Genomic DNA, 126182 nt, shown 5'->3' with positions numbered 1-126182 from the left:
GTGTTAGTGCTCTTCAGCCTTCTATAGCACATCAATAGCTGTATTGTCTTACAGGTTTATCTATCTTTATTGTTATTTTTTTTCCATTTTTGGAGGTGAATGCAGAACAAAAATGTATTCTGTACTCTGTGCAGAAGGTGCAGACGTCTCTACATCCTTTGGTAGAATAGGAAATAAGCCCGTGTACCACAGGTCAGTTTAGTGGTTGTAGCTTGGATGTGGAGAGGCCTGCACTACTGGCTCCTGAGTGAAGAGTTTGAACACATTGAACATGCACTAAATACGTCAGAGTAAAGGAACTAAGCGAAGCACCAGCAGCTGCTGCTCAGCAATCCTAGGTGGATTGTACAAGAATGGAAAAGCTTTTACTGATACTGCTGCTGGGAGAAATCTCTTGCAAGAGAAAGCAATGTGTCTCAGCCTCCAATAAAGGTGGGCAGAGTATGCTCTGCTGGAGGGCATAGCAGAAAGCTGGGTTTTGTCTTCAGTGTGTAACTGAAATAAATATGCTTACTGAAGAGGTTTTGGAGAATTTTGGAATAGCACATGTTGTGGGATTCGTGAAAAGACATAACCAAGGTCAGATCAGCAGTGATGATGGTTGTCTCCAAGTGCAGAGCAGCTTCCGCACAGGCTGTGAACAGAGATGGTGGATGTACTGTGTCTACCCACATGGCCTGACAGTAGTCAGGTTCAAAGGCCATGTAGGCTTCAGCAGAGAGAATGCTTGGCAAGTGCTTCAAAGTACAAGAGGCTGACAAAATACTTACAGTAATTTAAAATTCAGAATGAGTTACAGATCATCAGTGGCAAAAGTCGGAGGCTAGGGGCCAGCACTGTAGTTATTTAACACAGCTGTTAATGAATCATTAACAAGATTGTTCACACAAACCTAGAGGGGAAAATACTAAACAGCAGTGTTTGCTGCCCCTCAATCCAGCTTTCCCCTGAAGTAGTCCGTAGCTGAGTTAGGTAGTCTGCAACAGCATAGAGAAGACATTAGGAATAGTCTCCATCCCCATTCCAGGAGCTTTTTAGGGCTTTCCTTACTTCTTGAAGTCTGGGTACAGTGCACAGGCTAGTGAGTTGTAAACTGTGCTTTCAGTCTTGCTCCTGTAGTCGGCACCTACACATCAATATATGTACAGGTCAGGTAATTACGGATTTAAGTCTCCAATGCAATTTATATGACCAAAATTACAGAAGTGAGTAGCCTTAGAGACACTGAAGATTAAAAAATACCTTGAGTCACTGCTCTTGTGTTTCTGTAAATAGCAATAGAGACTCAAAGCCAAGATAAAAGGTATAAATGAAATATGCCTACAGCTCTGTATCTAGTGAAATTCATGGAAATTCATGGATGCATGGAAGAGACAGCTGAATAGGAAAGAACTAACAAGCAGCTTTTAAACAGGGGTTGAACCTTCACCTCTTCCTTAATTGGTATTTTATCTGATCTTTTCATAATTATTCATATTACCAAGTTTTTCAAACCACTCTGAGAAACAATTTGAAATATAAAAACAGAACAGAAGGAAGAGGAGAGAACTGCATTTCTTAGGGTGAAAAAAAGGAAGGATCGGGCCATTTTGTGTTATAAGGGCTGTCAAATTCTGCCCTGAAAAAGAACCTCAATTTAAGTAAACATGTCAGTGATTTCACATAGATTCTATTTATTAAACAGGTTGGGGGTGGAAATGAGAGGGAAATAAATACACAAGGCATTAAATACAACAAAAATAACACTACGTCCTACATGCTGGTAGAAGAGCTAAGATCACATCATTCTACCAAGTCAAGTAAGGAACAGCCACTACAGCAGATGTATTGCTGCAGCAATTTCCCCTCTCCCCTCCCATGAGATTCTGATGCTCCACAGATCAGGTACTAGGCAGAGTATTTAAATTCACCAGGTAGAGATCATTCACGTTTTGTATGCTGAGGTGACATCTGGCTTTTCAGCCCCACCTTGCAGTAGTGACCAGAGTCCTGCAGGTATGACTCTCAGTGTTCATGGAAGCAGGATTCATGGCAGGGCTCTCCTGCTTGCTGTGTGCTTCAGTCTCCACCTAGCCAGAGTAATGGGGCCTCTGCACAGAAGGTCCAGAAAAAGAATCTTCCAGGATGAGGCTGTCTCAAAGGCTGATCTTAGCTGAGCATTCGGAAGGGATTCAAGCCCTGAATGAGAGCTCCCAGGCTCCCAGCAGGAAAACGTGAAGCATACCTGTGTGTATGCTGCCTAGATCCCAGCACGCAGGGTCAGCAGACATCTCGCTCTGCTGGCCCCAAAGGGCACTGACAAGATCCTAACTCACCAGATTTCAGTTCAGTATTGGATGAATTAGTGCAGTCAGTTACACTGTGAAAGAACATAGGACCCCAGGGACACCGGTCAAACACCCAAGTAGAGTGTTCAGCTCAGGACTAACCCAGGCAGAGGTGACACACAGTTCACATGCTTGGGTCACCATCCCCAGACCTTCCCTGTCAACATTTGGCACTGCTTCAGAGCTATTCAGGTTTGGGGTTTGTTGGTTTGTTTAAAAATGTGCCATTACATATACAAAAATCCACCAGCAAGTAGTACACAGGCAGTTCTAAAATAATTTTTTAAATATATATTTCTTTCCATATCATTTAATGAGACTAAAAGAAAGAAATAACAAAAGTCATGAAATAAAAATAAATAAATGTCCATGAATAGAATAGAATAGGACTGTTGCTTTCAATACAAATAGACCTATCTTTGTGACAGAGAACAGGGAGCTGTGAAAGACAAAGACCACGTTTCCCATATACATTATCTAACAGACAGCTTCTAAATACCAGAATCAACATTCCCAAATACCACACACAGCTAACATGCATTTCAGGCCATTCACATGACACCTATTGGGAAGTATGTTGTTAATCTGCAGAGAAAAAAAGCCACTATGGATTTCTTGTACTGGTATCCACACTCATAAAATGGAAGCATTCTTAAGGTCTGTCCGGTTCAGCCAAAATAAATCCATAAACTTACATCCTCAGTAAATATTTCAAGTTGAATCAAACCTGGTACAGCAGCAATTGTCACCCAAATGTTTTTATCAATAGTCCTTACTGCATTTTCATGTCCAAACCTTCATGTGTGTTATCCCACCGCTCAACAAAAGAGCAGGCTCCCAAATCAAAAAGAAAACAATACACAGGTATTAATGCTTAACATGTGACCATAAAAACAAAGGATACATCAATATACCATTCATTCCTTCACTTATGTGTTTGCGTATCCATTTTAACAAAACTAGTTGTTTTCAGTCCCAAAGGTCACCTGTCAATAACTGTTTTACTGTATCTTAAACCTGGTGATTTCTACAGGGCAAAGTGAGTGCTGAACCACTTTGAAATAAGCCTCCTGTTAAATGCTATCTAATGTTCTGCAGTTCTAATTTTCCAGGGAACTTACTTTAAAAAGGGAAGGGAGTTATATTATTTTAGGAAGAAACACACAGAGAACTGGAAACCTGTGTATGAATCCCAGCAATTTGCAATGCTTGTCATTAGATCTGAAAGCCTAACTTAAAAATTCAAATCTCAGTCCAATCAGCTGTTCAAGAAGACAGCTGAACCAGAACCATTAACGAGATGATCTTTCAATGGGGAAAGGGTCCATTCTCTGTCCTCAATTCTGATGCAAGTTCTAGGACTCTCATTTACGATTTCAAATGTGCCCAGTAACCGTGTAAAGAGTCCTCATTCATACTTACCGGTGCCTGTGGCCACTGGTAATGTAGTATTTGTTTCATTTTAAAGTTTAAGAAAACGAAAGAGGGGTGGGAAGAACTATGTGCAAAAAGTGACATCTCCAAAAGGAGAGCCTTTCATGGCAAGAGCTTAGGAATCAGGGGTTATGGTACTTTTCAGTTCAACAGCAGACCACAGCTGGGAAATGGAGTAAATTTCTCTCCTTTTTTCTCAGAAATATTTCAGGTTACATCTTTTTCCTAGTCTGCACCAAACTGACACAGATTCTTACACAAAACCCATATTCCAAGCCTGGACACCTTCCACACAGGTGAATGCAGCCTGGAACACTTGGCTTGCCCTTCTCCAAGCCCTTCCTCAAGCAGCTAATAATCATGATCTGTGTGGGATACATGTCTTAGACATCAGCCTCAGTTTGCTGGTGCTGCTAAACCCTTACCACTGATGGTTGCTGCAAGCCTTGTGCAACCCGACCCTCATTCCCCTGCAGAGGAATGAGCTCTGCAGAACTGCAAAACAAAGTTTTCACTAATTATTTGTTATTAACTCAGGATAAGAACATGATTTTCCAGAGACATTCTTAGGTATTGTTCTCCTTCTCATTTGATTGCCATCTGTATAAACAGCCATGCCAGAATTTTTCAAAGGAAAAAAGCAACCACTGTAACCAAACAAGAGAGTCAGAAGTCTGTGCTGTATCAGCGAGCAGTGGTCCTGGAGCAGTCCAGTCTGAAGCTGTGGCCAACTGCAGGCTCTGACTTGCACCTTGACAGTTCCCCAAGCAGATGGACAGCAATGAGAGGGTCTAAACGTGTTCAGTGTTCTCAGTGTAAAGGAGGGCTTGGCACTGGAAAGGAGGGCTTGACACTGGAAAAAAGTAGGGTCAGCAAAGGTCCAACGCAGGCCACCTGGGACTTCTTCAAGTCCAGTCACTACAGGAAATGCGTTTTCACAGCTCTCAGCTATGCGTATTCAGTGTAAGAAGCACAGAGATGGCAATAAATCACCTCAGATCAGTTCCTGGGCTTTCAGTAGACCTGTTTCATCTCTACCAAATCTTTCAGCTGTTGTATCTAACACTATATAGCTGAACACAGAATTGGGTACATCTTCATGCCAAGTTAGGGTTCTCTGTTTCACAGCAGGGCCCAGCTCCTACCATCCTTCACCCAACGTAAGTTCTAGCTGGCATTTAACCATCCCACATTTTCCACCCCATTCCTGGTAGAGACAGTGCCAGCACATCTTTGTAACCAAGAATACAACTCCAACCTTAGCCTGTTCCATGAAACTCCATTTCCTTGTTACAACCAGACTTTGTACAAGAAGCAACACGTCAACCGGGAAGCCTCCAGCTCTGGCCCAAACTACATCTAACAGACTCATACACACTTCTGCCACCCTGCAGGGGCATTTCTGTCAGTACAACAGCAAAGGACAACTGTTGCTATCCAGCTCTCTGCTGACACCTACCTACTTCATCAAATTCCCAATATGAATTTTTCCTGTGCTTTCCAATGTGTCCAGTACTGCTGACTGTTGGTAGCAACATGACAAACTGTTACAGCGACCAAAGACAGGCTATGGCGTGCATCTTCCAAGTGTAGCAGAGACATGGATGTGTGACAAATTGGAGCATAATATGTATAATAAATGATGTATATATAATAATTACATAAGAAAACTTTGGTAATCGAAGGCCAGGTTCCTTCCCGAGCATGCAATCTGCTCTATTTTCTGTATAGGAACTATCCATAAATTCCCAGCTCAGCCCACAAATGAGTAAAATTTAACTTATACAATAGCAGATGCTGGGGCTTTTTTTAATTATTTATTTTTAGGGATTTCACAACAGTATAATGTAATGTAGAGACAAATTACTGTCATGCTAAATCTGCTTTCTGATCCCACCCCCCCACAGCACATTCCTCAGATAAGTTGACACTTATTATTTCAGTGAAACAGTGATGTTTCATACGCCTCTGTGTACACAGTGGGATAATAAATTTGAATTATTTCTAGATGCTCTGATACAGACAGATGTTTGAAAGCAAGTTTTAAAGTTAACTTTCATTCACCCTGAAGTTTTTACTAAGCTCAAAGTTTACTTGGCAACTGCACTTCCCTAAACTTGTCCAGTGTCTCTTTAATGCATCAAAATCTAGGACATGAACTACCTGTATTTTTCTCTCTCTTACATTCCAGCCTTTCAAAGAAAAGTCCTTAGGAGAGTTGTTTCTAATCTGTCACCAACTGATCATCGTTGTCCTGAGGCTACCCTGAAGCCTGTAATCTTTAGAATAGAGTAGAATATTTTCAGTTGAAAGGGCACTATAATAATTATCTGATCCAACTGCCTGACCACGACAGGGCTGACCAAAAGTTACAGCATGTTGTTAAGGGCATTGTTCAAATGCCTCTTAAACTCTGACAGGCCTGGGGCATCGACCACCAGGGTTTGACCACCCTCTTGGTAAAGAAATGCTTCCAAAAGTCCACTCTAAGCTTCCCTGACAGAGCTTTGAGCCATTCCTAGGCATCCTGCGTCTGCATCAGAGGGAAAAGAGATCAGCACCTCTCTCCACCTCCCCTCCTGAGGAAGCTGTAGAGAGCAGACTTCTCGTTAAACCAGACAAAACCAGACAAACCCATGCCCTCAGCTGCTCCTCACAGGACACGTGTTTCAGCCCTCCTCTGGACATGTTCAAGGACCTCCACATCCTTATCCAGCTACAGGGCCCAGAGCTGCCCACAGTACTGGAGGTGAGGTCTCACCAGCACCGAATACAGCTACACTGAAAGACACATTTTCAGAGCTACCCCTTACAAATTTTATTAACTTCTAATTCATCCACCCTTCTCCCCCCTTTGTTAGTCCTTATTGATGTATGATGTTAAATTAAGATTTCCTTTCAATCTAGATTTGCAAAATAACGTTTATATGACTGGCTGAATGAGAGCTGAGGTTCTTCCCAGATAAAAGGTGACATAAAAACATAACAGCAATTTCATCTGACAAAAAATGCATGATTTGAACAGAAATGGGTGACTAGTAACTCATTGTGTCTTATTCTTGTGGTTGTTTTAGCAACAGTATGTGTGTAATCCCAGACAGACTAGAAAAGGTACTTACCAAAGGGTGCATGTTTCAGCATCTCATCAAAAATATAATTACTCATAATTCAAATTCAAATATAGTTTTCCAAGCTACACTAATTAACATCCCCCCCCCCCCCCCCCCCCTTTTTTTTTCTACAGCAGAGAGGAAAACAAGGAATATTTCCAAGTCATTTGCTAAAAACAGCTCCTGGGGCAGATTTTCGCATACATTTAGATACCTAAAGACACCTACTGGAATTTTCCACCATTACATGCCAGAGTGCTATTAAAACCCAGACAACTATTTGTATTGTTGGGCAATTAAATGCCTCCAAACCCCAGCCCTCCATCCTGCAGCACATGTTAACTTGGAGAAATTCCATCACCCAAATACTTGCATATAAAAATGTCCCATAAGAGTTTATGAGCAACACCATAAAACCCACTGAAGTAGCCGTAACATTTGGCAGTAACCAACTGAGTAGGACTATCAGAAAGAAAGAGGTATGTACACAGCACGCTAGTGTTTATGCACTTGCTAACAGTGTGCTTTCTTACCCTTGAGAGCACCATCCCCAGACTGGCATTCCTGCCTTGTTAAAGTACTTCAAGAACATCTTACAGAAGTATCAGCCACATCGCATTGTTTTGTTCTTCTGGTAATTAGTTCCTCAAGGGCAGAAGGAGATCTGACCAGTAGAATGCTATATTAAAAATGGCAAAGCCTCTCTTTTTACCAGCAGAAGTTACAAGACACATTTATCTCCAAAAGTGGGAGAGATCTTTCTTTCTCGGGGGGAGGTCCAGATCTCTGAATCTGGAATCATCCTATAGCAATCACAAACTGTATTTTAGACCATTTATGCACAAGTTTTATGCAAGGCTTGGGGATAAACCTGTAACTATTTGCACATTAACTAGATTGCAGTACTAGAGTTAACCCATGGAAGCTACACGGTGAGCACAAGCCTGCTCATAAGATTATGGTTTGAATTCCTTTTTCCCTGTTCACTGCTGGAAGTTGGAGGCACATTATTTTGTCTGTTGTTTAGGAAAGTTTTCCATTGCTATGAGCTCCTGTTTTTCTAATGAGAAAACTTTGGTTTCTTCAACAGAAATATCAAGCCTATAATTTGACTGGGAGGCCTCTAAGGTACTACAAAGCCAACAATCAGCCCATTTTTAAGAGGTGCAACAGTAGGGTTTGTTTCTTCTGCTTCAGCCTCCTGAATACAATTTAGTGCATGAGAATATGAAATGAATTTGAAAAGTAAGTGAAAGTAATTTCACATATTTGTCCTATTCAAGCGAAGTAAAAAAGGAGAAACAATTATGTTGACATTATGATAACCATGTTGACATTAAAGAGGCTATAAATACTAATTTATAGCTACATTATTATATCATTATAGCTACATTATCCATGCAGCTAATCCTAGCTGAAGCTACTATGACATACACAAATGCACGTGCACAGAGAACCATGTGCATGCACAGATTCACAGCCCAGTTCAACCTGAAAAAAACGTTTTTAAAACTGGGGCTCCTCGTGTAAGGTCAGCAGCAATCTGATGACTTTTACTGTTGTGTCCAATCTTTGCCTGTGCTGCAAGTCCGGGATTCAGTGTAACTTTGAGCAACGTACAGGAAGGCAGCCTTTGTAGAGAACCTGGTGTCTGCTTTTTACAACAGAAATATTGCAGCTTCATTGTGTAGCTGCAAGTACTATTATGTAGCATATGTATCACAGTGGAAAATGCTGCATTTCAGTGCATCAGGCAAGCTATGTTCATTTTAAATATTAAATAGGCACAAAGCAAGAGACTTAACCCTGCGAGTACTCTAATGGAGGATCCCTAATTGCATAACAGTTCAGTTTGATAAACCTGGTCCCAAAGAGCTATATGTCCAAGGCATTCCAGTTGCACTGCATATGGGTTTACAAAGCAGATCACCACTGTCCATTTGACAAATCAGAAAACTCTTTTAAACTGGGAACCTCATTGGAAGTATTTATTTTCCCTTTCAGAAATACACTAGGCTGATAAACAGAAAAGAACGTCTTAGCACAGGACAGATGACAATGGCAATTGTCAACTCTGGAACACATTTTTATTTCTTTGAGAGATTTCTGGTATCTTACATTACTATTGAGGCTACATTCAAATAAATTTCTAGGTTGAATTCTGCCTCACTCTCATTCTAAATCATATAGCGAAACCCTCACTGGCATAAAACTCGCCAAATTATAACACATATCTCAAAACCAAACTCAGGCTGTGGTATTGTATCTTAAGAGGACACAGTCAAAACATCATAATACCCAAGATATCCCATAACTTCTGGAAGCCAAAGCTGATATGTTATCGCAGGCCAAAATTTTGCTTTCTTCGTAAGTACACTGCCTTGTTAGTCTAGTGTCTCTGCCATAGCATTTTATTTAAATAACACCTCGTATCAGGACAAATACGTAGAACACAAGAACTACAGAGACAATGCAACACAAGAAACTAAGTCAAGTTTTTAATCATATCATTTCACTGTACAAAAGCAAGATGTCACAGGCTTGTGGGTAAATCTATATTACAACATGACATCCTGCTGTGCCTCAGTTCTGTAGCATCTCTGAAGACACCATCCTCTTGCACAGAACTGATTTTATGTTATTTAGGGACAGCAGAGAATTATTCAGTGGAAGTTTTAGATTCAAGGTGGATTATTTCTTTTGATGATGGCTTACATTGGGATAGTTTTAGAGATACAAATAAAGGACTCTGTTTTCCAAATGAATACCTTCATTTTGAGATATTCTGTGTGAGAAACATGAGACCTGATTTTCAAAGTGATACACACCTTCAGCTCCAAGAAAATTGCCTAGAATTGTAGGTACTCAGCAACTATGAAGTCAAAGCCTATGTTTTGTCACAGTATTTTAAGAACAGAAGCACACAAAATGTCCCTTCATATTGCTTTTGTTTATAAACATAATTAAACAACTTGTTTGTGTGTGCTCTTGTCTGTATGCATACACACACGCATCCCTGACACAGCAGCTTTTAAACGTGAGCAACTTTAGTCAATGCTGCAGAGCTCTTGGTGAGGTATAAAACTGAATTACCAATAGGTAAAGTTAAGCGTGTCCATAAATAGCACGTAAATTTAACAAAACTGTGCCTGCAAAAAATCAGGCACTGAGTTGTCTTGCTTTTGTAAGAGTCCATTAATATATTAATAGAGGTTTTACATATTTTATACACTCAAATATATACATATATTTTATCAGTAACGTGTGCTTACATACATACATGTGCACACATGAAAACATATGTGTACACTTACCACGCACACACTCACATTCCCTTATCTGCACACATTCAAGTTCTTTAGTTTTAAAGAAAATGCCACCATTTAATGAACACTGGAACTGGCTCCAGATTCTCCAGGACTTTAGAATTATAGAAAAAGGTAATTTACAACTGCATATGAAAAAAAAAAATAAACTCTGGACTTTGCAACCAAATTAAAACAAAAACAAAGACCACACACCTGCTTCATGCTACCAGCTTTCCGATTAGGAATCAAGATATTGGAATGAATCTGGTATAAATGCAATAAGCAATGGCAGCATTTTGTACAAGTATTTTTTACAATAAATGTGAATCTTTTGGAAGATAAATTAGTACCAGTTTAGGGTGAGCAAAAAGTCCTTTCCTAGACAGGTCACTGCTGAGCCCCTTTCTTCTTCTGCTCTAGCTCCTGCAAGCGTTCCTCCCGGCACTGAGCATGCTGTGTTCCCACCTTGTGGGCTGTCTCGGTGGCTGCAATGTCAATCTGTGCATATCGGGATGATCCACTCCCTGAAATACCAAAAGAAACCCTGTAAAACATGATACCCCTCGCATATTCCTGGGTAGAACTGACCCAGGACCTTCATCAGCTGGATACTAGTCCATAGATGAACTCCTAGTATTAGAAAACACCTTTGGTAGGGCAGTTGGCAAGGATTCTTATTTGTCTGGATTAGGCATGTGAATGTCTTAAGATCAACCATCTTCAGCCTCAGACAGAATGACAATTTAGTTTAATAACTGGCAATAAGGGAAATAAAAGCTGCTTAGTCTGTTCAGGAGTAAAACAATTCTACATAGGCACAGACACACAACTCCAGAGGCTGGAAAAACTTTAGTATGAAAACATAAAGTATTTGTGGTTATTGAAGGCAGCTTTGGAGTGATACAAGTTGAGCTTAGGAGAGTAGTTGTCATTTAGGAAAGTTTACATCAATTTATGGAATTTGTCTCTTCGTTCTTAATGCCTTGGTTCTCTGCCTTTAAAATGAAGATAAAACATCACTTTTATAACTCAACAGGATGTTGTACAGAGAGCTACACTAAATTTTGGGAAAAGCTTAGAATTACTTAACTAAAACCATATAAACACAAAAACTACGGGAAAAGTGCTGCATTTAAAAGCTAATAAAATTGCTGAAATTAAAAGTATGACAATTAAAATCTCCATAGCTATAAACTATACATAGAAACTCATCAATACCGAAGGTGAGCAAGTAAATGTCAGATCCTTTTACATACTGCAGAGGGCGATAAAGTTCCTGTGGTGCACATAAAGAGTTTGCTGGGAAAGACAGTCTGGGTTATTCCTGCTGCAGGTAAAGGCCCACTTCTGGGATTGCTTTTGCAAGGGGACGTGGATATACTTGGTGGCTAATGTGGGAAGATGGGGAAGTCCGATGTGTACCTCAAGGGGATTTAATTTTGGGGGAAAACAGCCAATGAACTCAGATGCATGCTATTCCTTGCTATATAATGTTTTTATAGCCGGCCAGCTAGATGTCTTCAGGTTACCAGCGGCTGACCCTGGCTTCCCTCCAATCATCACCCCACCAAAGAATGGACTTTGAGGACACTAGACAAGCTTTCTGGAAGGAGCCGTGCATCTCTAAATGACAACACATGGTAGCTATATTGCCTGTTTATGTGCTAGTTGTCCAATTTAAGCATTAGAATTAAAATACCTAGATACAGACAAATTAATAGCTGGCTGCTTCTCTGAAGCACTTTCACACATCCTCATGGAGAGCAGATAGAACACTGTGTTCTCTTCTTAAGCACTTGCTGCATGGCTCCAGAGGCAGTATCTTCAGGAGCAAGCCCTGTGCACCTACACCCACAGCCCTGTTTCTGAAGCCAATCAAGAAAAAAATTAAGTGTAGTTCTAATGTGTGCAATGAAAATCTTGAGAACACGAAGCAAATTACTGTCTGTCAAGCTGCACAGACACAGAAATGTTCGCTTCAGAAGGAGTGCATGTACAATGCATCTGTCAGAGGGATACATCGTCTTATAGAACCTCACAACTTAAAAAACTTTTCCAAAAGGGTTGGCAATTACAAGAACTGCCTCAGAATCATATCAGGGTTCAACTCCTCTGTTAGCAAGAGCCTATGGGTAGATGAGAAAATCAGATTCCCCATACCCTATATATTCTGCATTACTGCAACCCTTGCTGTTTATATAGTATTACAGACTTCCTTACCTCTTATGCTTGTGCTATGTTCTTGAAGTTCCAGTTCCATGTAATGAAGCTGTTTTTTGGAAGTGGGGCTGACAGGAATATTAACATAGGTGGCTGCCTCGCTGTGGGGTCGATCTGATGTAGGGACATCAGCTGAATAACCTACTGCCCCTTCTGAAACAAGTAACATGTTATTATAGCCACTGTTTGCGATGACCAATGATCCATTTCATAAAAACACACTGTTCCATCAAATGTGCTGAAAGCCATCATTCGGCAGCAACAACTCAGCTTGCCACACAGTACATTTCTGTCATAAATGGGACACATAGAAGACTAAGGTTTCTACCTAAAAAGATCCTGAGAGACTGACCAAGTCAGGATCTATGCAGAAGACCACAGACCACAGCCACTGTTGTCATTAGGTTGTGACAGAAAGCAAACTATACAGAAGCAATGCATGCAACTCTACTTTACAAGGCTTTCAACTTTAATTCAGGTTAGTAAAGCCTTATATGAAGCAATCTCTTCTGGAAAGATGTAACCTATTGTATCACCTGCAAGAGAGCAACCAAAATCAGAAGTTCGGAAAGTATGTTCTGAAAACAGGGACTGAAGAATTGTTGCAAGGAAGGGGAAGGCAAGCTTGAGGAGACAACATTGACAGATCCCCTTTACTGAGCTCAAAAAGGTAGGAATGACGCCTGTGGAGACAGACCAAGTAATAAAAGAGTTTAATTACAGGAATAAGGTAGATTAGACAGTGGAAAACCTTTCTAGCAGTAAAGATCACAAGAATGCAAGAGGAAATCCCTCAGAGGCTGAAGTATTTCTTGAAATTTCAAAACAAAAATAGATTAGCACCTACCAGGAAAGAGGAAACAAGAAACAGGTCTCTATAAAGTGATTCTGACTTAAACACAACTTTTTTGTGTGCTGAATGAATTCTCAAGACGTCTTGTAGCCCTTCTTTCAATTATTGTAATCTCATCTAACGTGAAACTAAGAGAGGAGGTAGAAGGTTAATGCTCCATTCACTGACCAAACAGGCCTTCCAGCTTTCAATCCTCTCTGGGTGTCAGGCACTTACATGCAGTTTTTCAGTCCACGAATACCAAGGGACTTCCCAGAATCATCTGGGCTACAGGAGACCCAAATACAAACCTGTATTCCTTCTGGGCTTGGACAAGGCTTTGAGTCGCATTCTCATTGTCCTACTCAACAGGCTCTTAATCACCTGCCTGTCCAGTCCAATGGAAGTTCTTAACCTGAAAACACTTCCTGCTGTTAAATTAATTTGAGACAGAAGAGTGAAGAGGAAAAATTGCATCAATTTCAGCACAGGAAAGAATGTCTTCTTATATCCAACCAACAGCAGATGTGAATAACCATTAAAGGGAATTTTTTCTTCTTCTCGGACTGTATGATGAATAGCATAGATGGATAGCTTGTACAAGATTGGGCAACAGGAAGAGTTGTCAGAGGCTACAGCAGTTTCCAGGATAATAGAATCTCTCCAGAATTAAGCTATTTAAATCAAAGACATCTACTATGCAGCCAAAAATTTAAAAGCATAGAAAGTTGGCAAATTTTCTGACAGATTTTCATAAGAAAACATAGGAACATCCATGAAGTAACCAATCATTTTCTGACAGTCAGACTTTGAGTTGTTGTTCCAAAGCCAGATGTTAAGAACAGAATGAAGGGGGGGGGGGAAGGGTGGGAAAACACAACACAGAAGAAATGTCTGTATTGTCATTAAACATAATTCTCAGAAAAAGTTCTCAATTATTCTGTCTAATGTATTTCAAAGGAATTTGGCCTGACTGTGCCAAAAGGGACTGAAAACCTGCATCCCAAATTAGAATCATAGAATAGTTAGGGTTGGAAAGGACCTTAAGATCATCCAGTTCCAAACCCCCTGCCATGAGTACGGACACCTCACACTAAACCATGGCACCCAAGGCTCTGTCCAACCTGGCCTTGAACACTGCCAGAGATGGAGCATTCACAACTTCCTCAGGCAACCCATTCCAGTGCCTCACCACCCTTACAGTAAAGAATTTCCTCCTTATATCCAATCTAAACTTCCCCTGTTTAAGTTTTAATCTGTTACCCCTTGTGCTATCACTACAGTCCCTAATGAAGAGTCCATCCCCAGCAATTGTTAAAGTTGTAAGCAAATGACAATCTTAAGGACTGATACAGAGTCATGAACAGTCATGAAGGAAAAGGTAAATTTTGAAGTCTTTCTATATGCTGTTAAAGTGACACAGCAGGAGTTAAGTGAAGTGTCCTCAATGCTAGCTAGCATGAAAACTAGCAAACTTCTCTATAGAGCTAACTAGTTGAAAGGTTTCAGGAAGCTGGATGTCATACCTGATGCAGATGAGCCAAGTGATGCTCCTAAGAACTAAAAAACCGCACATGGAGAATAACATATTAATTGGTAGAGCTTCGTGCAAGAAAAGCACAAGAAACATACGGAACAAAAAACCCTCAAAGGAAAACAAGTAAGCAAACTAAAAAAAACCTCAACCACTAAAACCAACAAACCAAGAACAAAGTTGGGCAAGCTGGAATGGAAGGAAAGGAAAAGTCTTCTTTTGTGTAGTCAGTACTGTCTTAATAGGGAATGTGCTTTCTTTGTGAACATAGAAATACTCTGATTTTCATTTTTTCCTTCACTAAAAAAACCACACACACACAAAAGAAAAAAATCCACCACATGTCATTAGACACAAAAAAAATGGCTTATATTTGTTTGAAGATAAAGGTTTATTTGAAAAGCACAAGACAGTCACAAGCTCCTACTAAGAATCAAGTCACGCTGACTGCCATGCACAAAGTGCTTTCAGCAGTCTGTTTTGGGTGGACGCAGGTAGAAGATGTTTACAAATGGGATCAGAGGACCAGTATTTGAGATCATTACAGATGAAGAATTTGAGAGAAAAACAGACCAAGTGCATGTTTACAACATTCTGAAAGAATTGGTAGAATATCATGATTGCTTAAAAGAAAAGTGGTAAAAGGTAGGAAGAAGAAAAGATAGTTATACAAGTAACAGGAGAAGAGAAAAAAGAAAATGCAGTGGCACTGAAATCAGAGGGAAAAGAAAGGAAAAAATAGTATAATATGAGAGAGAAGATGTAAATTAATTTTGAAACTGGTGTTTCAGTCCTTCTTTCAGCAACTGTTAGTTATTCATATTTTCTATTCTATGTAGACACCATTCTCAGAAATGTGCAATAAATAATGCAGGAAGAAAGCCAATGCCATAGCACAGCCCCAAGATTAGTATGTGGGTGTGTGCCTGTGTGAGCACGCCTGTAAAGCTGACATATTCAAAGGGCAACACTTCAAAAATAAACATTTAGAAGCGATCCCAACAAAAAAGGGAAAGGAAAAAGCAACAGTGTCCCCTGATGCAACTGGCTGCAAAGATCTGTACTCACCCAGTTCCTCAAGGCTAGTAGGAGTTCCAGGTTCTGAAGGAAGTGTTAGCATCTCATAGCCACCTTTAGGACCTAGAATGCAGGAACACTGTCAATGGTTTTGGACTTAGGAATTTGCAAGATGTAAACAAGCATATGGTTTTCTAGTTTTGACTTGTAACCTTCTAATCTGAATAATCTTAGAAAGTATAAACAGTGGCTAGTGTTGACTTTTCTGTAGTGGTGATGCCAGCATTTTCTAATGAGTGTAACATAAGGAAAGAAACATTAGGTCGTTTATACAGGTATTCACACCAAAGGCCACTGAAGTCAACAGTGTGTTTTGCTGTACATCAAATTGGGAGCAAAGCTGTCTTGAATGCATGAATCAGGGAGAAGTGAGTGGGTGATCTCAGGAACATCTGGAAGACTCTTGTTAACATTCCACCTCCAGTGTGATGGATAACTTCTTGATTTCTGACAAAGCTCCGTAGAAAACGATTAAACTAGCCCTTCCAAAGATAACTTTGCTTTCCAAGTGCAAATCGGCACTTTGCAAGAGGCCAGGCTGCACAACATCATCAGTCCTTCTAGAGCACTAAGCTGAAAAAAGATGTCCATGGTCCTCTTAAGATCTCAGTCTCCACCCAAGTTCAAACAAGGCAAGCAAAAATGCTACATCCACAGAATGAACATATTTGGATTTATTTTTAATTATAAGCACTCATAAATTTATCTGCTGGTGTTGGGTTTTTCTCCATTGTCACAAAGAAGTATCTTTAAATGTGGTGGGGTCTTTTTCCCACCATGTCAGTGCTAGGGTACAGGATTCCTCATGGCCTGAGGTGAGAATTTTCTGGTGGGTGTCCTTTGTTAAAGAGCTGGCAGCATTTAACTGCTGTGAATAAGATTACTGCCTATGCTCTGACACTTATCTCATCTGTCACTGCCTCTTCTAAACTTATCCCATCTGTCAATGCCTTTCTAACAAAAACCCTGCAAAGCAAAAAACCCAAAGAAATATGCAAGTCTTACAATAGGGAATCAAGTCACACGTTACCTTTAACATTTTCTGAAGTTTAAAATAATTTAAGTTTAATTTAGCTTAAATTTACATGCACACACATACTTCATAACCACTCATACTTACCAGCTTGGAGACTGTGCCCTCTATGCACTTTCAAAGACCCAGAAGCTGCCATGACAGAAGCACCACCTGTTTTCAGAGAGAGATATTCATATTAAATCTAAATACCTGCTGCTATTATTAGGTATCTGCTGCACATCATCATTTTTAGCAGGTGTTTCTGAAGCATCAAGAAAAATTTCAATAAGAATTACGATTCCTTGGTCTTCCTTTCCAACCCTACCTATTCCGTGATTCTATAATTCACTTAAGCAATATTTTCCCCTAAATTCTTTATCCTGAGATTGTGATATTATAATCTGATGTTTTTTTCTTTCTTTAGAAAGGCAGGATACCATCTATAAAACTTCAGGATATTGGCTTCCCTGGTTTTGGTGAGTACTGCCTTACTCACAGAGGTAGTCATCTTCACCTGAGAAGTAGAATAGCAATGAAAACTGAGTGGGGATTTGCCTTTTCAATCCATAACATAACTTCAGCAGCCAGTGTTTAAAATTTTCACTAAAATCTCATCACACTGGATTCAAAACCTGATAAAGTTCATGGGAAGGACTATATCACACTTCAGTAGTCCACTGTCCAGTTTTAGACCTGTATGAACTGGGGCAGGGTGAAGGGTAGGCAAAGGATCTTGCTTCCATGGGGTTTGACTCTAGGTCATAGCTGGTTCTTGTGAAATACCATTCCAAGTGTTACAGCCACGAAAGCTTTACTGAGGGCATGTCAGTCTCCTTTGAGGTGGCACAGTCAGCCTCCTTTCCCCAGCCTTATTCAGATCAGTGGGAAGCTGACCCAGGTATAGTAGGAGACACAGAAGGTTGAGGAAACAAGAGCTAGTGATTCAGAAGCCTATAGAGTGGTACACATCTAGTGTGGTTTGTCTACATATGCACATCCCTTCTTTATTTAACCACAAAGTAATCAGCATTATATCTACCCGTTCAGTTAGCAATACCCCTGTCCAGCCACGAATGTCTTCTCTCTACTGTTGTCACTGTGAGCACCTTAATCAAGGTGAGTGACATTTACTTCCTCACAGTAACAATTTTGAGGGAACTTCTTGTGCAAGTAAGTGGTACTTAGCAGAAATAAGGTAGGAGGCTGTAAGTATGAGTAACCCTGCCACTGGTGACAGGGCAGCTGTGCCATATGCTGCTGAGTGTTGGGGATCAGGTATAAAATTAACACTCTCTCCTAAACTGATGAATAGTCTCTGAGCACGTGAGACACTTCTCTGCAAATTGTTTCTAAAATAGTGTCCAAAAATTGCCATAATTCTTATGCAACGTGAAGAAATTCTATAAGAGAAATAGAAGTCTCAAATACCTAATAGAACGGCATGGCCTAAGAAGCTAAAGAAAATGGCAATTTCTGACTTTTTCCCACTGTATAAAGTATGCATTCATACTTTTTTCCCCTTAAATCTAATAATTTTAAAGCTTATGAAACCATTCTTAAACTTGTATGAAGTAAACCTAAATAAACCCAACAGATTATTTCACCAAGGACAATGAATTAAAGAAAAATAACAGGCACCTACTTCGAAGTACACAACTGAACTAAAGCCTTTGGTTTGTAGTGTTTGCGTACACAAAATAAAAGGTAATCCAAGGCTACACAAACACTTTTCAAACATATCATACTGAGAAACTGATTTTGTGTTTTAACAAATGGGATAAGAATGTACAACCTTCACATTGTATGGTGAGTAGTTCACCTCTAAAAACTGACAGCTGATGAAAATAAATGCAAAAATAGGACAGACCTTGCCTGGCTGATTTATTTATATTTTCACTGTGACAGGTTTTCCTTTTTCTTACATCGTAGCATCCTGTCTCTGCATCATTAGGAATATCAGAACGCACTTTATGCAACTAAAAGCCTTACCTTACTTGAAGAAAGACTGCAGCTTTATACTAGTTGCAGCTACATCACAGAACTAGTGTGGGGTGTTTTGTGGGTTTTTTTCTTCCTCAAAAGTTTGATGTAATCCAGCACAAATCATTCCAGAGGAAATATGACTATTTAAGCAACATTTTTAGGATTTGTGTAAAGCGCACAGGACAGGAAAGGAGATTTAAAACATTAAGTTATTCCAATCCATTTATGGTCAAGCTGAAGTTTTCCCATTTGGAGCTCATTTGAAAGAACTATGTTAATGATTCAGGATTTGACCTGTTGCATTTTCCTCATTTTCAAATCTGGCAACTAAAAAATATTTATATAGTCAAATCTCTCATGGAATGTTTTTGAAGCTTTGAATTGCGTTATATAAACACATGCCAACAGAGATCAACCTAGATATTTTCTTCTTTCATCTTTACAGCTACCGTATAAGCTGGTTCACTTTTCATTTATGAATCCTAGGATAAAACTTGCAAAAATGGAAAAAGCAAGACAGATTTTAAACACATAAAGTATCCAGCAAGAGACAGATGCTCCTTTCCATCATTCTTTTCATCTTACAAGGGATTGTTAAAAGTAATTTCTTTCAGTTTCCCCTGCCATCCAGCTCTGCGTGGCTGACTCGCTCAAGTCTTTGTTAAAACTGAGTAGCTCATCAAGAGGGTTATTTCTGTTCTTCTTTCCTCCATGTGTAAGAGGAAGAAGATATTCAAAATGTGACAAAGTGAAAATAAGCTGCAGAATGTTTTGCATTCCTACATATGATTAGACTCAAACGTCTGATGTAGCTCAATGAAGACAAGCACTATTTGAAACATTTTTCTAACTCCTTAGTTATTTCTTTATGCGCACTCATCAAAAATAAGCACAGCTTAGAGCACATATGCTACAAGAAAGAGCCACCAGCAACCTAAAAATTGAGAGGGAACCTGCAATATTATGAACTGATCCCAGACAGTTTACAATTTCAAGTATGGTCACCTAGACACATGCAACGCTACATTGCCTTTACTTCTTACTGCTCAGCCTCTACTTTGACTTCACAGAGTAGGTCACAGACTCTGCAGGTCTGGGCTACTCAATGTGCTGACAAGGAGTCAGGACAGAAAAAAACCCACTGCGTTCTGCAATAACGTATTGTTAAATTAAAGCTAACTTTATTATGAAGTACTTTGATCTGCTCAGCCAAGCAACATTTCCATGTCCTCCTTTCAAAGCAGATACCTTGCTTAAAAGGGCACACAAAGCCTAGAGCTACTGGTTGATGGGAGAAACACTGCAAGTACGGAGGTATTTTCATGTAAATGTAGTAAAAGACTTCCTGGTGCTAAAATTTCTCTAAGTTTGTTATGCTTCAGTTTTCAAAGTGATTTCATATTTTTTGCTTCTATACAAATGGCATTATCTGCAAGACATAAATGCTGAAGGGGATGCTTAAAAATGCTTACTTGCTCTACAGATTTCACCATATTCAGAAATGCATCCTGTCTAACAGCCAGTTTCAGAAGTAGCAGAATCACTCAAAACTAGAAATAGGTGTAAAAACACTCACAGTTCAAATATTGCTCTACAAAGAGGCCTGTTTAGTGTGCAGAAAGAAGCACAGAGGATCTAACTACCTCTAGCTATTATTCATCTTCCCATGTGGTAGGACCACTCCAACCCAGGCTTCCATCTTTAAAAATGCTGAAGTATTAAGCTAGAATCATTACCATTTTCCTGTACCAGCAAACTCTGTGTCTGCTATTTGAAAAATATACCTAAAGATGCTTTACATACATTTACTCCAAAAATCTTTACATTTCTGAAGATCGGGATCTGCACTGGCCAAGAATGAAGGCCACATAATGTGTTTCCTTAATAGAAAAAAAACAAAACAAACCAAACCATACCTGAAATAATCACTATGTTTGCAAATAAGGTTCCTCAGTTTGTGTTCTAGAAAGCTGGTGTATGTAATTTCCTGAGATTTCAGTGTCAGAAAGGGCATGGAGAAGCAAATCAGGAATACAGAAAAGATAGGACTTCTAGTCCTGTGGCATGGTCACTATGGCATGGACTTACCACTGTCTGTCACCCCAGAACGTAGAATCATAGAATAGTTAAGATCATTCAGTTCCAACCCCCCTGCCATGGGCAGGGACACCTCACACTAAATCATATCACCCAAGGCTTCGTCCAATCTGGCCTTGAACACTGCCAGGGATGGAGCATTCACAACTTCCTCGGGCAACCCATTACAGTGCCTCACCACCCTAACCAGAAAGAATTTCTTCCTTATATCCAATCTAAACTTCCCCTGTTTAAGTTTTAACCCATTACCCCTTGTCCTGTCACTACAGTCCCTAATGAAGAGTCCCTCCCCAGCATCCCTATAGGCCCCCTTCAGATACTGGAAGGCTGCTATGAGGTCTCCATGCAGCCTTCTCTTCTCCAGGCTGACAGCCCCAACTTCCTCAGCCTATCTTCATACGGGAGGTGCTCCAGTGCCCTGATCATCCTCGTGGCCTCCTCTGGACTTTTTCCAACAGTTCCATGTCCTTTTTATGTTGAGGACACCAGAACTGCACACAATACTCCAGGTGAGGTCTCACGAGAGCAGAGTAGAGGGGCAGGATCACCTCCTTCAACCTGCTGGTCACGCTCCTTTTGATGCAGCCCAGGATGCGGGTGGCTTTCTGGGCTGTGAGCGCACACTGTCGGCTCATGTTAAGTTTCTCATCAACCAACACCCCCAATTCCTTCTCCGCAGGGCTGCTCTGAATCTCTTCTCTGCCCAACCTGTCGCTGTGCCTGGGATTGCTCTGACAAATCCCTTCCCTTCCCCAGGCGGCTCCCCCTGTCTGCTGAAAGTCAGCAAATAAAACAGCAGGCAGGTGCAGGGGGAGCGCGGCGGCAGCCATTAGGGTCAGTGAGACTGGAGCCTGCCCACCCGCCACGCAACAGGAACCTGCTGGATCTACTCATCCCTGAGGATGAGGCAGCAATGTTTGGATCATTCGCCAGCAACTCGTTTCACTGCAGTGACTTTATTTTTCCCCCTCCTGTTGGGCCCCTGGTAATTCAGATACCCACTAAGGCCAAGGTTTACCTTGTAAATGCAGTAGATATTTTCATCAGCTTCCCTTGTCTGAGGTCCTATTTTAGTTCCCTACAGAATTATTTTGAATGCACTTATAAAATAAAGAACAACCAAGAAAAAGCATTCCATATTATAGCAGGGTTCTAGTAATCAGTTTCTCATTATAATAATGCTCTTCTATTACAGTGTTTAGCCCTATGACGCATGACATATTTATGATGGACACTGTCCAGCACATAGTCCTTTCCTGGCTCAATCACAGTACACTCTGAAGAGCTGACAGCACATTTCCTGAAAGAAAAATACGAATTATAAATTATTTTCAACCTCAGCAACAGCAACAAGCACAGTATGGCCCAGATTCTTCTTTCTCACTGCTCTCAAGTAATTCCTTGAAAGCTTACTCCTAAGCATGAAACAGAGGTATCAGGCTGCACAGGTTCACAATAAATATTTTTAAAATGCATGAAAGCCTATTTTTACATCACAAAAGCTAAGCTATCAGGCAGCTGAGTTCATTTTCAGCACCCATCACCTGTTATATACTTAATTTCATACCTCCCTACTTTGACTCCCTATCTACCTAAGAAAAAATTAATAGAGATACCATGTTCATAATCAGCGTTCAGTTGACATTTCAGCAAGGGCATACAAGGGCATGTAGTGATAGGACAAGGGGTAATGGCTTTAAACTGAAAGAGAGTGCATTTAAATTAGATAACAGGGAGAAGTTCTTCCCTGTGAGGGTGCTGAGGCACTGGCACAGGGTGCCCAGAGAAGCTGCGGCTGCCCCATCCCTGGCAGTGTTCAAGGCCAGGTTGGACACAGGGGCTTGGAGCAACCTGCTGTAGTGGAAGGTGTCCCTGCTCATGGCAGGGAGCTGGAACTGGATGAGCTTCAAGATCCCTTCCAACAGAAATCATTGTAGGATTCTATGATTGCATAGTTTTGGTATTACAAATAAAGGGGCTGTCAGATAGCAAGAGTGTCTGTTGCAATCCCAATGAATTTGCTCCTCTGAAATACAAAAAAAATGGAACTGGACACACACCAAAAAAAAATAAAAATAGAAGAAATAAGAATCTAAGAGTCACAAAAATTAACATAAATTTAATGCATTTATTTAATATTAAAGTACGCTGCTTCTATGAGAGGATATTTGTTGACTTATTTTCCCATCCAGCCAGTGATTTTTGTAGTGCCAGAGCCTGCACCACAGAAGTACAAGGAGATCGGACCTCCCACTACAGAAGTTTAATCTGAGTGTTGAAATGCCAGATTTGGGTCTGGATCCTGGGAACGCTTAGGCAATCAGCTGTGTCTAACAGGAAAGGACAAAAGGTTCTCACATATGGCACATAGAGGCTGCATGAAATGCATTCTCCATGGATTGCAGTGTCCCTAAGCAATCCTAAGTGTCCATTCCTGCTCTCAACTTAGCTTCTCCAAATAGGAGTCTTGGGATTCAGATAGTTCAGTTCACTTGGAAGGGGTGGCAACAAAGGACAGAAATAGTGGCATTTTTCCCCCTTCACAAAATAACCTCATGGCCTAAACATCTTTCATAAACCACTAGAGCTGTAACAGATTTCTACTCAATGGAGAAAATACAAATATTTTGAAGGACGGCATGAAGACATAATCATAGAATAGTTAGGGTTGGAAAGGACCTTCAGTTCATCTAGTGACAACCCCCCTGCCATGATAAGTAAGAGCTGGAGGTTCCTATATGAGCTGTTGCAATGAACTGAAAAGGAGCACAAGATTTATATAACAGACATAAATCACAGTGAGAAACACCACAACTGTCAGGAAATACATTCTAAATGTGAGAATAGCAAAGGACTTTGGATGATTCAAAGTTTTGATTAATGATTTTTATTGCAGAACATGCTAAACAATCACCTGTCAGACATACACACAAAAGTTTGTTCAAGCTCAGGTCAGAGGCTTGAGCTAGCCAGCCCCTTCAGCCTGTTGTTCCCTACAGTACTTTGATGTACAGTACCAGAAAGATAATGACAAGCTCACAATTCTGTGAAGGGATGTGCTGGCTTTTGGCTGCACTTCTCAACACTGAATGTACATCTCATTCACAATCCCTTAATTCAAAACACATAAGCAACTTGTGAGAAAAGGGCCTATGTGCATATCTCTGAAACTGCATCATGTAGATCATGCTATAGAATATCTTACGCATTCATGAGAAACTCCGTGTATGTCCCATGAGAACTTCTTAGACCAAATGTACTAAACCTAGGTGCCTCCAGAATCCATCAGTCTCAGAAATCAGGAAATGTGAATAGCAATTTTGAACCTCTATCTTGTCATGGTATTTTAAGGTCCATAATAACTATAAATGCAGTCTATTATACTTAAGAGCAGGCATTTCCACATCATAAAACCCCAAAGAATCCATTACCTTGATCTGTAGTACAAAGATATAACAGTGGGAATACTTTCCTCCTACAAGTGCAAGCAATCTAATTCAGTCTCTCTTTCTAATCAATCTTTACAAAGTTATTTATAACAAAGGCAACCAAATTATTTTAACCAGAATTAAATGATTCACCACAACTTGGTTTTTTTTCCATCTAGTAATACAATTCAGAATTGTTACTGCATTTATGAACACTTTTCAGCCTGCCATTAGAATTAGACACATTTCTCTGAAGTTGCTGAGTCTATTCCTCAGCATATATAACTAACAGTAGAAATAGAATATCATCACCCACATTCACTACCAACAAACTAAAAAATATTTAATCAATTGATCCTGACTCTTTATCTCCAATTCTTGCTACGGAACCGAGGCATTTAAGATGAAAAACATTGTACAGAACATGTTTGCACTTTACAGAACATGTTAGCACCTACAGCACTAAAGAAGTGAGCTTGCATTCATACAATGTAATTGAATTAAAATACAATACAGCATTTTCTGTGACAAAAAAGAAAAATGTTTATCACTAAGTGGACTGCTACACTAGAAAATATTATAACTGTGTATTGGGTCATTGTACAATTATTCATGACTAGTGGTATCTTGCCACGTACGTGCTCAAGACAGGTTTCAAATGCAGTTACTTCAAATTAGCATGCACTTATGTTTCCTCAACAACGGATTAAAATATCATGATAGAGAAACATAAGGAAGTTTTAATGCTGTTCCTTTAGTCCAACAGAGCTGCTGTCAGTGAACTTCAGTTAGCGGCTTGGATTAAAGACGGTGGAAGCAAAACATTCAAAGCATACAGTATTATTTTGAAAGCTTTGCAATGCCAAGTTTAATTATACTTGAAATGGTCACATATACAAAAGACAATACTTTAAAATGAAATATCTGAGGATAATAAAAGTACAAGGAGGCAGAGAAAACATGGGTTTGTGTTCTGAAAAAATAGTGTAGTATTGAAGAATAAAGTTTTACAGGTACATGAGAACATTTGGGGGATGAAAACCCCACAAAGATAGCTCTGACTTAGTCACTGGCTTTGGATGTGCATTTGCCTAAGGGAAGTATTCAATTCTTAAACAATATTTCCCCAGTGTACCAGACATGAAAACCCACCCACTTGAATTTCTTCAGTCTTGTATCTTCCTTTTCCATTGATCTTAAAATCTCTCCTGAATTTCTACATTTTCAATTTGCTTACTGATAGGTTTTATCAAAACAGTTTTTTTTAGCTGCATGAATAGCCTGAGATTAAGTTTTTGTCAGATATTGTTTGAATCCACAACTAATTTGCCACTGAATTTAATGTAGAAACAATATTGTGCCCACCACTTGCAACTATAGACCCAAGACCCCGTGTATTTACACACACTTTAATCATAAGTGCTCTGGTTGCCTTGGGTTGATTAGAGGAATAGAAATCTGAGTAAGAGAAGGAAGGATAAAATTAGAGTTAATGTTCCAATTTGTGCTTCTACTTACACCTCTATAAATCAAAAGTAATCCCACTGACTCAAATGGAATAACTAGGAACAAGATCTGCTAAACGCTACTGAGACAGACAAAGTAATAGAGTGACTTATAACCTTCCCCAGAGACACCTCCTGATCCTAGGTATCTCACTGGATTTGCTCACACAAGTATCAATCGGCTTTACTTCTGCACATATTTGCACAGGTTTTTAAAAGTAATAAAGAAACCCAAGCACAAAGGGCTCTTTCTTGAGTACCTGAAACAGGCAACTTGAGAAGTTTAACGGATCTGATGAATTATCAAAAAGCAGTCTAAGGAATATAAAAACATTTAAGATACTAAACAACTTCTTTGCTCAGATCTCTCCAAGGTCTAAGACAGAGACAGTAAACAAAAATAAATTGTTATGAGATATTATCTTTAAAGTAAAATTAGGATACAAAAGGTGCCAGACCAGTTCGGCGACATTAGACAGAGGACTCCAGATGACCAACACATTCTACTGATAGGCAAGTTACAATGCAAAGGTATTCAGCGTGTTACCTTTTCCTAAAGAACCTTTCCAGGCCAGATACTCAGCTTCCTCCCTTTACTGACTTTGCTAGTTAAACAGCAGTTCTACCGACATGAGAGAGGCATCTCCATGTTGCCCCTGGTAAGGATCTACTCCTGTGGGTTTGTGTTATTTAGAAAACTGGGTATACACACTGAACATTTAAGTCAAGTTCCCTCTTGGTGCTAATATAGCCTAAAAAGAACACTTTCTTGACATTTTTAGACTGTAAGTAGAAAAAGCACTAAACAACTTTGAGCCTCTTTAGATTACAAAAGGAAGGGAAAAAGGAATACATTAATCTTTGAAACAAAAATTACTACAGATTAGAATGTATTTCAAGCTTGTCAGTCATGAATTGTGGGAGCAAAACCAACCACAACCAGGATGCCTCTCAATATAGTCTTTAGTTCTGCTTCCATAAATCTTCTGTTTCTCTCGTCACAATTTGAGTCTAAAACATTATTCTTTAACAAAGCAAGTAACTAAATGGCTCCTACCTGGTGTAGCTGGTAAGACTCCAGACTGCAATATTGCTGTTCCCTAAAGAAAACAGAAAATTTAGAATGAAAAATCTTCTCAAGAAATGGAAAAAAACTTCAAGAAATATAGGAAGAATGACAGAGAAATCACTTCACCAGCACAAAAGCTTAACAAGTTGGTTTAAAATCCAGAGCAGACAAAAAGCTGCTCAGACCTGAAGGTATTCAAAACATGGACAAGTTACCAAACCTTCATGTACCTTAGCAAAGGCTAACTAACTTGGCTTTGGATGCATTGCAAACACTGTAGCAGGCATGATGAAGGTTAGCATTATTAAATCAGTTCTGAATTAAACAGGAAAAAGTAAGAAAATTCGATATTCAGAGGGATTTGATATCAAGTTGGAGTAACAGGATTAACAGATGTCTATTAAGGCCATGTCTATATTTGCCTAAAATGGTAGGTGCTGTAGGCAGACTGAGTCCTGGGGTACTTCAGACTCGGCTCCAACCAACATTAAGGTTAAATTGACTTCATGCTGCCTACAGATCCCACCTGTGACATGAGAGTCTTTTTCTAGAAAAGCTTTTTGCTATCTCAGATGTTTCACATTATTTATACCATGGTTATACAACGGCAGCTGGGGTACATCAAAGCAGTCATGCACAGAGTACCAGCATCCATTCATACTTAAGAGTAAGTTCCAAAACATTCTTGCAGGCCAGGACTCTCCCCAGCTATACTATCTATGTCATTCAAAGCTGATCTGGAGGATACTCTGGCACTTCCATCTCCAGACGGTATCAAGGCTGCTCTTGGACTGCAACATTAAGGTGGGCCGTGAGGTCAGTCTGGTTTGTCAAAGGTATCTACCACTCTGCCAAAGAAATCTCTTTTATTTCTTCAATCTGGGTGAGAAGAGTTTGTCATCATGATTCATCCTCTGACAAATAAATGTGTCTTTTGGGCTTTGAAGTGGAAAATATTATATACCCGTTGGAGCTGAGCAATAACATTGCTCAATTCCAGAGCAACCAAAGTACATTTCCTACTGACACCAGACGGTAACTTTCTTCTAAACTCTCTTCTAAACGCACAGACTTGTGACCTGTGATAACTCTCAGTTTCCTTTGCTTTCTTACAAGGTGGTGGCTTTTCAGATACACATAAAATTTTACATATGCATTACATATGTCTTCCCCCTATACAGACACTGCATGACTTCCCAAAATTTCTCAATAGCAAACAAAATAGATCACTTATTTATTATGCATGCAGAATTTCGAGCTATACTAATTCCTGCACATTTTCTTAAGATGAGTGTTTTAAGACATAAAGCTCCTTATACGGGACCATCACAAAAACCTGTCAGTTAGCAACTAGGTTCCACTTCAGGTAAAGTGGTAACGCTTTCTTTGGTTTTGATGTGCCTTGCAATATACCAGAAAAAAATATTAGAAAAGATTAGACTGCTTCTGTTTCAGCCAATAGAATATTCATTGAAAGAGCTTACTCGGATCAGCTGGGGAGAGGTAAGGTTGTTTCTTTTTGTAAATACAGTTTTGAAACCCACAATACAGAACATCTGTCAGCAATGGAATAACACACAATCGACAAGAGGTTTCCGCCTGATCCCATTGTAAACATGGAACCTATAATTTCAGTATTTACTTGAGCTTTTATGTTAGCTGTATACTTTAATAGGAGACATTGAATTCAAGCAACTGGTTAAAGTCAAAGTTAAGAGAGGGGAAGGAAATCAGAATCAGGGCAAAAATTACATTTCTGAAAGAGAAAAAACATCCCACAGCATTTCAAGAAAAAGGGCATTTTATTAGTTTAACCATAGTGGATGGTATTTGTTTCTCTAGTTACTGTGTGCCACCACAGAAGTCACTGCTTTTACTGGAGAATATGCAGAAGTATCTGCACAGGCAGAGGACTTTAGAGTTCACTACAAGCACAATTCTGTATATTTAGCTAAAAATATTTTTCCCTTACAACAGAATTATGATACTTCTTTTTTTGTTGTTGTTATTTATAATAGACTTGAAAAATGGTGTGTTGGTTTTTTTTTCCCTGTCACCAGTAACATATCAGAGGTTTACTAATACAGCACACTTAAACATAACTTCCCTGACTTTGGTTATGTCTGTGGATGTAAAGCAGATTGTGAAGGTGAGAGCTGCTAGCTTACTTAATGGAGTAGGAAGGTGCAGACTGCAGCGTTGAAATACATGAAGATCAAATCTTGCTAACAAGAAAGCATCTTAAAACTTTCTGGCATTTTTTTATTTTGCCTTTATATACAAATCATTTCTTTGGGGGAGTAACTCATGGAGTTTGGGGGGAACTGTTTCTTAATTATTTGAGGAAGTCAATCAAAAATTGTTTTGCAAAGGGAAAATATTATCTTTATCTTCCTCGCCTTTGCCTCTAGATTCATTAGTCTGCACAGCCCTGCTGTCATTCAGTGCATGGGCCTGATGCATGAAACTAGATAGCAAGCTGGAAAAATATTTTTAACTTTCTTTCCTTAAATGCATTAACACATCAGAATATCCCAAATTATGGCAAAGACTTGGATAGAAATAAAGGATAGAAAGCTGAAAACCTGAAAGGAGATTGAAAGTTTTCTGAAGAAAGAATAGCATTTTGGTTCTTTATTTATACATAATCTGCCAGAGACAAGTCCTTTTTCATCATCACAGATGTTATGAGCAACAATAGCACAAAGAAACAAAGAAGAAACTGAATGTTTTTATGATTAGTGTTCTTCTCACCATATAGCAAAGTTGCTATTTGCAAAATAGTTCCTACTTGCTAAACAGCTCAGCTCCCTCTCTAAATTCAAGTTAACTATTCGATTTACTTGCAAATTGAGTTTTGCTGGTTTGCCCTTCCCTCAGTGTTGCACAAGTACAGCAGTTCTGCAAGAATGAGGATTAAAAAGTCAGCAATGCCAAAGTGCTAGAAACATTTCAGTTGCAGAGATATTTTTTTAGTGATGTGCTACTTAATGCAAGTTAAAATGAATCAGTGGGACATTCTGTCCTGTGCACAAGAATTCAAGCCATCACTTGTCTTTTTTCTGCGCACACTATATGACATGGAAATAACTGGAAATTAAAGAGTGATGATTTTGTTAACGTAGGTACAGTTTGTTCAAAAATGGAGTCTTATTTCGTGCCTGGAGCACGTCACTCCTACAAAATAAATTCTAACAAGTTTTTCATAAAAATGTGCAAAATAGATAAGATGAGAAAATTTATAAAGGCTGGATATAACATCAAATAAATATACTTTAAAAATTATTATTGGAAGATTTGATTATACTTGAAAGAGATGCAAGAAGGCAAACAAGCTAGATATGTGAAATTACATCAGATGTGGGACTGATAAAATATCATTGAAATTATGGGGAATGGGGAAAGAAAGCAAGTAACGAAAGAATCAGATGTGATTAAAAACCTGAGTCTCAGATAATAACAAAAATAAACCCATATATAAGGTGGCTTTTCCAGGCTACAAGATTGTTGTCTTCATTTCCATTCCAATAAATCATATTCTATTATTTCTGCAGGCCTCCTGCTGCAGTCCTCTAAGGCAGAGACTTCACCAACTTACAGTAGCTACCACTAAGGCAACTCAGTAGAGAGAAAGGTATCTCTTTTAATTCTACAAAATTCAGACAAAACATGCTTTTGTCTATAGCAGAAACTTTTAAAATTATTATGGCATCATGTACAAATGCAAATGCATGGTTTTCAAATTCTAAATATAACACATATGTCAACCTATTGTACGATTACACCAAAGAAGAAAAGGGGTAAGTGACCTCACTCAAATAGTACTCTTTTATTATGCCTGCTGTGATATTCTGACAATAGCTAACAAAAAGAGTATCTAAATCCTGCATATCTCATAATATTACTGTTGTTAACATCTATTAAGTTAAATATCTTTTAATGTAGATTCTTTTATCTGTGATGCAAGAGCCGAGTGCTGAAGTATGTGATGCAAGGCTGTAAGTTCAAACAACCTCATCACTACAACACCCACAGTAAATGGATACGTACCTCTTGTGTATCACACATCATGAACTACATGTCCAGGGCTATTTTAACTCTGGTAATGATCAGGCTGCTGCCAGATGACATTCATTATGTTCTGCTTCCAAATATCTTAGGTATGGTCCAATGATAGATGTTAGGAGAACCCACTAGTTCGATAAGCTGGATGATTATTCATAGTTTAGTTCTGTTGCCCTAAACAGCTAAACAGAACCTAAGCCTTGGAATTTATTTCTGTGTGTGCAAACAACCATCATAGTACATAATCATTTTCACAAATGGGATTTTCTATTTCTCTGTGTGTATTTAGTATATCTTTTTCTTTCTGTATATTTTTTATTTTAAAGTTTCATTTTATTTCAAAGTTACATTCATGTTATATTTCATGAAATATAGGATTTACCAGATCAGTTCTCTTTTTAGAACGTTACCAGACACAAATGCTGTCCCATATAAAGAGATATTAAAAGCAGTATGCCTACCTTTCTCTATATACTCAAACCACTTGCAAGGACTGCAAACCCAATTCTGTTCCACAGCTGCTAACAGGAGTTTAAGGCTTTGGACACAAGATTAGTCCCAAAGTCCCAGTATAAGCTCCACAGCAAGGATCAAAGATATTGTACAGTGCAATTTCCTATTTTTCTCAGATTCCTAGTGGGAAGAGGACTTACAAACTGCTTTGTAAAACTACTTCCACGGAGTAAGAAGGAGCCAGGAGCTTGTGAGTCAGATGGAAGAAAAGAAAGAAAATATTAAGTCTAATCCCTCCCATTATTGGCTCTAAGGGTATGAACTGATAGATAATCGTTCCAGATAAAGCATGTATTTTCAAAGAACAAAACCACTTTTGTTTCATAGTTTTCCTCCTAAAAAGGAGGAAACCACACTTCCAAGAAAAAGTAGATCAGTTCCTGTAGATTGTAACGCTGAGCTGGGCTCCACCACCACCGGCAAGAGGAATGAGATGCCATTTGCCTGATAACTGTCAACATTTCAGACACACCTCATCAGTCACAGCTGATGCAATTCTCTTTGTGTATCTTTAGAAATAAATCTTTTCTTTCAGCTCATCTAAGTTTGGTAGCTTTTTATAGCTCCATTTTTCTGAACCAGTAAGAACTGGAGTTCTCACTACAGGAAAGACATGGACCTGCTGGAACGTGACCAGAGAAGGACCACAAGAACAATCAGAGGGACACAACACCTCTGAGCACAGGCTAAGAGAGCTGGGCTTGTTCAGCCTGGAGAAGAATCCAGGGAGATCTTATTGCAGCCTTTCAGCACTTGAAAGGGGCGTATGAGAAAGATGGGGACTGACTTTTTTAGCAGGGCTTGTAGCAATAGTACAAGGGGTAATGGTTTAAACTAAAAGAGAGGAGATTTAGACTCAATATAAGAAATTTACTTTCTTTAACAATGAGGGTGGTGAGGCACTGGCACAGGTTGCCCAAAGAGGTGGTAGATGTCCCATCCCTGGCAGTGCTCAAGGCTATGTTGGACAGAGCCTTGAGCAATCTGATCTAGTTGAAGATATCCTTGCTCATGGCAGAAGGGTTGGGCTAGATGACATTTAAAAGTCCCTTTCAACCCAAACATTTCTATCATTCTATGATTTTCAAAAATAATTTGCTTTAGTCTAAGCTCTCGTATAAAATTTTGCCCCAGTCTGCGTCCTCAGATTGGAACAAGAGAGGCCAATCATAAATAAGTGGCTCTTCTTGTTATGAAAGAGGAATTTATACTAAAAAATAGAAGCAACTATTTGCATGATGGGATTTTTATTCAGCACGTATAAAAATAAGCTCATAAACAGAGAGGATAGATTGCAACAATGGTCAGCTGCTTAATTTGCATAGAGAATATGATCTAGATTTTTGCACTCTCCTCCTTTATTTTAAAGCTATTGTTCAGTATCAGGGCCATGCAAAACATCCAGTTTTCCAAGAGGAAACCATTGAAATTATGACTCAAAATCCAGAGGATAGTGCCTGAAAAGCAGAAACTGTGAAGCAGACTTCAAAAACGAGCAAACACTCCCATGCCTGCCGCGTATTGGTGGTGGCCCTTCCTGACAATCCCTCAGAATGCTTCGTGCAATTTGTGCGCACAGGGAGGCAGCAGATTACGGTTACATCGTGTGGTTTATGAAAATAGTGCCTTGAACTGCCAGCAGCTTCACAAAGGAGCAAAGGACTCAGGGAGAAATCCTGACTGAAGATTTTGAAATCAGCATCACAAAAACTGAAGCATCAGCTGCTTTTAGAAAATGGAGAAACCTTGACCATGTCTGAAGTTCTGCAAAGCTCAGGTATCTCAGCAAAAAGAAAACAGTCCCTAATGAAACTGATAGGCAAGGTACTTTCCTCACGAGGATTAAAGATTATGAGTTATTCTTGGAGCAAATCATCAGAAAAGTTTAAAGCTGGAGTTCTCCAGCTGCCACAGGGAGTTCCCAGGAAAGACTGATAAATACAGGCACGCAGAGCAACCTTTAGAGGTTATCTGCTTTGACAGGCTGCTTCACAACACCTAGCAGTTGATCAGGTTCTGAGCAAAAGATATGAAATTATTAAACTCCACAACCTTTCATAACAGCCCCTGTCCGTGGCGTGCTTGAGGTGCAGGGCTCCAGTTTCAGCCACAAACTTCTGATTACTCAGCTTCATGTGTCGCAAGCCAACTGTCGGCTTACAGAAAGACTGCTGAAGTCAGTTCAGAAACATCTCGGTTCGTTCAGCCAAGCCCCAACATCAGCTATTTTGTGAAGCATGAAGCTGATGATTTCAGTGGCACTGGCAAGCCATGCTCAGTGTCACATTAAAATGCACCTTCTAAAACCTGTGGGGTAATCACGACTCATCTACAAGTTACAGGTGTTGTTTAACAACAAGAGATGGGAAAGAACCAAAGAATTTCCTAGTTCTAGATTTGTGTACCCATCTTGTCTCTCTCCTGCTTGGACAGACAGACTCTTAGTTGTGATTCTGATATGCATCTTTTGAGAGGAACCTTCTGCTCCTTGCTGTGGGCTTCCCAGTTGCCCACAGTCAGGAGCCATCTGGCACCCACTCCACAGCATGACCATTAGCTCAAAAATGACATGCCTTGCCTTCAGCATACTCTGAAACTGTCTGCTCAAGGGACAGAAAGAAAAGCTGGGCTGAGTCCTCTGTCACAGGTAGCACAACAGCCAGTACCTGGGCCCAGCTGCCCCACCTCCAGCCTGAGATAAAAGCCATCTCCAGCTGCCAGCCCTGAAATTCAGATGGTAGGAGCCTTGGTTGCAATGCTATAGGCTCAGATTTCAAGCTCTGCTACTGATAATATATGGGCATGGGGAAGCTGACACAGCAACAGGGCACATGATTTGCTTTTTTTTGCTTTTCAAAACCAGACGTAGAATTACTGCATACCAGAGTCACACTAGGATTATGCTGAACAACTGGGCTGTAATGCAATTACATGGTCACATATCACTTTTTTCCACAGGACATCTGCCTCATTCACTGCGCGAGAGGGACACACATGCGTGGGTAAAATCAAGATGGGACGAGCAACTGTAAATCTGTCAATTCCTTAACAGCAAGGGGCTTAACTTTTCAACCAAAATAACATCCTTTTAACACCACATACATATCTCCTATGGACAAAAGTATTCAGATAGAATTCTAGAGGAAGCAGCTATGCAATACCCCCCAGTGCATCATAAAATACCTGGTGTAAACACACCAGTGATGTTTGTGTCTGTTTCCAGGCACTACTACAAGTCAAGCTTGCATACTTGTTAGACAAAAAACAAAGTCACAGACATGTCCAGCTGGCCCAGAGCAATAACACTCACTGCAAGCTGATAGCAAAATCTGAAGGCACACGACACCAAACCACCACAAACTGTCCTAACACCAATATCAGCCAGACAGATTGTGGTTGCAAGGAAATGCAGCAAACCACAACAACTTCAGCGTAAATACAATAAAGAGACACTGTCACCTTCATCAAACACAGATTTGGAGGTTGTCTTACTTTTTTTTTGGTGAATTTAATGAATTTCACGCTGTGTTTCTCATGATTCTTCAAAAAAACTGGTCTGATGGTTTCAGGTCACGCAAAATTACTGAATGCTCCTGTGAATTTGAGAGTCTGTCCTACTTAACCACAGGTGAAAATCAGAGCGCTGGTTTCTATACAGGTAGCACTTCATCATTTCAAGAAGTTTTTGTAAGGACAGATACAGTGACAAGCTGCAGAGAGAGATAATGCAGTAGCAAACCCTCTAAGTAGATCTGTATAAGCAACTCAAATGAAAAGGGGGACACTAATGATAATATCATCTAAGCTTCCTGACAGACCTCACAGCGCAAAGACACTGGAACATGATCAGAACACATTTCACTCCCAGTTCATAATACAGGAGGGCTTTTATAGCAGCAGCCAGGACTAGGCTGAGGAATTCAGCCAGCCAGAAGAAATGGCTATGCCAGACATAGCAAATTGCCTCCAAGACCAATTTTAATTCAATTTATTAGATAAACATGGACAGAATCATGCAAGAGTTAGCAGGCAGGAACTAAAAACAATTCTTCACGGAAAATAAAAACACCATATGCAAATGTCATAGGGTATATTCGTCAAACTTGACAATTGGGGCACAGCATCTCCTGGTTTCAGAACACAGAATGCTGAACAAATACAACTATGAATTGACGCTAGATATATAATAAAATGCATTAAGATCAGCCTCTGCTGTTTCATCTTTCACTAGATCACAATCCAGTCATCTCATAACAATCATTCTGCCATTCAGGACATGAAAGACTCTTTATGCAATTGCCATTATACTAAACCATCAAAAACACTCAGCTCAGAAATGATAACTTCTTTTTCTCCATTGTGACGTCTGAGATGCAAGGCAGATAACCCTGCTATAATCTAAAGTTCAGCATATCATATATTCTTAGGGCCAAAATAAAGATGGCTAATTCTTCCAGGTATTAAGAATCAGGTACATTGTTCCCTCTTACTCCTCAGCTGAGCTGTCATAATTTACAGTAGTGGAAGATATATTCTGAAATTTTATTAAAAGGAACAATTTTTAATTTAAGCATGACACCCATCAAATTTTCTGATTTAAGATTTTGTTGTCAACTTTTTAGAGATGTTTTCATAGCAACATTACATTCCCTGTCCTTTTAGTTAAACCCCTTCTCCTAAGGTATATATAGAAACTCCTGCTGTAATGCTTAAGCAAAAGAGTTCAAACACACATTTGTCCTGACTGTTGAAGGTTCAACAGTGCGCCCACAGCATTGTTTAACCATCCTAGGATTCTGTGATTCACGTTTTCACAGGTGCACACGAGAGCTGCTTTTCAGAATGCAGCTGACTAATAGTATGTACAGTAGCTTTAGCCATGCAAAAAGATGGATGTGTTTCTTTTTACCAGACAGAGATGCTTATGAACAGTAAAAATCAACATTAACTATAATAGGTTATATATTTGTATTCTTACAGAAAGATAGTAAAGCTGCAGGCATCTATGGCAACAGCTGCATTTTAACATGAAGACTATTTTTAACTGAAATCAGTTCTGATAATTGGAACAAAAACATCTTTCCAATTTACTCAAAAAAATCTTTTCCTTTCTTTCTTCCTTTTTTAATAGAGACTGGCACTTCTAACTTCCTACTGAGCGATGGAAAAAAAAGCAATGTACACAAAGTCAAAGAGGCTTCAATTCCATGTATTCTGGCTTATATTTCATATATTCCAGTTTCCAACAGGGGGTAGCATTACACTTCTACAAGAACATTTGATATTTAAAATACACTCAGTTTCCCCGCATTTGCCAGTCTGAGCTTCTTTGTACAACAGATCTGCTAATTTCCACTCATTCTGCACCAAGAAAAAACCACTGAAGGAAGAAACTCCAGCAAAACTACCATACTATTGGAAATAAGGCTCAGAAGGGGTCCAAACAGGTATGAGCATCCCAGACTTGATTCTACCATAAGGCTAACAAGCACTGTGGTGTTTTCATCTCATTCTTCTTGCTCGGTATATAGAGGAAACAGCATGTAGACTGAATGCAACACCTCACATGATCCATTTCTATTTTAAAGTTCACAAGACTAACTGTGCCACCACTGAGCATCTCAGTACTGCAGAAATACCTGTGAAATTAGGAGGGCTTTACACATGGGAAGTGTTTTTCTACATTCTCTTAGAACCGTGCATCCCAGTAGACAGGAGTTCTGCTGCAGCAGGAGTCCTGTTTAGCATGAAGCTTGGAGAGACTAAATATAAATGAAAAGGACAATCATTAACAGAGACACGTACATACACATGTTCTCAAAGATATTAGGATAGCCTTCCTCTCCTGGTTAGCAAAGGAGCTATTTATGGCAAATTTACACCAGAAGAGATGTGTAAGACGAAAAGCCCAATAAACTTTTCATTTCTTGACACTGAGACATCCCTTCTCTGATGAGGAAAGGGGATGAGCTTTGACCAATGTGCATAAAAGATATTTTACAACTTTTCTATGAAAAATAGTTCTTATGCCACTGTACTGACAAGTACAAACATCACAGCTGTTCTTGTCAGAAAGCTTCTGATTAACAGAAAATTAATTACACCGATTATACAAAAGTGCATAAGGTATCCCTTTTACTCAAGTTTTCTGCCTGCAACAGGATTTAAAGTCCGAGTCATCTATTCAGGAAGAGAAGGGATTCTTTTCTTCAAATAGCTTAACTACAGCTGCAGTGACAAGCAGTAAATGGAGAATGGCTCAATTGTGAAAATATTTCAGAAGCTGGTAAAGTGAAATCTCAGCTGTTAGAGACAAATTAAACCTACCTCTACAGGTTCTTACAGATGGAGAAAGTTTATGCTAAGCCATTTTGAAACACTCACTTAGGGACTGCCCTCAGAAAAGTCTTTCCCTTCTTCTACTTCCCCCAAGGAACATTGTTCCACAGTGTGAGCTGAACTTCTGCTTGCACTAAAAATACACTTGGGCCTGTTTTGTAGCCAATGGAACTATGCCAATTTACATTAGACTAGTTATTTGATTCCTTCCTTCCAGCCCATTCCACATAAAGACATGAAGAAAAGGATCCTTGTTATAACCTGTGCATCCTGCTCCACACAGAGAGAACTAGAGTGGACTAAATTATGAGCCTATGATGAATAAAAATCAAAGCCTTGCGATATGATCTTCTCACTCACTTTCCTTCTTTTTCAACTTCACATTTACGGCTAAGGCTAGTCAACTTTTCCCAGAAAAAAATTATTAGCAAGATAATCAATGAGAATAAGTAGAAAGAAATGGGTGGAATGAGAAGGACAAATAAGGGAGAGAAAGCTCAAAATAGTAAAATTAAGACAAGTGTTTTCCTTTATCCCCAGCCCATCACCAAAATTATGGTTTGTCAAAGGTAATGAAACTATAATTAAACTGCACAGCTTAAAGGATACAGATACTTAACTATGCATGGGGGCTGCTCACAGGCTTCTCCTGTATCAGAGAGCACTGCTATATATTATTAGGTATAATTATTTCTGTAGTTTTCCAAAGCTTTCTATAGTCGTTATCTCCATAGCACATGTGTTCTGTTTGACTTTATGTCTTAAGGAATGAGATGAATTGGCAAAGTTCAACTGGAAACATCTTCCGTGTGCTACAGAGGATGCAAGTATACAGTTGCTAGCCTCGATATAGCCCACTTAGCACTTCTCTGTCCTTGTAGTAAACCAGAGCTGGAAAAGGTTTATATTTCCTTAATATTTTCCAGGCTCAGATTTCTTGTACATTCAAAATTGCTTCCAATCAGCATTGAATTAGCAGAGGATTCCACAGAATCCAGACTACTGCAGAGGATGTGGTTAGGGGAGAGGGAACACAGCCAGAGTTCATGCCCCACTGATTCCCAGCTGTTGAAGCAGTCATTTCAGTTGATTGGCAGCTGGCTGCTGCAGTTTATATTGCGAATAGCCCAATATCCTCATGTGACAAGACTCAGGAGCACAAAGTCAATTTTAAAGCCCCTTTTCCATCTACCCTTTGGACCTGTGTGGGATTGAGCTGCTCCAGAGAAAGTCTTGAGGACTGCTTTCTTTCATCTACGCTTTAGGAAAGGGAACATGGAAATATAGAAAAGATAACACCAAGGAAGAAAATAAAAGCAGAGCTTGTATGCGGTAAAGGTGCTTTACTGCAGCCTAGAATCTGTATGTAAGACTCTGGTATTCACCTGCTCCATCCTGGCTGTCATTTATCACATGGATCATGTTAACAGTTGCTTGTTTTAATCTTAACATTCCCATCCCACCCGAGGAAGCTGTCTTTTACAGAGTACACAATACAGAATACAATATACAGAAATTGTGAGTTGTTACAGATACATTGATGCATCAAACTTCATCAAAACCAGCTTTTGACCTACAAAAGAAAATTAAAAATTATTGCATCAAAATAATTTGCAAAACTGGATTTGATGCAGCGTACCTATTCATAAGGATTCAAGAAAAGAATACACGAAGAAAAAGTAATACAATTATGCTTTTCATTCTTCCTCTGCTGTTGTTACAACTTGGCTTGAATTTCAGTCATATCCTCAAGCATGTTCTTGAAATCTTGCTCCTTTCTAAAAGCTGAAGAATTGCTTAACCCTAAGGCTAATCCCCATGCTTAGAAAGAACAGATTTTCAACTGCCATGTCTTCAGTTGTAGACTTTCTGAATCCACTGAGTGCACAGGTTTTTGCATTAACAGCTTCTTTCCAGTAACTGCAGTTCTTGAAAGACACCATTGTTTGAGTTCAGCTTCATGCAAAAGAATTCTGTTGAAAGAACGTATTCGGTGCCATTGCTCTGTGATCTTTCATTAAATGGAAAATGGCTTTGAACTGGTTGTTAGGTTATAAAAATTAGTGATAAAATTCCAAGCATTCAAGAAAAAAAAAAAAAGAAATAGTAAAGCAGCTGCTCCATTCTGGCAGGTTGATTTTCTTCCTTAGTTCTCTTACTAATGTGTTCTTTTTCGGTCCACAGTTCACGCAAAAGACAAACAACATATTGTCTCTTACTGCAGTTTGGAAAACATCATGTTTACTATAATCTTCAGCACTTGCATAGAATTGTCCACACCCAAAGTACTGCAGAAACACCATCCCATCCATTCTGACAACAGCCTTAGGAAGTAAGCATTATAAAGACAGACATTATAAAACTGCTTAGGCTGAGGTAAGCTGATCAGAGCCACAATAATCAAGCCATAACTCAAAATTCCTAGATCAGTCCAAATTTTGAGCTTCTTACCTCTCTTTCACACCCTGGGATTCCCCCCTATTTGAAGTGAGACAGTGGCCAAACACCATCATCAGCACTTTGCAGATTCCCACCAGAAGTGAACAACTAGTTTTATAACACAGCACACAGGTTTGTAAAATGCATCCTGGCAGGGAAAGAACAGCAAATTTTAGTACAGATTCTTTCTCTGTTTCCTGAGGTCCAGAGCAATCAACCCCACTCTGGGACAGGGATCGAAATCTGTCTCTCAGATGTCAGAGATTCATCTTATTTTTTTTAACACACATGCAGCCCAATTCTCTTATGAATCAAACATTTTAATTATGCTGATTTCAGTGGCTTTTAAGAGTGCCAGAGGAAAGCCTACTAAGTCTGCAACAAGGCTTTTGCTGATCTCAGTCAGGCATTTTGGTGAGGACTGCACGACTGCATGAGAGGTAAATTTGGTGGTCCTGTCTATTACGTGGACTTTTAAAGAATTCCCCTTCTTCTATTTCTAGACAAGTCCCTAGCATTTCAGCAGAAGCTTCATAACTGTGCATAGTAGAGCAATACATAAAATCACACGGCAACTTTAAAACAGTTCATCCTGAAAACTGGCAGGCAGTTCTATACCAGAACAGAAATTCCACATTTTCTAAGTCTACAGCCCATGGGAAGTATTCATTCTGTTCTGAGCATTTAGATATTTTTAAGTGATTCATTCCTCAAACTGGTTTCAATGTATTTTTTTTGCTATTCAGTGGATTTGTTGCCACACTTGCAGTTTTCTTGCTAGCAAATGCCAAAACCGCATTACCCACATGGTGATGTTGTTATCATATTATTAAACTTCACTAAGCCAATATTTGGAAAAACTAGTTGCTGTTTATGAACGAAGTAATACAACCTGGTATAGGGTTGCACAGTTATATTAGAAACAGTAAGAATTTGCCTACATCACAACCTCTACACAATCAATACCTTAAGGAGCTAATCTTAGTACAAGTCCATGTGGGATATTATCAGCCAGACAGTATTTCCATAGATATCTTGAAGCAACAAATATATTGGGCATCTTGAATTGCCAAAAGTAATTCCACTCGCATATCTTACCATGGGTTGTGGACAAGTTTAAGCATTGTTTGTGTGATTGTGTTGGAACACATTTCATCCTTCTAATTTGCATTTTTCCAGTTTTAAGTGGCTCTGTCAAAAAGAGCTAGTGGGAAAGGCTGCATCCCTGCTGTGCACCCATTTTCAATCCTCTCATCTACTCACAGTGAGCTGCTGTCAACCCTCCAGACATCCCATCCGCATGATTGCTATCCTACTGACACTCGCCAATTCCTTCCGAGCCGCGCAATTACTCTGATATCAGTGACTGTTAATCAAAACAGAATATTTTCCACGTAGCCTTTAGTCCATCATAAAACTATAATGTTGGTAGACATGACAAACATTTTGCAGAAATGCAAGTCAAGGAACTGAGGATTTTTAAAATAGCTTTGCTCATGGTCTTGCGGAAGGAGATGGACCACAGGGGAATCAAACCTAGGAATTTTAATCCAGGGCTGGTGTTGGAATTATTTACTTCCTACTGAGTACTGCTCAATTAATTTGTGCTTTCCTAATGTCTTTTTGGGGCTTCTTTTTCTCCAGGTGAATTTTACTTTCTCCCTTCTAGAAAATGAAGGTAGAAAGTGCCTGATAACACTTTACAGGATTTTGTAGAATTTTTCCAGAAGGACGTGGATTTTTATATAGAAAAAGAAGACAAAGGCAGAAAAAAAAACAACAAACCCTTCCATTTTTCTATCTTGGCCATGTTTCAAGCAATCTGATGAGTCTCTTTACAACGGGATCAAAAATAAAAGCTTCACAAACCCTTCATTCCAAAAGGAGTAATTTTTTCCAGCTTTTATTGTCAGATTCCTCTTTCTTCAAAACATTTCTTTATCTCTCTTCTGAAAAGCTATTGCTTCCAAAGAAGAAGAAGTAGCCATCATTTGCAGCAATAATAAAAGCTATTATCAGGTTTGATTGTATTTAGGAGAGGAAGTAGATCTTCTCATTTGTTCATTCTAATGGGTATAGAAGGTCAATACCATGGTTTATCGGTATCTTCACTGGCTCTCTGGCACAAAAGCAATCCAGCAACACTTCTGCTTAGTACCGAAGAATGAATCCTACTGAGCTATGTTGGCTACATTCCCTCCTGCAGGAAAGATGCTCCCTTCTCTTGACATTTTTATCACTTCACTTACCAGTGCTTCTGTGGTAGGCAAATTTTTTCCCACTACAGACCATAGGCTGTTTCGTTTAGTGCCGGATCCCAAGAAGTGCTGAGAGCTTAATTCTTGTTATTCAGAATTCAGATTAGAATCCTTTATTCTTAGCAGAAATGCTGTGGGGATTCTTTCCCAGAGAGTATCATCAGTATTCTTTTTTAAGGTAAGAGGAAAGGCAGCTTCCCAGAAGGCCAAAAAGCAAGTCAGATCTGGCATGTCTTGTTTTTTACTGTGATATCTCAAATCCAAAGTCACAGCCAAAAGTGACCTCCTCCATGCAAGACTTTGGAAGAGCCAGATCAGTTATATGAGCCCTTACCAGCAACACCAAAATAAAAGGAAGCTAGGTCTCACTCACTTGACTGCTTGGGAGTGAAGCCTGTTGCCAACCATTATAGTATTGTACAAAGTAAGAGTGGCAAACTGAGAAGAAAACAAGATCTTCCTTCCCCTGTGAACTTCCAATAAGCAACATCTCAACACAGTGCATGAGCAGACCCAACAGCACCTTAGTAAGAGGATGGGAGCTAATTCTGTGATAGCCTTGGGATCATGGCCAAAACTACAAAAAGAAAGACAAAACAAAACAAGCTCTAAGCCTGACACTACACCCACCTGATTTATGCTCCTTTCCTCTGCCAGTTTCAACTGGAGAGCATACTGGTGCTCCAGTTTTTCATTTGTGCAGTGCTGTGCACTTTTGTTAGCACAACCAGCTCCAGAAATTACTGCATTTCATAGTCAAGGGCAGCGGCAATCATGGATTTTTTCTATTTCAGAAAAATGTTGTGGAGAAATTGGTGCTCCTAAAGATGCCTTTGAGGCTGTGAAAAGCCAAAAGAAGAACATTACTTTATCGTAAAAAATTTCAGAGCCTTTTACAATAACTGTAATGCAAGAAAAATGCGAGATTGCCAAATCATTTTCCAGCGCTGTCACCTCATTTAGTGGTGATACTGCTATGGAAGATGCACCTCACTGCAGGTTAATGTATCACAGTCAGGACTTAAAGAAAAACAATTGGAATTCAATCTTTAAAAAAGAGAGCAGAAACTCAAGTTTTCCAATTCATGCCAAAAGCCAGTAATATCCAGAATCAATGATCAAAGCATATGAGAGCCTCACAAACTGAGTCATTCAGGTCAATAATACCAACAACTGACTTTTAGATTCCTCTGAAGCACAAACTGTTCCTGTTACAGTTTTAACAGCATGTGTGTTACCTAACTGCCCAGAGCTCTGAGGTTAGAGCAGAAAAACAAGTAGAAACTATTCTGCAGCAGATGACAAATGCATCCTCTCAACTAAGGATTTAGATAGCCTGTAGCTTTTTTGAAGGTGGGAGGAAGCATAAAATGTTACAGCATCACGCATCAATACTGTAAAAAAGAAATCTTTGAAAAGAGATTTAAAAGGTGTGTAATTATGATAATCGTGTTCCTATACTTTCAGAGAAAGCAGGGAAATAAACATGCTATGAGATAAACACACAAAGCTTTCAGTCTCCTGGGGAAAGAAGTAATGTCTCAACAGAAAAAAGATAGCTACATTAAAGTGGTATGTAGCAATATATTGTGGTTTCTTTGGTATCTATTGTAATACTATACCAGAAAAGTACCTGATTAAAAGCTAAAAAAACCCAAACATTCCCAGTTACATGGATGTAACAATGTAGTTTGCAGCCTCAATTTCTTGAATGTCACTACACAAGTTTACACCTTATAGGACTTCTCCTTTACCACTTTCAAAAGCAGCATCTACAATGAAAGGAGACACACCATCTAAAGCCAGGGTTAAGGGTTTTGTACAGGATTTGGACGACCAAGGCTGTAGTCCCAACCAAGTTACAAGCTGTTCGCGACCCTGGTTATATCAGTCAGACAAGACCACAAAACAGACCTCAACGCAAGGTGTTCTTTAGAGTTCAAACCCCTTCTCTGCCTGAGGACACACCAGCTTTGCTCTCTAAGGCTCAGTCTCTACCTGGTCTACAGTGCACAGTGGAAACAGCTCGATCTACCCCGAGACTCTACCCCACTCACAAAAGGCTGCATGTGATTACGAAGCCCTGCAGTGACATGGTACTGCCCTGTTAAATAAAACGAGTAAAGTTCCTGCTCAAAGATCACAGTACACACATGCCTTCATTTAAAGTTGTAATGAAAAATAAAGCAGTTTCTACAGAACAGACTAAAAGAGGTAAATTCCCTATCAGCTGAAGAAAGCAACTCCCCATTAAACAGACATCTACATCCCCCCAAGGCAGGTACCAGATTTCCCTCTACTGTATAGGGAACAATTCTTAGCCACTCACCACTGCTACCTGTCAAAACCCTAACCGCTTTTGGGTATTCTGAGCATAACATTCCTGTATTTCTGCTTATACAGATACACTGGGAGATTCAAAATCTGAGACATACAGTTACTGTGCTAGCAGGAACTACACAAATACCTCAAGGGGGATTTGTGTCCATTGTCTCCAAGGAGGTTTTGGTATTTTTAAATCACCAACTAAAGCAGGTGGCTGAGTACAAACACAAGATTGATAATATTGATTGATGGAGTATTGCGTGCAGTTCTGGTGTCCTCAACATAAAAAGGACATGGAACTGTTGGAACAAGTCCAGAGAAGGGCCACAGGGATGATCAGGGGACTGGAGCACCTCCCATATGAAGATGGGCTGAGGAAGTTGGGGCTGTTCAGCCTGGAGAAGAGAAGGCTGCGTGGAGACCTCATAGCAGCCTTCCAGTATCTGAAGGGGGCCTATAGGGATGCTGGAGAGGGACTCTTCATTAGAGACTGCAGTGACAGGACAAGGGGTAAAGGGTTAAAACTTAAACAGGGGAAGTTTAGACTGGATATAAGGAGGAAATTCTTTCCTGTTAGGGTGGTGAGGCACTGGAATGGGTTGCCCAGGGAGGTTGTGAATGCTCCATCCCTGGCAGTGTTCAAGGCCAGGTTGGAGGAAGCCTTGGGTGATATGATTTAGCGCAAGGTGTCCCTGCCCACGGCAGGGGGGTTGGAACTAGATGATCTTAAGGTCCTTTCCAACCCTAACAATTCTATGATTCTATGATAACAGCCACACACAAACTGACTTTCTTTTCTCCTCTATCATGGCAAACTAACTACCAAAGCAATAATCAAGACTGTATTTCTACATACATAAGAACTCCCACTGGCATAAACAGGAGTTTAGGGTGAGCTAGACATATATAAAAGTCATTCCTCCTAATAAGCACATTTTGAGCTGTCAAGAGTGATTTGAGTATAACACTAAGTAGTGTGAAGAGACAGCCATAATCATTCCACATTAATTCTAATTGCAGGAAGATGAAGGTCAAGGGACAAAAAGCAAAGCAAAACTAAAAGCAGTATTTGTGAGATTGAAAAGGACAAAACCAGTTGGAAAATAATTTTATTTTTCAGACTTCTAAGAAAATTTACAAACAATGGTGGTGTAAAAAAAGCAGCCTATAAAAAAGGTTGACAGAATTTCTAAAACTATAGAATCAAATGAAGTTACAGAGCAACAAGCGTACAGTGAATTTCTATTCATCAAAATAGTATTAGATAAGTAGTTGAAAATGCAAGAAGTCTAATAATAAATCTCTACAGCTTACTCAGAATTCCCATAACAATCCAACATTCTGAGTTTAAAATATACTTACAAAACACAATGATTTCATCTCTCCATTCATCTATAGCACTGAAATTGCCTAGGAAAAAATTACATAGGAAAGGCACACCTTGTTTAGTTAGTAAAGAAGGACATTTTGAGCACTCTACAATAACATACAACAGAAAGCAAAACACCCTGCATGCCTGCGAAATACAATATAGAAATAATATAAATAATATTTAGTGACTTTCTGTATGCTGGTTCTATTCTTTATCCAGAGTGAAAAAGAAAGGCTTCCTTGCCCTATTTTCTGTTTGAACCTTGGCACTTTCTCAGGGTATGCTCTACCTATGTTCATCCTCACTCTTATAAGCGAGCGGATGGTTCTTAACCAAATCCATCCCAATCACAAATGCCACCATGCCTCGCACATATGCAAGTCTTCATCCTGCAACCTGCCTCCAACTCTTCACATGCTGAGCTCCAACACACACAGACAACGTGCCCAAATCTAACCTTAATTTGCCAAAGTTTACATACAGGGCAAAAAACAAACCAATGTTTATATCTTTTACTACTGCCACAGACTTTCCTCAACTCAGGGAACTCACTTTAAATAGCAGGCATTTAAAAACCATCAACACAATTTAATTAACAGCTTAGCTTGAAATTGCAAAGGAGCTCCAAACACTAAAGCCTTCCGAACATGAATTTGAATAAACGTAAGAAAACGGAGCCTTCATTAATCCATAAATCAACTCCTCCTGGCCCTAACTACGTCTTAAACATATTATGCTCAGAGCAGAAGGAATAAGAATTGTTTTTTAGTTACAGCATATGGATTTGCGCTTACACTGTATTCAACATGAGAAGAGCTAAAGACCGTGTCCATTAAATACTACTAAAATAACACTTCTTGAGAATTAAGAATCCAGGACAATGTATCCAAAGTTTATTTTTTCCTTTCAAAAGTAAAAACAAGCCCCTGAATGACTGTATTTAATCAGACTTCTTTCCCAACTGCTTACAAATGGGTAGGAAAAAAAAAAAAGCAGCAGCAGATGTGCATATCTCATGCTAAAACAAGAGTTAGTAAGAGGGTTACACGAAATTTGTTTAAATATTGGCAATTCCTGAAATTCTTGCCAACTGATACTGTTGGGGCAACTAGAAACACCATGAAACATGACAGCACTATGCAATGAAAGATCTGGGTGTGTATGTTTTTAGGGTCAACAGTCAGCTAAAGAAATGGCATAATTTAGCCTTCAATGGCTTTGAAGATATACAATGGAATACTCACTTCCAGCTTCCTGTCTGCCACAGATATCAGGGTAAACTCTGATAAGTTCATGTCTAAACTGACAATTCAGATCACTCAGACACATTTAGACTATGTGAGCTAATTGTACCTTTACTAATTCTTTCCTTGCTGCCTATAACAAAGCCATCTTGGAGCTTCCTGATCCCAGAGCAGAGCCTTTCCAGGAATCAGCCTCGTGCATTTTTCTCACCTTCTCTCTAATTACAGGCAGCAGAGACAGGAAGCTATCAGTAGATACACTGCTGTGCATCCCTCTGCCTGCACTGCACAGAGAGCAGAAATGGGAAGCTGAATTAGGCTAGAGGGCTAGTGAGGGACTTTGGTGCAGATGGCTGGCAAGGATGATCTTAGAAAGGAACTGATCATCCTAATGACCAGTGTAGCAAAACCTTATAAAGCCTCTCACACAGGTATGAAGGCAGTCAATACAAATGCATGAAACACTGCATTAGAAGAAAATAATCCCTCAAGTTTATAAGCTTTTTTTTTCATAAGTTACTATATACTTAAGCCTTTTTCATCGATTTATGTAATCTCACATGCTCAACTAAGATGTATGCACTTCAATGGCAGTATTTAATTGCTCAAGCAAAAGTCTCTCTTACTGAATCCCGGTTTCACCCATTGTATAATTTAAGCATTCCCTCTAACCTTCCCAGCCTTTCAACAGCTCACCAACACAAGCAGCTTTGCTGCCTTCTGGTTTAGCAAATACATTCAGAAAAAAAAGTCTTCTCTAGAATGGGTAAAAACAGATACTTTTTTTTCCATGCAATGCATAATTAATGTATGAAAATTACTGCCATAAAAAGCCAAGAGTTTAGCAAGGTTCAAAAATAATTCATGAGAATATCAAAGTCATAGTAACAGATACCAGCAAATGTGTTTAGAAAGGCGTATGAATCTCAGTACTTTAGTGTTTAAGTTGTTATGTGACTGGTGATCAGAAATAGTATTTCCTGCAAATATACTACACTAGTAGTAGACCACTAATGAGTTTTTGTATCCTCCTCTAAAGTATCTGTCACTGTCCAGTTATAATACTGGATTAGTTGATCGGCTATGGATTGCCATGCTGACTTGACAATCTCCTCTTTCCCCAGAGAGAAGCTTCACTAATCTGGCTTTTCATGCAAGACATGCTTAAAGTACAATGATAAAGAAAACAGAAACATCAATAATATAAAAATATGCACTGTGGTCACCTTAAGAGCAGCACATAGAATCATAGAATCACAGAATAGTTAGGGTTGGAAAAGACCTTAAGATCATCTAGTTCCAACCCCCTATTTGACCTCCCTTCTTCTTTCTTTTGAAATACCAGCAGCAATGCAGATCAATGTCCTTCATGCTATATTACTATTATATGACAAATTCTACCCTCTCAGTGCCTGTAAAGCTTCTATCTCTGTCACCATAAGCCATCTTCGTAAACCCAAAGCCAAAACTGGCCAATTTAAAAGCAATGACTGATGGCCTATACTGTTCAGTGTTTTCTGGATCAGGCACAGATTTTGAGGAAACCATGTGCTAAGCCTCTCAACTTGAGCATAAACAACACAGAAGTTATTAACCGTTCAAATTATAAAGGAAGCAATAGTACTTATGACCTGTAACTTAAGTCACTTTAAATTAATCATGCTATATTAAGTAAGGCTCATTGGCATCTGCTCAGTGTTACGTATTTACCTTTAGTCCACCACAGATTGGACAAGCTGAAAAAAGAGCTCTTGTCATCCCGAGGTGGGGGCTACATGTGTCACAGGGGTCAGCTGAGGGCCCACCAGGAGGTGACAGCTCACTGCTTTTGGAGTCTGACACCTGGCCTTGTGATTTTGTGTCTGACCACCTCGAGACAAAATCCACATAGGTCTCATCACTCAAGTCCTTGCTGCTTTCCGCCAGTAAGGATGGAGGCCTCCTTCTGTCCTGGCTGTGCTCAGATATCCTCCGTGCTTCCAAGTGTGATAGTAGCAGTTTTGGGTCACTAGCACCTTGAGACAACAGAGCCTGGTCCTTGGATGGCGTGGAATCCGCACTTTTCGGTTGTACATCTTTGGAAGCTGCCTGCAACAAACTCCTGGGTATATCATAAATGTGTCTGAGAGAGCTGGGAACCTGATACTCCGACCCTGCACCTCTCTGGGGCTCACTGTGAGGACAAGTACATAAACTCTGATCCGAAGGAAAGTTCAAAGGCAAGCTTAGCAATGATCCAAACTCATCACCATGGCAAATGTCCAAGCTCCCAGCATAGGAGGAGAAGCTTCCAGAATAAGAAGAGTGACTACCAGTAGCTATCCCACTGTCAGAAGAACTCTGGCGACCTATTTCCTGTAGCTGTCTGGATCGGAGGGGCTTTGGAGGTGGTTTAGTGGTGCCACGTGCCCCTTCTGGAAGGGTCTTTTCTTCCCCAAGATGAATGCCCTTTGCAGCTGCCAGTCCATGGCTCTCTTGAGAAGTGCTGGCTGAAGACTGCTCAGGCCAAATTGTCAGCCTGCTCCCAACACTGACATCCGAGTGGCTGGTATCTGAAGATGAGCTTGACAGACTTCTCTCATCTCCTAGAAAAGCAGAACACATCAATCTCACGTTAAAACACAATCAGCAGATTGAAGCATTGAAAGCATTAACAAACAGCAAAGGACCCTGAGATTCCATCTGCTTTTTGTGAGTGGAACGTCTGTCAGAAAGACACAGTTCCTGCAATAATTTCTATCCCCAAAGGAAAAATAAAATGCAATAGTATGTAATCTTGCCATAGACCTACCACATTGTGGAATATAATGCATTCAGGGTTAAATTTTGAGCTTTTAAGCACAAAGTTCTCCCTTTTCAACCGTATTTTGTTTCTGGATAGTTAATTGTTTTTATTTTAGATACTCCTATCTTAAATCACAGGGAATAGTCACAAAGTCCCATGCTCAGAATAGCTGAGGGTGCTCTGAAGAAAACCTTGTTACTGTAATTCAAATCCATATGAGACATTTCCATGCTTATATTTGAGCTGTACCAACCAATTTATTATCTCATTTGTATGTTGTTTTCTCTATTTAAATCTTATCTGAATGACAAAGTGAATGTTAGAGACCCAAAGATAAAATCAAACTTAAGACTGTCCTATTCTCTACTCTGAGCTCTCCTGCACTGTACTTCTCCATAATATCCATACCAAAACATAACTACACATCACTGTAATGAACAAAAATGAAAATACTACTATTATTTTTATTTTTACATACAAAAGGATGGCCCATGAGGCGTTTGTGCATATATTGCAAGGTTTTGTTTTTTTTTCTCACTGGTATTTGCAAGGAGGGCACTTCTACAGGTAACTGTTGCTACCCAAGACAGACTGTGAAAGAAAAGAGTTAAACATTCACATGAAAGGTCCTTAGGACAAAAGCCAAACATGCAGAAACAAACAAAACCCCACCTTCTATTAACAACAGACGCAGTCAACAATGTTATTTCCTTCCTTCTTAAACCTTCCTTCTTTGTGTAAACAAGGGCTGACAGAAGGATCGTTTTGTAGGTACTAATTCTAATTCATTTTGTTAATTTTGAACCTTGGGCAGTAAGTTGCCAGATGGAGTAGAAAGGAAGTTTCCATTACAAACTGTGACCTGAGCTCCTGGAGTTACTAGGCTATTTCGACTCTCGGTTGTTGAGGGAAAAGTTTAGAACAATTCTTCTGCTCTTCAGAGAGTAATTCTTGATATACACTGTTACACAATAGCAATGTTTATGCCATAAAATCTAATTCTTTCTTTTCCCCCAGTGCCCATTTGATGACACTGGTTTGTGACCCCTGTGTGAATGCAGCTTCTGAGATTAAATCATACAGCTCTCTAAAGAGAAGGTACAAGTTACAAAAAATATTAGTGTAGGTCTCAGCGACATGCCCAGAAGAAGAAATATAATTGTTAAATTAAAGGTATTTTGCTTACAAAACCATCTCTTTTCATTTAAAAAATAAGACTATTGAATTTATTTGATCTCACTTCTCTTAGAAAAATACTTTAGGCACTTTAGGGCTCTGGAAGGGATGCTCTCCCACAGTCTTGAAGAAAATGCTCTAATTCTGTAGAGCTAGATGTTATCCAAGACAGCGGCAGAACCTTTGTCTTCAGATTCGGGCAAATGTTTTCCTACCAATCCTACAGGGACAGTCTTGGTGTTATGATATATCCCACAAACACAACTGTTTAATTTTCCTATGACAAACTCAAAGACCAGAATATGAAAAACTTGAGGATCCTCTTTCTCTGAGGATTATAACATTCTTAGGAGAATGTATTTGAAATTGGGCCATGTTTTCTAACCAGAATGACTGAATTTAAAAAAAAAAAACAACACAAACAAACAAACAAAAAAACACAAAAAAAAACACCAAACAAAACAAAAACCAAAGAAACCAAAGAAACAGCCAAACAAACAGAACCAACCAACCAGCCAAACATACTTCTCTATCAAGTCTCATTTGTTTTCCATTAATCGAGTCAAGTCTAGTAGTTATGTGCTAAGCAAGAAAAACCTCAGGAAGTCTCAGTGTAATTTAGTCACAAACCACATTATACAGCAGGGTCAAGACTAAAGTAGCCATGGATGTGTATAGAGGCACATAAGTAAGCGCCTGAGGATCTTTCCAGGGCTGTTTTCATGTTCATAGGCTTTAGAGTCAAGAGCAAGGCAGATGCTTTGAGGATCTCACTTCTGCTTTAAACAATTCGAATAGCAGTTCAGGGCATATGCCCTTTTACCAATTCTACGTTGATGCATAAATCACTCCAGAAGGAACGTGCACAGACAGCACCACAAAGAGCCAGAATAGTAGCACTTCTAGCCACAGCACAGGAGTCCTAGGTTTCACAACAAAATCTGCTGTAAGCCTGATGTTTGAACTACACAAGTTAGCCCATCTCACAAGATGGAGTGAGTCCAGTACTTAAGCAGGTATCAAACTTGACACAGACAGTTCTTTGAAAGCTACACATGCAAAAATTCAGTAAGATTCAGCAAACTAATGGATTTTCCTGTTTTAATAACATTTGATCTGAAACTCTGCTCAGTTGAAAAACTCCAATCTACATCAGTGGACTTCAGACAATTCTGTTAAAGAACTACCTCACAAGCAACATCAGCCAAATCAAATATCTTGACCATTTTCTATTATTTTTCTTTTAAGCTCAGCTTTTTATAATTATATACACATGGTCATTTCTAAAACCTGGGGAGGAAGGAATACCATTTATTTTTATTCAATTAAAGATATTGCTTACCTCCACTGCCCTGGCGACTTGTATGGGACAGCAAGCTCAAGCGCTTTTCTAATTGCAAAGCTTCATGAGCCAATCTTTCTTCTGAATAGGCTGGATTTGGACTTGGATCTTTAAAAAGAAATAGAAAACAAGTAAATAAAAGAGAAGAAACACAGAAAATATATAAAAAGAAGGAAAGAAAAAAAGAAGACTTATGTTGGATAAGAATGTTAGCTATTCTTATGTTCTCATGTTTGATCTCCTACCAGAGGAAGGGAAAATGCCAATTGGAAAATGTATGAGACAATCTGCTTTCAAGCACATCCTGGAGAAATCCTACATAATAAGTTATAATTTTAAGTATCAAAAACAGTTTCAGAGGTTATGCCCAATGTCTGTAAGAGTTAACACCAGCGACAGAACCCTGAAGAGCACAGCACCAAAGGCAATAGCTACAGAGAAAATTAGCATCCAGAAGGTCTAAAAGAGTTGAAAACTAGTATGTGACCTGTAAAATGTGTCCTGACTTCACTGAACTCCTTGGGAATTTTATCATCAAGAAAGACCAAACTTTTCATCCCACAGATTTGTAAATCTACATCATAAACTCAAGTCATAGCGATTAAACCATCTGATACCTTCCAATCCAGATCACTTATTTACAATGACATTGCTTTCAAGTTTGATGTTCAGGTCATTAAGTTCAGAAGTCAGAGATGAAATAAATAGCCTGGTGGCTCTCTGTCTTCATGTTGAATATAAAAAAAACACTCTTAAAACATACTATCCGGGATTTTCCCATAAATTTCAGTGAGTTTGCCATTCCAACTGAAACCACTGCAAAAGGCTCATTCTATTCTAATAGAAAGACCAAAAGTTAAACAGAATGTGGAAGAACTTCCACCAGTGAAACAGGCTAGTTTTCTCTAAACCATTTTGTTTCTAGCCAGGCACAACGATAAAACCAGATGTTGGAAATAATAATAGCCATTATCCCAAGAGATTACAGATTTCTTCAAACAGCACTGGGAAGTGTGTCATGTAGATCAGTGGCAAAGGATATGGTCTGCTAACTTGTTCAGCATCAGGAGTTTCAGTAGCTCTTTTAATTACATACAGAAAGTAATTAATGACATAAAACAGGTCAGCTTCCTCACAACTGTTGTTGTATATCTGATCATCTGAATAGTAGTAGCATACCACAAAAACATTTAATTATTGAATCACATAAGAGGGGGAAAAAGGGAATAAAAAGGCTATACATTGCTGTGGTTGAGTTAGTAAGAAAAGAAACAGTTGAAATTACGAAAGAGAAAAAAAATCATTCCAGGTCTTTAAGTTTTAAAATACTTGGGTTTGAAGTTGTCAACACAGCAGTCAAATCAGCCTTACAGTCAGGGGAAGGAGCACTGTCAGGTGAGCTGAAGCTCCCTGGGAGTCCCTGAATTATTAACTACTTGAGAAACAAGCTGACACAACTCTGCTCCGTAACTGTATTTCACTTTCTGATCTGCCCTGGATAGGTCCAAGTGTGTCACAGGAACAGCAGTGACAATGCTGAACTTTCTTTCCCATGTAAAGGGGGTTTCCATCTTTAGCAGTCAGCAATCTGGGTAAGATGAGCAGGACGAGCCATACACACACAGAGTCCTCCTATAACAGCATATGTTGGAAATCAAAGATGGTCTAACAGGGACAAGGCAACAATACATGTGACAAACACAGTCTGTGACCTCTGTGTGTCCCAGCTCAAACAGTGATTGATTTCAGTGTCTGACACCTTCCAAAATTAAAGAACAGAAAAGAGGACTGTTTGATATGGCTGAAGTTGTTAGATCTTCATTCTTATTTCCATTGCAATACAATTCATAATAAATATTGACTAGTTCAAACCTGTGTAACTTACTTAACTTACTTAACAAAACTGTATAAGCTTACTCAAACAAAACCACCAGTGTTTTCATATGGACCTTTGCAAAGAAAAATACATGACTTGGCCACCAGCACCTATGGTGCAACCCAGACAGGTCCATGCAAGGATCCTCTCAGTAGCATACGGCAGTACAGGCTGCTGCTTGAATCTATGTTTTAATATCCTCTTTTCCAGCTACTCTGCTGTATCAAGTTAAGTGCCTTTACGTCCAAAAAGGTTCAACAAAAATGTTCTATAAGCACTCTGAATAGAAAGGTGGCATAACAGATCAACAAATTAGTCTACCCAAGATGCAAGAGACACTAACCCTTCCCACAGCAAAACCTGTCACTAGGAAAGATCATTCCACTTTCCTCAGAATATGATTACTTGATAAATATGGATTTTAAAAACATTACTAGGGCACATACACAACTATTGGGTTTTTAGTAACTGATATCCATCTTACAGACAGCAAAATATATATCTAAAAAAAACCTTGTCAAACTACTGATCTTGCAAAAATAGCCTATAATAAAATACAAGATGAGAAGATAGGAGGGGAGTTGAAGCAAAACAGTAAGTTCGTATTTCACGTAATTGCTTCTAGAAGCCACATTCCCTATTAGCTACACAGGTACAGAACACAACACATTTCACCCAACAACATGTAACCTCTAGGCATACTGCCTGTCCAACAGGACTGATAATTTTTACAGTCAAACTTCTCTTTAAGGACTGTCTATGTATAAAAGGTGGATATAAAATTAGGTCCTTAGTTGTGTGCTGTGACCTATCATTTCCCAGTTTTGTGGAATATCGATTAGAAAAACCCTTTCTCAACAAATACTAGGAAATACCTACAGAAACAGTTTCAAAACCTGCCAAACACATATAGACTTTAAGTCTTAGGCAGATATTAAAAATAATTGTCCATCAGTCTTTCCAAAATCTTTGGTTTGCCCTGAACCTTCTCTGCTAATATGCAAGGCCCCTATATGGGCAACACACACAGTACTATTTCCCAGAAGCATCAGATCCTTATACAAGTATTTTTGGTTACAGACTACCGAGCACTAATCAGAAGGTTCTGACACAGGATCAGACTAAGAACTAAAGTCACAGGCAGCTACTTTTTAGAGACCAGTCCTTACTGGAGGGCACACAACCTAATACCTCCTGTCACATGTGGGTAAAAATATGGCCTAGAAGATGATAAAAGTAAGGAGGCTTTCAATGGTAAAGTTGGATTGGTTGGCATCATCCTATAACTTCTGCATGCACAATACAAAGCCTCTAAATAACTGCATAGTAATTTACTATATTACTAACTCAGGAAGATAGAAGCAGCATGACCGGCACTGAGACAGCTGTCCAAGGAAGTTCAGACAGCTTCTTCCTACACAACATCCTGCAGTAGCTCCAACTCCAAGAGCAATTAGTACCTTCATTTCCCAAACTATTAACAAATGTATCCTATAACGTGATTTACTCCCACGGAATTTAGGCAGTAAGATTCAGGTCTTTCAATTAAGGAAGTGTGTTATCATTTTCCAAAGAAAAATGGATCCCTTGCTATGAAAAACCATCTTTCATGTGAGGCATTCATTGAAATCTTAAGGATTTGCTGCTTTAGGGACAAAGGGGAAGGATTACATCAAATATGGCTGGACTTAAAATGCCTTTGATGGTGATTTTATTTTTATATTACGTTGGTGGATATTCATTATAGCCACATCAGCTGCTCATCGTGGGAGATTTTGGATACTTTGGTAACATACAAATAAAGTGTCACAGTAATTCAAAGCGCCAGGGTTGTTTAGTAAGCACCTGTCAGGAAAAAATGTGTTGTATCAAGTTAAGTCAGCAACTACCCAAGATATGCTTGATTACATGCATCTTAAAATGCAACATTGGTTAATTACATTAAACAAAGGTAGGTAAGTTAAGCTGAACATCTGTCCTTTCTTTCTATCTTTGTGACTGTAGGCACATTTGCAAATCAGACCTGAACCCTCACCGTCATGCTAACATCTCCACACCTTGTAAGATGGAGGAATAAAAAAGATGCCCTACAAGCTTGAGGAGGATTGACTTGGTACAGATACTGCAGAAGGCAGCCACAGAACTGTCTTGCAATGGCTAAAGGTGTATCAAGCTTCAACAAAAAGAAAGAGCATCAGGTAGATCCTCAGCAAGCAGCACTGCACACTCCAGTCAGTCACAAAGCATCCTGAAACAGCTTCCAGAATTAAGAGAGAGCATCCAGACTACCATGATTACACTCAGGGTCTTTCCAGCCTGCAGGACTAGACTGTCCCATGGCCTTAGATTTAGAGAACACTGCTCTACCCATTAATCAAAAATATCAGATTGCCTGTTGGATCTTTGCTGTGTTCATGTTTGGTGTTCAAGATGAATTTTGCTAGTGAAAAGGAGGAGTTCAACATACATCTGATACACAAACATTTGTCAGATAATACGCATGCAAATTCAGTGCAGATTGCAAACTACGCAATCAGTGTTCGTGACTATGTCAATACCTAGACTTCTGTCAAGACAAGAACATGAAATTCTCTGGTCTGGTTTCTAAATTTCTTCTCAAATGAAAAAGAGACTATGCAAGTAGCCAATATCTTCCAACTAGTAGCTGGGGAAAACAAGCCATCCAAACACATCCTGCCACTCATTGGAGTCCTTTATTTAAAACGCTACACTGCCTAAAAACATCTACGGATACCTACACTACATTTGCATTCCTACTCAATGCTATATGTCTTAAATTTGAGGCCTGACCATGCAGCCTTTAACAACCAAAAACCTCCAGCCTACTAACAGTGCTCCCAATGGGAGTACTTTGGTACAATTTGGCAGAATTAATGAACTCCCAAAATAAGTACCACACGGTAGTATATAGTAACATATCTAATGTTCTTTTCCTTCTCCATTTTATTTTAGATGTACAAATAATAGAAATCTTTTTATCATGAGAATATTCATAATCATTTTATACCACTCCCAAAAAGTCAGAGAATAATTCAGGTTGGAAGGGATGTCAGGAGTTCTCTAGTGTAAACCGTTGCTTAAAGCAGGTAAGCTATGAGAGATTAGACCAGGTTTTGATAGCTTTCAATAACCAGTCAAGTTTGAGTTCCACTGTACAGTATTTTCATTACATATTTGATACATTACCTAATAAAATACAGATAGTGTTCATACATCTATGTTACACCAAGTTTTACAGGAGTAAGTATATTTTTCATAACTACAATCCAGAAAAGATATGAATATTTTACTTGAGTAAACATTCCTTGCACTTGCAGTTTACAAACTCTTTTTGGATACTGTGCATTTTGCATTTGTTTAAAGAATCACTTTGGCAAGTAAAAGTAAGAAAACCGGTCATTTTTCAGTCTTCTTCAAACCTGTCTTGACCATTTCCTATTAATTTCATGCTAACACTTGAATATTTCAGCGCACCATTTAGCCATATGGTCGAGCTGTTTGTATATGAAGCCACTGGGTTCATTAATTACCCTTCTTCCAAAGACAGAGTAAGCAGATGTTGACTGCATAACCTCACTAGATTATAATTATGTTGTGTACATTGGTGTCCAAGAACACATCAATGTGACATTTTGTCACCACATTACATTATTTTCTCTGTACAGCTGCCTTTTGTGGGTTTTCTTCCTGTCTTGAAAATACCTAAGAGTTACTCAAGCATATTTCATGTTTATGTTGGAAAGGTACAGGCAACAGCAAGAAGCCAAATTCAAATAGCAAACTGTGGAGAGAAGGCCACTTCCTACGAAAGCTTTTGAATTACACAAAAGCAGAACACGGCATGCATAAAGCCCAGTTGAGGCTGTGTAGCATTCTGCTCTGCAGTAAGTTTGAATAACACTGAGTTTTGATCTAGTTACCAGAGGTGGGCAGATGATTAATCTATTTAATAACTAACCTTTTCAAAAGGTTAGGCAAATTTCAATACTCTTGCCAGATACAGTATGTAGCTGGTAGAGACCTGACCTTTTCAAGCAATACACTACATTCTGTGTAATAGCATACTTGGTAAGCAAAATTACTTCATGGATGATTCACTACTATTGTACACTTGCATATGCCTTAAACAGCTCCATGCAAGCTTCTGCATGGGATTAATAAATGAAGGAGAACTTAAAAAATACAAATCTTCTGTGAAGGGACATGTACATGGGGGTAACGACAAACTAGGGGAGACAAGGTAAAGATAGAAGGAAATGTAAGCTAGAGAGGTCAAAGTAGCTTGGAAAAAGGAGTCTGCAAGAATGTGAGCACAGTTCCCTACAGAATACTGCTCCTGCCAGTAAAACAAAGTGTTTCCTGTCAGGGAAGCAAAGTGAAATCAAGTGGCTGAGTCTATCTTCACCTCATTTTAGCAGCAAGTCCATCAAGCACAAAAGACAAAAGACTTCAGAAAAGAGGTTTTCCCTTACAAAAACCACCAAATAACTCCCAGGATATTCCAAATCCACTTTATGCACTCCAGTGAGGTCAAAGTTTGTAAAGAGGAAAGGGAATGTAGTATGTGGCTATGTATAACAACCCACAAATTCCAGAGTTGATAACCAAGATGTGAAAGCACAGTTATCTCTATGTGCCTCTTAAAAAAAGATTTTTCAAAGAAGATGCCATCTAAAATTAAAATTTTAAAAATAATAATAAAAGACAACAGAATAGTTACTTGCAAGCTTAATTTTTCTAGACAAATTTTTGTTAAATGACAAATTTAGGAGTTGTATATGTGTAATACACTTTCAGATATGCAGAAAAACGTGTTTGATAGCAGAGCTTTAAGTACCTGTGCTGCTCTTTTGGGTTTCTGTCACTGAAGTTTGGTGTTTGCTTTTTTAATAACTCCACTTACCTGAACGCAAACGCAGATCATCATATACGAGTGAGGTTTTACTGCCTACTATTATGCTTACTTTATTTACTTTGGTGTTACAACTACGGGAAAGAAGAGATGAACTGAGCCTTGCATTTAGCTTAACTAACTTTTCATAATTATTTTCACAGGCTTTGCATCCAGATCTAATTTTTCCAATCACGTTTCCTTCCTGCAATGATCTTAACTTAGAACATTATTAAAACCCTGACAAACTCCTGTTAACTGTCTAACACATACAAAAAATAAGTATTTCCCACAAATCCCACCTCATCCTTCACCATTCTTGCTGCCTATTCCCACTATAACCCACTGACAATTCACAGATATTTTTCTGTACTCTCATTTTGACATTCTTGCCCTGTTTGACACAGTCATTCTGACTCAGTACTATATTTCTTCATCTGTTAAAGTCAAAAGGAAACAGGGCTTACTGTGATGCCATCAAACTCCCCCTCTAGACATTACAGCACATGCAGCATTTACCATGAAATAGGAAAAGGAATTTAGTCCTTGCACATCAGAAAAGATACTCAAGCTGCAAAACTGAAATGTGATGTGGAGGCCTGAAAGGTTTCTGAGGTTGGCAAGGCTTCATTCTAAATGTTTCAGATGAATTCAAAATGTCCTAGAAATCAGTTTTCCATTAAACTGCCAAAATAGTAATGCAGACATAGTTGCATTTACATAGTTGAACTATGTAAATTTAAAACTAGAGGTTAGGGTTTCTTTCAATCCAAAGGGCCATATTTTAGTACTGTTAAATAAGAGAAGGCTGAAGTTAACAATATCACCAGGAACATGAATGAGCCAGAGCACCGGGAGGGAACTGGATACATTCAACTGATAAACCAATACTGTGACATTTGAGAATGAAAACCACTTTGCACTTTCTGTACCCTTAGTGTCTGCAAGCTGTTCTTACAATCACAACAATAAAGCGCTAGACATGGCAAGTTCCTACTTTGCTCAGTTACTTTATACTTCCTATATTAACCTGGTAGGACTGGACGCAAACCAAAAGGGCCCTTCGTCGGGGAGATGCCACGGACGATACAGTCGAACAGAAAGCTGATCTGCTCTCCTTCAGCACAAGAAAGGAAAAATACACCAGCCCCTGCAAGAAAGCACAACATAAATACGTGTTTTTCACTTTGATACATTAGAAATATATTTCGATGATGTTATTTATAATATGGCACAGTATTAAGTGCAAGCCATGAAAAGACATCAACAAGATGTTATTCAAAGATATAAAAAGAAAAAAAACTCAGGTCAGCACACATGTACTACATCACAAACATACACATAAATTCAATAGCTACCTAGTCTTTTACACTAATTTTCTGAGATTCAGGCACTTAGAGCAATGCTGAAATACAAGCCATATTCTCAACACCCATCTGAGTCTTTTATTCTTCTATACCCTTAAAATTTTGTAGAACAAATCTTAGCTGTGCAATAGTCAGGAATTCTTGAAGTGTCTTTATCAAAATGAACCAAGGCATTTTTACTTTTACCCAGTTTTAACTGAGAGCAGCTTTTTATATTTCAATGAATTAGGATTTGGTTATATTGCTGGATTATAGTATAAATTTTCCTAGACTAAGTTCTATGTGTCTATTATTAACAGAATGTAACACAACTCCACAGGTTGTCATCAGATCTTTACCCTTTGCTCTATTCTGATATTTTGCTTTCCATTCATTAAGAATAGCCCCAAGCAAAATTAGAATGAGAATCACTAAGTAAACAAACAAGTTCTGAGCTGCACGATAAATGGCTACATGGACAACACACAAGACTAGAAGTGCTCCACAGAGCACTTTGAGAATTGCCAGTCCAAATATTACTCATAGGAGGAAATTAAAAAATAAATCTTAAAACATCAGGCAAAAGACCACCCATGCACACCAGAAAACCACAATAGCAAATCTCAGACCTGCAGAAGGCTTTTGCTTATTATTTTCTTAGGGACCTGGGCCCCTAATCTGGACATAAATTTCCCTTCCGCATGTCTCTAGTCAATTCTGAATTGTTTATGCTTTCTTGCCAATTTTAGTCCAAGGAGCAGAGCTGGTCTTGACCAGAATGCCTGTATCCCCATCATTTTCCACACGTATGCCCTGTTGTATCCAACAGGATATTCGCATTTTACTTAAGCAATGGATCCACTTTTGACTACTTGATGAAGGGCTTTGGATTCAAACAAAGGGGATAGTAAAGAGTGGACCACAAACCAAAATAATTATTTTAGTAAATTAGATATAACCTGCAAGTTGTAAACTGACCACTCTAGGAAAAGCATATTCTGCTCAACAGTCTTTTTGTCATTCTTAATTTATGTCCCATCTAAATCTTTGTCTGCCCTGCTTAAATATGTTCAGGACAACATTGTTAGCAGGATCTTAGTAACTTGATTTGTCACTCCACCACATCGGATTCCTCTTACTGATCAAAACTTCTTCAGCTAAAGAAATGGAAATCCTGTTCTTGAAACAGTTTATTTCATTTGATGAACTGCTGGAAATTTAGCAGTCTGGTAGAAGTTAAATTTATACTTAAGGGCTGGCTTGCCAATCATTTCTAGAGAACAAGGTCTCAAATGTATTACTTGAGACTCAGAATAGACAAATATTAAAACGCTGAGGTATGTTTAGGCGGTTGAAAAGGTGAGCACACACAGGATCATGAAATGTAAACCAGAGTAAAGCCTAGTTAACTCTGCACTTCTCTGGCATTGTTCCTTAGTATTGTTTTTAAAAACAAGTTTGCCCCACTTTTCCTTATGGCACATACACATGCCCTGGCTTCAGGATCAAAGACCTAGGAGATTACAATAGTAATCACGCAGTCTGACAGGTATGAATGTTTCTGGTGGTGACTCAGTCTTGTCCCATTCCACCTGCCCAAGAGATGCCAAGAGTCAGAGAACACTGAATTAAAAAAAGCTAAGTGCAAAGCATGTATTCAGGAATGATTTGAAATTCAGTTCTTCCTTTGAGCTGCCTTCTCCTCCCTTCACAGAGTAGAGGGAGTCTAGGGAAACCAGTTTGCCTAATCCTAAATGGTATGACTCCTCCCCCATGAATCACACTGATGCCAGAAGCCATACCTTCCTTGAGGCATCAGGGCAGCACAAGGCTTTGATGGACTCTGAATATGACCTTCCCATTCCATGTTCAGTAAGTAAGCAAGATACAGAGACGACATGACAGAGGACATTCATATCTCAAGGGCAATGATATACTATGTGTCTTGATAATTCAGCAGAATCCTACATATCCACGTTACCACTCAGGAAAAGAGCATTCCTTAGATATTTCTGTCATAAAGAGTACAACTGGACCACTTTGTTCTTTTATCACTATTGTCAAGAGTCTTACTTAAACTCCTAAGAGGCTATATAAGCTTTTGACTTTAATGGAAACACAAAAGTAAACATGTGCTTACAAGCTGGCTGCTTAACTCAAGGGATGATTTCTGCAAAGAACTACCATATATCTGGAAAGCCCAAGATGAAATTTATTTGTAGATTCTATTATTCACTTGACCACCACAGTTGCCGATCAAGTCACAGGAAACATCCTCATTCTTGTTTTGCTAGGTAGAGCTAGATTGCAAGGGAAAGAAGCTTGGGAGTCCTTGTAAAACGCATATGAATAGGTAAAGCTTAACTGTGTTTTAAAAGCATATATAAAATCCATCAGTTACATTTCTGCTTTCTTACTAGAAATTAGACATATCAATCATGTGCTGGAACAGATTTTGTGCAGAAGCATTTGGGAGCCAAGAAATATGTGGTATGCATCACTGTAATACCATGCAGCTGTTTACTACACCAAAGAGCTCACTCACTGACTCTCATCATAGGATAAGAGACTTGGTGAAAAGCAGCCTGCAGTCACTTGCATAAGGCTGAAACACTAAGCCTCTGTGGTAGTCAGCAGTAAAGCATTGTACAGTCTCCCAAACATTCAAGAGAAGTTGCCAATTTCATAAAACTTTCAAGTATTATTAAAACTTGTCAATGGTTTGTTTTAATTCATCATATTAAAAAAGCAAACCCATGGGCAAACACATTGTCAAAAGGCACAATAACCAAAAATTCCTTCAAATTCTGTACTGTGTGTGAAAGCAGGGAGAAAGAGTCAGTCCATTCCCATGAATTATTCCTCCTAACAGGTGCCAGGCAATGCTAGAGCTTGAAGTCTTTTAGCTACAGGACAAGTTCAAACCATGGCAATTCAGTTCATGGTAATCATCATGTTGTTAAACCAGATTCTATCAATCCTGGCCTCATGCAAACCCCCTTTAAAAAGTGTCTCAGGCTGCTCTTCTTTCTGGTTAAAATTACAGCCAGTGTTCCTATTAGTGGCCATGATTACTAAAAAGAAGATAAGAATGTCTGCTGCCTACAGTAGGCCTAAGTAACATAAAGAAAAAAAGCTGCACATAAATAGAAATTATAACCTATGCAGCCCAGAGTCTTTCAAGAAATTCAGACATTGCCCCAGTTCAACCACTTTGACTGCTTCTTATTTTCAAATAAATTCCCATTCCTTATAGGTTTCCTCGTCTCCTCCTTTGGCCCTTTCAGATATGCTGGTAGTCACTTCTACTATTTCAGAATGACTTTTAAGAGCCACTTGCAGAAGTCTTAGAAAGCAGAAAGCACCTAATTTCATCAGAAAAAAAATCACAGAAATAATCCTGCTTATCCTGCAAATAGCAGCAGCATCATTTGCTCTTTCGAAGGGCACCACAGGTCCTCCAAGTTCCTCTCTTCTAGGAGATGCTGCTAGAAAACATGAGGCAGCTTCAAACTGCTAATGGAAGCTAATACTGAAGTACTTGAACATTAGAGAGCCTGAATTCTCACAGTGTTAACATGCCCTTTTATTACCCTACTTGAATTTTTTCACACTAACCTCCAAGTCAAGATTCTCCTGGCAACTGGTCTCTCTAATTGAGTGTAGTGCGCTCTAACTGAGCTAGCAACTTAGGAAACTGAAAGGCTCCTTTTTTCCAGCCCATTCCTCTAAGTCAACCTCTTAATTAACTCCTAGGCTCAGATGCCAGGCTTTTTGCAAACGGTATGCGTGACTGAGCTGCAGCTAGAGGAGCTGGGGGCAGAGAGAGCCAAATTTGCAGCTGTCAGGAGCAGAGAAAGTATTTTCTGATCTCTAACAGTACAATTCCGATATTAAGTTCAAAATGTAAACACTCTTTTTCCTACTTAAGAGTAAACTAGTGTTAAATGTCTTGAAAATGCACCTAGTTTAATGTTTGAAATCAGCATAATCTCAGATGGTTTCCTTCTGCCTGGATTGAGCACCAAAACCTTTGGAGTTGTACAAAACCTATAATGAGCAACTAATTGTAAATATAATTAAGCATTTTATATTTATGAAAAATCTAGTGAAGAAGCAAGGAATAGAAAGCTAAAACAGATTTCATATCCTTTAAGACATGACTTCTACCACAGGAATATCCAAAAGTAAGCTGTGCTTCTGTTTGGAGCTTCAGGGTTTTTTTATGGAGAGGAAAGGCAATCCAACCACAAGATTATCAGTTCCTTTTAGTATGGTATTTATTACAGTGGTATTTAAAACGCCACTTCACTAATCCTCTGCGTTCAGAGTTTCACAGGAAGAATGTGTGCAAAAATATAGTTTCACCAATAGAAAGTAATAAAAATATGAGTCCATTTCCAAGGTGCTGAATGGGACTGGCCAGTATAGATTTACAAAAGGGAGATAATGCCTAACCAGTCGGACAGTCTTTGATAAAATGACTGGTTTGGTGGATGCAGATTGTTCGCTGACTTCAGCAAGGAATTCAGCACCATCTCCTGTAATATATGAATTGACAGACAGATCAAGCACAGACCAGATAAGAGAACAGTGGAGTGGACTGGAGACTGGCTGAAGTGCCAGGCTGAAAGGGTTATGATGAGCAACGCAAAGCCAAGCTGGAGACCTGCTTTTCTTTTTTAAGAGAAAACTGATTTTTTTTTTTCTCACAAGCTGTAACACATTCTTCCAAATAGTGGAAAACCTTCTTTAACTGTAACCTCTGAATTAGGCAGGGAAAGATTTGAACCCAAATCTTCCACATTGAAAACAAGTGTCTTAAATCAGGAATCAGGATATAACTGTTGAGTCTATACTTACAATCTTTGTAACTCAGGTCTGTAATTTTCAACCAACAAAATAAACCCCCCTGGGGTAAAACAGTCAAAATAATTTCATTACCCTCTTCCCTAAATTTGGCTACAAGTCTCATGACAGAATAACTTTGGATGCTTAAACCTTTTACTTTTTCAGTTTGGTAATTGAAGAAATCCATTATTTCCACATTTCAGTATGCAAGTCAATCAATTTCACATCTACACTGGCAATCTGCATACCCACTCGCACTCAGATCTCATCAATTCAGCATGGCTTCAAACTTTTGAAGTTAAAACCTCGTTTTCTAATGATTTATATGATATTATACCAAGGCACTAATCATCTTTCCTTTCCTCTTGCATAATTCTTTGTGTTTATCTGAAGTGAGAGCGTGCACTAAACTGGACATTGGAACAAGAAATTACTCTGCCTCTAAATATACTTCTTAGCTACTAGGGTACAGAAATTAGCTTCAGCTTACTTGCTTGCTTTCATTTAGACCTCATAAATCTCATGGTCCCATAAAGTGACAAACCTACTAACAGAGAAAGGAACAGACAGAAGTTCCTAACTTTTAAGAGCTAGAAGTCCTCTATGGGATTTAGACATTTGCCTTTACACAATGAGAGCCTTGATGCCACCTGTAACCTCAAAGCTCTGTCTCATTTTCCCTCTGCAAACAATAAAATAATGGATCACAATTTAAGAATATGAACATTAAACTATTTTTATGTTTTGCCTGACAGAATCCATAAAATTTAATTCCCTTATTTTTACTTTGTGTCCAAGAGCAATAGGTGACTGAACACCTGAAGAGCCACAAGGCAGTGTTCAGTCGGGATTCCACATAGTCACATTTTTACTGAACATCAGGGTTGAAGCCTGCAGAAATTTGCTCAGTAGAACAGACCCTCTGATAAGAGGCTGCCTGTATGGCAAAGCAGCACAGCTGGTTCTGCAATCTCCACTTGGAATGAGACTACCATTTACATTTCTACATGAGGTTTCAAACATCTTTTAGAAGACAAGTTCCACTTGTACTTACAGAAGCCGCACCTGGTACCCCCTTCAAAGATGAATCCATTTGGGACAGCTCCATACCGACGCAGATCTGAAAGCTTCCATTGCCCCATGACACTAGGAGGAACGTCTTTTACAAGGACGAGAATGTCATTGCAGAAATGCAGGGTAGCAGGCCCACTCTCTAGTTTAGTGCCAGGTGCTACAAAAACTTGAAATCTATGAACTATCAGATAAGGAAGAAAAAGAACATTACTATGGAAAACAGAAGGAAGGTACCATGACTTATGTGATATAAGTCATCCTATTCATCTGTGGTATGTGGACCAACCCCTGACCATACCATGAGGCTCTAGCATAAAGATTCTAAGCAGAGCCCAAACAGTCACATATGAGTACCTATAAACTCATTACTCTCTATTATGCCAGTCTGGGACAGGAAAATAACAAATTAAATTTATATATATATATATATATATATATATATATATATATATATATACACACACATAAAATTATTGATTTATCCTAACTCAGGCTATTCCCCATCTCAAATTAGTCAGTTATCCAGCCGACGCTTCAGTTACCTCTTCCATCCTTGCATCACCACATGAGTTTCTTTCCGTCTCCTTCTCTAAACAGCCTGTGCCCCTCCTTTTCTGAGTGCATGCACACACACACATAACACAGTGCCCAAGGAGCCCAAAAGCCAAGGCTCAAAGTAGTAGGCAAGTTCTAACCAGAGCTCTGTCACTGACTCATTTGCAGCCTTTAATAAACAGCTTCATTCCTTCCTTAGCAGTAAAATGGGGAAAAATTACGTTTTCCCACCTTTGAATCTTTTGGGAGTTGGTAATGGTAGATGCCCAGACATTTAAAATTACTAGGAAAGTAAGTGATTCATAGGTAATAAGCACCGTTAGATGTCAGTTAATTCTTCACATTTCACAGCATAAACTTCAAAAGACTGGAGAAGGAAAGGAAATACCCGTCCCATCCAATTTTACAAAATTCAGATTCAAATCCCAACTCCAGTATCCCCTATATTGCAAGAGTCTTTGCCTAAAGTAACAACTGCTCTAGGCTGGTCTCCCACCTTCTCCTCCAGAGCTGTTGCATTCTGAATTATAAGCTATTGGGTACACTTCAAGGGCTCAAATCTCACAGGGTTTCAAAAGGAGCAATTTAAGTGAGCAGGCACTTAATTCTCAAACAACTGCTTTGGCCTCCACTACTCCTTCAGTTTCTTTTCTCTTGTAATTAGACAATAAAAAGAAAGACAAAAATATGTCTTGGCACAGAGAAGCATCAGGACTGTTACATTTTCAGTCAGAGGCTTTCGGTAGAGCATTTATCAAGAAGCACAAAGATTTAGCTTTTGGTTATCCTTCAGAGATCATAAAAACAGCTACCTGCCTGTGAAATCTATAGGGTAAACTTCCAGGTAGTCTCGCTTCTTACAACCACCTTTCCCTGTTTCTTGCCTATACTTCTTCAAGCGTCATGAATATCAACTAGGTCTGAGTCTTGCTTCTCATCTAAACACTTGCTACATTCTTAGCTACCATCTTAGCTGTAAGTCAACTCCTCATCTATGACGTGCATTAGATAAGTTCCCTAAGGCTCCAGCAGAATTAGCCGCAAAGTCATTCGAGTGAAATGTGCAAGGAGACAGGGATAGATCTAACTAACCACAGCTCTACTTACAGCTTTGCCAGTAGTATTGCTAGGGAGCAAATCAGTAGTCACACGATGTCCCCTTTTGGGCACACAGTTGTTACACAACCTGGTTAAACATAAACTATGAAGAAGATATCAAAACCATCATGATGAATAACATTCAGTAAGGAATCTGATATCATTTCCAACCCCTCTGCTCAGCACTTCACTGGCAATTAAACCACAGGAGCAGAAGCATCAGTATTCTTTCTGCCTCATAAATGAGGAATGAAGTACACTCTTCATACAATCAGTTGTAAGTTACAAGAGCTGCTAAAACAAGGAGCTGCAGCTCAGATTCTAGACCCCTGTTAAAAAACAGCCTATCCAAATCTAAAGCCAAAGTTAAGGAAAAAAGAAACAGCAAACAGATCTGGACATGAAGCTTTTGCCATATGCTGCTTTCTTTGTAAATAGGACTTTTATTTTCAGTTCTCCCCAACCATCTACTTCTCCTTCTCTGAAAAAATAATGAATAAGATAAAAAGCTGACTATGACCACGAATAAAAGGTACTATTTAAGCTCCTAAATTCCTTTATCTCCTCCCAGCTAATCACTGACCTGCAGTATGCTAACTTCCTCAGAATGAGTTTGGGCTCAAGCACTCTTCTCACACCTGACCTGTGCCTCATCTCGCTTAATCCCAGTGTTTTTTCTGATCCTGGTTGTTTTATTCCAGGAATAACATCCACCTCACCTGCTAAAAGCAGATGGAAGATACAAGGAACTCCGGTGCAAATGCCTCCATTCTGTGGTCTTCATTCAAGAACAGGAACAACTCCTTTACTCCTTTCCCTCTCTTTCCTTTTTTTTTTTTTTTTTGCTTCCCAGACTCTGAGGTCATCTGTCCATAGTCTATTTTTATCATCCAGCAACCTTACTTCCAAGGCACGCAAAGGCAACCTTACTACGCTTCAAGAAAAAACACCAGCCACCATCCTCTCTTCAGCTAAGATTCCATTCTTTTCTATTTCTTCCTACTCAAACCAGACTCACATTAATTTGGCTTCTTTCTCCTAACTGAACCTTCACTCAGGGATGAAATCCTGAAACAAATTTCTGTACTCTGCTCTATCCTCCTTCCCCTAAGCTTTTTTTGGAATTGATGTTCTACAAATTATTGCCAATTCAACCAATTATACTTGGTTTCTTTCTTCTTAATTTCTTCACCTCCACACACGTTCTCTCCCACTATATCTTTACTTCATGGCTACACACATCATCATCTAATAGACTGTATTTCTGCCTCACTTTCCTTCAAAAACAAAAAGCAAACATCTTTGTTGCTGCTACACTGCCCCCTATCACAACCAGACTGAGATTAAATACTCTCTCTATCCCACCACTGCACCAGTGCAAGATCATGAAAGCCAGCCCTACCCTTGTATGCTGTAAATAGATCCTAAATCCAGTAAAGAAACAGAACCAGAACACAACACAGCTCCATCAGAGTGTATCAACTACTCCAGCTACTCGTGCCTGTATTGTTCAGAAACTATCTCTAACCTTTCGCCTTATGCAAGGCTTCATATTTGACAGCTCCAAGTGGTTCACCCATACATCTCTCTTGCGATACTTCTATATTTCATTACTGTAAAATTCCCACCATCTTTCTGTGTATGTACTGCAAAGGAATGAGTCCAGCAATGCAACAGATGGCAAAGCATATGTAACAAATGATTAAGATGGCTAATGTGCGTCTTCCCTACACCTACCCTCCTTCCCTAGTTATGACTAAACAAACATAAGACAGATACTGCGGATTACCAATATTACCAGTCTTTGTTCACCATTTTAGAGCTGCTAACCAAGAAAATAAAATAAAAGGATGCATAAGATTGAAGCTAGCTGGAAAGACTGTGTCTGATGACAGTCCTTATTGCAAGATGCCTCTTTCTGAAAGGGGACACCAGCAGTAATAAGCATTATAAATACAACTCCTGGTAGGCAGCTCAGAAAACTAGGATTAAACGAGTCAAGTGCAACTCAGGACTCTCCTCCTCTTAATTCAGGCTCCCTCTGAAACCTGTCGTCAAAATCCCTAAGTAAATTGCAGGACCAGAAATAGAAATCTGGTCACTTTGCTTCAAAGCTACACGCTTTCAGTGCCAAAATCAAAACCCAAATGCTCCCACAATTAGCTGTCAGTACTGGGCAGTACCATGACCAAAACCTACCATAAGAGAGACCTGCTTTAAGATGCAAAGTGAAGACCAGTCTCTTCACTCTCAAATGAGTGACAGTCTTTTCCTTAACTATACTTCACTGTTTGCATTTTAGCTATGTTTTTGTTTGTCTTTTTTCCCCCAGAAGATAAAAACAAAGCATGATAAGATAAAGGTTACCTTCCCCCAAACTGTAGCGGATTCGTACATCCCACGCATACATTGTTTCCTTGTTCTCAAATCCCAGCATCACAACTTGAGAGAGACAGATGATTGCAAGCGTGTGATTCAAGCCCTCATAGGGTAGCCCAGGATCCAAGCCACAGATGTCTTCTAAGGTCATGCTGCTCCTCTCCTTATGCCCTTTTGCTCGTTCAGATTTATCCTTGTACACAAGCATGAGCAAACAGTCTAAAAGAAGCAAAACTGTCAGAGATGATGAGGCAGAATATAGAACATAACACATTTCTCAGTGCTGCTCTTCAATACAACGGTGGTTCACAAAGTCAGGGTCAGTCTAATAAGTCAGTGCAAGAACTCAATTTCCTTTTCCCACCCCATCCCTAAGTAGTTTGTAGCCCCTGCTTTTAGGGAGCAAACATTCAAGGCATGTTTCAAGGGCAATCTGCAGGCTCAGAAATAAGGAGGCAAGTAAAAAATCTTCCGGTTTACTTTCCAACAATCCAGTGGTTTCTCAGACAGTCTCTGGAGTGTGGGACTCATTCAATTCAGAGCATCAGAAGTTACACTACGATAGCTGTTCACGTTACCACCACTAAAGACCAAGAGGCTAGTGTCACCCGTATTTCCATCAGAACATGCTGAACCACAAATGAAATTCTTACAGTAGTTCACAGATTACTCAACTGCTAAATGATGAGCAGACTGCGTTGCCAGATTGTTGGTGTCAGCTCAAGTTTCCTACTTAAATGCTACACAGTAGCCATTGCTAAATAACCATTATGTGCCACAGCTTTCTGAAAGGAAAATATTTTCCCGTGTCACCATTTGCGTTTAACCCCTTCCTAGAGGTATTTATTACACTGTAACTATGCAGCAATTCGGGTGCCATGGAAAACGCACATTTCAGAAGCAGCCCCAAAAGACAAGAAAAAGTGGAGAGGCCTCCTCTTTTGCACTTCTAACAAGGGCTCTCTCTCCTCTTCCCCCTTCCTATCACATAGCACTTGGTTGTGCAATTAACGATCGGTATGGAAGCTGCTCCATCCACAGCTTAAGCTCCCCTGCATACCATAAGGAAAAAGCCTCCTGTGCACCATCTGATGAATGCTAGGGTGTGGTGCTCCAAGCCCTGGCAAGGTGCCCTGCACCCTCAGCCCAGCAAAGGATGCGCGTAACTCCAAAGAGGTGAAAAATGACCAAAAGACTGAACCCTCTGCTAGCGAAAGCAGAGCTCTGCATTGCCTAACAACTGTTTTCATCCACCTGTTAGCAAAAACAGCTGCGACAATGAGATTCAAGCATTCTGCAATACAGTTGTGTGTCTGAAGAAAGAACAGCTATGGTTTACAGAGCAAGAGAAGTAAATCACTGGAGGCTTTTTCTGGTAAACCTGGCTAATTTAGCTAGAATAAAATACTATTCCTGAGGAATAAGCCACAGGATCAGCCAGTAAGTTTTCAAAGCAAATTCCCTCATTTTCCCCCTTCAAACTTGTCTCACTTAGAAATCCAGGCCCGTGTTCACATGTCTAGATACTAGCTCTAGGATCTACAGATGCGGGGAAGTTTAACAAAGCCAGTTAAAACACAGGCATTTAAGACACTAACACACAACTGTAATGACCCAAGTACAGCGAGTTAGGTCTGAAGACTTTCAATTACTAAGAAATCTTTAGCCTACCAGCAACAACCTAGAAAAGACGCCTTAATCCATTCTGCAGCAGTGCAGATTCACATTTTCTATGTGGAAAATATATACTTTCAGGCCCAAATGTGTTCTCTGTTAGGAACAGTTAGGGAAACCTGAAACCTACTTTTGCATCTCCAGCAGTAAAATGCTGGCTTTGAATAACATTTTCAATTTCCTCTTCAGAAGCAGGGAAGTGATTTTTTTTTTTTTTTTTTAATTCAAAATGTCATTTTATTTTTAAATCGAAGTGATATTTTATGTCAAAATACTGATCAAAAATACCTACGGAGCTTACAATGCCAGCTTTTTTTACAGCCACCAATCACCCTGAAGAATAAACGGGATCCAAAACCAAAGAACTGTGCCTTGAGAAGTCACCTTTCCCGATGGTTTTAGTCAGCGCCTGGTATTAAACTACTCCAACCCGACACCCGGGCACCACTGGCAGCCCGAGGGACAACGTTACACCGGGCACTGGCCGCGGTGACTCCGGGGGGCTCCGGCGGTAGCCGACTCCTATTTCTGTCCGCCTGTTTCGTTGCCAGATAATTTACTGCCCGCTCCCCCGATTAAATAAGACAAAAAAAACAAGAGGAAAGAGCAACGACGGCTTGAGGGGAGACCCGTCGAGGGTGATCTCCGGCGGCTGCGAACCTCGAAGGGAGCCCTCTGAATCCCTGCCCTCGGGAACCCCCAGCCGCGGGCGGGGGAGGGAGGGACACCCCGGCACCTGCCTTCCCTCCCCCGGGACAGGCCCCCTCTTACCTGCCACCGGGGAGGGCTTGCGCAGCACCAGCCACCTACTCTTCCACTGTAACGAGAGGCAAAAGGAGAGGGTTAGCCAGGGCCGGAGGAGGGAAGAGCGGGCTCTTTCCCTTCCTGGGGAGGGGGCTGTCGGTGGGGGACCCCCGGCCCCAACCCGCCGCGGGGCCGGGCCCAAGGGGCGCTGCGAGCAGGGACCTTTTTTCCATCTCTCAACTTGACGTGACCCTCCACCAGCACGGAATCCGTCATCTTCAGTCATGATTCCGGACAGCTGCACCCGGCTCGCTGCTCCCTCCCCGCGCTCTGGACCAGGGGTCACTTTCAAAATAGCTTTATTAGGTCCCCGCACAGGCACAGGGAGCTACGCGGGCGAGCGGCCAGCGCGGCCCTGCCCTCCTCGGCGCCCCCGGCCCCACCGGGCAGTGGGGCGGGCAGGGGAAGGGGGAAGCCTCTGGCTGAAGGGAGAGGGGGTCCCGGGAAGCTTTTCCTTCTTTCTTTATTCATGTATTGTACCGCGATATTGGGGGTTAATTAATTGTGACTATTTTTCCTGCAGGGTGTCGGTAGAGGGAAGTACAAGGGGCGCACCCAGAGCTCCACAGCCCCTCGACGGCCGCCCCGCCGACATCCTCGGGTGCGACCCTGGGCAGGCGCCGACCCCACTCCTCCGCCCTAACCCCGCTCCGGGCTTTGCCTCTGACCGCTGAGCAGCCCGGAGGCTGGGGGCGGTGGGAAAGCCCGGACCGGATCTGCGCGCCCTCTGCCTCCGCGGAGCGGGGCCTGGCGCCGGCGGGCAGAAACACCCCTTTTCCCCCACCCCTCTTACAGTGCCCAAATTCCTCTTTCCAAACCCGTAATTACTGCTCCCCTCGCCTCCCAGAAGACATGCAGCCAACTACCCCGGATAAAAATACTCCCTTTTTCCCCCCCTTTTCTTTGTAACGCAACTGTCACAAGATAACAACCCACTTACACCAAACCCAGAGCAGCTACAATTAACAGAATAAGATGTGTTAATGATGTCCTCGGATTTATTTCAACCAGCAATGGACTAATTAGAGTCCATTATTCTAAAAATACTCCTACTGCATCTTATTTGATGGTAATTATTTCTTCAGCTTTTTTTTTTATACAGCACATTTTTCTTTCAATAGCATAATAGAAGGGGTTTTTAGATGTTTGCATTTATTTCTTCCCTTTGAGTTGGTCAGTTTGCAGGGAATAACATATAATTTAATAAAACCATTTTTAAGTGTGTTTCATAATGAATTAGGGAGGTGTTTGTTCAACTGGCTTTGCATTCAAATTCAATTTCAGTGTAAGTGTTAGGAAAAATACCAGATAAAATTTCACTAGGAAGTTTAGATTGGCTTTTCATTTTAACCAAAGCCATAAACACTCAAAGGGAAGAGAAAAATACAGAGGTTAAGTTTCTATGGGGTAATGCTCCACAGAAAGCCAGGAGGCAGAAGGTGCTGAAGTGCCCCATGGGAATGTGGTCAATGTCAGGGGTGTGAGAGGTCAGGCAAGGACCTCTTGCTTAACCTAAATGTTTACTTGCTACCCCTAGGCTGGCTTTATGTACTTAATACAGTGTTAGTAGCTGCACAGCAGATGCTTAAATGATGAACTTTAGTTCCACCAAATCAATGCCACAAAATAATTTTAATGCATTCAAAGTATGACAATATTGACTGAAGATTTATCATTTAGACCTTTGAGGGCAGAAAATAGACTGTCTCATCTTATGAACATTCAATATGTTTTAAAAAATAAGTGTTATTTATTGTACTGATGTTGCTGTATACTGATATGAGCAGCATAGATTTTGAAAATGGGACAGCTAAAAAGCTCTACGCAACGTTATCAGAAACAGCAGTCTAACACCTTTCCTGTCAAACAGCTGCCTTCTTTACAGCAAAAGAAGGCTGAGAGAATACATATAACACGCCAGATTAAACGCATGTACAGGGGATGGATATTAATTTCAAAGTGAAGCTGAAGTCACAGAACAGATATGGATGTCCAGAATGGCATAAGCTTTCTGTGGAAACCTGTTCCAAATGAATCCTTTCCAAAGAAGAGTAAATAGCTCCTTCATGGTGATTTAATACTTGTCTTTCAGCAGCAGGTACTGTTAGTCTTGTTGCACAGTCACATTCATTTTATGGAGTTAAGCAAGCCAGGCTCATACTGCAAAGGGGCAGGAAGGCAAAGCCAGACAACAAGTCTTCAGCTTGTTTTGGAATCAAGACCCCAGAGGTGGATCTCATTTTCTCAAGCTAGTGTTTAGTGCGTCAGAAAAATGAATTGAAGACTTTGATCTGAGCATTCGCGGTATTCACAGCTGAAAATCACATCCAAGCACTTACACTAAGTGCTGGAAACTTGTGCAGCGCTTGCATAAAAGTGGGAGCACCACCAGATGAAATAGATCCTTTACGCAGAACTTTTCCAATGCCTTCCAGCACAGAAAAGTGTCATTTTTCTACCAGCTTGAAACCTGTTGAACAACCTACAGAGGGATTCAAAGATCTAATTGTAACTTTATCCATAACAGATTAAGTCCAAGAAACAGAGGGTAAAACCTTTTATTAAACAGTTTACATCATTTATCTAGATAACTTTGTTATACATTTGCACTTAAACAAATTCAGGTTTTGGGTATTTTTCCTTACAAAGTTTCTTTTAACTGCAGAAATCATTTACCACAACTAAGGAGCCCATGAAGATGCTGCCAATACTACAAAATAAAACATATCTCTGAGTAACTAGGCACCAAAATTATCTATCTTAAAACACAGCTTTGCTTGAAACAACAGCAGAATTAAAAACGTTCATTTTCAGAAGAAATACAATTCACATTGACACTTCAAAATATACACATCTGACCTGGCTAAAGGTTCCCTGTATTAATAATAATAATAATAAAAAATAAAAGTTGTAGTTTTCCATTCTTTATACAATGATTTTTTTTTTTTAATTGAATCATTTTCTGCCCTTATTTTGGTAACAAAGCTGAATCCACAGCCTCTCAGTAGCTATATATTGTAATAGTTTCTTTGATTGTTCCCATAACAATTCCATAGACCATGACAGCGAAGCCTGAGGTTTATGAGATCACCAAATCCTCAAGGAAAATGCTGAGCTGCTCCCCCAGCCATCCAGTTTAAAAATCTTTTAAGAGAAACCTCCTTTCTGAATTACCTAAACAGTTGAACAACCTGTTAATACAAAACCTAAGACACCTTCAAAACACTGTCAAATTGAAGAAATATTTAGGCATTTATCATTAAGGTGAAGTGTTTCCATTGCTGTCCTCAGGGTGAGGAGCAGCTCACAGCCTGCAGAAGGTCCTGACTATCGGCCTGAAATCAGGTGCTCCGACTCCCAGCATTATTCAGCAAGCTTTGTGTTCTCAGAAAGCGTTGTGTTAACCTTGCTGGAAGACTGCACACCAGATTCAACAGAGCTCTGAAGCATGGTCCTGATTTTATGCTCATGGAACATAAAAATACGCTTACATGTTTGGTTGAATCAAAACCTAAACCCCCTGGTTTTTCCCCAGAACTGGTTTGTTGCAGCTAGCTGAGGAGCACCTTCATCTTGATCTACTGGTGTCTCTCAACCTGAAATTCAAGAGATCACTTCTGAAGGGAGGGAATTTCATTTCTAGCACCGGTTTGGAATTGCTAAGAATTACCATGACAGTTACCATACTGTAACTTGTAGTACAATATTTATGCCACTTTAATGAAACCAAAAGACCCCTGAACCCTGCTTCAAAGGTTAAGATATTCAAGTGTTCAACTAGCTTTTCTAGGGGCTATTTTCTCATTAATCCACTTTACATAGTTCGTCACTCGTGTATATACTCCAGGCTTGTTGACTCTGCCACAGCCATCTCCCCAGCTGATAATCCCATAGAGGTAAGAGATTTCACTTTCCTCACAGGCCAGAGGTCCACCAGAATCTCCCTGTGTTAAAAGTGAATAAAAAATTATCTAATTTGATAAAAAGCAGTAAGAAAAAGATCAGTTCAGGAAAGTCCTAAATTAAGAATGTTTGAATGTGAGATGTTAACTAAAAAGAAGATATGGAAGTAGTGGTCTACTGAAGTTTCATTATAAAACAGAGTTTTTTTAGACATACTTCTAATATAATGGTGGGGGGGTTAATTCTGCATAGAAAGAAAGAGTCAAAATATCAGATTTTGTTTAAAAACCTGAAACATTTTTATATTCAGACACCTACTGAATACTATGATTGATTAAGATCACTTTCCATGGGAGTAAAGAAGTCTTTGAGGCTTAGGCTATGTTGTAATATGGGCCCTGCATGTTATGTAAGGCAAAGAATATCTGGCAAGTTTCTCAGTGCAGTTTATTGCAGCTCCCATGGAGAGTTGGAGATCATGGAAGTTTTCATGATTTCATCATTCAAAGAAAGGTGTCACATACATACACACTTCTCCACGTGACTGTGAGATGCTATAAGTTTATGTGGCATATGGGGTTTCTTGCATCTGTTGAATTTGATGCTACTGAGCATTTACCTAGCTGTTAAAACCATAAACTGAAAATAAGACCAAACCAATGTTTGATGACACACTGCTCTGAGGTTGACTTCTACAGAAATGAAAGTCTTGGAAATGAGAGGAAAAATGTGACTTAGTAAACACTACTGGTGAAAGGAACCAGCACTCTACTTGTCTGAGACTAAGGAGACATACATTTTTATCCTATTTAAAAGGAAACACCTTAGGAGCAAAGTAGGTAAGGAAATTATGTTGCCTTTATACTAGGACATTTCTGTGGTAAATGAGGGACAACAAATGAAATTGTGCATCTGAGATCAATTTACTTCTCAGAACTTGCTTATTTCTCCACAGATCATCTTATTGATGGCAATTTTGGTATCTGGTACACTGATTAAACAAAAAAGTTTCTGATAAAATCTTTAAAAATAACCAAGCAGAACACATTATCTGCTTGTTCTTCTTGGTCTTGAAGTATTTTAATACACAACAGATGGTTTATAATTTAATTTACCAGGCATATATTAAGAAAACTCAGAGGTCAGCTACATTTGTTGTGACATTAGAGGTTTATGCTGTTTGTCCTTAGACCACACTAAAAGTCTGCCAAAAGACTTGTCACCAAAAAAAAATGAATTACTGATTCACTTATAATGATTTCATGTCATGAGCACTGTTCTTCAGCAACATCACTGACTCTTCATCACTGTTTCTCAGACTTCACAACTCTCTCCAGACTACTCGTCTTGTGCAGCTCCTCTCTCCTTCCCTCTTCTTTCTTCTTTCTGCCTCTCATTCCTGATCAACTCTGTTTTTCCAGGGCAGGGAGTGAGAATCGGGTACTGTGCTGTATCTTTTATTTGTGCTTCCTGGATAAGGCAAGGAAGACTGGCCAAGGAAAGTAGCCTCTAGTTCTCTGGTGAGTATGAACACTTGCAGCCAATAACTAGAATCAATTCCCAGCTCTGGTTCAGAAGCCTTGAGCCACTGCTGGCTGCTGCTATTTCACTCTTGACACCTTTCTTTGGACACTTTTATGATCTCTATAGGGGTTCCAGCACACAGCATACATTATATTCTTCACTTTACATAATCTCACTGCCATCTATTAGCTATGTGCTGCCTGTTCCCACATTTATTTTAGTAGAGAATAACCTTCAAAATGAACTCTAGGTAAAACCTTAAGGTTTACGTAAGGACTAATCTGATCCTTCATTTAAAAATATTTTCATCTATCACCACAACAATTCTGCACTCTTATTCAGAACCAAGGTGTGATATAACTAAAAAAGGCATGCAAAGCAGTAAAAGCATGAGGTCATTTCATGAAGGACTGAAGTCATGAAACACCGTTTCCAACTGACTGATACTCTATACCATTAAATCCCACCTCATTAAATACTAACCTCAGCTCCTTCCTCCTCCAAACCCCACCACTGCTCTCCAGCTCCTACCCAGGTATCCTTATTTTTATTCAGGTAAGAGGCAGAAGCAGCTCAGGGATTTGGCTCCACACAAGTTCATGCTGCTTGGCCTGCCACAACTTCCCTGCCAGCTGCCCAGCAAACCATTGCCATCCCACTGCAAGCTCAGCCAGGGGTTAAAGCAACTCACTACACACTCCAGTGTGTAGCCATGACCTTTTATGAAGGTAGGAGGAATATAACACCCTGGAGGTCTTGCCCTTCTGTAGAACTGAATTGACACCAGATTACAAACCAAAGACAGAAGCAAGGTGGTGCAGTCACATAAGTTGTCTTTTCTTTAGGAACCTTTCTTTTCTTTGGGAACACTTTAATGTCAAAAGTGAGCACTGTACCACTGCAATATTTCTGGCAATAATATACATTTCTATTATCTGCAGAGAAAACTCACAGCGTTACCTGACAAGCATCAGATTTGCTATCAAAGTAGCCAGCACAGAACATATTTTCAGTGATTTCTGCTCCATAAATTTCAGGACTTCTGCACTTTTCCTCAGGAATGATTGGAATCAGTGTTTCTTGCAGGATATCTGAATAACCAGATACATCTTGAAAAAAATAACCCAGAGAGGAAAAGAAAGTCATTTTTTATTGAATGTGAAGAGCATGACATGGAAGCATACTGCACAATAGAACATATAAACACACTTAGCACATCCCAGTTGTATTGTGTGGTGGATCTCTTTAAAAAATAATTATTTTTCTAATGATCAGATCACTTTCTGCTCCTTCAGTCAGACTCCATGCTCTTTAAAATAACAGTATTCCATGTTAAGTCATTAATCCACTTCATATTCTCTCATTTTCTAGAGACTCATGAACAGTCTCTCAGAACTCCTGTCTTCTCCTCTTTCCAGATGTGATATTAAATCATCAATTTATTAAAAGTTCCATTACCTCTTTTTGCCTTTAAGTACACATTTAGATCAAGACAACATTTGCTCATACTAAATCTCTAACCAAAATTAGGCAGCCAACTCCCCCATCTTTCTCATCTGTCTACATCAGTTTCTGCCATCTGCACATCAAAGCAACACAGCCAAGCAGGAGGTTCATAATCCTGAAATTCCTCATCTGGATGGATAGGATGTATTTTTCCACCTTTCTCAAGCTGAATGTAAGCACTTCTTAGTCCAAAGTCTGGCCCTCTCCTGTAGATGTTTCCAAAGTTAATTACCGGTGAAGGTGAAGATCTCCTCCATTATAGACCTAGTATGCTGATTGTGTATGTTTTGCAGGTTTTGGCATCTATCTTGAGAAACCAGAGGTAGGGTTCATTCAACTAACATGTCAAGTCTTTGGACCTATAACTAAGCCACTTGCTCCCCTCCCAGTCCACGAAGATCTAGCTAGCTCATAGCTCAGCTCATCCTAAAATAAACACAAACATTTGGTCAAAGGAACCACACTCCAAATTCCAAGAACTACAAAGGAAGTTCAGGGTGACTATTTCAAATGCAAATGTTGTAAACATCTAAAGGTATGTAGGAAGATTCCCACCAGAAGTCTCTTGGAAAATATTTCACAAAACTATCAGTTATATAACACATAATTCAGCATTATTTTTTAGATATCATATTTTTTTTTACACAGACACCAACTCTTGTTTTACTCACTCTCATGCCTGTGTCCCCATCCAGAAATCTGACATTTGAACTGATCAGGGAAAACAGTGCTACTTTCCGGCAAGCAGATGGGCTGAACAAACTGGGACTTGACGGCACAGCGTTGACCATTCTTCTTAAGCTTAATCAAAGCTGCAGAACAGAAAATATAGGAGGAACAAAGTGATTGTTCCCTTTCTTTAATGGGATTGGCAGCAATGGGTCTCAGATACAACTTTAATTATCCCCTAAGCCTTTCTTAATTAAGATATTTCAATCAAAGACAGACAGGCTCATCTCAACAGCACCTCATTTCACCACAAATTGAAGGCTGAAAGATTCAGCTACTCCCCTTGTGGGAATATTTACTTTATGCTGTGCTCACTGAGCAGATTTTGCTTCACTGCCTTTGTAGAGAAGATAGAAAATACATATGTCTCCTCCCACCTTAAAGTTAAATAACCGTGACATATCCACAACTTTCAGCTGAAATAAGTGGGATGTGCAAGTGCTCACTGCTTCTAAAAGTCTGGCCACCTGCCTAATTCCGATTTGATTTGAAAAATAATTACTGCAAGAGCTGGTGTATTTAATGCTCTGTTATCAAGGAGTTCAGCAAAATTCAACATCTTGAAAATTAATGAATAGAAAAATCAGGATATTTCAAAACCAAGCTTCTGAAAGCTACAAAGAGTTACACAACCTGCACAACTTTTACTATCACTCCATGGGGCTGAAAACTGTAAATGCAGAGCTGTGCAGCATCATGAGCTTGGTACTGAAAGATGTCAAAAATAGGAGAAATGTTGGTTTCCCTGCAGCAAATCCCCTGCATTTGGCTGTAGAGCGACAGAGGGGTCATTGTGTTTGGAGTAACAAGAGCAGCATGTTGGGTTTAGGCACACTAGGCAAAGAGGACAGAGCTATGAGATGGATATGCCTGTTAGTCTTATTTCTCTACTGACTACAATTTTTGGCCATTGTGGAACATGTAAAGAGCATCTCACAAGCTGAGAAGCCCACACAAACCATGCTCAAATACTCAGCAGCTTTCCCTTCCTCACCTACCTCCTCTTCCCCACCAACTCTGCCTGCTCCCGAATCCCCTGAAATTCCCAGCAAACACTCATGTGGTAGTTGTTTCCTTTCGAAAAGCATTTTCAGCAGGAAATAACTCTTCTGCTGTATCAGTAGAAACCATTGACAGGGCAAAACATGCCCCCACAGCTTCCCCTCACACTCCCCCAATTTCTACCTGCTTGTTTTTGCAATTAGGCTCATCTTAGGCACTCCATGTTCAGCTGACCCTAGATCTGGATACTGCGCATTAGTGAGGCATGCCAAATTTGAGTGTAATTTCAAAGGTTAGGAGATCTCAAAGTGCCAACAATGGTTTGCACCAGGATATCTCAGAGCAGAGTAATACCCACATCCAGTTCGTCTCGTGGTACATTGTGACAGAGCTCCCACCAACACAGATTCTGAATGCTTTTTGCTACAGAGTAAAAAATATTCACCACCCAGGAGCAAAAAAAGCCAGCACATGCCTCACCTAGAACATCCCCAATGCCGTAGTCTCATAGACAAAGTGCTCATGCAGCTTGACACCCTGGGGTGATGTACCACCTTCCACAAGAGCAGATCAGAAGATAAGAAGCAAGTTGCTGATCTATTGTCATTCTGACTAATATTATAAGGTCAATCAGAAGGGCATTTAACTTTTGACTGATAAGACAGCTGATTTTTAAATCTCTCTCAGTGTAAAAAGTGACTCTTAGTAACACAGATTTTCAGAGCAGATGGGGTTATTATATTCATCTAGTCAGATCCTCTATACAATACAGACAATAGAATTTTACCAAGTAATTCCTGCATCAAGCCCACAGTTTCTGGTTCAGCTGAAAAAATGCCTAATCGCACAAAGACTTGAAGTGATGATGAATCTGCCATGCATCTAGGTAAATTGCTCCAAAACCTAATTATCATAATTAGTTAAAAATTGCAATTTATTTCTCATCTGAATTTGTCTTGCTTTCAGATGCTGTTATAACTCTGGTAGAACTAAGAATCCCCTGCTCTTGAAAGCCTTTCCTAATAGCTATGATTTGTCCTTGCCCATAGCTGGGGGTGGGGATTGGAACTAAATGATCTTTAAGGTCCCTTCCAACCCAAACTATTCTACAATTCTACGATTTTTCCACTATGAAGGTAGTTTTTTGACAAATCAACTAAACTTAAAACAAGCTGAGTAAATAAAAAATAAAATTTTGAAACAAAAATACTCACCAATATCATGTTCAGTAGGGTTGAACACAGAATACTGAGGATGCAAGATGTATTTCTCTATTTCAAATGTTTGTGTTACATCGGTTGTTTTATTAAATATATGCTGACCCAGAACTACTGTAATAGTGGATTTTAGTGGACTGTAATAGAAAAGAGAACAAGCAGTTCTGTGATTAGCAAGACAAAGGAAAGCTATTTTCCAATGGCTGCATATCCCTTGAACTGTTATAACCTCAGCCCCCCATCACATCCATTATTTGCTCTCTCATAATGCCTTGGCTTGTTTCCCAGGCTTCCTACCTGTTGGGGCTAGGAAAAAGATGATTAATGTTACAGTGAGTCCCAGGCTCTGTGGGTCCAGATTAACCTAATTAAAGGCTGTTGCTCCTTGACAGAAGGAAAAGGCAATCAGAGGTTCTGCTGCCCAGCTGCTGTCTGGCTAACAAGCACCGTTGAGGGCTATAAACCCTTCTTGTTCTAGAAACCTAACTGAGACAACTTTGGCCAGATATTGCCAATGTGTACAAAAATTACTGGGGAAGGAATGGGGACCGAAAGATGAGGCAGGATGGATACCTCATTTCTCTGGGAAACCAAGACCTTAAAAACACCATAGCCATGTGTCAAGATTTTAAAAGCGCTCACAAATTGACAGCTCAGGAACATCTGGGCAGCTTCCACCTAAGAGCTATCACCACTTCTGCTCTGAGATTAGATTGATCGGTGTTAAATCTCCTGTCTAGAATAAGAATCATCTTGGTGGATGAAGGTTCCAACAGTACACTGATCTGAGGGGGAAAACCACACTTGGAGGTGAATGCAGTTTTTGCAATTCACACCATCTTTTAGCCATTGATTGTTTACCTTAAAAAGATCACAGTCCTTTCATATCCAGTGTCATAGGACAGAAAACTGGTAAGAACCAGTACAACAGTTGGGAAGAAAGGGACATTTGGGAATAATCAGGATGAAAACAGTGCTGTTCAGGAAAAGCAGTAAATTCTCTAGCTTTGAAAGCAACAGAATTAAAGTTTCACTCTTGTTTTAGAATTAATTTAATTTGCATGTACATAAGTCTGAAATTAATTTAGTTAGCAAGGGTCTTGAGCACTGGAGCACTCATACGTTTTGCTCTCCAGTGCAGGAGTAGAAAATACCTGCTGTCACGTGTCATACACAAATGCAGAGTGGTTAACATCACTGCAGCTGCCCTCGTTGTATTCCTGTGTATCAGCAGTGTCCATCAGATACAAAAGTACAAAAGAACTGTGGACTTTCCTCCAGTGCTGAGCACGAAGCAATGGTCAACAATAACGTACTTAGAGGAAAGAGATTCTGTCTAAATTGTAGCACATTCAGCCCCCAGCTACCCTGCGACAGTCACTATAATTCTTTAAAAAAAAGGAAAATGCAAAGTTTATTTTTTTACAGCTGGAAAAGAAGAGGACAACAAAACTTTCTTCAATCTATATGAAAGGCCAGGATTTTCTCAGTATTCTTACAGTGACAAACCAACCCCCTCAGAAATCAGATTTTGGGGCCTATAAAAAAGGAGTAGAAGTGCTTCCCGGAACAGTATTTAAAAGAGAAGAGATTTTAAAGGCACTGAATGGTTCTATTATGACTTAAAAATGGTTCATTCAGGAAAAAAAAAAAAAGAAAACAGGAGGGGTACAGAAAAGGAAACAAAACAAAACAAAAAAGAAGTTATCTGCACAGGTATCTATTGTCGCCTAGCGGAAACCGGTTGGAACTGTGGCTAACAGAGGTACTAAATGGAAGAAAGAGTGCAAATTACAATGCAGCAATTATGGAAAATCTGTATGTACCAAACCACCAGCTGGAAGTGGGTGGAAATGTCCTGAATAGCTGCCAAAGTTAGTAGCTATTTCACAACATTTGAAAAACAAATGCGTTGTGGCTCGAGATCCAAATGCTTCAGTACAGCATTCACAATGGTATTATTAGCTCTACAAGCTACCAGTGTATGCATTCTGGCACAAGATTTTCTGTTTCTCTTGGCTTCTTTACTATGCAAAGGAACAACGGGTATGAAATGATGCAATGTTTTTTCCCATCTATGTGATTATACAGAAATCAGGAAAACTATTCAGCAATTGTATAAAGTGCAATATTAGAATAAAGTAAGAGCATCCTGTGGTCAATACTCTCTCCAGTGTCTCACATGAGACAAAAAAAAAAAAAAGATGAAAAAGCCCCACGAAAAACCTCTCAAGGAAATCAGCCTCAAAGATTTAACAGTTCAGTTCTTCCCTTTGGATTTTTGTAAAGCTCAGCCCACTCTATTTGTGTCAACCAGCAGTAATTGATTGTCTCTAATAAATCAGTCCTTGGCCATCACAGCCACAGCAGTGAGCAGTCATCTCTGTTATATCTCAAAGCAGGTATAAACACCCAAAAAAAGTAACTGAGAAGAGAATTAGATATATCCCCCTGCAGACTCCTGCACTTGCAAGCTCCCAATCTATGTCCTGCTCTGCATTACCTTGTTCCATCAGTCAGGTCATTTAGTTACTTTAAGACTCCTTAAGGAGCGAGATATGGGCTTATGAGATAATAGGACTCCAAGCTATTTGTTAGCTCATAAATGGCAACCAAATTGAAAAAGAAACTCTTTTTGAAACATTGGTCTTTTATAATCTCATCTTCTATCTTACTTGTTTCTGTTTGGGTTTGTTGTGAGTCACAAGCAGACTCTGAGGAGGAGAGGACTTACTGTCATGCTAATGAGTGAGTTTACCTGTTAGCAAAGCAGTGTGCTGCTGACACAACCCAGCAAGTCTGAATAAGGCTTCCACCGCAGAAACTCTCTCCAATATATATAGCTGCTGCCCAAGGATGAGATCCAGGCAGGGATGAAGATCCCCCAACAATCCTAGGTCTCACAAAACTTCTTTTTTTGTGTCTTCTCCCACATGGTCTTCTGGTAACTGCAAAACTATCTACATTGTCTGGAACTAGTGGCTTCCTTTCCCTGCTTGCTGAGATATAAAGGGATATGGCATCAGACTATAAATCCTTGTGATTTCTAAGGACTAGAAATTTTATAAGCATCTTAAAATGAGAGGATTTTTAAATTAGCATTAAACATTCACGTACAACTGGATCTCATTCATGCGACTTGCAAGACTGAAAGCTATGTCTATTCCAAACACTGCCTGTGCATGTACTAGAGTAAATCAAATGTTGTGAAGGTTCCCAGACACTGTTTCATTTACCAGTAGATATACAACCTTCACCACCTGAGGAGGCACAACAGAATGCATGGTACATCACATCTTCATTTGTCGATTCTGCACTGAGCTTTGCCATTGCAATAGCAAAGACTAGGATGCTTGTGTTAGTTTTGTCTACTGAATACATTAGAACCAAAGAAGGAAAATAAAAAGATGTACTTTATAAACTTCTGTTTCAGATTACAACTATGTTCTGAAGGTCAGCTACAATGTTAACAACAACTAAATAATAATTTAGGGAAGAGCAGAATCCTCAGGTTTTGGAATTAAACACTGTATCTCATTACAGCTTCAGGCTCCAGTCCTTCAATTCACTTACAGAGGCCCATTCACTTCTCTGGGCCTGTAATTCCCTGAGTGATGACAATTTGTACCAAAGCATCAATCATTTCTGTGGTCTTGCAAGTTCTAGCAGAAAGTTGGTGATATTGGGATGATTGTGACGGAAAGCAATAGTGTGACACCACTATTATTTCAGGACAAATATCCAGCTCAAAAAAATGCAAAAGAAACCTGTTGTTGCCATTTGACTTAATGCAAGCAATAAAATATTCAACACTCCTGGAAACAGTAGAATATTCAAAATTATACAGTGGAAGCTTGTTCTAGTATCAATTAACCTTTCTTCATGCATTCATAGCACGGGTTTTAAGAGAGTTTTACATACCACAAGATGGAATATCACAATACTCCCAAGACAAACTGTTGTCCTTCATGATGTAGCACCATGGCTTCTCATCATCATCTGGATTTCTAATTAAATCAGGGAGAAAGTGAATTACAAGCATTAAACACAGCATTGTTCCAAGCTTCCCAGAGGCTTTCTGCTTTTTTCCTCTTGCACCATGCAGAGGACTGACAGGATTCTCAGGTTTTGAGCCACCTGATGAAGTGCTGAAGCACCTGCTAACCCCTAAATGCAGCCTTTTGATAGAGTTCATCATGCTTACAGGCAAGCCAGTCTACAGTTCTCTAGGACCTGAAGTACCGACACATGACTAAACACCTGTAAAATTTGCCTACAAGTATTTGGATGCATGAACATGTTCACATGGTTTAAATACAGCCCACACTGAAGTGTTTTAACAGATAGCAGCTCAGCTATTTTCAGGACTAAATCCCATGGGAGAGGTTCCTTTTTTAGGTGATTTTATTAAGCAAGGAAATTCCAACACAGGTAGATTCATAGAAAATCCATCACAAGAATAGCTAGCACAAATGAATTTGGGAAGCTCAGGTTCACATTCCCTTGAGAGTCTGAGGAAAAGAAAATACTGTGTTCCTCAGAAAGGAAAAGAAATAAAAGGAATATCTGTTTAGCTCTTTGTTACCTTGGTATTAAAGAGGTTTTGGGTTAATTTCAGTATAGTTTCGCCCTGGTACAGCCTAATTGTCTTCATCAGTGCCTTATAAGTAACCAGAAATTTGCCCAGTTTACTCCTCCAAGAATACAGGTAAACTTTGAAGATGCAGAAAGATGTTCCGTAGAGCAAGAAAAGTAGACAAGGCACTTCAGGGCTCCAGATAAACAGTAATTCTAATTTCAGCTGGATTTATCAGCAGCACTGTCTATTATTGTAAGGTTCTTCAATATATTTTTTTTTAATATAACTGCTTTTCAGAAAAAGATTAAAGCCCTTTCAAATTCTCAGAACTGAAGCAGCAACACAGGTTGAGTCATCTTCCACCAACAATGTTTCTAAATTAGACTGTTTGAAGAAGATATCTGCAGGATTATATAGTGCAGCAGAGATATCCCCAGAAATTATAACAAGCTGACAAAAAAAGTGAAAAGCTTTTTTCTCAGCTCTGCAGAACATGAACACATCAGCTCCTACACCATTTTGTTCTCTGCATTTCAAATCTGCAAGTGAATATTGTGCTTAAATGATGCAAATCAAAGGGATCAAGTTTTATCAAAGCATAAAATATGTGCCTGGTAAATTGCCATACAGTGCTGGGACACGATGGATCTCATACCTCAGTGCTTGGATTGGGACCAAGCCTTGGAATAGAAGCTGACCTGGGCTAAGGGAGGGTGTAGGAGCTGCTTATTTTCATTTTGTGTTTGAAGGAGAGGAAGAGCTACTTTCAGCATGCATGCATGCTTTTTTTCATCAAACAAACTAGGAAGTGCAGTACTGTTTTTCCTGAAATACTGGTCTAACTTACACATTGGGGGGGGGGGGGGGGGGTGGTGTAGAAATACAGAAATAAAAAAAAATCCATCCCACAACACCAAAATCTAGACATGAACCAGTAATTTAAGGAGAATCATCTAAAGTTTGCAGCTCCTAGCATTCGCGTATCTCCACAACTCTATCTAAACTGGAGCATTTCCTTTATTTGTGGATATGAGTTGAACACCTCAGAGACAGGGGGAACATAAAGTCACTGAGGAGAAATCACGAACCTACCTACCACAAGCTATTTTAATTACAGCTGAACAGAAAACTTCATCAGAAATGCAGTTTATTGATACATGGTTTCATCAAAATTGAAACACTGTTAAATCTTATTTGGCAGTAGATTTGCTTTGGAAGAAAACCAGGAGAGAATTTTGACATCCCATTTCAACATTACTGAAATACAGTGCTTTGATTTTTTCCTTTTCAAATAACTTTTAACTTTTGAAAATATTTTCCTTTATGTTACTTGTTTCATAATATCAGAATTAGAAACAAAAGGTTAACCGTTTCAATTTGGCTACTGCATTTCTTTTCCCTTTTGCATAGTCATTTATGAACGATTTCAAAGGTTTTGCACTATGGTCTTGCTTGAGAAAAATAAAATAAAAATCCCAGGAAAAAAAAAAAAGACCTGGAATTTCCAACGTTATTTTGTATCTGAGCTTCCCTTGAAAGACCCTTGATTTAGCCTATCTACTAGATCTTGTATTCTGTACAATTGCATCCCCTGCGTCAGGCTGTTAAGTCAGTCTAGCTTTTCCGAGGCAGGGATAACACCTGCTTTGAGATTCCTGCCCTTCTCACTTTCACAATACATCCATCTCTTGATTTACAAGCGCAGGGCAAAGGAGAACTTTTCTCACCTGCAATAAGAGAATGGCCCCAAGCCAAGCTGTACTGCTTTCTCAACACTGTCAACGTGAAGCTCTTGGTACAGCAAGTCTGAATTCCAAGGCAAGCAGCTGTGTCCAGAAATGGTTGTCTTTGCTGTACCTCTGTACTCCGTGCCATTGCCAACATAGCACCGATGGTTGGGTACTGGCAAAATACAAGACACTGGTCAGGAATCAATGCAAATTACATGTTAAATACTTATTTCACAGCTGAAGTCCCATATGAGAGCCAGTGGGCCCCATTCTTTGCAGTGCCTTTCACCTTTCACAGGAACTGAATGCAACAAATGAACATCTTCTTTTAATTGAAAAAGAATCCTGTTTAAAATTAGTAGTGAGCTAGCCTTGTTTAACACATGCACAAATAGCTATTCAACAGGCAGAAAATTAAACCTAAAATTTGTACTGCGTATGGGAGATTTTAGTCAGCAATCTGCAACACAGTCAGCAATATGGCTGGGATTCCTCCTGTCTAATTTTAGACACAACTGAGCTCATCACTGGAGACTCCTTCTTTAGTCAATTAAGAGAAACAGGCATTTCTAGAACCAAGCTGATCCAGCCTGCTTTAAGTGACTTTTTTAAGATGAGATGAATGGTGCCATGCAGTCTTGACTACATTGACTGAAATCTCTATTGACAGTAAAGGGAGCTTAATCCAACCAGCTCAGAGACATCTGTGTTGCAAAGTAATGAAAACCATCCTGCCCTTCCAGCAAGTGCTTAAAAGGTCTGATTTTGAAAAACACTTCTTTTTATGTCCTCATACATACCCATATATATATATATACTGTGCCCATGTGTGTTATATACTTGTAACTAGATATTGCACATACATCAATTTTGTAAAAAGAAACTTGAATAGTAGATTGAATTTTCTTATTTAAAACACATTTCCTTTTCACCTGCACATGGGTTATTTCTTCAAATAGGTCTGACACATACATATTCTATGACCTGTATACCCAGCTGCCAAGATCTATAAACGGCACATACCAGCATTATGGCTGAAAAACATATGTGGATGCATTTGTATACCAATAGCTCCACTAAGCAGAAAGTCTACACCTCAAAACACAGCTCAAAGTATCCCAAAGGAAACACAAAACCATCTAATGTACAAAGAGGATTAATTGTGACTTGAGCCTCAGAGGGCTTCTTATCCCAGCCATGTCAGTGTGAGTTATCCTTGACATCTGCAAGACTGGTGGAACCTTCTTCTATACTTATAAATGTGCTTAAATATATAACATCATGATATTGCCTGACTGCTGAAAAACACACTGTGAAGATGATCTATCACACTACAGAATGTGGACAGCTCTTGCCAAAGATCTGTTTACTTTGACAGAACAAGGAGACACATGAACTAGGGCATAGAACTAGCATTAAAATAGTGAATCACAGCACTGAACTGCTGATGTCAATTATTTTTTGAAGTTACTAGTGTGCCAACAGACCTCAAAATCACAAGAAAGCATAGGAAGAGGTCCTATTTGAGACCTAGAGGTCAAGAAGTTTGGTGCAAATCCTTCTGTCTGAGTTAGCATACAAATACGTGGCAAAATTTGCTTTCTTGCTTGGCCTCCAGACACTTGTGAGATGATGAGACAGCATTTTCTCCCACTTGCACCTTGAATCAAATTCTTTTTATTTCAGTAACTACGAATATAACATTACATCAAACTCATATTTTAGCAACCATAATCTAGGAGCTCCCAGAAAATAATGTGTCTATCATTCGTATCCCTAGCAATAGTAACCATTTCTTGGCAACCCTACCATTTATTTTCTGGGCAAGTTGCAAGTTATGCTGCTTTGTTTGCCTGAAAGAGTGTCATAAAAATACCATTATCATGCTGTATGCTAAATTCTTTCAATTATCCGTGGAAGTGCCAGGTGCTATTTTTATTTGTACAGTACTTATTACATTCAGAAATGATTTAGAGTTGACTACTTTTATGAGGATGAAACAAGAAATTATGGTTTTGGTGCAGAACCAGGGCCATATTCCACAATACCCCCGGTTTGAACATCTTGCAAATGGTGTTTACAAGTGCTCATCCTTGTTAGGTTTAAAATCCAATACATTTCTGCTTTATCAGGTCTGCCAGTCATTGCTAAAGCTGCCAGAAGATTTTAGCTGGAAGAATTTGGCCACTTTCTAAATCATCCCTCATGTTCTCCTTCTGTAACTAAGAAGTTTAGATTACATGTTGCACTTGTTGAGAGGAACAGTAATATCTCTCAGTTCTTTTTTCTTTTCAGTTTTATAAGGAATATTTTGGGCACAGGAGTAAAGTGACTTAAACTCATATCTTGTGGAGGAGCATCTAAGTTAATACAGTTGTTTCATTAGAAGCTTTCCATTGATCTATTCTCTACTCCAGCAAGCTGTATTTGACTGGCAGTATCAACACAGTACCCACATCACCACTCATTAAAAGGCATTGTATGCATCTAAGACCATTGAGAAGTACGTGCAAAGCTGAGTAGATCACCTATAATTCAGGAGAAACAGTTTTCCAAAAGAATCTCTGCAACTACTTCAGCCGTACAGATCTTTTGCTTCTAATACTCTTTTTTTATTGCTGCAGCACTGAAAAAAATCTCTTTTTCCCTCTTTGTCAGAAATGATGTGTAGGTGGTCTGCTTTCAGCAGTTCTTGAGGGATTGCTCTGACTGGGAATTGTTCTTTCCCAATCCTTTATAGCTTGTGCAACTTCTCCTAACTCTGAAACATATTTATTTTCCTATGTGGAAGAAAGGAATGGACAGCATGACATATGTATTTTTCCTGTTCATTCACTTCCCTCTGGTACTGCCAACCACTATGTTGAGTAGAAATAAGCTAAACTTTCAGATGAGGAAAGTTTTGATGCAAATGCAGATTCAAGTTAATGTGCAGACCTATGTCACTATCACTGCTGTTCATTTCTTCTCAAGCAAAAAAAAAAAAAAGTAAAATTAGAAATAATTTTTAAATCCAAAAGTTTTAAATAGTTCACCTAAAACATTCTAGTTGTGTTGGGATGGCATATTTTATCTGCATGTCACACCAATTCTTTGCCTTTTCATTTTTCAGTAAAAAGCAGTTTCAGGTCTTAAAATTAAAAGCAACCTGAAATAGCAGTTATCCAACCAGTTCTAATTACTAACTTCCTGAGAACACTTCACAAGACTTTTTGTCAGCAGATCTTGCTTCAAAGTTCTGTAGTTATATACTTGAAGATTTTTAGGAGTTTCTTTTGGAAGCCTTTCTGTAGAAAACAATGTCTCTTTTAGATTTTCTTTTCTCCAAAACATCTCATCAGCAATCTTGCTAATATTTTTGAGCTTTGACTGTATTTTCTTTCCAGACAAGCCGTTTCATTCTGTTAATAAAAATACATTTTTCCCCTTATGGTTCTAATGCTGGGATGGAATAGTTTTAAGTAAGTCTTTCATTCAGTAATGCCTTGTTTTATCCCTGAACATCCTGTTATGTTGCTATTAAATACAATGTTAATTTGGTTTTTTGTATTGCTCTGTATCAGCTGATGTAAGCTTCTGCTTAGAATTGGCTTTACAAAAGATCTTCTCCAGTGTCTCCGTTGTCAATTATCCAATGGAAGAATTCTTTAGAAAATCATAAACTAAAACAAAACCTTGGTGGAAGTAGGAGAATGTCCTTCATCCAGAGCATTACCTGGAGCAAATGTCCAGTCTTCTTGTAGTGCCACAGGAAGCTCAGAGGCAAAGGCTTGAAGCTTGCCCTACATCCCCTGCTCTGATCAGAGAAAGCACTTGCTAGATAGCAGCTGGTTTGCAAGACCGCATCTGTATGTCTCTGAGGCCTTCCTTATACATCTATCAATGTATATTTCCACCTAATCCTGTTTCATCTTTTAACAATGAAAATGAATAGCAATAAGCAATGAAATTGTATGCCTTTGCACTGTTTACTGCTTACATTGCCTCAGCATTGCAGGATGCCTTGTTCTCCAAGGCATCGTTTGCAATGGTATAAGTTTCCTTCCTACATTAGCTGACCCATTGGATGCCTGTCTTTCGGATCATTGAATCCATCATTTTTTTGGTTCACCTAGAAGTTCCCTAATCTCCTTTCCTGAGTAGACATGAAATCCCCTCACAGATAAAAGGAGTAAAAGTCTTTGATTTCAGCGAGCTGCACTTTCCGCTGCTGCAAGGGCAGCTAACCACTAGCCTGAGCTGGCAATAAATGCATGACAGAGGTACTCTCCAATATTTGTAGAGATTGCTATTACAGGCATCACACTCCATCAGATAAAACACTGAAAAAAACTAGGTGTTCCAAAAGCAGTAAGGTAAATATTCCTATGCACAATGAACCAAACCACGCAGAGAGCTTTACAGGACATCCACATTAACCTAGCATTGCACCCCAAGGAAGATTTAGTTTATCTTTCATTGTCTCTCTTTGCCACTGAAAATCTCTGTAAAGATCTAGGAAGGTGGCCAGGTGTGCACTGACTGCACTGAAGAAAGCAGTTGCCATCTCTTTCACTCTTTGATGATAGAAATATGTAGTCTAAACGAGGAGAGCCAGGAGATTGCATGGCAGCAGCCCCAGGACTGGACTGTTACTGGCTTGAAACAAATTACTTCAAATTTTCATGCACTAATACATGTCTGTGAAAGCAAGAATAACAGCAAGCACTGTAGCTTTCAGGGTGTGAATATTAATGAACATAAACCCCAACTGAAGAAGAAAGCAAGCTATATATCTATTTAACTGTGTTTCTATATAATTCAGTAATACATCTGTGATGTTTATCTAGATTTCAATATTCCTGTTTGGACTTACGATTTACTACAACAGGAGATAATGCATGTCACTAATTTAGAACAAATAATTGATTGGCATAGCTGCGCTGTCTCCTGTTATTTTTGGATAACAATAAAACCTCTGGACTGACAACACCTAACACTGAAACAAATCCCTGCTGACACTGTAGCCTGATTGTGAAACACATAATATGTCAGAGCCAGCAAATAGGCAGAAATGTGGAAAAATTGGTATCCATTTGTAATGAATTAAATTTAATAGAAATTAACCATACAAAATAAGATTGGATTTCAGACTGTGAAAATAAAGTCATTTATATAACACAAAAGATCTCCCTAAGTTGCATCCTAACATAAGGATAGCACACTCCATTCACTGAAGCTAGATTTTAAATGTATTTCTTCTTCAAAGTAACTTTCTACATTTGTACTTGCAAGTACTTAAATCATCTGAGGTAAAAATTAAGAGATTTATGTTTCTTACAAAAGTTAAGCTACAAATCTACCTTCTGGGTAAGTTAAATTCCTCCATATGGAGTTTTAAACCTGGAACTCTATGAAATCTGCCAGTATTTTCTTATCTCTTAGAAAAGAAATATCTTTGATAAGAGGAACAGCTGGCTCTTTTTCCATTTCATTCTTCTATTGATTATCTTCAATACTCACACTAGAGTTCTAATTGCCAAGTCATATATGCAATCAAATAGGCAGGTATATAGAGCTGAAAGGAGTAATGTATTTAGGAAATAGGTTGCCAGTCGATAGGGGAAAGAAATTCCAGCAGCAACAAGCAAATCCCAGTGCTATATTCTTTTGACAGAAATACAACCTGTTTCATTGACTACCTTACAGGAATTCCAAGAGTATCAGGGTAATTCATAGTGAAAGCTTTTATTCTTTTGAATAAATCTGTAGGTCCTTATGTTTTAAGAGTATGACCCACAATTAGTCTCCAGGCAGGAAAAGGAACAAGCTGTATAGCAATTAATTTTTGAGTAGGATGAGCAGTTGCTCTATAGAAAGTAATGAGAAGGGTCTCTGAAGCACATGAAGTACCCAGCATGGGCTGGTGGGAGAAAGGCAATGGGAGAGACAAACAATGTAATGGAGACTTTTGCATTAATCCAAGGGGTGAGGTGAAAGCCTGTGAGCTGCTTAACCATTTCCACCACATTGTGCTTTCAACCACCTTCCTAACTGACAATTATACAGCAGAATAGGGTTGTGTGGATTAAGAGATGTCAGTGCCCTCACATTTCAAGAGATGTGCCCTCTATAAAACAGAATTAACTGACACCACTGTCATGCCTCAAAGAAAAAAAGACCTTTATGGTTTTGAATTAACCAGCATCCAATGACTAACACTGCTGCCAAGTCAGGCATTCTATTATAACAGTAAGCACTAAGCAGCTTCTTCATATTAGTAGTTGCTAATATTAATCATGTTAGTTTGTAGTGGGATTAAAACAGACTTGTCATCTAAAAAACACACCACTATAGAAACACAGAAGGCAACATAAAAAGCTTAGTGTCCACCAACGTCTGGAAAAACATTTATTTGTAAAAATAAGAAGCCCTTTGTTGGTCTTGAACCTGCTGTTATCTCTGTCCAAAGAAATTTTTGACAGTTCCTTGGAATTTGCCTTGTCACTCAACCCTTACAGAGTTAATCCTTGCTGTATGCCATACTGCTAACCGTACAGCTCAGTGTACTCTCTTCTCTAGTCCACATTTGCCAAGATGTCAAATGTAAATGACTAATCCGTATCCTCCACGCAAATGGTGCTTCCTACCTTTGCGTTTTTCTTTGCATCAGCCAAAGTCTTTATTATGATTCCTAACTCTATAAAGAAACCTGGGAGATCAGAGTAGCCTCTCCATTACTGCACACCTCCATAAATGACACCTTATAATTATCTTCTTGCAAAGCCATGTTGACTGCTAGTTTCCTGTTCACCATCAGCTATATTGGCACTTGGGGCAAGGAATCAGAGGTGGGTTCTTAGTTGATAATGCCATGCTCCCTCACTCCTTCATCTTCCAATCCCTCCTACCATTTATCACTGTATGTAATAGTTTACTAGACCTAGTTTTTCTCCATGTAACTTCAGCACTATTTGAATTATTATGAAATAATTCAAAATCTGATGAAAATCCAACCCACCACTACTATTTCTGCAACAGTGCCCAAGGCTTTCTCTAAATTATCTTTGCCTTATTAACCCTTGCCCTACCCTCATGCAATCTCCCAGAGGACCCATGAAACTTTACCCCAGCAAAAAACATAATCACCTCTCCAACTCACATCAAATTGTAATGATGCTTTTCTGTCTGCTGGCTCTGACCTTGTTATTACACCTCACGCTATTTCTTCCTTGTTTTTTCCTCTGGGATCCTAGAAAATAAAGAATCAAACACTAACCCAAAAGCATTCTAGTAGATTATAGATAACTTGTTAAACAAATCAAATAGCAAAGACTCATTATCTTTTTTCTCCTTCAGAAGAAAAAGGCTTAAAACTTTCCCTCCAGCCTCCAGAGCTGAATTTCCTTTACTGAAGTACCTACATTAGTAGAAAACTGCAAACACCCTATTTCAGTAAAACAGCCACTAAAAGAGTGGGTTTGCTGTCTTTTTCTTTTCTTTTATTACCTCAAACTCCCCCAGTTTAACCCCCAAAGATTTGGCCTAGAGGGTTTTTTTCCCTGTATGTAGTTATATATTCAGCTATTCTGTCATCTTCCTTTTCTAAAAATCTTCAACCTGTTTCTGACATACAACAACACATCTCCTTATGTAACCATAAGCCTTCCACAATTAGCATTCCAACTCATACTTTCTTTAAAGCTATGGTACCCTTCTAATTCAAACACTAGAAAATATAAAGAGCTTTCAAAAATAACTTCAACAACTTCATGTTTCATCATGACCAAAACACTAGCAAAAACATCGTTACCTAAACTTTAATCCAAAGAAAAGTAGAAACATATTATCCTCTGCTCCCAAATCTATCCTCTACTGGAACCCATAATCACAGTGACACAAATCCAGACAGGTTTTCCATGCACCGCTCTCTTTTCATTCTCATTTTAATCATGAAAAGCACCAAAATTTGCCATAACTCATCTATTCCACTGATTTATTGTGTTACATGGCTACCTAAATATTTCATATAATAAAGATAATAAATATCACATGTAATATAATAAATATTACATGGCTATCATCTTATTTTCACAAATAGTACTACAAGAACACACCCTGAACTGTTGCTGAGTCCTAATACAACAAATGGGCCAGAAATAAACCCTAGCTAGCCATAAAGTGCAATGTACCACTCAATGATTAAGGTAACTCTAGACCCCGAATATCCAGTTGAAAGCTAAAAAAACACTGCAATAAATAGCATTAAACCCCACCTCAGTTATCCACATGTGACTACCAACTACTCCTCTGATCAACAGTAACACAACCAAGCCACCTACAGAGACTAAGCGTTTCCGGAAAAACTTTGCAACTAATTAAACGGAATGAAGATTCCCCACTAATATACCCTTCAGTAAATCAGGAATAAACCTAAAAACATAAATGAGACTTCCAAATTTACTGCCACCACACACACAAAACCTGTAACAAAGCAATGTTAAGGAGAAGGAAGTGCTTTTACCCAGGAAATGGGGCAAAATATTTGTTTCCACCTACATATCAGCTAAGGCCAGTAGTGTGGGTGCAATGGTGGGGTTTCAACCACAGAAACCTAAAAGCACCAATCCCTTAATAAAAAATCTACAGCTCCTTCCTTCACCGTCCAATTCCCTTTAACATCTCCATAAATTCATATTATAGTGAATTATCTGTCCGCTGTCCAAATAGCTCCTCCTCTTCATTTAGCTATGTGTGCTCTACATTCACCCAGCATCTCTATCATGACTCCTGTCTGTTCAATGAAACACAAAACGTCGAAGTGATTTTACAGTTACATGTTCATAACTGTTTTTCACAAGTTATCACCTCCAATGAAGCTAAATACTTCTGAAGTAAAACATCTCCCAGAAAATTCCCTCTCCACTCCATTTGCCTATACCAGCTTATGCTGGAGATAAAATATCACCCTCACATCCTTCTGAGATATCACTTCTTCACCGCATTTATCACTGATGAAGTGACTGGGTCTGGATCATTTTTGTAACATCTCTGTACAATGAGACCACTATTGCTACTCATGCTTGGATAATTAATTATGAATCTTCACCTAAAACCTGGATCCAGATCTCAATCAGGAAGATCTCTGCCTCCGAAGTGAATGCAACTACTCTCTTAATACAAAATCCTTATTCCTGAAAATAAGTGCATGTTTAAGGGCAATTTTTATGAATTAAACTTAATTTGAAATGGATTTTTGAACAATTTTAAACAGCACTGTTTGGGAACAAATTTATTGGTGGTGTATCTGATTTCCTTTGAAACTGTACGAAATCTTATGCATATAAACTCTGTTAGAACTTCTTTTAAAATGGCAGTTCTTTCTTTAGTACTGAAGGTTGCTGCTTTAAGGGCTAGAAAATAATGTGTTACCACAAAGAATAGAAATCTATATTAGAAACTGTCTTTTGTATATCAATCTCCTTTTTTTATAGATATCTCCTATGTTACTTTTATCACCTCCCATATTTTTTTAAGTCAGCTCATCATTTGCCAGTAGCTACATGGCCATTATGATAATGGCTTGGAGATATATATGCATATATATATACATAATGATTATTTGCAAGAGAATTTTAAGATCAGTGAAAAGATGATTTTTGAGTACTGACAAGGACCCTGTAGCCCAAAAAAAAGGAACAATGGACAGATAAATAGGTAGCTGCAAAATCACAAAAGTTATGATTATTCTCTGTTACTCACTGTTCAGAGGGGGGAAATGAAATTACCAGGCAGTAGGTTTTAAGCTAACAATAGAAAATACTGTTTCTCATCACATCTATTTAAATTCTGGAACTTCTTGACACAGCATGCTGTGAAAGGGAAAAGTATGAAGGAGTTCTAAAGAGTTTAGACAAATTCATGGAAAACAGGTAAAGGTCTATCAAATATGATGGTCCAGCCACCTGCTAAGAAAATCCTCAACCCGGAAAATGAATTCCTAGTTATTTCCTGCTACTTACATTACCTTACTGTAGACTCTACAAAGTAGCAGTCATCCTCTGCTTTGCCAGTGCCAGTCACAATAATACTTAGAACCTGACCCAGGATGGCACTTCATTTATTAATATTGGGGGTGGGGAGAGGGGGTGACATCAAGACAAATTAGCTGGTTTTCCATTAGAAACACATAAATACTGGTTATTCTTTGTAAAAGTCAAGGCAGGGGACATCGGGGAGACCTCAAACATCACAGCCCAATAATATTACAGGGTGCTTACTGTTCATTGATTTTTTTTCTTTATTTAACCAAAAAGAAGACTTTTTTTGCATCCCAATTTGGGTTGCCTCTATAAATGAATAATTTAGAATAAAGTACATTTTGGAGACACTGTAACTTGCTCTGGATCAAGCACTATAAGCATAAACTATTCAGACTTAAGGGTAACCTCATAATTCAGTCCTGTTAGACAAGGGAAAATATACAAGGCTTTAAAAAAGGAAAAGAAAGAAAAAAAGCCAGCTGTGCTCACAGCATCAAATTGAAGGTTTGAAGAAAAAATTAATCCAATATATATTTAAAAATCAGTTCTGTGTGCTCTCAGAGCACAAGCTCCGGGTGCTTGCACCAGAACGCCATGGCCCTAGTGTGAAGATGCCATCAGGTCTACAGACTCCGGCACCAATTCAGTTGTTAATTTAGAATTACTAAATCCTGGCAAAGAGGCTTTTTTTCATTTTTAAACTCATTTGCAAGGCCCTGACACATACACACAATCCTCCAGTTCCCGTTTTGTGTGGGGGTGTTAGGCAGCTGAGTGCAGATGGATTGTAAGCATCTAGAGCCATTTGTTTAGCAAACCAAATGTGTGCTTGATTATTTTCAAGTAATCAAAGAGCACCTGCTTATTTCTTGTTCTCAGCTAGTCAGACAGAAACCAGTATTACAGCTATAACACTGTCACCCAGATATTTATAATCCAGGCCACGCTGGGTGAACGTTTGTGCACATTTTGGGCATGGGAAGCTGATAACGAAATAGGAATGGGAAAAGCAGTTTCATGTGAAGATGAGCAGCGCACAGTTCTCCCCAGGACACCAGGTCTCACACGTGTCATGCACACACAGAACTGGGAGGAGTGGCTGACACACCAGAGGGCTGTGTTGCCATTCAGCGAGACCTGGACAGGCTGGAGAGTTGGGCGGGGAGAAACTTGATGAAATTCAACAAGGGCAAGTGTAGAGTCCTGCATCTGGGGAAGAACAACCCCATGTACCAGTACAGGTTGGGGGCTGACCTGCTGGACAGTAGTGAAGGGGAAAGGGACCTGGGGGTCCTGGTGGATAGGAGAATGACCATGAGCCAGCAATGTGCCCTTGTGGCCAGGAAGGCCAATGGCATCCTAAGGTGTATTAGAAGGAGGGTGGTTAGTAGGTCAAGAGAGGTCCTCCTCCCCCTCTACTCTGCCTTGGTGAGGCCGCATCTGGAATATTGTGTCCAGTTCTGGGCCCCTCAGTTCAAGAAGTACAGGGAATTGCTTGAAAGAGTGTTTTTCAGTGATGTCCAGTGATAGGACAAGGGGCAATGGGTGTAAACTGGAGCATAGGAGGTTCCGTATGAACATCAGGAAAAATTTCTTTACTGTGAGAGTGACAGAGCACTGGAACAGGTTGCCCAGGGGGGTTGTGGAGTCTCCTACGTTGGAGATACTCAATGCCTGACTGGACAAGTTCCTGTGTGATGTATTCTAGGTTACCCTGCTCTTGCAGGGGGGTTGGACTAGATGATCTTTTGAGGTCCCTTCCAACCCTTGGGATTCTGTGATTCTGTGATCCATGCAGCAGCATTCACAAAGCCTGGAACAAGTGTCCCTAGGACAACTAGAGCACAAAAATCCAGATATCACTACAACATTGCTCCTTATGAAGGACTTGAAAGAATCACAAGCCCATTTTGCACAATTCATCTGGTACCTTGTGAGTGAAGGTTCAAGACCAGTTCATATGTCATTTAATTTGCCAGTTCTGCTATTTGTTATTCCAGGTGTACTGCTGGTCTCCCAGATCATTTCTTTCCCCAGCTTAAATAGCTGGCTGCAGCATGTCAACTATCAGAATAAGAAAAAAAAAAAAAACAGATGCCAAATCCACTGTTCATTACCATGATTTTTCACCCCACCATCCTCTCAGAACAACTAGGTGACCACGTAGCTACTGGGAACCTTGTCTTCGATTTTGATGAGCCCTGGGATTTTTATGCTCAGAAAGACATTGCCAGTAAGTTGATTGGATCAAAGACTGATGTGACTAAAAGTCTATTGAAATTTATGCCTAAAACCTGCTGTATTTGAAAAATAGCCACTGACATAACTTGAGGATTTAGCACATAATTAAGCTTTACAAGCAGATTTAACCTCTGCAGTGAGAAATGTTAAGTCTTCTGGAGGAAAGCTATATCAAAAACTATGTTGCACCTAATAAGAAACAACACAGAACTAACATGTGGGCATCAAAAAACATATTTCTCTGCCTTGATGCACCAGTTCCACTAAAGATCTTTGGGTAAACTATACTGGGCTAAAGGTGCTGTAAAATTAAAGCAGTAGATAAACAAAGGGTGTGAACTTTTAGTCTACTTTGCACAATAATCTGGTGCTACCAAATATAGTCAACTGCCAGATTTTGTCAGAGCATAAATCCCTGCTTCATGAAGGGTTGCATAGAGCGGGGAAGTGTTTGCAGTAGAGTACGGCTCTGAGACTGATGCTGCAAAATGGAGCTATGAGCTTATTTTATGGGCATGAGTAATTGGATTAAGAATTCTGTGTTTAATTTTCCGTGGAGTCAAGGACATGAACAAATATTTTTAGAATCGGGGTGTTGGTGGTGAAGAGCGTGTTATGTTTTACGCTGGAGGACTGCATTAATCGCTTGCTCTGTGTGACTCTTCAGTTACTACAAGAAATGTCTGCAAAGGCAGAATACAACACACAGGCCAAACCCACTCAGATGAAAACTGCAGATTCTCTGCCCAACAGTGGGTTGTTACACTTACCAATATTGCAATACTTTCCTGCAAAATTTCCTTTGCAATCACATACTGTTTTCCCACTGAGGGTAATCATTTTACATTCTCCACCGTTCAGGCAAGGATCATGAACGCAACCTACAAGCAGAAATGAAAGGTCAAACCGAAGTACAAGCTATTCAGGAAAATCAGTCCATTTTAACTCACTTTCATGCACCTTCTCTGTGCGTGTGCATTTTGGGGAAGTTTTCCCTTTTTTACTCATCTCAGACGTACACCTGATGTAAAATAAAGGAAACTCTGCTGATTTCTTCCCACTGAGGTCTGTCTCATTGTTTTCACTCTTATTGGATAATGTCAGCCTAGCTATTGAAGAATGTTATCAATGAACAATAGGTAAAATGGGGGTGGTGATTATTATTACTAGTGGTGATGGTGATGGCATTAGCACTTCTTTCTGTACAGAGGGTTCTGCCAATTCCAACTTTGCCATTGAGCTGCATTAAAATGTATAGTAATGTATCTAGTAAGAAGTTCAGTTAAATATTTTGAACCTGTGACTGGGGCATATTAAGTCCTATCAGATTTCCCAAGTCTTCCATGGACTCCCTAGAAAAGCCAGCTACTCTCCTAAAGAAAGCTTAGTAAAGACTTGTAGAAAGCAACCAACTCTCCGTCCTTCAATTTCCAGTTCTGTAAGGTGGAAATAAATGCATCTACCTATTTCAAATGACTTTTATGAAGTTTACTTGGTACTGTAAGTTACTTGGGAGGTTAACAGTCAGCCAGACTGAACAGCACAATAGCCATACCAGAGCATATATATAGGTGAGGCATATGGTTTTCTTATCATAATCTCTCCTTCCAAAAGGGAGGTGCTATGCTGGCTTCATCAGGAAAGTGACAACCCAAAGCACATGCCCTGCAGCTATCTGGCCAGCTGAGCTGGGCACCTCACAGCCCCAAAACAAGGAGGAGGCTTCATAACGTAAGCATCACCCCAGCCAGCAGTGGGGATGTTGGGACAAAAATCATGGGGACTCTGGGGCTGTTGCAGGGCGTGTGGGATCCTGGAGGCAGGTAGAGTTTACATGCTGGCAATTTCAGAGTGGGATAGGATTGGGAAGAAAACCCAGAGGTGAAACAGCAATATGAAGCAATTGTAGGTGTGCAGGGAAGAGTAGAGGAGGGTGTGGAGGTTTGGAGGAAAATTTTACCACTTCAACTATGCAACTGTTGCATAGTTTTACGTAAGGCAGATCAGGATTGCATCCCTCTCAAAGAAAACACTGACATATGTCCCTAAATATAGTGCATTAATGCATATAATTGCTTGCTCAAATAAAAATGGACACATTAAAGCGGTTTTCTGGGTCAGCATTACTGCTCACACATGGAAAGAAAAGCTGAAACGTTCTCTTTCGGGGAGAGTACATGAACTGCAAAAGCAGTATTACTGTGTGTAACACTGCTCAGCTTTGAAATCCTCGCTGTCCTTTATCCCCACTTCAAGCAGGCCAATAGCCATAACAGATGATAGTGCCTTACTTTTGTATTCAGCACTCCCACACTCAATCTGGCCGTCCACACACATGCACTGCTCCACAGCTCCTTGTTGGACTCTTGACCAGCTCATGCCCACATCAAAGAACTCGTAGAGACTGTTGTCAAAACATTTCTCTGAAACAGTTTAAAAACAACACAAGCTTTCTGAGGTTATTTCTCACAGGTAATGGCACCACAGTCTCCACCATTCCCTGCTCATTCTTTTTTCTTCTGTTGAGCAGATACATGTTTGTTCAGTGCTTCTAAGCAAGCCAGCCTTCATAGTGTGAAGGTACTAAAACACTGTAGCAGCAGCTCCAGGACCTTAAGGCAGAGGTAGGTTTCTCCTAAAGCCCTATGAGCATGACAGCCTCACCGTTACTTAAGTCCTTCTAAGAGTTCATTCAGCAAACACAAAAACTCATATCAGTGGTGTATACTTGTGTCTGTCCCACTTTACTGCACCATCTGAGATCATGGGCTGTTCTACAGACAGTGGATCACCAGGACTGAAAAGGGCTTCATTGCTTATTGTTGGGAGACAAGTGTAGAGCTACAGGGAATGTGGTTTAGTAGTTGACTTGGTTGTGTTAGATTAATCGTTGGATTCAATGACCTGAAGGATCTTTTCCAACCCAAATGATTTTATGAAAAGCATTCCATAAACAACAGCAAGTACGGCTGAAACCCATCAGTTTAAAAGACTAATTCCTTGCTTGGCACAGTAAATTGGGAATGGCATCACCATAAAACTGGAAAAATAACCCAGACAAAGCCTTTTGGCCTAACTGTCATTGAGAATTACTACCCTGAAGCTGTCCAAGTGCAAAGCTGACATCACAAGAAAAGTACTGATAGACCCATGTGTGCATACACATAAAGGACAAAAGCATCACCTGAAATTCTGCTGCTTTTTCATGTTTCTCTGCCCTACGTACTAGATGATATTATTAGTAATTTCCAAGCATGTTAGGGATATTTAAATCTTAAAAGCAGCAAAGGGCGGGGAAGAGGATCTTTGTGTTTCCCACAGCTTAATGTCGCTCTCGATTGTATAACCAAGCTATTTTCAGCTGTCCTGTCAGTAATGGATTGTCTGTCATAACCATTTGGAAATCCACCTACACAAACATTCGTGCTGCAGTGGTCTCTCCCATCACAACAGCACTACCTTTTCATTAAGCAAACATTAACAACCTGTACTAACTGCTTATATCTCATGTTGTAACACTCGTGGAAGAAGATACTTACTCATCTGACAGTCCTCGCCTGTGAATTCCTCAGGACAGGTACAGTGGTACCTCTGATGGCCATGTGCAGGAGAGCATGTCCCCCCGTTTTGGCAAGGGTTGTTTGCACAGTGATCTAGACAGGCAACATAAGAAGTTGTTGTCAGTAGGCACCAGATAAGCCATGCTTTGTTGTAGCAGGTGTCAGCTTGGTTCCATGAACCATTTTGGTTCAATGCACAGTAGGTTTAATACCATTAACTTAGAACAAAGCTTATCCAACCAATTTACAGTGGGTTAGTTTCCAGCTGTGTAGCAGCTGTATTTATTCAGCTTTCAGAAACCATGCAGTAAGTCACTGAGTTGAACCTTCTCCCCAGAGTAACTTGTCCGAAGGTGGCAGGTCGAGACGCGCACGAAGTTGCCAGCTGCCACCGTGGTGAGGAAGAAGATGGGACAAATGCCCACAAGATGGAGCTGTGCCTTTACACTGGGGAGGGAAGGCTGCAGCTCTGTCTCTGCCCTCATTACTGCCCTGCATGCTTCTAGCTTCAACACCAATGACCAGGGCCATGCAACTCCCTTTCAAATTACACAAAGGACAGCCCTCGACAGAAGAATTTGCTATGGATTGTTTGATTATGCCAAAACTAATGGATAGCTGGAACAAAGGGAAATAAAATAAAGCAAGGCAAGGGCATGTCCAAGTAAATCAGGCCAAGCAAGATTAAACTGGATCAGCCTAGTATATCTCTGTTGTCTAAGGGATTTCTAACTCATGGGAAAATATAGTGGGAGAGGATGGGATGTGCCAGGAAACTCTCTAACTCCTGTGATAGAAGCTTTACTTGGCAAGATGCAATGCAAAAGTCATAAGAGTCTTGCTGGCCAGGCAATGTTCCTGATTTCAGACAGTGCTGAGGGATGGATCTGCCCTGAAGTTAACCAACATCATGTTTTACACCTGCTGCAGAGCTGGCCCAGCAGCTTGCCTGCATTCAAACGCTTTTTTAATGCTAGTCAAACTCTACAAAGAAAACTCTAGAGCTACTCAATCCAGTGCTCCTTCAGTAGAGCATGGGACTTAAGCATGGGATACAACATACAGAAACAGGCACACACATGCGGGGTTGAAGCAAAGCATGGAAGGTACAGCCTGAAGTTTGCTGCAGTGGTGTGAACGTGAGGCTCCCCTGCATGGATCAAAATATTTAGTTGAGAACAGAGTGGTGTAATTGTTATCTGATAGCAGGTCTGGGTGTATTCACTGGTAGTTTCGCTGTGGGATAATATCAAGGGTAAACAAGTAAAGGCAGTGACATTCCTGCTGTTCCTGCTGTTGGATAGTTATGAAACTTTCAGTGGTGTAATGTTTCCTCAAAGGAAAATCCCGTATTTCCTATTCCCATCACATGCAAACCATGACTTGGTCTCCAAAACCATATTCTGGTACAGTGGTGCTCTAGCAACTTTTTGTACCCCCATTAAATCTGCAAAAAGCACTTCCAGTCCTCTATTTCTTTTCCAGTTGGGTCCTCACTACATCCCACCCACCCCTCTGGTCTGACATCCCTGGGGTGCTCTGCATCACTTCCCACCTTTCCTGAAGTCCAAGAGCATCTTCTACTCATAAGCACATGGACACATCACAGTTCCCTGCAGGGAATCCTGCCCACTTGTAACTATACATTAACTGGGGAGTGCCAAGTCCCTGCCTGCTCTGCCAATGCCTAAAGCCACCCAGCATTATCTCCCTACCCTCATGGGTGAAGCACTCCATGCTTGCTAGCAATCACCTTGACTTCAGCTTCACCTCTCTGAGGCCCTGCTGAATGAGCACTACTCTTGTCTCCCCTTCCTACCCATATCTTCCCACAAAAACTTTCTGTTTCTGCCACTCTTCTCCCCAGAACCAGGAAACCAGGACTGCTCTTCCCCAGAGCCCCTTCTGGGATGTTGCCTCTTCCTCTTGCCTATGCAGCCCACACTGCTCTACTTCTTCTTTCCATATGAGTCCAAATGTCTCTTAAAATACCCACTGTCTGGCACTTTCCTGCCAACTCTGGGCCTCCCTGGGGTTTTGGCCATTTGTCTAAGGGTTCCAGACATTCAGAGCAGTAGTCCTAACAGGGTGCCCAAAATCCAGAAGTCCCACACATAGGAGCATTGCACATTTAAGCATACACGTACCTACATGCACAGCCCAGTTGGCCCATGTGAATGCAGGGGCTCACATTGGGCAGCTACTACACAGTCTCCACAGGCATCTCTTGGGCAGGAGCGGAGGATCAGCTGGAAACCTGAGCAAATATCCCCTGAAGGCAGTGCTAAAGCTCCCACTGATTTTAGGGGTGGGTTGAACAAGGGCTTCGGGTGCCAATACAGCAAGCTCTGACTCTGCACAGTAAGATCTCCTTCCAGCAAAGCCTTCCTACCTGAGCTTCGCTTCATCCTGAAGCTAAAGGTTTTTTGGTTAAATTTTCTCTTGAATTTGGCAGATGCATTTTCTGGATCAATGCCTCCAACACTTGCTTAACATTGATTTGTAAGCAGATCCAATGGTTTCAAGTTGACTCCCCACTCCTACACATGGTATTCTTGGCCTGGAGGGAATTTGTGCTTCAGCCTTTGCTTTCAAGCAGCTCCTTCCCCACCCCAGTTCACATGCTCCTCACCAATCTCTCATGACAAAAGGATACTCTCTCCCTCAAAATTTATTTTTTTTCTTGTTTTTTAAGCATCCCTAAAGTGGTTGAGTTTTTACAAAACAAAATCATATATTTTCCACAATTTAAAGATCAGCATTACTCAGTTTGACTGCTTCTTTCTTCCCAGCTATCTTCCCCAGCAGGCAAACTTTCCTCCCATTTGCTTGAAATTCCCTTCAGCTATTATGCTGTTCCTTCCTTTCAGCCTCACCGTAAACCTTTTCTCTTGGATGGTGATCTGTTAAATGTTTTCCAAGACCAAATACCATGCTTAAAAATAAAAGCAGACTTATGTTTCTAAATAAAATAACAGCTAAAGAACTTTAATTTAATTTTACAAAATTATTAATCCTTCCAGGAATAGTCTTGTCTTTGCATCAATAAGCAGTGATCTCTTTCAGCTACCCCATCCTTTTCTCTCTTTCCTTTCCTCTCACACTCATGTAACTCATAAAACCTTTTTTTTTCCTGGAGAAAGAACAGTAACCCTTGCTGACATTAAAATACATTGACAGAGGATACTGACCCTGTTTGCTTCAGCAAGGGGCAGGCAGGCACAGTGCCTTTCTTGTTACAAGCCACCCTATCCAACACTGTGATGAGTAATAGGCAAAAATGAGGCAGCAAGTTCAAAAAGGCTGGAGGTGGCTGCACATGGGGCTGGCAGCACAATGGTGATGGGCAGATTGAGGGACAGAGGTGACACAAGGCACCTCAGAAATGCAACACTAGGCTTGGAGAGTTCATGGAAAAGCCAGCCACCACCATGACAGCGTTGTACTGGAGGATTAAAGCGGTCATTAGTTAAAGCTTCCAACATTTTAAGCTCTGGGAAGGCATTCATGAATCTGACTCTTGCAAGCATGTCTATAAAGTCTAGGTTCATGTCTGACATACTTGCGTTACAAAGGCACAAACATTGCTGCTTGTTTTGGGGTTAGGCCATTTGTCTCTGATCTACTCTTAATCTGTTTTAAAGCCAAGCTGGAAAATAATTTAAAGTTGTTAAGTTTAAAGTGATGATGCTGTGAGCTGCTTAATTTTAGACCGTCAGCATGATTCAGCTAACGCTGGCTTTTCATGCGCTCTAGTAGATTACAGTCATCTTGGCGGTGAGACTCCTGACAGGCAGCAAACTCCCTTCAAAGGGATGGTGGAAAATGTCCTGCATTTGAAAGTGGGAAATTAACATCTAAGGACATCTGGTCATATTTCCCTGCCCATGGCAGAGGGGTTGGAACTCAATGATCATAAGGTCCTTTCCAATCCTAACTATGTTATGATTCTATGATTCTATATCCCACAGACGAGAGAAGATAGGTCACATTTGAAAGTGGTTAGAGGAAAAAAAAGAGGAACAGGATCAGCATTTAGACAAAGATCCAAAAAAACCTCAGGGGCATCAAGTCTGATCAATGCAACACCCGGTGGTCTGTCCCTGTGTAAACTAGGAATTAGATACATATGTTCTTTATAAAAGGAGATTCCCCAGCATCCAGCTAATGAAACATGGAGCTGGGGAGACAGAGACAAGCAAAGACCAGCCATCACGGCACTCCTGAGGACAGGGACGCACGATCCTCACTGAACTGCTCGGGACATGGTGCTGTCAGCCAGCGTGTCAATGAAAGTGACTCACATAGAAAGAGGAGTTTGCCACAGACCTTGGCTTCCTGTTTTAGACAGACTTTCACAATGAGGCAATTGTCACAGTGGAGTGTGGTGACCACATGAAGTTGTAGCACTGTTCAGCAAAGTAACCCTTGAATGGTCCCTCAGTACTCCTGCAATGAATGTGTCTGTCCTCTTGTTTTCTCTGACACAGCCCAAAGCCCGGGGAAGTCTGGTTTTTGAAGGTCTGCTCTTCACCATGAGATCTCAAGGAAGCATAGCTGGAAGTGACGGCTGTGTACTGTACAAACTGTGAAATGCTCCTGTATCTTCTAAAAGACTAACTGGTCAGACAGAAAATGCAGCTGATTAAATGAAGGGAAAACTAATAGGAACATCCAGCCTGTGAAGGAGAAGATGATCACCTCTGTGCTCAGCTCCAGCAAGAGTTCAGATTTCTGTGTTGATGTTACCATAACTTCTCCCCATGATTTCAAACTAGTCAACAGAAAGTGAATTAAAGACTGCATGGTATTCACACTCTCATATGATGGTTATGCACAGTCACAGAGAGATCCTGGAAACATTTAATGTGAAGGCTTGCTCTGTGTACACCAAATAAAAGTAGCACCGAAGGCACTGTCCCCTGTCCCTCCTTACTGCAGGTGGCAAAGTAGGAGCCAGGTACCTGGAGCAACTCAGCAATGGCTTGCCTTACCTCTATGGTCTTTGGGCAACAAAACACAGTGTCCCCATCTCCTGTCCCGATCATAGTTGTGTGTTGTCGAACACCTGAAAAGAATAAAAGGTGCAGTTTGGTGCAGCTTTCAACAACCTGGATGTTTGCTCTAAAACTGTATGGCCTTCAAACTTTGGCAACCTCAAGCTCATACTTTTTTTTCTAATTAGCATCTGTTTCATTAAAACTCTCTTAACATCAGAGGGAAAATAAGCTTTCTTTTGTTAAAGATGCCCTGCCCCATTTCTCTCAAATTAAATACGGATTGAGACAGAAGCAGGATCTGAAATATCCAGTGAACCCTCCAGAAAAACCAAACCCTCTTCCCATTTCTAAAATTAGAAAATGAAAGACAGAAATGAAAACCAAAACCAAAGTAAATAAATTATGTCTCTTTATTCATTAGAAAACAAGCAAAACAGGACCCAACCCAGTTTTGATGCCGGTCAGTTATTTTAATAACCTGTGGAGGCAAGAGACTGTCCACAGAGGCACTTTTCAGTGGCTTTCAGCAACAAACATATTTTGCACTCAGTTCCTCTAAAGTATTCCTACTTTTTAACTTGCCAGATGAAATGAGGAAATAACTGACACTGCGGTGATTTCCAAACACACAGACAAAACCTCTCCTTTTTGCAGAGCAGTGAGCTGAATCCTGCACACCACACTGCCCGTGGGAATCCTACTGAGACAAACTTTGACAACTCTTTATCTGCGCACATTCCTTGCCCTCATCGGTCTATTATCTCCAAGGCTCAAAAGACTCCAAGGAGCATTAAGTTTAATTCTCCATTTGCAGAAGCAGACTCATAGGCTTCCCGGAGGCCACACAGGGAGTGTGTGAGTGAACCAAGGCCGAACCTTGGAGGTCCACATCCTGTCCTAATGTGCTATCCACCAAAACATCCTCCCTCACAAGTTCTAATGCAGCAAAATAATTCAGCCTGGAGACCTCATAGCAGCCTTCCAGTATCTGAAGGGGGCCTATAGGGATGCTGGGAGGGACTCTTCGTTAGGGACTGCAGTGACAGGACAAGGGGTAACGGGTCAAAACTTAAACAGGGGAAGTTTAGATTGGATATAAGGAGGAAATTCTTTCCTGTTAGGGTGGTGAGGCACTGGAATGGGTTGCCCAGGGAGGTTGTGAATGCTCCATCCCTGGCAGTGTTCAGGACCAGGTTGGACGAGGCCTTAGGTGACATGGTTTAGTGTGAGGTGTCCCTGCCCATGGCAGGGGAGTTGGAACTGGATGATCTTACAGTCCTTTCCAACCCTAATTATTCTATGATTCTATAATAAATATCAGCTACAAGACATAGAAGAAATGGGAGTTTGCTTTATTTAATGTGCCTGATAATCCATTTTCATTATGTGTGTTTTTATCATACCTTGAAGAGTTGTGTTATCAAATATATTTTCCCCTTAGGATGTCACAAGCTAGATTGAAATTTTATTGCAGAGCATGTCCACCATTTTACCTGCCCTATTTGTTTCTTAATTAGATGCTATGTGGCATTAAAAATGCTTTCATTCCAATGGAACATCTGAATAGGCCACATATATTAAATTGGGTGACCTCAATTATAGATGGTGCAGAAAAAGAAAGGTGCTTTTTTGTCTAGTACAGATTAACTTGGCATTTACTTAAAGAGGCTGTTTTCTCGCAGGCACTAAGGCCTTCATGACTCTTTTGGGAGTTGATGGAAATTTCTCTGTGTTCCTTCATTGGGAAGTGGATTGTGCTGTTTTAAAGGACGGTCTAATATGCACAACAAATAAGGTGAGGAGTACACTAAAAGTGATTCTCAGCATCGCTGTGTCATTGGTGGCAAAATACTCTCTGACTGAACACTTCATCTGTGCCAGCAATGATGGGGAAGGAGAATCCAAACTTTTCCAGCTTTTCTAGTCGACGTAATTATTGATCTGGAAGAACAGTGTTACACTGGGCAGCATGGAAGAGGCAAATGAAAAAGGTCTTGTATACCCTAAAGAATGCAAGTGAACTCTGATCATTAGGGATTAAAAAAATATCTATGTGCAAATCAATACTCTCTGGAGTCTTTCCAGGAACAGCCAAGTTCTAAGCAAATGGAGAACTCATTTTTTCCCCTTTTAGATATTTTCTGCTGTTAGAGATTCTGACTAAGGCTTCTTCCACTAGCTTTCCACAACCCACTGGATCTCCTACGCCAATGTTCTTCACAACCAGTCCCCTTCTTCCCCTCCCCTTGCAGTGCCTATAAAGAATTGGTCCTCCTCTGTGATGCCAGGCTGCCTCCTCAGTGCCAGCCTTCTTGTATAGTCACATAATCCTTTTGTATTTTCCAATACGTATTTCTCACTGTCTGGGAAAAGCTCAGCACATCCTCAAAGCTTCTTCTCTGGTCTTCCTCCTTTTCTTTTTAAAATGTCTTCTTTGCTGGAAGGCTTATCAGAAACATGATGACATTTCCGTTTCATGGGATGTTACCCCCAGCAGACAGATCCACCAAATGGGCTTAGTATTTCTGTTACTTGTAAATGGGCCCACTCTCTATGAGATAACAAAAGTCTTTACATCAGCCCATTACAAGAAATTGTTAATAAAGAAGTGAAAACTTGAAATCATGGGTACTGAATTAATGACACCAGAAAAGGCATAGAATCACAGACTGGTGCGGATTGGAAAGGACCTTAAGAGCTCTTTCAGTTCCAAGGGACACCTTTCTCTAGAGCAGGTTGCTCAAAGCTCCGTACAACCTGGCCTTGAACACTGCCAGGGATGGGGCATCCACAGCTTCTTTGGGCAACCTCTTCCTGCACCTCACCACCCTCACAGCGATGAACTTCTTCCTAATATAGAAGTCCTCTACTAAGGACTGATTTAAAAAACATTTTAAATCCGTGTATGTCAAACAACATAGGAATGGAGAGATAAACGGTATATTATAGATGAAGCCTAACTGATAGGCAGGATAAATGGAAAGCAGGCTATTTTACCCATCAGGAACATTGGGAACCTTAATAACAGGACATTTTGGAGAGCAAGCAAAGCCTCAGGCCAGAGGCAGATTAGTGGAAAGAAAGAGCTCCAAGATCATACCTGGTGCTCTCAGTGTTCAAGGTCTGGAGGTTCCCTCAGACCCTCTTTGGGTATTGCCCTGACCAGGAGATGGCCAGACTTTGCCTGAGAGCACCAGAGCAATGACCAAGAGCACCAGAAAAATCCAGATCCTGACGCTTGGTATCTCCTGGCTCAACCCACGTGTCCTTCTCCTTCCCAGGACTTGTATAAGCTCTCTATCTTGTAATCCAGCTGGCCAAAAAGCTCTGCTTTGCACTGTTTTCAACCAAAATAACTAATCTTCCTAATCCTGGAGAAGATGGTAAGATCACACCATTCCTGTACAGACCCAAGCCCACTCAAAACAGCCTGGCACAACGGGGACTGTCACATCCATCATTCAAGTGCAGGATAAGGCATCTCCAAGCTGTCAGTCAACACCTTCACAGCCAAAATCTGAGCCAAAGTCTGCTCCCGCTATTCCTCTTGTGCAGAATCTCAGGGAACACATCCCATCATGGGACACAGGGGCAGGGCACTGGCAGCATTCCTTCAGCCACTGTTGGGCTGCAATACAGACCACCCTTCCCATTTGCTCTCATGGGTGTTAAACACATGCCCATTTTTTCTGTCCCTAAGCTGCTTTGAGTTTCTGAAGATACCCTGAACTTTAGCTGTTACAGCTGATTTTTTTCTCTTCAACACAACGGGCGAGTTTACATGACGTCTTTATTACCTGTTAAGAGCCCACTAAATAGGAATTTATCTGTGAAGACAGATTACAATTACAGGGAAATGCAATACAGGATGCTGCTAAAGGAAGTTTGCTATTTGAACACTGCAATTATTTACTCTTCTTTCCTATATTTTCAATAAATATTTCTAAAGATACAACTTGTTTATTGCTCTCAGAGAAAGTAGGGAAAGGTTTCTGCAGTCAGGACTGACTTATATTGAATCTTTAATGTTACAAATGGACAAGGTCACATCTGATTGCCTTTCACATTTAGCCCTTTGAATCAAAAGAGCTGCTTTCATTAACGTTATCCAGCTTTGTATTAAGACAGACACTGCTCTGGTATGCTTTCTGCTGAAGGACTTTTTATTGAACTGAATATGATGGGCTAGCACACACTATCTGTGTAATATGCAGTATGAGAATATATGTAATAAAATTAAAACCTATTGGAGCAGGCTTTGGCTTACACTGTAAAGTCCTGACTGTAGTCTTGTCTTAAAGTACGACCTGAGGACCAAGGACAAGGACCCATCAAGCGTATATATAATTTAGCACTCTCCTGCTCTGGTTTCCTTTCATTTGCTCCCAAAGAGGAAGGTTACATCCAGTCTTCCATCATCTCCATCCCTACTAGCAGCTGGAAGCAGGCAGGAGCAGGAAGGACACAAGCCTTGCCCTGCCTGCTGCCTGCCAGGTGGCCTGGGATCAGCTATTCAGCATCAGTCCAGCACGGGCTAGTGCCAAGTCACACAAAAGTTCATGGAGCAGTTTCCCAACTGCTATTCAGGGCTCTTTTCCCGGCATCTCTGTGCCTGAAGTCACACATTTAGGCTGCTTTTAGTTTATGAAAAAAGAGTAAACACTGGCCAGGTCAGCTATGGGGTGAAATGGCCTGTCAAAACCAAACAGCTCCAGCTGTTCTCCTCCTCTTCTCCCCACTTGTAAATGGCTTTGAAAAAACTGGAAGCATGGGAGCAAGTTGTCCAAGGTCAGCTCTGAAGTGTATGTACTCTAACCTTGGATCCAGCCAGTCACAGGTTTTCCTTTTTCTTTTAACATTTCTGTGGCCCAGCTGGCTAAAAACAAATCCACAGAGTCATGTATTAACAAGATCATCTTAAACATTGCATGAAATTAAGTGGATCCAAAAGTCAAGCTCTTTGTGACTACAGTTCATCCAAGACAGGATTCACACTGTAAAATTATTCCTGCTCTCTTCCCTTAGTTGAGATATTCTTGAGTTCTTTCCTGGAGGGTTTTCTTATCTGGATTGTACCTATGGATGTTGGGGAAATTCAGAAGTGGTCTCCTAGACTGAAGCCCTATGTCTATTTGGGTGGGCGGCCCATTCCAGTGCCTTGCCACCCTTACACTGGAGAACTTCTTCCTTGTCTCCAACCTGAACTTCCCCTGTTTCAGTTTGAACCCACCACCCCTTGTCCTGTCACTGCAGTCCCTGATGAAGAGCCATTCTCCAGCATCCTTTCAGCCCCCAAATGTCCCTTTGGTTTATATTTATATCCCAAAAATCAAAGCAGGGAAAAATAAAATGCATCCAATCAAACAAGACTCCAAAAAGCACACAAAGTTAATCTCTGACTTGACCATAAGGAAAAAAAAAAAAACCCTAGCTATTTTGTGGCCCCTAGCACAAGTGCCAGAGTGAACTGCACTGATGTATTTGCACCCCTGTGAACACTGAACTCAGGTTTCTTAAAGGGCATTCCAAGCACTAATGAAGTTTATGCATTACTAAGGGAATTTTTACCTTATTAGAGACCCTTAAGTTGTCAGGGAGCTGCAGGAGCAAGCTGCTCTGCTGGGGAGGGCAAGCCAGGAGAGAGGGTGACAGCAAGGTAAGCTGGGGCAGTGTCCTCTCCAACAAGGGCTCCATCCCACAGCAGCCAAGCAAGAGCACAGCAGGTTTAAAACAGTGATCAGGGATAGCCAAAGGCTTGGGGACCTCTGAGCACATCTACAGAAATAAGGCAGGTCCAAGGCAAACCATTGAATAGGGTCAGGTTCAGCACTGTGAGCAGGCAGAGCAGACCTACAGCATAGCTCAGGCAGGGACCAAGAGCAAGTGACTGAGAAAGACTTAGAAAGGCTTAGGCTGAGAAAGTTGGGGCTGTTCAGCCTGGAGAGGAGAAGGCTGCGTGGAGACCTCCTAGCAGCCTTCCAGTATCTGAAGGGGGCCTACAGGGATGCTGGGAGGGACTCTTCATTACAGACTGCAGTGACAGGACAAGGGGTAACGGGTTAAAACTTAAACAGGGGAAGTTTAGATTGGATATAAGGAGGAAGTTCTTTACTGTGAGGGTGGTGAGGCACTGGAATGGGTTGCCCAGGGAGGTTGTGAATGCTCCATCCCTGGCAGAGTTCAAGACCAGGTTGGACGAGGCCTTGGGTGATATGATTTAGTGTGAGGTGTCCCTGCCCATGGCAGGGGGGTTGGAACTGAATGATCTTAAGGTCCTTTCCAACCCTAACTATTCTATGATTCTGTGATTCTATGATTCTAAGAGGGTATGTGCTGTGTTGTTTACATTACACCAGCACTTAAACTTGAAACAGATTTGCCATCAGAAAGGTGACACAGATCATGAAAAAATTAGATATCCTGGTATAAAAAATGAGATATCCCAGTATAAAAAAAAGAGATTTCTACCCTGCATGGACAGGTAAAATTAATCCTATAAAATATTTCCACACTGGAAACATCCAATTATATGCCTTTCACATAGTTCAGCTGTGCATATATTTTGACATTACTGGTACCCATATATTCCCTTCTTTTTTGCCTTTGATTTCTCTTAATATATGCCCATGAGGTAGATTCATCTGCAAAGTTAGGCTTGTTTATTCAGTGCTTGCTTCAGTAGGGTTTCCACTTGGTCACCCCTACCCCAAACTGAATAATGAATGCTTTTAACAACTTCTGAGTACATAATAACCTCTGTCCAATATAAGGAGACCTGACCTTAAACATACTACTAGAATAAATCATTACCCAACAAACAGGAGTAATACCTCACCTCCTGGGACAGCACTCTCCAAAAGGGGCTTAGTGCCAATCTGGATAGAAATTAGAGACATGGAGTTCAAAAAAATACCCAACTTTCCTCAAAAATCAGATGGTGTCTGCTGCAGTACAAGTATGACCCTCACAAATCAAACAATTCCTTAACCAAGTGTCATCTCTTACAGATGTCTGTATCTCTCCCTCAGCAGAGAGTTCCTATCAGGTCATTTCATCAGTCCTGCCTTTTCTGTACAAGCTCTTCCCACTCACGTAATTTGCAATTCCAATATGAAGACCAAGAAGGAAACATTTCCAGGGTTCTTGAGCTTTCTGTGGCCCTGGAGACCCCATCACTGGGCTCCCTCCCCTCTGAGCCTGAGCTTGACCTGAAGGCCATGACTATGAGCAAAAGAGCTGCATGGTTCTCCTTGGGCACAACATTAAGCTCAAGTTAATTATTCTAGAAGCAAGGTTAACACACTAAAAGGATGACATTTTCCTTTGAATGCTGTCTTCACTTATGAGCAATGTTAACTCACCATTTCTTTCGGGAAAATAGATTTGATAAACACGAGTGATAAAACCTTCCACCATACCGGAAAGGAAATTTGCATAAATTTCCATCCTCCGTAAACACTGAAATACAAGAATAAAAACTCATCATGCAGTCGAACACCAACCCACAGGTACATACATTACATGTTATTACTTCCAATTATGAAGATAGAAATCTTCACATTTTCCAGCTGTACTTTGGACTCCTGTCTCTGCAATTTCTAGTGCATAAGAAGAGGCTTAAAATCCCACATAATGACCAAATCAAGAAAGATTAATGTGCTCTGCAGTAGAATAAAGATCTCAGATCGATTCAGCTCAAAATATATTGCAATTGCTGGTACTGCAAATGCCAATTATATTCATTAATTGCAATTATCATTTCTAATTATGTAGTATCGTAACAGCATATTAAATCGATTTCTGAAGTAGCATCCTTTCAGGCTCCATATCACATCGTAACATCTGTTTAAGACAATTAAGGAACCACACAGTACAAACTGAAATAGGAAGAGCAGGGAGAAAGAAGGGTTTAAAGGCTGGGTGAAGACAGAGAGTTTTGATCATACCACCCTCCCTCTGGGATAAGGAGATCCCTTACAAAGGGTGAGAAATCAATGGGACCAGTGTCTAAAAAGGACAAGTTTCATGTTCACTACACCAGTGATGGCAGTCTAAGGAGGGGTGGTGGGAGTCTAGCAGGAAAAAATCCCTCAACATGAGTCTGAAGAATGAGACAGACTGAAGATAAAAGAGACAATGAAAAACTGTCAGAGCTTATTTAACCATTAAACTAAAAGCAATCAGTTTTGAGAGCCAGGAGTGTGAATGGAAAGCCAACTGCTGCCGCAGGAGAGAAATAGGGCTTACAAGCGAGCTGGCAGCATGGTGCATTTCCATTTCTCAATGGCGATGTATGACTGCTCCTTGTCCTGAGCTTACCCCTTCCATGATGGCTGGGTCTCCTGCACATCTTTGAGATATCTGTTAACCCTCATGAGACCAGACTCGTCATCTCAAAGAGCTGCTGAGGCCAGTTATTAGCATTATGGAAAAATTAACCTATTCCTTTATCCAAACTCTTCCTAATCAGTTGGAAATATGATCACTCCATCTGCCCTAACTATCCCCTTATCTGTCAGTGAGAAACAGCTACTGAAAGCCCCTCTGCTATCCCCTTGTCAAACCTGGTGTTCATCGTCTGAACTAATTAAGCAAAAGTTTATATCTACCTTCTCTGATACTGCTCATTATAATGAGTTAGGAGACTTGTGAAAATACATCATCATTCAGAAGACATATTGCTTCCCAAAGGCTATTAAAGATTGTTCTAAGCTATAAAGGCTCTACTAGCAGCCCAATTCATGTAATCTTTAACAGCAAAAGCCCAGGACAAGAAAAGCTTTAAAAATGAAAGTCTGCAATGCCCACATACAGCCTCATCAGACAGGATGCCTGATTGTTTGGTGCCATCGAAATAAATGCAACCCAGCAAATTGCACAGGGCTCAAAACCTTCTCTCACCAAAAGATCAACAGCTGCTGTAGAAATTGAACCTACACGTACAAAGAGTTTATGTGCTTTAAAGTCACAGGGCAGACGCAGCTCTGATTAAAACAAAGGGAGTTGCACATGTACAGCCACACCATGTTATGAGTTAATATAAACCATGCCAGCTCAGACAAACTTAAATCCCATCAGCACCTTCCCATTAATCTGCACCTGATGGAAAATTACCTGAGTTTCCTAAACTAATCCCAAATTCCCCTCTACACAGAAATTAATATTGGCATAACCATACCATAATCCTTATTCATGTTGAAACAAAGGCAGGCTTACTATTGACTTGCACAGCATGGATACAGATAGGCAGATCATTCTTACTGTCATGAAACCTATTGGATTTGACTTTGTACCTTGTGGGTGAGTGAACTCATGTTTGGAGCCTCTTCCTGCCCCAGATTTGTAGTGCTACAAAGAGAAAAAGAGAATGTGGATTGTAGACACAAATTCACTCTGGGAACCATCCTATAGGGACAAATGTGTTTTCCAGGGTGCCCTGAAATTGTGTTTCTCCCAGTGCTTCTGTAAATTTCATTATTTGTGTGTGATTTTTGCTGGAGCAGTTTGGTGAAAGAGCGTAGATAAACACTGCCTCGTGAAACATCTCTGTTAAACCAGTAAAACCCAGCGGAGCACAAAAAAGGCCAAAGCTCTGCTTCTTTCCATTGCCGAGGGACACATCGCCTGTTTCTCTGGGCAGGAAGCATACATGCATTCTGGAGCCAGTTCACAGTTACAAATTACATCCCAGCATTTGACTTTTCCTGCCACTTAGCTGTAACCCCCAGGGCATAAGTTAAAAAAGCAACCCCTGCTTTATTTGGGTTTGCTGATCAGCAAGCGCAGAGCACTGGGCTGAGCTGATTTTAAACCACAGGAAATAATAAAAAATGGTAATATACATAAAGTGCTGTTGCCAGCAAAGGTGCTGACAGCTGAGCTATAGCAAACTAGAAATATCCCAAAACCAGTCAAAGAAGCAGCACATCATGAACCCAGAACTGAATAGGGGACATAACAAGTAAGGGGTAAGACGAATCTGTTGCTAATAAATATAGGAAGGGCTTGAACGGTTCTGAGGAAGACATGGGTTTTGCACTCTTTGCTGACTATGCCAGCACTGAGCAGACTGCAGCAGCTTTAGCCAGGACGGATCTCTTTCTAAGCACTGTGAATACTCTTCTCTGCTCCCACCTGCGATATCGAAGGAGGTCCTTTTGTACCTCACTGGGATAATTAGGATTACAACATCATTCAATTATATGTGAGCTAGTTTCAACCTATCTGGTGGAATAAAGCTAATCATAAAGCCACACAACTGAGGGTCCAGACTATTACTGTGTTGAGAGTCCACGGTGGATGCCAGGCCATGGTGGCATTTAAGCAGGGTAGCAAAGCCAAGCCACCACAGCCATGCTCAGCAGTGCTGCAGGTGCCTCACAGACATACCCAAAAAGAGACACAAAGCACAGTGGAAACACTGGAGGCCATGGCATGAAAACAGAGAGGTTTGGAAAGAAGGAGATGGTTACCTAAGCTGGCATGCTCAGTTACCAGGTAGCAGTAGAGTCTGGTGGGGTAGCACCTCTCCTTCCATGCTACTGCAAGTATGTGCTGGTGTCAGCACACTTCTGAGATGCTTTTTCAAAGTGTTTCAATTTTTGTGGTCCTTCCTCCCATCCTGTTTTTCCTCCCTAGCAGGGCATGGATGTAAGCTATCTCTTTCACTGTAGATAAGCATGGGACCAGCCCTCCTACAGCCCCCCCCTCTCAGCACTGCTGCGAGCCTTCACCTAACAAATCCCTGTTTTTCATTTGAAGCATTCTTCCTTTTGGTCTGGTCAGCAGCTTCACTCATCCAGCCCCAAGGCAACACTGCCTTGCCAGTCAGTATGTAGGTGATCCACCACTCCAAAACAGAAGAATCAGACTTACCATCCTTGCACAGTCACTGCTCAGAGTCAGAGCCAAGACAACAGTGAAAGGAGCAGAGACTTTCATCTTTGCTGTCCTCTCACAAAGGTTTTGTCTGGCAGAGGGAAACTTCCAAGGCTGGGCTGAGGCAGGAGGGTGAATCAGCAATGAGCTTTTGCAAGAGACTGTGATTTACTTGACTTTAGGGTATTTTAGTTTTCAAAGTAAGCAGAGCTGTTATCGTTGTTAATCATTAATGTTTTTGTGGGTCTTTGTGGGTAGATGGGAATGCCATGTACCGAGATACTCTCCTAAACCACAAGGAGTGAAGAGTTTACAAAGTGCCTGACCCTTAGAAATGATCACCAATGTGTTCAGTAAGCATTTAAGAGCACCTCCAGAGGAGCCGATCCGATGTTGCTTGTAATCAGAGACGATTTACCATCCAGACGTTTCTCATCTCTTTCCCTTCAGGAGCTAATTAAAAGCACTGTACAGCAATAACAAGAAACTTCAAGCAAGCCCACTCAGGAGATGACATTACATTGCAAAACACGAACCAGATCAATGCCAATATCAGACACAGGAATTACTCATTAACAGATGGTTACCTGCCCAGCTGTGACTTACAGCAGCAGCCTCTCAGCAACAGATTGGGAAAACTGAAAGGAAAGAAAACAGACATTACTCTAACAAAATGTTTTCTGTACTTAAAAGCTCCTTTCTGCAGCTGCCTGAGCAAAGCCACCTCTGTCTTGTAAGTGCCTGGCTGAGATAGCTGCATGGCAGAAGCATTTCTAACAGAGATGCGGAGGGGATTGCTAAAACTGAGATTTCAGCAGTGGAGTCTGTTTCAGCCCCACCTTTCCCCACAACCAAAATCCGCAGGTTTGGCTGGTGCAGCTGTGTCTGTGCTTGAGGCTTTTGCCAACCACGTCCTGTCAATCAGGGACCGCACCTCTTCACACCCAAAATCCCCAGAGCCACAACAACAGAAAGGATACGATGCTCTTTGCTTAAGCTGTGCTCTACCCTTTGAAGTTTACCCAACACAGCTATGGATCAGATGTTGTTGATTTGTGTTCTATTTCTTTTTGATCCAACAAGACCATGGCAGTAGGGTCCAGCAGTGCAGCAGAGCTATCCCAGCACTGATTTTGCCATGTTTTATAATGTTGGAGGGGATTTCCACCGGCTGTGTTACCCCACTGCTGAGTCTGTCATCACAGTAACAGCTCTTTTAGTATAATTATGCATATATAGGTCTATGGACAAATCTTTCCTACTGTCAGCAAGGTTTGGAACAGCAGGAACCAGGCAAGTGTAAAATTTTCTTCCTGGAATCAGGCAAAGAGAAACAAGCAGAAAGAAAATTCTTTGCCTCTACACATTGTTCATTGCCTGAAGATTTGAAGTAAATAAAGCTTCAGAATAGACTCTTTGAATAGAACTGCCTATTTTCATTTATTTAAAACACAGAAATAGGATGTACAGACATTCTGATCTGGCTGGGCACACCTGGCAAAGCTGGAACATAGATTTCTACTTCTTACCCTCATTCTTGACTTTGACCATCAGGCTTCAAGCTAGCAATGCCTATATGATGGCTTGTATACATCTGCTTATCCTCCAAGCTACTGAAATTGTGCAAAGAAAGCAAAACAATCCATCATCTGCTATTCCATTCAGAGTTCCCAAAAGTTCTGCAGAATGAGAGGAGTGGGGGAGTGGGGACTTGACAAAGAGGGGAAGATGAAGATACTTCTTTAGAGCTGCAGAAATACCCTCTTCCACCCATTTCCAAAATAAAAACCATCCACTTCCATGACCAGAAACATTGTATTTCTGTGGTGATCAAGGCAGGTTGTAGGAGAGCATTTTCCCATACCTTAAAGTAAGAAAGAGGAAAAGCAAGAATTCATTCTTTGCTCATGTATCTGCTCCTGGTTACTGTAGTTCGTAGTCATTGAACTACAAGCAGGAGTTGCAGAATGTCTTTCTGAGGAGTCACAACTCTTTAGCATCTAGCTCAAACCAATTCCTCAACATAAGAAAAAGGAAACACCAGTACCAGGAGTCACTGCAGCAGAAAGGATGGTGCTGTCACAAAGCAAAAGGAAAACACATCAAAGCCAGGAGCTGCAACAGCTGCCAGAGATGCACCACCATGCAATGGGAATTACCTCTGAGTAAAGTCTGAATAATGACCAAACAGTGATTTCAGGGCTCAGACAGATATGAATCATTAAAAAACCCTAACCACTACGTGTAGGCTGCCTGCATTGGGTCAGCAGAGGGGTGTCTGCACAGGTCATAGAGAGGAGATAAAATCTGAGGTGTGTTTTTTAGTAAACTACGTTAAGTGATCAGTGATTCTTTCAGCTATTTATAACCAGGAGAAAGTCTGCCTGCCTTCATCAGGCTTTTCTTAGAATCAGTAATTACAAAGTATGCCACATATTTTTTTGAAAAACACCACATCTCATTGGCAAGAAACTATTCAGAAAAACAAAGATTCAGTTTTGATACCAAGTTCTTTTAAAATTCACAGAGTTTTGGGCACTTGAGAGTTCATAGATATGAAGAATAAGGTCTTGGCTACAGGTATTTGTGTGTCATCACGAAGTTTTTGGCTATGAGCAGCACAAGGAGTGTGCATAGGGAACAAACCTGGGCAAAGACAGCTGAGATGCAAGAATCGTGCACTGGTGCCACAATTACTGGTGCTCAGATGGCTAACAGAAATCACACCTGACTTCAGGAATGGACTAACCAGAGACAAAGCAAAGCCACTGCAGGCAGCCAGCCACCTCCTCAGCACACAGAGCATCCATGGTCCATGCCTGCAGCAGCCCTCTGCCAAAGACCAAAGAACCACCCTCACATTCAAGATAATATCACCGAATTACATGTTGTTAAGACCTCTGGGGATGCCTACCATGAGAGAAATGCCTTCTGCTGTAAAGAGATGCTGTTTTTTTTGTATTGCTGCAGCAAAGAACCCAACAGCCTAAGAGACCCAGGACACTGCGCCAAAGTCATCATCCCACAGGTTGAGTCGAGAAGGCCACAGAGCTGCTCCCCTTAACCTCCTCAAGTCAATCCACCTGTGACCCATTATTCCAGAGTACCAAAAGAAACTTTCCATAGAGGGAGAAGAGAGTCTATGGGGTATAGAGGGGTATATGGAGCAAATATCAGAACGACAACAAGAAAAATAATGAGGATATGGAAACAATCCACATGGCATTCAAGATAAAGTCCCTAGCCTTAGATTCTAAACTTCATTTAGTGCCCAGTTCAAATGAGGATATGTAAAATACTAAATAAAAGTTAAAAAATAAATGTGTGTGTACATATATATATGTGTGTGTGTATATATATTTATATATATAAAAGAGAGGAAATCTGGAAATAGGAGCTAGAGGAAAGACCTGGCTTTGGGGTGATGAATATTTGGCAGCTCTAAGGCCTGGACCCTGTGCCACAATTCATCTCACCAGTGAAACTGCAGCTAGAGTCTGGTTCTTGTTTTCCAAGAAGATTCCCTTTTCCTTTCAAAGCAAGGCACATTTTGATTCTTAACTTTGCTGCACACAATATTAAACATTTCCTGTGGAGCGCACATAATCCAAATGCAGTTGAAGCCAGATTCTGCTACTGCTGAAGTCAATGAAAGGTTTCAAAATAAGACTAGGAAGTCTTTAGTGTGTTTACAGGCTCTAATCCTTATGTATCAAAGACCAAAACCCCTCAATTTCCGCAATCATTTTTCCTTCTATATTGACATCAACATGGGAAAATGAAAAGGCAAATAAACACACAACAAATGATGAGAAAGAGACAGGAATCTTGCTTCAGGGAATGCTGCCTTTTCCTCACTTCCCACATTTAATTTCTTTAAACTTAACAATAATTAATAAAGGCACAGACTGAGCCCAGACTCTGAGCTACTTAGTAGTAATGAAACAATATTAACAACCAACCTGAATCATTAAATATCAACAAAAACTACATTCACTGTCAGCCACAAACATGAAATAATAAAATTGCCTTTTTTTTTTCATCAATTACTTTACTAGACAGAAGTGGAAAAGACAAGTTTAAACACACATATACCCATTTGTATTCATTGCTATGTACCAGCTACCGAGCAGCCAGGGGGAGGGCTGTCCCATGACTGCATGTTCATGTGTTCTCCATTTTTACATTTCCTGACCATTGTAAATGTTCCTGAGAAATCTATCACTCAGATACCACAAAACTGAAGAAAACTTTAATAATGATTTATTCTTCCATGTATTTTTGCAAACTTTTAGGCTTTAACATAATAATAAGGTAATAAGGTTTACTTCTTTCAAAGCTGGGTTCTTCCTTTGTGAATGTAACACATGGCAGCCAAATAACAGGGTGGTTTTGCCTCCTGAGATGATCAGATTTCCAGGCTTCAGTTGCTATTTTAATTATGAAGCCCAAACCCAGCTTCCTGGATAAAAGAGAAATGCAGGCTACAGCATCACTGGCACAAGGAACTAACACTAGATCTGAAGTCTCTGCAAGTGTTCAGTGACCAAGATATTTATACCACCTGAAAAACGCACCTCAATTAAAAGTAATTAGAAGTATTTCTAGCATGAAAAAGAAAACAATTTATGTATCTTTCGGGAAGGGGTAGGACACAAGTGGTCACGTGTGGCAATTCTGCTCCTGGTGTACTAGCAAGGGACTCAGTTCCAACATGAGACTGACACACAGATCCTCCTTAATCTTTTCTTCTGGGGGACCTGGAAAGGATGCTGAAGACCTTGTTGTTGCTGTCAGGTGGGATTCTCTTCATCTCTGTTGCCTGAGATCATTCCTGTTGCCTGGTCCTGGGAGCTGTTACCAAACCTCAGCTGTCTCCATTAACTAATGACTATCCTAATCAGCAGAACTGAGGCTAATACTCA

At 40.1% G+C, this 126182-nt stretch overlaps 2 protein-coding genes across 3 annotated transcripts; both read right to left on the bottom strand.

The window, feature by feature from the left end:
- Positions 1-9632: 9632 nt before the first annotated feature.
- DOK7 (docking protein 7) lies at positions 9633-73789 on the bottom strand. 2 transcript variants are annotated; one of them, XM_061467982.1, is made up of 12 exons: positions 73529-73789; positions 73334-73379; positions 70877-71122; positions 66837-67037; positions 60616-60735; positions 52798-52905; positions 49205-50079; positions 26928-26970; positions 16963-17028; positions 15834-15905; positions 12400-12552; positions 9633-10703 (listed from the first exon to the last, which is right to left on the bottom strand). In XM_061467982.1, the coding sequence occupies exons 1-12, from the start codon at positions 73580-73582 to the stop codon at positions 10567-10569; spliced, it is 2121 nt and encodes a 706-aa protein (XP_061323966.1). In that variant the 5' UTR covers positions 73583-73789; the 3' UTR covers positions 9633-10566. The 2 variants fall into 2 exon arrangements, with proteins under 2 accessions (XP_061323966.1, XP_061323968.1); XM_061467984.1 differs by having other exon boundaries at positions 70877-71107; positions 73529-73784.
- A 2119-nt stretch (positions 73790-75908) lies between these two features.
- Positions 75909-121442, bottom strand: HGFAC (HGF activator). Its single transcript, XM_061467978.1, has 14 exons — positions 121255-121442; positions 119673-119727; positions 117741-117837; positions 110374-110447; positions 105359-105472; positions 104111-104242; positions 102590-102700; positions 89554-89728; positions 87169-87254; positions 86006-86246; positions 83245-83384; positions 80971-81111; positions 79754-79902; positions 75909-77310 (listed from the first exon to the last, which is right to left on the bottom strand). The coding sequence occupies exons 1-14, from the start codon at positions 121318-121320 to the stop codon at positions 77140-77142; spliced, it is 1752 nt and encodes a 583-aa protein (XP_061323962.1). The 5' UTR covers positions 121321-121442; the 3' UTR covers positions 75909-77139.
- Positions 121443-126182: the final 4740 nt, after the last annotated feature.

This window comes from Pezoporus flaviventris, unplaced genomic scaffold (assembly GCF_033815535.1).
Source record: "Pezoporus flaviventris isolate CSIRO_AGI_PZ_B2104156 unplaced genomic scaffold, CSIRO_AGI_Pfla_v1 ptg000002l, whole genome shotgun sequence".
NCBI classification, from domain to species: Eukaryota; Metazoa; Chordata; class Aves; order Psittaciformes; family Psittacidae; genus Pezoporus; species Pezoporus flaviventris.
Note: the sequence above shows the minus strand (reverse complement) of the source record. Positions and strands in the feature narration are given on the sequence as shown.

Coding starts and splice junctions, on each gene's coding strand:
- HGFAC (XM_061467978.1), bottom strand. CDS start 121,320: ATGAAAGTCTCTGCTCCTTTCACTGTTGTCTTGGCTCTGACTCTGAGC. Junction 102,701..104,110: donor TGGGAGTGCTGAATACAAAA/GTAAGGCACTAT, acceptor TTCTGCTTGTAG/GTTGCGTTCATGATCCTTGC. Junction 83,385..86,005: donor GCACACTGCTTTGCTAACAG/GTAAACTCACTC, acceptor TTTCTATTACAG/TCCACTAAAATCCACTATTA.
- DOK7 (XM_061467982.1), bottom strand. CDS start 73,582: ATGACGGATTCCGTGCTGGTGGAGGGTCACGTCAAGTTGAGAGATGGA. Junction 71,123..73,333: donor CAAGCCCTCCCCGGTGGCAG/GTAAGAGGGGGC, acceptor CATCTCTGACAG/TTTTGCTTCTTTTAGACTGT. Junction 67,038..70,876: donor CCGCTACAGTTTGGGGGAAG/GTAACCTTTATC, acceptor CTTATCTGATAG/TTCATAGATTTCAAGTTTTT.